Source organism: Podarcis raffonei, chromosome 4, assembly GCF_027172205.1.
Source record: "Podarcis raffonei isolate rPodRaf1 chromosome 4, rPodRaf1.pri, whole genome shotgun sequence".
NCBI lineage: Eukaryota > Metazoa > Chordata > Lepidosauria > Squamata > Lacertidae > Podarcis > Podarcis raffonei.
Genome location: NC_070605.1, coordinates 98,419,741 through 98,563,919, shown reverse-complemented (window position 1 = coordinate 98,563,919; position 144,179 = coordinate 98,419,741). Strand labels below are relative to the sequence as shown.

Here is a 144,179-nt window from a genome sequence, read left to right as displayed (position 1 = left end):
CCAGTACACAGGCATTCCCATTTTCAGTGTGAATTAAACCAATTATAATTAACAAATCTTGCATAGACCAGTCCTAATGGGACCTCTCAAGCAAGTCACTGGGCAATGGGAAAAACCGGATGTTTGAATTTTCACAAGTCGTGTCCGACTCTTCGTGACCCCCTGGACCAGAGCACGCCAGGCACTCTTGTCTTCCACTGCCTCCCGCAGTTTGGTCAGACTCATGTTTGTCACTTCAAGAATACTGTCCAACCATCTCGTCCTCTGTCGTCCCCTTCTCCTTGTGCCCTCCATCTTTCCCAACATCAGGGTCTTTTCCAGGGAGTCTTCTCATGAGGTGGCCAATGTATTGGAGTCTCAGCTTCAGGATCTGTCCTTCCAGTGAGCACTCAGGGCTGATTTCCTTCAGAATGGAGAGGTTTGATCTTCTTGCAGTCCATGGGACTCTCAAGAGTCTCCTCCAGCACCATAATTCAAAAGCATCAATTCTTCAGCGATCAGCCTTCTTTATGGTCCAGCTCTCACTTTTTCACATATAGGCTTGGGCTATAAGGGAATAGTGTGTTGATCCAGAAAATAATATAAAATCAATGTGCACACTTAAGGAAACACAATCATTTGGTGAGAGAATGGGAGACTACAACTTGAAGCGCCATCTATACCCATACAAGCCTACCTGTTAATTCAGATCAGCATCAAAGGCCCTGCTCACAGTCCTGCCTCTAAGGCTCATTTGACTGGCAGGAGCAAAAGACAGGGGTCTTCTCAGTGGCCCCAAAGTTATGGAACTTGTTTCTCAGTGAGCAAAGTTCCAACCTGAAGCACGTTTTCAAAACCTATTTATTTCAAGCTGCCTTTTCTTAAACGAGGTCTCTCAATGCTGCATGTTTTAAATTATGGGTGGAACTGTTTTGAGAATGTCACAGTACTCCTAGTATATTCCGGGGCACTGTTTTATTCATTAAAAAAACACAATAATAGCTGGCTGCCAGGGACTGGCTGGACAAGGAGTGGTGGAAAACTGCAGCCAGAGAACCCCTAGGGAAATCTCAGAGGAGGAAGGATCAGAGCCAGGGGAGTATTGGTGGGATACAGGTCCGAGGATGAAGGGGGAGCAGAATGGATGGATGCCGAACAAGCAACAGGCTTGAGTGAGAAAGAGGAACCAGAGGCAGAAGCACTGCAGATGCAGGACCAGCAGCTGCTGAGGAGGGGACAGGGGATACAGTAACTTCACAGGAGCCTGCTGGCCCTACTATATTCAACTCCCCTCCTCTCTTACCTCCAAGAGCACAGAGAGCCTTTCATGTAGCAGAACAAAGAGCACAGAGACCCTTTACCCAGTGGAGTTTAAGGCTGCTGGGAAAACATCCAGCCAAGGAGGAAACGATGGCGGCAGTGGGAGGCACAGATCCTCAGTTGTGGCAACTGCTTTACTGCGACCTAGACTTGCCCATAGGTTTCTCTCTGTGTATTCTGTTTCCTTGAATAAAGAATTAACTTTACTGCTCGTCTCTAAGTCTCTGTGCTGACCTGCAGCTGAACCAGCCCTGACACTGACCCATGTATTGAAAGATTTTATTCTGGTTTCTTTCCTGTTGTTTTTTCTTACGCAAGCCCCGTTGTGAGGGACATCACCTAAAAGGCGGCCTATAAATAAGGATTTAATGACACTCATCACCACCATCTTGGGAGACTTTAGTAACATAAATCAGCGTCAGTCTACGGGCTCAATGACTGCGACGGCAGCAAGGGGAGTTATTGTCGCAAGGGTCACTGTGAGTCTGATGATTTTCTTCTACAGAGCAAGGATATTTCTCGAGAAATGAAATTTGCCACCTGGATTGACTAGAGATTCTACAGCTTTAAATTCCATAGCAACACATAACAATTAAAGCTATGGGGACAGAAAGGTAAATCCAGAGTTGTTTACCTTCTGTGGGTGTAGACATGTTGCTATTTTATGAACAGAGAGCGGCCTCTTAGAGGCTAGCACATTTATTACAGCATAAGCATTTGTGGCCTGCGGTTCACTTCATCAGATATACGGTGTTATCTTGCGTTTCAAGTATGTACACACAGCGGTTGTGGCAGCTGCATTGTAGATGGTGAAGTCATAGATTGCTGAAATGAAGAAAAGGACAGACCATGATCATTACATAATTAAGAGCAGGAATTCACAAAATAGCTGTTTCATTTCTTGTGGTGCTCTGCTACCATTCAGATTTTATTTTTATTTTTATTTTTATTTTGGCTTCTGACATCACAAAACGCAAAGGAGGTTAAGCCAATTTAGAAATAGAGTAAGTCACATGGGAGGGGTGACCATCCCAGTCGAAAGTAAAGGGATACATTTACAGCACTTGGAAAATTGTTAAAGAGGAAGCTTTTCTAGTTCTGATGAAGATTTTCAGAATATGTCCTTCAGCCCATTCCGGGCTCGGCCCAGGTTTAAATTATATTTCAAACACTGAACATAATCCAGAGAGGAATTCAATTTTTTGCCTGGTTTTTCTTCATTGCAATTTAGGGTATATTTGGATGTTGACATGTTCTTTGCAATGTCTCACATATCAATTACATATATTTCCAAAGGCCAGATATATCATTTTACATATAGAGTCATTTTAAAGTGCGAATATCCCTGTGGTTGTAGCTTTGATTGGTGTTTCAGTAATAGGCTTACTAGATGGTCCTGGAGGGCAAATGCTGTCTTCAGACTCAGTTTTCCTATCTGTAGTAATGGCCTCGTTCATGAGAATGTTGCTGCACAGATCAAAGAAATTAACATCCATATTCCTCAACCAAGTGCTGCAGAGATAATAACAATGGCCGCTGAAGGAAACTGGGTCAGTAAAACATAGTAACCATATTACATCTTTCAGCATGGAAGAAATTGGGGTAAATCATTATGATTCACATGTGTATCTTAAGCAAACTCATTGGAATGATTGTCTTCTGCAGGGTCTGAATTTAGTCACATGGACAATATACATTTGCGTCTAAGTGCTAATTTGGCCAGATTGTTGCAAATTGAGTTATATCTAAATCAGATCTGAAAATATCCAAATCATTATTTTTAAAAAAAATCCATGAAGCTAACTTCTGTCCATTCAGTCTTCTACCCAATCAGAGTCTGCTGTTTTTCCTCCTGGCATTTGAATTTAGAAGCCGCAGTAAAGCCTACGAAGCAATAGTTTATGCAGAATAATCCTTTTACCACAGAATTTCAAAATCTTTTATTCCTGCAGGTTCCCAGAAGCTCAGTGCTGTAAAATTGGGATATGTTCCTTATTTAAAGGATTAAAGGATTTAAAAGATGTTGAGGGAATGAAAACCACAGTGCTGTATGAAAACGTCATATATTCTCTGATGGACTACGTGTTTATTGTTTAAAGAGGAACAGCGATTCATGAATGAATGAATGAATAATATTGCTACAGATCTGGGGTAACGGAGTTTAGAGGTGCAATGGCATCCATAACTGTTAGTGTTATAAATTAATAAATGGTAGAATTTAGTCAATATTTTGGATACCGAAGGGGAAATACAGCTTCAGCGGTTCTCCAGAAGTGTGCCAAACATGACATTCCTGGTTTAGCCTATGCAAACTAGCCTTTCTGTCCTCAATGAATGCAAGGATCACTGAGTTGAAAATGCAGAGAGAAGAAGGCATGACCAGAGCCAGGGCCTTTTCAACACTGGCTCCAGCATGGTGGAACGCTCTGTCTCATGAGACTAGGGCCCTGCGGGATCTGATTTCTTTCCGCAGGGCCTGTAAGACAGAGTTGTTCCGCCTGGCCTTTGACTTGGAGCCAATTTGATTCTCTCCCCCTCGTTCCTTTTCCTTCTGTTATGGAACCCCTATTTGGGGACTTCCCTGGCTTTTCTGGGCCACGTAAGACCAGTCTGGATAGTTGGCCTTGGTAAAGATTTGACATTCCCCCCCCCCCAAACAGATTTTTTATCTGGGCTTCCACCGAAATGAAGCTGCATTTTAAGTAGTATTTTAATCTTGTTTTTAAGTTGTATTTTAATCAATTGTTTTTATACCTGATGTTAGCCGCCCTGAGCCCGGTCTTGACCGGGGAGGGCGGGGTATAAATAAAATTAAATAAATAACAGCACAAAGTCAGGCTCACTGAATTTAGTTAATATTTCGGCCTTTCCAGTAGCTCCATGCTTCCCTGCATGCATGTTGCCTCCCCATCCTTTAAATATAGACTAAGGCAAGTAAGGTTGAAGCCCCCACCCAATCACAAAATGAAAAACTTGCTTAGGGGCCTTGAGGCAGTCATGTTTTCTCAGCCTAAACTACCTCACTGGGTTGTTGTAAGGATAAAAGAGGAGGTGGAAGAAATCACTTCCCCCTGGCTCCTTGGAGGAACAGCAGGATAAAACAGAGACGCAAATAAATTTTATTGAGAACATGAAAAAGGCACCTGTCCTCTAAAATTTGTTACAATCTAGAATGCTTTTTCCAGTGCCCAATTCTGTTTGCTATCACTCCACCCAAAGTCTTGAAACACAGCCATGGTTAAACATCTCTTAATATCATCACATTCTTGTCACAAGGTTCAGGCAGCAATCCTATACCTTCCTACTTGAGAGTAAGCCCCAAGGAATTCACTTATTCATGTAGACAAGTGGAGGATTGTGCCGTCAGCGTTCTGAAAACTTCCCTCACTGCTGTTGATAAATTCAGAGAGACTATTTTATATCTTTTCTCCCCTCCAAGAAACTATTCATTACAGAAGTTAACGAGCACTCGCTTAGTAAACTGCCTTTAAGACAAAGCTGAGGACATGTTAATGGTGTAATGAATCAGTTGTTACATTCAATGATCAGTTTTCACAGTAAAGTACTATTGCTTTATTGACCCCCACATCTAAAGATTTATCACAGTGGCGTTTTATAGTGGTTACAGGACACACAGTTATAAGGCAACAGGGTGCCGTTTATTTTATAGGGTACTTTTTATGTTTCACTGTATTGTGAACCTGTTGCGTTCTGAAATGTTTGGCGGGAAATCATTAAGTATGTCAGGTTTCTCAACGACGATCTAGAGCTTCTGTTGCAACCAGGAAGAATCTTCTCCTCTCCCTCAACCTGTTTCAGTTCCCCAAGAAAAATGTCTTGAAGTCCATTTAAATATATGGCAGATATATAACTTGAAAAAAGAAATGAAGAACAGCACTATATATATATGGCTCTTGCCAAACAGCATCTCCAAAGCGGAGCCATATATTTGGTCCCAAACCCACCATAAGGCCAACTTCCTGCAAGAATTGCATATTGGAGAATTTCAATGTGGGATGTCCCAGTTGTGTAGAACCCCTGAAGGTGAGTTAGGTTGGGTTTTACTTTCTCTGCAGGCACAATGCACATTGCAGGGTTGTCAAGGCTTCAGGGAATCCTATCCTTCCCATGGTGGCATGCCAAGAAGCAGAAAATACAAGAAGAGTTCTTACCAAGTAGTTTATTCAATATTCACAAAGAGAGACGAAGAAATGCAGTCTCTCTTCGATAATGGCATTGTTCCAAGTTAGGTCTCACCCCCTCAGTCCCTCCTATTCTACGTCACCCCTGCGCCGGCTGATCTGTGCTTTCTGCCTTTGAGTTTTCTATAGGCATGCCTTAATCTGGAGGGGGGGTCAGGAATGCTTTCTAGAGACACTGAGTCTGTTAGCTGTCTCTCTCCTGGTGCTTCTTCTTCCTGCTGCTCTCCCAATATTTCCCAGCTCCTCCTCTCTGCGGCCTCTGAACTATGCCCTTCTGCAAACCACTGTTCTAAATCTATACTGTCCTCTTCTTGGGAAGGTGCAGGAAGGAGTGCGGTTCCCACCATTCCTCCTCAGTCCAGCCCCTGACAGTTGTTCCAAGAAGACCCAGGTATATTCCCACTCTGTCATCAATGTATACCCTACCAACAATGTGTCAGGTTGGCATCAGGTCAGTGAAGGATCTCATATCCAATATCTGCCTTTTCTAAGGAGGTAGGTGACCTGGGGAACGCGAGTGGCTCTGTGGGTTAAACCACAGAGCCTAGGACTTGCCGATCAGAAGGTCGGCAGTTTGAATCCCCGGTTTGGGGTGAGCTCTCATTGCCCAGTCCCTGCTCCTGCCAACCTAGCAGTTCGAAAGCACATCAAAGTGCAAGTAGATAAATAGGTACCGCTCCAGCGGGAAGGTAAACGGCATTTCCGTGTGCTGCTCTGGTTCGCTAGAAGCGGCTTTGTCATGACCCGGAAGCTGTACACCGCCTCCCTTGGCCAATAAAGCGAGGTGAGCGCCGCAACCCCAGAGTCAGTCACGACTGGACCTAATGGCCAGGGGTCACCTTTTAGGCGATCTGGAGACAAAATATGGTAGCATGGGAATGTTTCTCCACCTACTACTTTTCAACTGCAATTTCTCCCTCTCTCTTGTTGCTTTCTTCTAGGCTGTGTGGTATTCCAGACAGACATCTGGGCTGTCATGCTATGTGGTGTCAGAAGATGCTAGCATTTGAAAATCATTGTTATTTCTTTAAACAAACCATTGTTGTTTTCTCAGCAAGCATTCTGAGTTTCACTTATACGTATGCCGTTGCAGAGCAGTTGCAAATAGAATATTTCCATAACAACCAGGAAAAGATATCTTTCCTTAAAATGAAGAGGCAAAGGGAATCACCATGAGCATCGATTCATTGCCAAATAAAATATTTGGTGTTTTTTTCTACTAAAGTTTGAAAAGCATGCACATAGGACTGATTAGAACACAACTAGAAAAGAACAAATATTTTGTGACATTTCATTTGTAGGAATGTTCCACATACATTCATGCTAAGAGCATCTTACCATGCCAAGATACCTTCAGTCGTATTTAAAAACATTATTAAAGTACTTTAAAAAGCCAAATATGGTCTCATGGAAAATGTTGGATATGAACCAGGATTAAATTCCTGAGAATAGACTAGAATAAGGGTGGGTGAGAATGTCAACTCAGTTCTCATTTAAAAGTGAATTTACATAACTCACTTTCCCAAACAAAATGCAAACAAAAACATATCCATCCTTCGAAATTCACACTTCTCTGAGTTTTGCAATGCAGTTCTCCAGTCAAATAATATATACAAAATGCATATATTGGGGTAATGAATGCATATAAGTGTATATTTTGTTGAAAATAGCATACAAGCATGCATTAAATTAGGGGAAATTGCTTTGCAATAGTGCATTTTATTAGGGGAAATTGTGCACATCAGAAGAAATTCATGCTAAAATGCTAGTGAATTTTCATGAGGGAGTGGTGGAAGCAGAAGCAGATAAAAAAACCAAAACCGACATATTAATCCATTCCTAGTTACAAGTTTATGAAACTTTAAACCTATGAATGGCTCCTCAGGATTAAGACCTACTGAATTCTACTACAATCATACCTCATGTTGCGTCCGCTTCAGGTTATGTTTTTTCAAGTTGCGTCCTGCAGCAACCCGGAAGTACCAAAACATTTACTTCCAGATTTCGCCGCTCGCGCATGTGCAGAAGCACTAAATCGTGCCACGCACGGGCGCAGACACAACACTTCTGGATGTGAATGCTTTGAGTTGCGGACGTGCCTCCAGGACGGATTATGTCCGCAACTCGAGGTTCCACTGTATTAGAGTGAGAAACTAAAGATGAGGAAGTCAAAAGTGTGGTGATAAAGTGGGCACAAGACCTGGGACACAACAAACAAATGGAAGATTGGGAAAAATTAAGGAAATTTAATTTAAAGTTTACGGATTGTATATTGTTAAAAGAGAATTATATGAAAATGATGTATAGATGGTATATTACACCTTGAAAATGGCAAAAATGTATACAACAGGCTCTAAAAAAATGTTGGAAGTATAAAGAAAAAGAGGTTACGTTCTTACATATGTGGTGGGATTGTAAAGCAATTAAGAAATATTGGGAAATGATATATAATGAAATGAAAATGATGTTTAAGATAACTTTTGTCAAAAGTCCAGAAGCCTTTTTACTAGGCATTACAGGCCAAGATCTGCCAAAAGAGAAGAAGAAAATCTTCATGTATGCTACAACGGCAGCTAGGATACTCCTAGCCCAAAAATGGAAAAGTGACGAGATACCAACTAAGGAAGAATGGCAAGGTTAACTTATGGACTACGCCAAAATGGCCAAACTAACTGAGAGATTAAGAGATAAAGACAATAAAGACTTGTAAAAGGAGTGGGAACCATTTACGATGTACTTACAGAAATATTGTAAAGAAATGAACTCACTATAAAAGGATTTGACTTCGGAGGAGAAGCTGAGTTTACAGGTGTACAGTCTCAAAAATCTAAGACATAATGATGGAAGATCTTAACAGCTATGGGAAAATGCATGACATGGGCAGCCAGCATCAAATTGCTGGTATGAGTACACAATATTTTAATGCTAGTCTGGGGGAAAGTTGAAATGTCTATGCACCTAGGTAGCCAGGGACCTGGGATCTTTTTTGAATCTCTGCTCATTCATATTCCCAGCTCATTCATTTTCCCAGCCTTCCCAGACACAGCTATATATTAGACCTGATCAGAGCTTCAGCTGCGACTGAGGGGCTAAGGTTCCTGATAATAATAGTCTTTTGCCATCACAAATCAAGCAAATCGAGGCTTTCCGTAAAAATTATTAGTGAAATCCATTACGGTCAAAGGGGGTCGCAAAAATATCTGCAATAAATGTCGAAAACATATAGGGCATCATTTGATAAACTGTAGTATAATTTCGTTTGATGTTTACTTTGAAAATTGGTGGCTCTGCACAGGGTATTTTGACTACAGCATATAGTCATTTGGGTAATGGTGATTCTCCATTTCATGCCTGATGGCTTTCTGGACATAAAGGTAACATGTTTTTGCCTTCACCTATCCGTTTTTATTATTCAAAACTACCCAGAGATCGCTGAAGGGGGATAGCCTTAGTCGCAAGATTAATTTGCTTTCAGTGACGGCCTGGTTTATTTAGGATGGAGGACATAATAGAAAAAAGGAGGACAGCGTGTGGCTCTGAGCTACAGGTTGAATCTGCTTTGCAACTTAAATTTGTTTGTTTGTTTTGTATACCACATTTCATCCAAAGATCACAGAGCAGCTCACGAGATAAAAGTACAATGTGAGAACACAAAATGCATAATAGAAGAAGAACAAAAGCAAACCAATAAACGTCAGATCTACATATTAGCGAAAGAAATGCTGACTCAGGCATCTGCATGAGGGCTGCTTGTCTTTTTTATTGTTAAAGGTGAAACACGAATGTTCATGCATTTTTCTGTTTATCTGTTGTTATAGTATTGGGGGGGGGGATGAAGTTAAAAAGAGAGAGGACAGAACTTGCTTTTAAAGGGCAAATGGCACTTTAAGAGGGAAGGTGTTTCTTACTGACATCATCTGGTGTGCACTGCATTGCTACCTCACAGAATCTGTTTGATCTCCAGGCCACAACTGTGGGAAGGAACAGTCTGAAAAGGTGGAAAACTGCTGTCCTAGTAGGTTAAAATTTGTGGCTGGTGGAGCTAAGTTCACCTTGGGATGCCACAAATTTTGCAGGCATGCCACACGACCATTTATAAATAGGATCATCAGCACGCACACAGTTTTTACATATATCTCTTTGACAATTACAAGAGAGAAGGAGAGGCCTCTTTCTTCTCTGTTTTTTTTTTTAATTTATGTTTGATGCCATTGATTTGTGCAATTAGGCAGATTACAGAGAATCATGGGTTCGTACATAAACAAGTGGAATTTAAAATAGCCACATATGCAGAGGATTTGTTATTATTTGTAGGCCCAAATCGTTTCTATCAAAATTAATAAAATTGATGAAATTTTTTGTTGAATGTTGGCTATAATTTTGGTGCAATTTCTAGTTAGGTAAAGGGACCCCTGACCGTTAAGTCCAGTCGCGGACGACTCTGGGGTTGCGGCGCTCATCTCGCTTTACTAGCCAAGGGAGCCGGCGTACAGCTTCCGGGTCATGTGGCCAGCATGACTAAGCCGCTTCTGGCGAACCAGAGCAGCACATGGAAACGCCATTTACCTTCCCGCCGGAGCGGTACCTATTTATCTACTTGCACTTTGATGTGCTTTCAAACTGCTAGGTTGGCAGGAGCAGGGACCAAGCAACGGGAGCTCACCCCATCGCAGGGATTCGAACCATCGACCTTCTGATCGGCAAGTCCTAGGCTCTGTGGTTTAACCCACAGCGCCACCCGTGTCCAATTTCAAGTTAAACCCTGAATTAATGCCAATGAGCAGTGTAAAGTCGTCTAATTGGCAGTTTGGTTGGAGTCCAGAGGCTATAACATATTTAGGTGTTTTGGTTTCTAGACACATTTCTCAAATGATTAAATTGAACTTAAATAGACTGGTGACAGAGGTATCTATTGATTCAGAAAGATGGGCATTCCTAACAGAAAGGGCTCTGCCGCATTTCAACTTGTTCTGTGCCTTGAAAGTACAGGTCTGAGTGGTTCTCTGTTTGCCTTGCCACTTTCCCCAGGAAAACCCGCTCTTTAGCACTGAATCTGAGCAAACGTCAATCTGCAGAAAACCCAGCTGACGTTTCCTCCAATTCAGTGGTTAAGATAGGGTTTTCCCAGGGGAAAGCAGTGGGGCAAGCAGAACCCTTAGCAGTGGGGGCAAAGTTAAGACACATGGGGTGTTAGGGGAAGGGTAGTACCTGTCAAGGGCCAGGAGTCAGCTTCACCTGCTGAACAGCAGCCTGAAGGGGGAGAAGGCAGAGTGACTCCACCTGCAGCTGATCAGCCTTCAGTTACACAGAGGAGAAGGCACCGATGAGAACCAGTTGGCTTCAGCCTTCCTAAGCAGAACTTCCAGCAGCTGTCAGATGCAGGCAACAACACTTGTAGTTCCTGGCCTGACCTTCCTGCTTGTCTGTGCCCTTGACCCTAAGATTATCAGATTCCTTGACCATCTGACCACGTGAACAGCTATATGCCCAACCTTAGGACTGGACCTGGCTTTGCTTATGGACTCTGCTTCCAGGCAAGTACCCCTCTGAAACTCTACTGGTTGCCTGGCCTCTTACTCCACTGGGCTGTGCTTGTGGGTGTGCAGCACAGGATTATGGCAGTACCTCTTGTGGGAGACATGTTGTGCTTTTTCTGGGGTAGTTTGTCCACCTTTGGTCCCCATCCTTCACTCAAGGCTCACCTGTGACTCCTGGAAACTGTCTGCATGCGACAGTGGCCACACACCAGGAGACGGCTTCAACTGGCCGGCTAAACCGGGTGAGGGTAGCTGACGGGTCTCAAACGCTCTGTGAGTTAGGGACTTCCCCTGCATGAGAAGACAGGCTGTGGCAGATTGAGGGGACAAGACCAATCGTGGGTTCAGCAGTTAAGAAGGTTTCTGCATGTGCTGTAGAGGGAAGTGAGGGGCAAATGTGATTCATCAACCTGAATGGTACATAGGCCATCTGGGAGAAGAAAAAGTCTGATTCTTAACCTCCACTGCCTTGCAGAACATCTTTGAGAAAAGAAAAGGCTACGGCAGGCATAGGCAAACTCTGCTCTCTAGATGTTTTGGGACTACAATTCCCATCATCCCTGACCACTGGTCCTGTTAGCTAGGGATGATGGGAGTTGTAGTCCCAAAACATCTGGAGGGCTGAGTTTGCCTATGCCTGGGCTAAGGAATAAACCCTGCACAAATTCATAGTGGAGTCCCTAAGATGGTTGGATGGCCTGTTGTATGCCTCCTTCCAGCAACTCCTGCAGCCAAGCTGATGCCAAACATACTGCTCTGCTTTCCTTTAGACCAAATCATTGAAGCTGAGGGGGGCGTCTTTCCATCTGAGCAGCCCAGGGCCTCCATACACACTGGCCAGGCTTGCGCCTCAGGGTGGTTACTTTGGTGCTGCTAATGCAGCGGTTTGACTTCGCTCCTGGAGGCGCACTCCATGTTTTTTCGAGACAGCTGGATGCCAACAATACACATAAGAGAAATATTTTGCCACATATAATTTATGTGCTTGTGGTATTCCTTTATATATACCCTGTGTATTTTCAAAGATTTAATGCAGCATTTTGGAAGTATATTTGGGGAACCTCTAAACCAGGCATAGGCAAACTCGGCCCTCCAGATGTTTTGGGACTACAACTCCCATCACCCCTAGCTAACAGGACCAGTGGTCAGGGATGATGGGAATTGCAGTCCCAAAACATCTGGAGAGCCGAGTTTGCCTATGCCTGCTCTAAACTTTGGTGTGTTTTTTTACTTTAAAAGATGCAGTTGTCAGTATTGGAAAGAGGGTTTAATTTTACAGATCTCTGACTATATCATAGGCCATGCCTTTTAGCACACAGAATTGATTGTGTTTTTTTGCAAATAATCCTGCCTGCATAGTCTTGGAGATGACGTATTCGGCACCTCTCTACAAATGGATGGCGTTGGGGAAATTTCTACTTGTGATTTCAGTCATGAGGGACCTGTGGCTTATAGTGCCTTGTCAGGTACACTTTGACCCATATGCTCATACTAAGATAACTTTATGAGGTAATCCAGATTTGAAAATAGAGATGCAGTCCTTTTTTTATGGAAGAAGCAGGTTGATAGTGGGATTTATACATTAGATCAGTTAATAGGATGGGATGGAGAACTCTCATCATTTTCAGTCTCATGGCTTCAATACCACTTACCTGCTAGTGTTGAATGGCAGTATCTTCAACTGCAGAACCTTTTTAAGGTCTGTTTGCTATTTAGTGTCAGCTTTGAGGGCCTCAGTATCTCTGCTGGAGGACATAATTAGTTATTTGCAGAAAGCTAACCCTGTATTAGTTGCTTATAAGCATTTTTTGGAATGTAGTAGGACAGAGAGTTCCATTCAGCTCAGTCTGTTTGTAGTGTTTCTTTAGATTTAAAATTGAGATTGATTGAACAAAAAATGGATGTTCCTGGTATCTTGGGACTCTGCAACACCTTTATACGAACCGGTTGGCTAGTTCAAATAGACGCTAGTGACTTAATGCTGAAAGTGCCTCTTTGTGTCATGGACTGGCTGGTGGGAGGCACCAATGGAACCCCCAAAAAAGATGTTCGGAGTCAGGGAATTGGTGGTGGGACGGTGATGAGTGGTCTGAGGGATAAGACAGAGCAGACTAGGAGGAGGAGGTGTCAGAAGCTGAAGAGGCAACAGGGTTTAGTGAGCAGGAAGAGGCTGTGCCAGAGAGCATTCCAGAACTAGAGGCAGAAGAGGAGGCTGGAGAGGAGGATGGGCAAGAGGCAGAAGGGCAAGAAGAAGAGGCAGATGGGCAAGAAGGAGGGGTCTCCCCCTCCTTCTGCGACCAGCTCCCCTCTCCCCTGGTCTCCCAGGACCAGAAGTGGGTGGAGCAAGGACAGCACAATGGAGCCTCAGATTCCTTGGGAAGGAACCGGGGAGGAGGAGCCTTAGGAACTGTGGGAGCTTCAGTCCCCACAATTGCCTCATAGGGGAATTTCTACCAGGAAGAGTTGCTGTGCTCACTAGCCCTGGCCTCCTGAGTCAACCTTTTTTCCTTGAATAAAGAGTTAACTTCATTGAAGCAATGTGATTTATTGCTGACCTACTCCTGGCACCCGCCCCAGTGGTGTCCTCCTCCTGGTTGGAAATTATTGCTTGCATTAACTGTGTTTTGGATAAATCCTTGCTATTTGTGGATGTTCATGGACTCTTAGATTGCAGTCCTGTGGTGTAGGGACCAAGAAATGAACAGCAAAAGTGGATTCTGTTAGCCCTTTTGGTGGCAAGAGAGACCTATATTGCATTTCTTTGTTGTTGTTGGTATTTGTCCTTCTTGAGAGACCATGGAGTGGGCCTCTGTGAGGTAAAACTGCAGCATTAGCAGCACTGATACGACCTCCTGGGGCTCAAGCCTGGGCATTGTGTATGAGGTCTAGGCTGCCCAGATGACAAGGCCTCACTCTTGGCCTTGCTGGACCACCACCCACCACCCACGACTCAGTGGTCTGAACATCTCACTGCCTTTTCTATATTTTAGCACATAATCGTCAGTCTTGGTTTAGATAACTGTCTGGACATATGAAGTGCTTATATTGCTTCATACACTTAAATTAGGATTGATGGAATATTCTTATTGTTAATGTCATCTGCAGATTAAAAAAATTTAAAAACAAACACGCATACACAGCGAGAGAAGGAGCTTTTACAAATAGCTCTTTACAATTCCGGGTTAGTTGCTATCCCTAAGCATGTGTCTACCTCTTGGTTATCAGCGGGAACACAGAGTCCGGCTGATAAGAGAAATCCTTGGAGTGGTGTAATAGATAACTGAAACCTTGCCATTGAAATATTGCAGGACTTTAAGGGAAAGAAAAAGTCAATTGCATTTCATCGAAAAGTTATTATTGTAATAGATTTTCTGCTGAGGTAAACTAATCCCAGGCATTAGAATTGTAATATCTCTATTTTCTCCGAGCTTTGCTACTTTGGAATCTTAAAATGAAAGGCTGCCGTGTCGTTTTCTTCCTGCCACCTCACATAACGGTTAAAACTATAAAAAGATGTTCACAGGGGACTCAAGCATAATATGGTAGTGGCAAATGTGTCATCCCACGTTGGCCGCCTTCTGAGAGACGCATACCTGGGGGATACTGTTGGTCTCTTCTTGCTTGAACTGCGCCCAAATCTAGATTTCGTCAGAAAATGAAATAATTTGGTGTGGTGTCAACTGCGTTTCTGGCAGGCAAAGTCTATTCCATTATCGCTTGGGGCCTCCTGGCAGCACAGTAAGCTCCCATAATCCTTGCCTACACCGAAGTTGATCGGGAAATAAAGAGGCGGCTTTTCAATGTTTACTGCAGCGTTTATAGACCTATCATTTTTAATACAACGGTGCAATAGACAGGTTCATCCATACGAGCTTGAGTGGTGGCAACAGGTGAAATGATGAGGCGAGCCTGATTCTACTACACAGCATATACGTTTAGATGATTAATAAAAACTAACTGCCCGGTGCTCTAGGAAGAGGGCTGCCGCAAACCGGCTGTTTGCCAAATGTGGCATTATGCCAGACTGAATGGATATCACATTAACAGGACACAAGGAAGAATCCTTTAGAATGGGGTGTGAATTAAAGTGGTAAGATGGTACCCCCCCCCAAAATGTGAAAATAAGGCCCGAGGTTAAACACACAGAGACACTGCAACTTGTTTCTTGAAGACTGAGAATTTTGTCCAAGAAACTCTGTTCTACTTTCATCCATAATACATTGCCTTTTGCACAGTCTTATCAGAAGGAAGTGAAAGACAGAGGGAAATCCTATGTAAGATTTCATACTATTAAATGTCTTGTTTATATTTTTTCTGTTGAAAAACAGGCCAACCTTTTCCCGTCTAATACAAAAATAATAACAATTCTCTCACAAGAAAGAGGGTAAAGGACTGAGAAAGTGAAGTTTAAAAAGAAAGTACTGGTCAAACGGAACCATACGGCTGCACTTTTACTTAAGACTTGCCTACTCATAGAAACTGTCCCAATTTAATGAAATTAATTCCTTCAAGTGAGATACAATCAACTGCTAAATCAGATTAAGTATAGCTTGTGTCAGTTTAACAAAATTATTCTAAACCCTGTGTGCCTGCATTGGTGGCTTACACCAAATTAAGAGAGGAATCAATTACAGAACTGATTTAGTTAGATCAGAGCAATTTCTGTGTGGAGAGACCTGGTTACCCAGCCACTTACAGCCCAGCCCTATGCATTTTGCTCAGAAGTAGCCACCACTTGAAATTTAATGGGACTTATTCCCAAGTAAGCACACTTAGGATTGCAGACTTTATTACACGTGCTGGTAGATATACTACCTTGCTAATATAGTGACAATTTAGGGGCATTCTTCTCCATTCACTGTTTTAATATGGAGGAAGTAAGATTTAATTGTATCTTTGCACCAAGCTAAATCAATTGCTATTTATTTGCCATGTGAATTTAGACAACCAGCTTACCATATACTATAGAAAATGTGGAGAGGTTTGCCCATTTCATTCAGGTGTGGTGTGCTAAAGTGCAGCGACGCATGAGGCTACATACATAGATACTGACTTTGCTGTGGAGTGGAAAACCCTCTTCTCCCTTGTGATGAGGGAGGAAATTTGATTCAGTTCACATGTAAAGGTGATTCTCTCCAATCCACCTTTTCCAAAACAATGCATGTTGGGGAACAAGTGAATTGATTTTATGTATGTGCAGTTGTTGATATAAACGGTTTATATATCTTTGTAATTGTTTATATAGATGCAATTGTTTTTAACTATTCTGAGATATCTAACCATTTTAGATATCTCATCTTAAAAAGCAGAGACATCACATTCCCAACAAAGGTCCGTATAGCTATGGTTTTCCCAGTACTGATGTATGGAAGTGAGAGCTGGACCATAAAGAAGGCTGATCGCCGAAGAATGCTTTTGAATTATGGTGCTGGAGGAGACTCTTGAGAGTCCCATGGACTGCAAGAAGATCAAACCTATCCATTCTTAAGGAAATCAGCCCTGAGTGCTCACTGGAAGGACAGATCGTGAAGCTGAGGCTCCAATACTTTGGCCACCTCATGAGAAGAGAAGACTCCCTGGGAAAGACCCTGATGTTGGGAAAGATGGAGGGCACAAGGAGAAGGGGACGACAGAGGATGAGATGGTTGGACAGTGTTCTCGAAGCTACAAACATGAGTTTGACCAAACTGCGGGAGGCAGTGGAAGACAGGAGTGCCTGGCGTGCTCTGGTCCATGGAGTCACGAAGAGTCGGACACGACTAAACGACTAAACGACAACTGTTCTAGATAGGCTTTTATTGTATTGTAAATTGGGTCCTCCCTTAAAGAGGGCACGTGTTGGGGTGAGACCTCTGCGGGGCATACCAGGAGAGGCGATCCCGTAGGTACGAGGATCCTAGGCCTAGGTCCTAAGATAGCTCCTAAGAAAGCTGAGCAGGCTGGCAACGGAAGTTTTCCTTCAATGCTGGAAACATGGTAGGGTCCTTTGCTTTACCTGAGAGCAGCAGGCTGGCTTGACAAATGACACGCATCGAACCTTGCTTCCTGCTTCTCCCCATCCTTTTGTCACTGCTGCCTGATGCAGCTGCCTCACTTTCTCTAATGATAGGGCCGGACCTGGACATTTTTCTGTGTTAACTGGTGGTTGTTGGCTCAGCTGCTACCATTGTGAATAGGCCAGGCAGGCAGAGGATTATTGTTTGAGCTAAGCTGCCAGGCTGAGAGAAGAAACACACAGAATTGCTCTCTGGGAGAATCTTACAGTGCAGTTCAAGAAACCTGATGGGGGATCAGAGCGCTAAAGCTGTGAACCATCCGTCTTACGCTCAACCCTGAATGTGTGTGTACAGCATAAATAAAGCCTTACATAAGAGAAGCTCCATCAGGCTCCAGTGATCTTAAGTTCATGAAAACCAAGGAATGAGTGGAAACGGCTGCAACCTCCATTATGAAGCCACACGGCGTGTAATTTCCAAGTATCCACAATGGTGTTGGAATGAGCATGCTGATTACATAGACTAGAGTTGTTGAAAAGTTGTCACTTGATGGTCACGCAGAAGTGTAAAATGTTGCTGTGTCCTGAGGAAGATTCTCTTGTCCCCCTTCTTCCCCCTCCTCCAGTTGGATTGTCTCTCGCTCAGGGAACTCAAGACCCAGAGACAGGAATCTCTCATTTAGTTTTATTAGAGTCATTGGAAAGCTTTGCTTCTCTTCACCCCTCCCACTTCAGTGTCTCTTTTTTATAATATTTTTAATCGATTTTCAAAAATAAAAACAGACAAGATAAAGCAATTCAGGATACTGAGATTACTCTGAAACTCCTGACTTACCCCCATCCATTCCAGGGGTCCTCTTGATTCTATTTTCAACTGCATATCAATACTTTTCCATTTTTTTCATCTTCCTAAATTACCTATAAGTTCTGTTACATTACAAGTGTATTTATTATCCTGCTAATGTTTTGACCTGTTTACAATGATTTTGTATATACATTATAAACATTTCCCATTCTTCTTTAAATTTATTGTTGTCTTGATTCCTGAGCTTCCCAGATAGTTTTGCCGTTTGGGCATAGTCCATCAACTTGGTTTGCCAGTCTTCTCTGGTCAGGGCTGTCTCTTCCTTCCATCTCTGGGTTAGTAACATCCAGGCAGCTGTTGTATATAACACCGGTCTTGAAAGACCTACATTGGCTCCCAGTACGTTTCCGAGCACAATTCAAAGTGTTGGTGCTGACCTTTAAAGCCCTAAACGGCCTCGGTCCAGTATATCTGAAGGAGCGTCTCCTCCCCCATCGTTCTGCCCGTTCTGCCCGGACACTGAGGTCCAGCTCCGAGGGCCTTCTGGCGGTTCCCTCACTGCGAGAGGCCAAGTTACAGGGAACCAGGCAGAGGGCCTTCTCGGTGGTGGCGCCCGCCCTGTGGAACGCCCTCCCATCAGATGTCAAAGCGATAAACATCTACCTGACATTCAGAAGACATCTGAAGGCAGCCCTGTTCAGGGAAGTTTTTAATATGTGACATTTTAGTGTATCTTTCATCTTTGTTGGAAGCCGCTCAGAGTGGCTGGGGAAACCCAGCCAGATGGGCGGGGTACAAATAATAAATTATTATTATTATTATTGTTATTATTATGTAGCATACATAAACAGTTTTCTCTGGTCCTTTGGTATCTCAGTCCCTATAATCAGTGCTTTTTTCTGGGGGGGGCAGGGGTACACATACCCATAAACATTTTGTGAATGTTTGGCCTCATTGAGGGGCAGTATTTCAATATGAGTAGGAAAATGAGAGTACCCCTAAACATTTCTCTTTTTTGGGGGGGGGAAACATTGCCTATAATGCCTAATAAAAAAGCTTCTGGTTTTTTAACAAAAGTTATTTTGAACATTTTTTTCAATTCAGTATAAATCATTTCCCATAATTTTTTGGTTATGTTACAGATTCACCACATAGGATAAAAAGTACCTTCTTTTTCTTTACATTTCCAGCATATATTGGTACTTGTTCCATACATTTTTGCTAGTTTTACCAGAGTCAAATACCAACTGGTACATCATTTTCATATAACTTTCTTTCAATAAAGAACATGCTGTAAATTTCAGATCTATTTTGCATAGCCTCTCCCAATCTGTCATTTGTATAATATGTACCACATCTTTTGCCCCCAATTCAGTGTCTCTTTTAAAACTTTCCTCCCCCCCCCATGCATTTGCAAGCTAGCACCTTTGGGTCTCGGCTGCATCTAGACTGCAGTGCAAGCACTGCAGTACACAGGGCAAAAGGACCTTTGCATCATAGGGGTTTTGAGCAACACACTGCATCATGCCTGAAATAAGCCCTAGGTCAAGTTAGCCAACGACAAGGTAGCTGTGAAAAGCTTCTGGCATGCATAAGATCCAGCCAATTAATAGTGACTCGTAGCCTGCCACCTAAGCGACTGACGTTTCTCCCCACAACTTCTGTGGACTGAGATGGTTGTAGCAATGGGCCTTTGCTGTTGTGTCTTGTGAACATTTTCCCTCGAGCCCAGAGGGAACGAATGAGCGTGGAAAAGCAATTTGCCTGTTTTAGGATGGGGGAATTCAGTTCAGACCTCCACCATTTCCCTAACCTCTTACATAACGGGTGGTTTTTCGTTGCTCCCTCCCTTGCCCTTACGACCAGTCATAAGTCACCCCAGCGTTCCGGTTGCATCCTGCAATATAGGCCCTTGCCAGAGAGACATTTACCACACAGAATGACAGCCTCACCGAAGTCCTGAAGTGGCCAATCCCTCAGCAGGGTTTGTGGGAGTAATTTCTTCTGTTCTTTCCCTAGTGCAACTGGCCATCATTGCACGATGAAAGCCAGTATGTTGCCTAGTAACAGAAGTCCCTTTCCCATCTTTCCCAGAGCCAATGACACGGGTGGCTGACACAGAGATAAATGGCTGCCAAAGATCTCTTAGCTGCAGGACCCAGCCCAGAACAGATGCCCCACCCAGGCTGCAAGGCAATAAGGAGAGGACACACAATCCATTTCCAAGGGTTTAAACAATGCTCCAATTTATTAGCTTTGCCTCAGTTTTCAGTTTCTGCGACATACATATTTAAACAGGCCATTTTTGCTGCAGAATTGAGCAGCCTCTGCCTTTTGTTTTCAAGCTCTGGAATTACTAAAAGCCTAATTTGTATGCAATTTCTTCCAGGACAGTGTTATAATACTCAAAGAATAGTGTCAGGTCTGCCTTCCTTCTGTCATCTAGTGAGCTATGATTTTGCTCATTCGATATTCCCTTTTTTTATAACTATGCTGAGTCTTGTTCAACAAATTAGTAAGCTATGTCATATTGTACTGCTGCTTAATTATGCATGTGAGCATTCATTTTATCAGAGCTCTACCTTTCTTGCGCAGGTGGCAGAAAACCAAGTTATGGTTAAAATTAAACATGAACTGATGTCTTGTTTGGAAGCAATGCCTTTGCTTATTCATGCGAGTTGATAGCCTGCAGGTTTCTGGAGAACCATCATTTGGTCATTTTTAAGAGCCACGGGAGACGAGATTCTGCTGGAATGCCCATGTGGGCTTCTCCTCATGTGAAAAATTGCAAGGGGATTTCATGAGAAGTCAAGCCCAGGGTAACTGAGCTTGTTTTGAACTTGGTGAAAGCAAATATGGAGGGTCTTCCCCAGATGCAATATTTGAGCGTGGTAGTCCACTTAGATGGTCATTTCAAGAGGGTGATGCTTGGAGAGTGCTCTGTGACCTTGTGAAGCCTTCAGTGTGGGGTTCCTCAGGGTTCAGTGTTATCCCCCATGCTATTTAACATTACATTAAACCACTGAGTGGGATCACCTGCAGTTTTGGAGTATGTTGTCAGCAATATGCTGATGAGAGACTGCTCTGCTTCTTTACATCTGCAGGTGAGGCAGTGGATGTGTAGGACCATTGTCTTGCCTCGGTTATGGACCAGATGAGAGCCAATAAACTGAAGCTCAATTCAGATAAGACTGAGGCACTGTTAGTGGGTGGTTCCCTAGACCGGATGGTTGGGAGGTTGCTAGCTCTTGATGGGGTTATACTTCCTCTGAAGGAGCAGGTTCATAGCATGGGGATACTCCTGGATCCTTTACTGTCGCTTGAAGCTCAGGTGGCCTCAGTGGTGTGGAGTGCCTTCCATCAGTTGCACCTCTATGTGGACAGGGATAGCCTAACTTCTGTCATCTATGCTCTGGTAATCTCTAGGTTATTGCAATGTGTTCTACATGGTGCTGCCTCTGAAGATGGTTTGGATACTTCAGCTGGTGCAGAACGCAGCAGCCAGGTTACTCACTGGGTCAAGATGATTTGAGCATATAACACCAATCCTGGACAACCATGGGGCCATCATGGAGAAGGCCCTGCCATTGTTGAATGCTGGAATAAGTTCCCTCCTTCATGGGCATGGAAGTAGAGCCTTTTAAATCTTAAAGAAAGCTCTTTGTAACCCAGAGGCGGAGCCAGCTGCTCCGGCACCTGGGGGCGGGGCGAACGGCGAGCGTCCCAGGGGGGTGTCAGCCCTCCCTCAGGGATGACACACACCACACCCCCTTCCTCTGCCAGCACTGTAACCTTGGCTATTCTGGATGCATAATAACACAGCCTGTGATCATTGCAAAGGTCGGTTTTTCCATCGAACTAGCATTTAAACATTGTTGGTATTCTTGCCGGTTTTGCCATATGAACTTTGCTATCAGTTTCTACCATGTCTGTATTATGTTCCGGAGGGATACTGGTAGATAAAATAATAATAAACTCTTTACAGAGTGCACCTTGCTATCTTTCAAAGCCAAGATAGTTGCAAGTTTGATCAAAAGAACCCTACTTATTTCTGAAGGTAATGTATTAGGAGGATTACATAGATATATCCTTGTGGGATTGGATCCCCAGGTATTGAACTGGAGTCCATTTAAATCACTAATTTCAACTACCTGCATATGTGAACGTTACTTTGAATGACAGACAAGAGACGGTTAACACTGTTTTTATAGTTTATGGGCAATGCCTGCAAGTTGCAGTTTTCTACACCCATTGTAATGTGGGCTTCAACCACTCTTAAGTGCTCTGAGGTGTACGTAGCCCGCAAAGTACAATCTTGAGAAAAGTTCCTACTAAAATATCATTAGTAGACTGATGTGTTTAGGGACCACCTAACTTTCCCAAACTGGAATTCCAGAAGTTTGTAGTGCACAATTAGCTGCATCCATATAGCATTAGCTAGGAGGGAGAAGGCATCTCATCTTAATATCTGTGCCATAAACAATCACTTTTGTAATGATCACAGTTATTTGATCTTTCATTTTAACTGCATCATAAAAGCCTATTTATTATCCAAGCAGCCTGGTTTATGAGATCAGCCCTATGACAGACTTGGCGTATTCAGAGGGACCTGGCAGCACCTTTTCACTAATTTGTTCAGTGCGCTCTGGGAATACGGAGCAAAAAAACCCCCAACCTGCCTCACCCCCCCCCCAAAAAACACCCCACCTTAAAGCCAAGAGAGCTCTGTAAGCAAGTTGCCTCGAAGAAAGGCCTCGCCCACTGGCAGCGAGAGAAAGAGGGAGCGCTGCAGAGGCTGGAAAGAAAGGAACAAAGAAAGATAGAAATGTACATCGTAATCTAATGGAGCCGAGGCAACAACTAGACTGTCAATTTACTGAGCTGGAGAGGCAAGAGCGGGCTGGGGCTTTTCAATTCCGCTGTCTCCTCCCTGGGGTTAGAATCGAGACTGGTTGCCATGGATATCCTGGATTCCTGCAGCTAATGGGAGGCAGTTCTGAAGCCCTGGTATCCTGGGGACTGTCTAGGGCGGAAGATGAAATGGAGGCCTGTGGGTGTGGTGGTGCGGCACCGGGAGAAAGGAGGTCAAAGGGTCGGCTTCCAACCGCGTTAAAGCTGAAATTTCATTTCAAGTCACATTCATCCGGCAATCTCCGTGTCAGACCTCGTTTGTCCTCTTCTCCTCTCTGTCCTTTTCCAAGGCTGCCAACATTGTTGTCTTAAAACGGCTATTATCAAAGCACTTAATATTGCACATAATTGGATGCACGCCGACAGTTCGGGGGGATTTCCGCCCCCTCCCCTCCCTCACACACCACATACCTCCAGTATTTGTATAATTTGAGCAGGACTGGGATTTAAAACCTGAATTTCCAATTTCTAAACATGAGGCAGTAGCAGTGCTATCTGGATTTACATCTGCTACGAACACAGAGGATTATTTTTTTAAACAAAAAACCCACACCACACCATCTGGAGTTTCTGGGTGTTTTCACTTTATAATGATGTATCGGTCGACTTTTGCAGAGTTTCGTCTGCGAGAGTATTTGTTCATGGCTATCCGTAAAGAGGAAGGTCATCTGTGTGACATTATATTTAGCCAGTATATTTCTCCTCTCCTTTGATCTGTGACAACATTACTGCGTCAACATTTCCCCCCTCTAGATTTCTCTTCAGGAAAAGGGCACTCTTCCACTGGGTAGAATTAAAGGAATCTCTTCCAGTCCCATAAAGCATCAGATATACCTGAGGAAACAGACTTTGATACGCACATCCCTAGTTATGCTGGATGGGGAGTTGTGTGAGGCAGTTCTCCACCTGATTCAGCAGCATAACTTGTGCACAGAACGATTTTTTAAAAAGTTTTTGTTCCTTCCCTTTCAGTAAATCAGCTGGTTCAGGAGAGGAAGCAAGGGCTGGATTCATTCCTCCTTTTACACTATTTCCACTTTTCGCAGCTGGCTGGCAGGACCACAGCTGTCCAAAATGGCTACATGCACTCAGCCCTACCTGTGCCACAGGTGCTCTGTTGGGTCAGAATCGCAATGATGACTTTTTAAAAAATTAAAAAATACTGATTTTCCTTCTTAAGACACTACCATGGGATTAAAATCAATCACAAGGAAAGTTTTCCATGAAGAATTTGCTCATAAATAGACATCCCACAATGTAGTTTTCCTAATAGGTAAAGGTTAAGGACCCCTGGACGGTAAAGTCCAGTCAAAGGCGACTATGGGGTTGCGGCGCTCATCTCGCTTTCAGGCCGAGGGAACCAGCGTTTGTCCACAGACAGCTTTCCGGGTCATGTGTCCAGCAGGACTAAACCGCTTCTGGTGCAATGGAATACCGTGACGGAAAGCAGAGGCACGGAAATGCTGTTTACCTTCCCACCGCAGTGGTACCTATTTATCTACTTTCACTGGCGTGCTTTCAAATTGCTAGGTTGGCAGGAGCTGGGAGCAACGGGAGCTCACCCTGTCGCACGGATTCAAACCCCCAACCTTTCGATCTGCAAGCCCAAGAGGCTCAATGGTTTAGACCACAGCGCCACCCGCACCCACACAGTTTTCCGAATAGATTATCACCTGAAGCAAATGTCCCTGAATTTTAACCCCATACCAGATAGGGTTTTCTTCCTGAATATAAAAGAGCCTAGGCAATATGAGGTGATCAGTGCCCCTCTTTTGATTCTACAAGCATGGCTTTGCTGGGGGACATAGGACCACCCTGGGATACATTGGAAATTGCCTTTTAAAATGTTTTTAAAAATTGCTTATGTCAGCTTCTGACATAAGGCTATGATGACACTTTTATTTACCTCCATGCCCTCTTAGCTTCAGCAGTTCTACAAGGTGTATGAAGTGCTCCTAGCTAATTCAATAAGCCCATGTTCATTAGACGTTACCTGTGGATGTTACCCTAAATGACTGTAGGGTGGTAGTTTGGGATGCTTCGTATTAGGCAAACCTGAAAGCATGTTCAGAGTTGTTTATTCCAATATCTGCCTCAGGACTTGCATAGACAATGTCTGCTCGTGGCATCCTTCTGGAAATCGCTGGTACTATAAAAAATACTGTACATTGCACATTCATATTGTTACTAATTATTACTAATAATAATAAATGAGGAAGCTCTACAGAGACTCATCAAACCTTTTCCCCAAGCCTGCATGGAGTTTCGCCTCGCCATCAGTCCTACCAACATATTGGGTCAGGATGTTGCCAGCACTTCATGTATTGTCATGGTGACCACACGCTTGAGGGTAGTAGACACTTTTGCCTTCCTAGGTTCCACCATAACTAGCAACCTTTCCATCACCACAGAGTTTGAGAAGCGTATTGGTGAGACAGCTACGGCAATGGTTCACCTCCCCAAAAGGGTATGAATGCCAACAACCAGTACCAAGATGAAGATCTACCAGAGTTGCGTATTAAGTACACTGCTTTATGATAGTGAGACTTAAGCATCTTACACCAGCCAGGAGCGACACCTTAATGCCTTCCATGTGAGCTGCATGGGGAAGATTTTGGGCATCAGATGGCAGGATAGTCTCAAAGATGTGCTCCTTCAAGCCAACTTTCCCAGCATGTTTGCACTTCTGTCTCAGCAACATCTAAGCTGGCTTCGTTATGTCCACAGAAGATGGCAAGATCTCCAAAGATGTGTGCTTTATGGGGAACTGGCTTCAGGTACCAGGCCTGTTGGCAGACCAACTCTACGATATAAAGATGTCTGGAAACATGACATGAAGGCTGGCAACGTTAACCCCACTGTGTAGAAATCCCTTGCAGACGACCACAGTGTCTAGAGACAGGTTGTGTCTCTAGTGACCAGAGGAGAAATGACCACTGGGAAGAGGAAGAGGAAGAAGAGGAGGAGGAGGAGTTTGGATTTGGATTTGATACCCCGCTTTATCACTACCCTAAGGAGTCTCAAAGCGGCTAACAATCTCCTTTCCCTTCCTCCCCCACAACAAACACTCTGTGAGGTGAGTGGGGCTGAGAGACTTCAGAGAAGTGTGACTAGCCCAAGGTCACCCAGCAGCTGCATGTGGAGGAGCGGAGACGCGAACCCGGTTCACCAGATTACGAGTCCACCGCTCTTAACCACTACACCACACTGGCTTGCATCTGTAACAGTGAAATTGCATGCCTTCATCTGCCCCAACTGGAATAAAACATGTCTCTCCCGTATCAGACCACAGCAGGCTCTGAAACTCTCCAACAGTTTGACTTTACTCCTGATACCACTGTCTCTCAAGACTGATGGGTGCCAACAATAAAAAATACTGTGCATTGCACATTCATATTATTATTATTATTATTATTATTATTATTATTATTATTATTATTATTTTATTACACAGTCTAGTTTAAGCAGAGACCTGCTTAAACAAGGCAAAATTTCCCATGCTGCTTGCAGCGGAGCAGGAAAGCTAAGTTGATGTGTAGCCCCTTTAGGAATGACAAGCCATAGAAATATGGTTGCAGGCTGTTTCTCTGGAGAAAGCCACTCCCAGAGGGTCAGTGAGCACTAAGCAGGCAGGCACACAGAAATAAATGTTCCCTTCTCTTTCCTTAACAGGAAAGTGGAGAGTTGTGATGCACCTATTCACAAAAGAGAAGCGGCAAGATTTCATGAATTCGGCCTTCCAGTTGAAACACTGCTCACATACATAGATACCTCACACAAACAATTATTGACAGGGGCACGACAGCTGCTGCTACATCTGGAGAGAGTTTTCTGAAGGAGAATTTGCTTTGGCCCCGTGGGATCTGGACGCTTCCTTACAGAAGTCGCCGGCCAAAGCAGCTGGAGGACAGTGGGCCACCCACACCCATTTACCACCCCAGGCCTGTGACACTCTGGGACCAGGCTCTCCAGCTGTACATCCCTCTGCAAGGACACCCAGATACACTCCATGGCTGTGATCCGCCGAAGACATTTTGGCACCTGAGGCGAAGCGCAAAATGGCATCCCTCCCCACCAGAGGAGAAGGGGTGAGTGAAGATCTACATCAGGAATGAGTAGTGAATGAAGACCTACATCAAGAACAAGGCAGGACTGGAGACCTACATGGGGAAATCAATCAACTGTACCCATAATAGGGAGGAAAGGGGCATGCGCTGAATCATGTAGGATGGGTGCAGAACCCAGGGGCTCCCAGAAGGCAGCCCCCCACCATTTCCTTCCTCGGCCAGCAGCACCTCCTATTCACTGAAAGGATACTGTGGAAGAAGAAGAGAAGAGTTTGGATTTGACATCCCGCTTTATCACTACCCGAAGGAGTCTCAAAGCGGCTAACAATCTCCTTTCCCTTCCTCCCCCACAACAAACACTCTGTGAGGTGAGTGGGGCTGAGAGACCTCAAAGAAGTGGGACTAGCCCAAGGTCACCCAGCAGCTGCATGTGGAGGAGCAGAGACGCGAACCCGGTTCACCAGATTATGAGTCCACTGCTCTTAACCACTACACCACACTGGAAGTGGTTTGAGGCAGGGGCTGTGGGAAAGGAGGCACATCTTGGCCTCCAAGGACCACACGGCAGTCACTGCTGCTGCAAGGGCAGCAAACAATGTGTTTCCTCAAGGCTAGATCTGCTGCCCCTGTAGATTCTGCCACCAGAGGCAGTAAAATTCCTGGGGACGTTGTCCTAGGGTTTCACAAATGCTACAATAATTACTGCGAACAAAATTTGCCAAGCGATTTAGGAAGGCTTCTATACATAAGTTAATTAACCAATCAATTAATTGAGTAAAATGCTCAATATCGCTGAGTCTCAATAGACCCCCCAGGAGCTTCCTGCTGTAAAGACACAAAACCCCAGAGAATTTGCTCCTCTTTGCTCCTCCAGTCCTAAACAAATTCCCACCTTTCCATGCAGACAGACACAAAACCAGTCCGCAGTCTGGTTTACAATATCCCTCCAGCAGCTACGCATGAAATGCAAAGTGCCGGATGCCCCTGACCTTAGTGATTGTTTTTTTGCTTTTACATTTTATTATAATGTTTTTAAAGTGTGCATGCGTATAAGAAAATAATTACAACGGCATATGACATATATGACCCCGCGCACAGTCAGTGTCAGACCACTTCCTCGAGAATTTTGGACTTAAGTCTTCGATTCTGCAATCAGGGATGGTGGACTAATTATCCGCCCTAGGAAGCAAATGGAATCCAATGGATTTCTGAATGCTCTTGGTTTCTTTCCCAGTGGATAGAACAGGTGATCCTATTGAAGCCCACACTGCGGAATACAGTGGTACCTTGGTTCTCAAACTTAATCTGTTCCAGAAGTCAATTCCAAAACCAAAGCGTTCCAAAACCAAGACATGCTTTCCCATAGAAAGTAATGCAAAATGGATTACCCGTTCCAGACATTTAATAACAACCCCTAAAACAGCAATTTAACATGAATTTTACTATCTGACCATTGATTCATAAAATGAAAGCAATAAACGACGAACTGCAGTCACACAATCAATCAATCAGTAGTTGAACTGGGTTCCACACAGTCACAAAAACAAAACAAAAAAGAGCCAGATAAACACAAAATCAAAATAAATAGCAAAAACAGACTGACCTCAGCGTAACACTCAAAACAAAGGTGTGGCACTCAAATCAGAAGTGTAAGACTCAAAACGGAGCACGTTTGGCTTCTGAAAAAGGTTTGCAAACCGAAACACTTACTTCCAGGTTTGCAGTGTTTTGGGTTCCAAGTTGTTTGAGTACCAAGGTGTTTGAGAAGCAAGGTACCACTGTACTGAGATGCTTCGAGCTCTTAACAGGGCCGCCCTCAAGCACCCTCTCCAGCACAGTGGAACACATTCTGCATTTGGGTGCACCATAGAACTAAGGGCGATGAAACATGCCAGAGAATGGCTAGAACACATGTGGTAAAATGGGGCATGGAAAAGTCTGCTGAGCAGGAGGGAGAGCTCATCATCATGCCCTCTGCATGACCTTGAGGGTGGCAAAGAAGACAGCCTGCTCTCCCTGCCTCATATCCTTGAGTAGCCATCCTCTTGTATTGTCCAAAGTCTGTTAATAATGGTGTTTTAGACCCTTTGGAAGCCCATGGAGATGTATTTGCAAGGCATTTTGAGGGTAAGGTCGCTTGCTTCCATCGCCGTCTTGACCCTAAATCCACGTTCGCTGCTGTCTCTTGTGAGGTGCCCAGTGCGTCTGCTGCAATATTGTGGGATCAGTTTCAATGGATGTGTCTTGATAATGGGGCGAAAGTGCTTGTGACAATGTGGCCAATAAGGTGTTCCCCTTGGTTCAATAAAGCTGACAGATGGGGTACGGTCAGGTGCATTTAGGGTGTGACATACACATCCCGTTCCCAAACATGACAGCAATTCATCGTCGGAAATAGGGGAAAAACTTTAGTCAGGCTAATTGCAGGACAGCCTCAGCAGCAAGGACCATAAGTTCAGGTTCCAAGGTAAGGAGCAAGGCAAGAGATTCAGAACTCAATGGAAGCTACATAGGAAGATGTCCCAACACTTGGACATACCCTTCCTGCCAAGCTTCTAAAGAGGAGGTGCGGCAAGCTCATTCACGGGACTCTCCTGCCCTACAAGTCTCCTGCAATTAATCAAAGGCATCTCCAAGCAAGATACCTTTGACACGATCTCCTCTCCCTTTTTCTCTTTTATTGAAGAACAGGATATTTCAATGCCATCATCATCACCACAGAGGTGTCTATGGAGGGGATCTATTGGTTGAAAATGTCAAGTTAACTAGATCGCTAGTTGGGTTCTTATTGAGGATATTCAGCCAGCCAAGATGACAGTGATGTGGGGTTGAGGATTATGGAAGTGGACAAAGCTGTATTGTAACTTTTGAAAACACACACACACACACACACATGTCCCCTGTGTTCACACATGCGTACTCCAGCTGGCCCAGGTGCTTTAGATCCCATGTATGTAGGCGGTGCCAGTTTCTAGGCAACATCATCTCTTGATTCAGCAAATCAAGGTGCAGTTAAATCCATACCTGGTTGGTCTTTATTCTGGCCTACAGCCTGTTGCCATGCTAATAACTGAAATGTCATAAATTCACCATGGAAATTTTCCTCAAAAACAGAGGAGGAGAAAACGACAAGTTTACTGGAGCAAAGCAAATAAGTTGTGAAGTATGGAGAGATAAGCAGACAAACACCCATCCCAAAGGGAGCAAAATAGTTGTGGAGATTTACCAATGACGCACAATCTCTCCGCTGAGAGAAGCGGTACATTGGCACTCATGTGGAAAACCAACCCAAGGCTTCTTTCACACATGCGGGTGACATGGCTGCTCCCATTTGTGGTTGGGAATGTATTGGAAACTTCCGCCCACATGGCCGAGCTTCCACACCGATACATAACACAGAAGCTATGTTACAGGGACGCAGGTGGCGCTGTGGGTTAAACCACAGAGCCTAGGACTTGCCGATCAGAAGGTCGGCAGTTTGAATCCCTGTGATGGGGTGAGCTCCCGTCGCTCGGTCCCTGCTCCTGCCAACCTAGCAGTTCGAAAGCACGTCAAAGTGCAAGTAGATAAATAGGGACCCCTCCAGCAGGAAGGTAAACGGCGTTTCCGTGTGCTGCTCTGGTTCGCCAGAAGTGGCTTAGTCATGCTGGCTCCCTCGGCCAGTAAAGCGAGATGAGCGCCGCAACCCCAGAGTCGGTCACAATTGGACCTAATGGTCAGGGGTCCCTTTACCTATGTTACAGTGGTGTAAATGCACGAGGAAGCCCAGCCATCTGGGTAGGCATTTTATATGACGCCATGTTGGAGCAAATGCATTAACATCCGTGTTGCCCCAGAGCTTGCAAGAGGCTGTGGCGAGATTATCTGAGGTCCAACCAAACGCTCACATCCACAAGGATGACTTGGGCTGTGTACACACAGTACAATCAAAGCACATTTAAAGTACCTGGCTTCCCCCAAGGAATCATGGGAACTGCCCCTCAATGAGCTACCATCCCTGGACTTCTAGCAAATTACAGTTCCCAAGGTAGTTTGGGGAAATCTTTAAATGGGACGGAAGGAAAGGTCTTTATTCTCTTCGGTTTCAATGCAACTACGAGAAGCTTCTGAGCTGAAGGGGATCTCTTGTATAATGTCTTCTTTGATCTTCAGACACAAAATTTAAAAAAAAAATACAAGGAAATTTAAATGTGACTGTCGTCTGTGCAAAGCACTTAAATGGTGTTTTATTCTATGATAATCACCTGCAAACCAAACCTGCCTCAGAAACTGGCCGATAGTCTCAATGAAACTATTTGTACAGTAATAATAACTCAATAGCATTTCTCAAGGGACGTGTCCTGCATTTACAGAGAGATCGCCACAGTCTTAGAGAGCTTTTCCTGAAATCATTTCTCTTTCTGTCTCAAGAACTCTCTAATATGTTAACCTTTCCCCCTCTATTTTTTAGAACACCCGCCTTAAAAAAAAAAAAAATCAGCTTGAAAAGGTGCATTTTTCTATAATCGGGGGTGGGGTGGGTGTCTGCTCAGAAGAATTGAGTCAGAACCAGAAGACAAGAGCAGAGGATGCAATAAAATAGATGAGGAATTTCACTTGATTTGATTGCCTGCTACTGCTTGGGAATCTAGCGAAGGAATGCCTGAGCTGAGAAGGTGACCAAGGTGATAATAAGAGCAATGTGCTACCCCTCTATACCCCTCTATAATCTATAAATTAATATTTTGTGCAAGAGAATTAAAAGGTCCAGGGGATATGGTCCATGGAAGACCTCATACTGTAATATCTGGAACAAAGCCAGCAATCAACCACACCCCTGCAGGGCGCACATGGTTTTCAAAAGAATTGTTTCTCCTGCGCTCGTGCAATGTTTACATCTTTACAGAGCGATAATCTGAAAAATCAGCTTGGGAAACAAGTTGCCTTGGGAATCCTCTGCATCAGGCTAGCAGCATTATTCGCCTGGAAATTCTTCTTCGGAGATGGGGCGCCATCTAGTGGCATCTCTGCAAAGCACAAGATTAAGGTGGCTTTTTTTAGAAGGGTGGGCTTGCTGAAATATGGATTATCTAGCCCAGGTTTCTGTTCACACAGTGGCCAACCAGGTGCCAATGGGGAGAGCGCCTTCCCCACTTGTTTCCCCCAACAACTGGCATTCAGACGCATGCTGCCTCCAAAAGTGAAGGCAGAACATATCTAGCAATATCAATGTCTATGGAGTGCTTTTGTCCATCTTGAATTTTCTGACATTCAGCTTCACTGAATAGCCATGAGGCCGAATGACCCCGTGCATTGTCTTGAGGAAAGGGGCATAATATCTTTCTTTCCAGATATGGAAAGAAGAATCTGTACCAATCAAGGAGGAGTGGCAGACTAAACTAATGGACTATGTCGAAATTGCAAAACTTACGGAAGCAATCAGAAGCCAAGAAGGGAAAAGACTTTGCCAAAGACTGGGGGAAATTTGTGGATTACCTGAAATGTTATTGCACACATATAAGTGCATTAGCAGGATCAACTTAAACCAAGCAGCTAAAAGTAATGCTAAAAGAATTAATAATTGGAGTAATGAAGGAAATTAAGTGTTACAAATTGAAAAGCATGAAGCTCTGCCACTGGTCAAAAAAGCTGAAAAATAAAATTTATAAATAAAAAGAGAAAAGGTGCGTAACCAGCACTTTCACATAGACCTTTTCCATCTATTGAGGCACTTGCAATGTATCAGGAGGACATCTGCATTTTTAAAACCCAGCTTGATAAAACAAGACAATGACTGCTTTCCGTTTTGTAGACAAATTTGTCTATTTTCTCATCCAGCAACACTTACGTGTGCTCAAGTAAATCACAGCTAATGCCTATGGAGAGCAAAATTAAGGGGAGATTTTCCAGCACTGGGTAGTTATCGTACAGTTGTATAGAACTGAACACTCAAGTAGAAAATCTCTACAGGTAGCCGAAAAAAGGAAGAGCAAGAAAAAGGAACCGCAGCCAGATTCTGTGTGCAGGAAAGGCTTGTATGTCACATCAGTGTCTTTAGAGGTGGGATTTTGAAACAGGGTTTGTAGTGAATTTACTTTTCTCCATAGGAGTGAATTTTTACCTCTTACTTATTTGGGATAATGTAAAGGGGTTCACTTGGAAGTACTATATAGCATGAAGGCGAAATCCAATTTTTGCCCTTGGTGAGCCAAGCAGCTGAGCTTTGCTTCTTCGCTGCACAAAGTGTGATGAAATATTGGTGATGAAATCCAACCGGCCAGCTATAGAACATGCTGGAATGCCTGCAGATTTTCTTCATTTGGCATCAAAAAGACATCAAAAGTGGGCAAAAGATTTACATTCCATGCACAGGGTACCCCAACCTTCTACCTGGGTACCATACACCTATATTTAATGGCAGGCGGGCCTAAAGAAAAGCTTCAGATGACTTGGAGTTTGTGGGTGTAAAGTTGTTTTTATTAAGTTGTCCAAAATTCACACATGCATTTCAATACATAATAAAATCATCTTCTTTTTTAAGACTTCCCATCCCCTTTTCCATGATGTTTCTGTTTCTCTCTGTGTCACCATCTTCTCTCTCTTAAACCTTAACAAAACTATTCTAATCTTTAGTCCCTTCTGTTGCTCATACTTCAAATCCTGCTAGGGTGTTCGTCATACAATAATATTTCTTTAAATAATCCGGAAAGGGTTCTTCCAAAAAAACCTTTGTCATTAGGTTCTCTTCTTCTTTTTCGTTGTTGTTTAGTCGTTTAGTTGTGTCCGACTCTTTGTGACCCCATGGACCAGAGCACACCAGGCACTCCCGTCTTCCACTGCCTCCCGCAGTTTGGTCAAACTCATGTTTGTAGCTTCGAGAACACTGTCCGACCATCTCGTCCTCTGTCGTCCCCTTCTCCTTGTGCCCTCCATCTTTCCCAACATCAGGGTCTTTTCCAGGGAGTCTTCTCTTCTCATGAGGTGGCCAAAGTATTGGAGCCTCAGCTTCAGGATCTGTCCTTCCAGTGAGCACTCAGGGCTGATTTCCTTAAGAATGGATAGGTTTGATCTCCTTGCAGTCCATGGGACTCTCAAGAGTCTCCTCCAACACCATAATCAAAAGCATCCATTCTTCGGCGATCAGTCTTCTTTATGGTCCAGCTCTCACTTCCATACATCACTACTGGGAAAACCATAGCTTTAACTATACAGACCTTTGTCGGCAAGGTGATGTCTCTGCTTTTTAAGATGCTGTCTAGGTTTGTCATTGCTTTTCTCCCAAGAAGCAGGTGTCTTTTAATTTCGTGACTGCTGTCACCACCTGCAGTGATCATGAAGCCCAAGAAAGTAAAATCTCTTAACTTTGTCAGTTCTGCGTGATCCATCGCTTTGCTTATCGATTCTTCTTCAGTGGCTATTTCTGCTTCTTTCCATTTTGTGTGTGTAGAGAATCCTAGCTGCAGTTGTAACGTACATAAATAACTCAATCATCTTTGGGGGGACTTCTGTCTCTATAATTCCTAAAAGAAAAGCTTCAGGGTTGTTGTTGTTGTTGGTATAGATTCCTGAAAGCAATTTGTGCAATCTTCCAACCCAACCCAATCCCTTTTCAGGGCCCGGTTTTCCAGCAAAGTCCAGCTCGAAAGTCTAAGCCCCCCCACCATTTAAATCTCACACCATGTACCCAGACCGCACCTGGGCCAGGTGCACTGTTGAAGGGGGAAGGGATCCAGAGTCAGTCACTGCGAACCATCCCGTCCTTTTACGAAATCGCTAACCTCCATTAGGGCAAGACCATAGAGATGGGCCAGTCCCAAGCCATAGAGGCTGCTGTAACTCATATACACGAGAGGATGGCTACATAAAAGACCTCCCACTTGGAACGACTCAAAAACATTGTCTTGGTTTTCTACAGGGCTTAGGAATTGCTCCCTTTTGTGGAGTGAAGCTTCTGTGGGGAATGGAGGAGACAGCAGCGAGCTCTTGGGGCCGCCCCTGCGGGGGGTGGGGGTGGAGAAGAGCCTATTTTAAGCTTGCTTGAAAACCTCTCCCAGCATTATGCGCTCCAACTTCACGGAAGAACGGTTTAATCTCCGTTGCCATCATTAATTTTTGACGGAGGGCACCGCTCAACATCCTGTTTACAGCCCACTAAATCTCCATTATGAAGCTCCGGCTTACAGAAAGAGGAACCCTATGAAGGGCTGCATTAACTTTTACGGTTGCATTCCAACTCTGAAACACACAAAGGAAGGGGATTAAAAATGCCGCGATTTCTTTCTGGGGGTGGGGAAAACAGCAGCCATACAGCAAGAGAGATTATGAGCACGCTGTTCATCATTATTGTCACAGTTGCCATGGTTACCGTATGCTCTGCCAGGAAGGAGCTGGTGGCGCTGTGGTCTAAACCACTGAGCCTCTTGGGCTTGCGGATCAGGAGGTCGGCCGTTCGAATCCCCACTAGTGAGCTCCCGTTGCTCGGTCCCAGCTCCTGCCAACCTAGCAGTTTGAAAGCACACCAGTGTAGTAGATAAATAGGTACCGCTGCAGTGGGAAGGTGTTTTCATGCGCTCTGGTTTCCGTCACGGTATTCTGTTGCACCAGAAGAGGTTTATTCCTGCTGGCCACATGACCCAGAAAGCTGTCTGTGGACAAACGCTGGCTCCCTTGGCCTGAAAGCGAGATGAGCACCGCAACCCCATAGTCACCTTTGACTGGACTTAAGTGTCCAGGGGTCCTTTACCTTTTCTATGCTCCACTACTGCCAGGCTCTCGCAGAGCAGCAGCAGCAGTCTCCCAGCCCCATCTGCCCTAATGAACCTGCTGGGTCTGGTGTAACTTTACTCTGGCTTAACTTACTTGCTTTATGCCTGTTTCTTGTGCATAGATAGCTCCCTTAATAAGTATGAAATGAAACTGATTTGTAGAAATGTTACTTGGGGGGGGGGGAATATACAAGAGAGAGACATTGCACGATTTTTTGTAAATCAAGAAAATCTTTAATAATAAAAAGTAAAAAAAAAATTATCAGAGAAAGGTGTTTGAATGGCACATATGGCAACACATCTATGCTAAGTAAGTTGCACTGCTGTGGTGTTATGTTGGTCACAAAAAAACACTGCATGTAAAACATATTAGTTAATATAGCACCACATTTTCTTAATCCTAAGAACCTCAAAGAATAGGTTAAAACATATGTTTTTTGTTTGGGGGGGCACTAAGTGTTTCTGTGACTAACGTAACAAGCTTAAGCAATGAAGTTTTAGTGCTGCCAATCAGAAGGTCAGGGGTTCGAATCCCCGCAACAGGGTGAGCTCCCGTTGCTCGGTCCCTGCTCCTGCCAACCTAGCAGTTCGAAAGCACATCAAAGTGCAAGTAGATAAATAGGTACCGCACTGGCGGGAAGGTAAACAGCGTTTCTGTGCACTGCTCTGGTTCGCTAGAAGCGGCTTAGTCATGCTGGCCCACATGACCCGGAAGCTGTACGCCGGCTCCCTTGGCCAATAAAGCGAGATGAGCACCACAACTGCGACTGGGCCCCAGAGTCGGTCACGACTGGACCTAATGGTCAGGGGTCCCTTTACCATTTATTGACTCAGTATTGGTTCAGTAATCACGATGCTGGTGAATATGTATTGACACTTCCAGTGAGAAATGTCTAGGAAATTTCACTAGGGTATATGGAAGGTACAGGGACATCTAGCGGCTAATACAGTGCTACCTCGGGTTAAGAACTTAATTCGTTCCGGAGGTCCATTCTTAACCTGAAACTGTTCTTAACCTGAAGCATCACTTTAGCTAATGGGGCGTCCCGCTGCCACCGCGCCGCCAGAGCACAATTTATGTTCTCATCCTGAAGCAAAGTTCTTAACCTGAGATAATATTTCTTGGTTAGCAGAGCTTGTAACCTGAAGCGTATGTAACCTGAGGTACCACTGTACAGAGTGAAGAAATTGTTTTAACCCTCTGTCTGCCAGGAGCTCCATACCAGAGGCAGATTTTCAGAGAAATATCTGCAGAGACCGGAGTGCTGACATTCATTTTTTGCACTCAAGCCAGTTTTGCAAAACTCTCCATCTCTTGTCCACAGTATGAACAGTTTTTCAGGTACTTACAATCAAGTTATCATCTAAGCTATCATTTCCCACACAAGCAGCCAGTCTTCTTATGTGGTGTACAGCAGTTGAGCCTTTCAGAAATGTGAATCAGAGAAAGCCAAAAGGTCCTGACTGAACAAATGAAGTCAGCGATTCCCAAGAAGAGATTTTTGGCAGAGATTTGAGGCTGAAACCTATAATTGTATGTTGCTTTGAGACATTCCTGTCGTGAGCAATGAATAAATGCAATAAAAATAACAGCAGTAATAATTATAGATAAGGTTAGATTCGGAGAAAATTCTATCCAACAATGGAACCATGTACATAAGTGAGATCAATGAAAGCTTGTTCCAAAGAATATCTGTGTGCTTAATAATGCTGATTTTCCGGACATCCTTTCTTCATGCTTTTGCGTACACAAAGCAATAACCATCATTATCTATCTTATTTTAAAAATATTTTACTGTATTTTATTTTTAAAGTGTAGCTTTCATAACACAGTCTCTAGTCTAATGTTGAGTATTGACTTACTTTCTTTTTAATGGCTGAAGGAGCTGACATGTTTTTATTTCTACAAGATACAGTTAGAAAACTTAAACTTCTTTTTACTCCCAGAGACTCCTAACAGCTCATAATTTATCTTAATGCAGAAGACAATTGTCTAGACGAATATTTAGAAACTTTTACTGGTGCCCAGTGTATCTTCATAGTACATTTCTCCTTCCAGAGACCCTGCTGTCAGCGTTCCCTGCTGTTGAGATTTTGATCTTTTGTATTATTATAGTTTACTAACTAAGGCATAGTTTTTATTTTTCAGTGCAGTAAATTTTGGTTCACATTAAGAACATAAGGGCATCTCCCTTGGATTAAGTCAAGTCCATCTATTTTTTAACATCCCCCCCAAATTTTTCAGAAACAGTTTGACATAAATGCAATCCAATATTTTCCAACTAATATATGTATTTTGAACTTCCCCCTACTCCGTTTGGGGTTTCTTATACTTTTAAATCCCCTTCATGGATCACTGCCTTGCCGTGGCGAAGGGGCTTGAAGAACTCAAAGAAGCTATGAACTATGCCGAGCAGGGCACCCAAGATGAACAGGTCATAGTGGAGAGTTTTGACCAAACGTGATCCACCTGGAGGAGGAACCGGCAAGCCACTCCAGTATCCCTGCCAAGAAAACTCCATGGACAAAGACAACAGGCATATAAAATTTATGACGCTGGAAGATGAGCCCCTCAGGTCAGAAGGCGTCCAACATGCTACTGGGGAAGAGCGGAGGACAAGTACAAGTAGATCCAGAGCTTATGAAGCGGCTGGGCTAAAGCCGAAAGGACGTTCAGATGCGGATATGCCTGGAAGCGAAAGGAAAGTCCAATGCTGTAAAGAAAAATATTGCATAGGAACCTGGAATGTAAGAACCATGAACCTGGGTAAGTTGGATGTGGTCAAAAATGAGATGGCAAGAATAAATATTGACATCCTGGGCATCAGTGAACTAAAATGGACGGGAATGGGCGAATTCAGTTCGGATGACCATCATATCTACTACTGTGGGCAAGAAACCCACAAAAGAAATGGAGTGGCCCTCATAGTCAACAAAAGAGTGGCGAAAGCAGTACTGGGATGCAATCTCAAAAATGATAGAATGATCTCGATACGAATCCAAGGCAGACCTTTTAACATAACAGTAATCCAAGTTTATGCACCAACTACTGGTGCTGAAGAAACTGAAATTGACCAATTCTATGAGGACTTACAACACCTTATAGAAGTGACACCAAAGAAGGATGTTCTTCTCATTATAGGGGATTGGAATGCTAAAGTAGGGAATCAAGAGATAAAAGGAACAACTGGCAAGTTTGGCCTTGGAGATCAAAACGAAGCAGGGCAAAGGCTAATAGAGTTCTGTCAAGAGAACAAGCTGGTCATCACAAACACGCTTTTCCAACAACACAAGAGACGACTCTACACGTGGACATCGCCAGATGGGCAGCATCGAAATCAGATTGATTATATTCTCTGCAGCCAAAGATGGAGAAGCTCAATACAGTCAGCAAAAACAAGACCTGGAGCTGACTGTGGCTCAGATCATCAGCTTCTTATAGCAAAATTCAAGCTTAAACTGAAGAATGTAGGAAAAACCACTGGGCCGGTAAGATACAATCTAAATCAAATCCCTTATGAATACACAGTGGAAGTGAGGAACAGGTTTAAGGATTTAGATTTGCTAGACAGAGTGCCTGAAGAACTATGGATGGAGGCTCGCAACCTTATACAGGAGGCAGCAACGAAAACCATCCCAATGAAAAGGAAATGCAAGAAAGCAAAGTGGCTGTCCAATGAGGCCTTACAAATAGCGGGGGAGAGAAGGCAAGCAAAATGCGAGGGAGATAGAGAAAGATACAGGAAATTGAATGCAGATTTCCAAAAAATAGCAAGGAGAGACAAGAAGGCCTTCTTAAACGAGCAATGCAAAGAAATAGAGGAAAACAACAGAATGTGAAGAACCAGAGATCTGTTCAAGAAAATTGGAGATATGAAAGGAACATTTCGTTCAAAGATTACCATAATAAAGGACAAAAGTGGTAAGGACCTAACAGAAGCAGAAGACATCAAGAAGAGGTGGCAAGAATACACAGAGGAATTATACCAGAAAGATATGGATGTATCGTACACCCCAGGTAGTGGGGTTGCTGAGCTTGAGCCAGACATCCTGGAGAGTGAAGTCAAATGGGCCTTAGAAAGCACTGCAGATAACAAGGCCAGTGGAAGTGATGGTATTCCAGCTGAATTATTTAAAATTTTAAAAGATGATGCTGTTAAGGTGCTACACTCAATATGTCAGCAAGTTTGGAAAACTCAGCAGTGGCCAGAGGATTGGAGAAGATCAGTCTACATCCCAATCCCAAAGAAGGGCAGTGCTAAAGAATGCTCCAACTACCGCACAATTGCACTCATTTCACACGCTAGCAAGGTTATGCTTAAAATTCTACAAGGAAGGCTCAAGCAGTATGTGGACCGAGAACTCCCAGAAGTGCAAGCTGGATTTAGAAGAGGCAGAGGAACCAGAGACCAAATTGCAAACATGCGCTGCATTATGGAGAAAGCTAGAGAGTTCCAGAAAGACATCTACTTCTTCTTCATTGACTATGCAAAAGCCTTTGACTGTGTCGACCACGGCAAACTATGGCAAGTTCTTAAAGAAATGGGAGTGCCTGATTACCTCATCTGTCTCCTGAGAAATCTCTATGTGGGACAAGAAGCTACAGTTAGAACTGGATATGGAACAACTGATTGGTTCAAAATTGGGAAAGGAGTACGACAAGGCTGTATATTGTCTCCCTGGTTATTTAACTTATATGCAGAATTCATCATGCAAAAGGCTGGGCTGGATGAATCCCTAGCCGGAATTAAGATTGCTGGAAGAAATATCAACAACCTCAGATATGCAGATGACACAACCTTGATGGCAGAAAGTGAGGAGGAATTAAAGAACCTTTTATTGAGGGTGAAAGAGGAAAGCGCAAAATATGGTCTGAAGCTCAACATCAAAAAAACGAAGATCATGGCCACTGGTCCCATCACCTCCTGGCAAATAGAAGGAGAAGAAATGGAGGCAGTGAGAGATTTTACTTTCTTGGGCTCCATGATCACTGCAGATGGTGACAGCAGCCACGAAATTAAGAGATGCCTGCTTCTTGGGAGGAAAGCAATGACCAACCTAGACAGCATCTTAAAAAGCAGAGACATCACCTTGCCAACAAAGGTCCGTATAGTAAAAGCTATGGTTTTCCCAGTAGTGATGTATGGAAGTGAGAGCTAGACCATAAAGAAGGCTGATCGCCGAAGAATTGATGCTTTTGAATTATGGTGCTGGAGGAGACTCTTGAGAGTCCCATGGACTGCAAGAAGATCAAACCTCTCCATTCTGAAGGAAATCAGCCCTGAGTGCTCACTGGAAGGACAGATCGTGAAGCTGAGGCTCCAGTACTTTGGCCACCTCATGAGAAGAGAAGACTCCCTGGAAAAGTGTTAGGAGAGGCTCAGAACTTACAGGGTTAAGAGTTCTGAGTGATGACGCCTCACATTCTGAGGGCGGGTTTAGAACACTGAAGGGAGTGGTTTCTCTGTGTTCTTTCAGTGTGCGTGTTTGCTCCGAAGAGAGAGCAGCGATGGGTGAACTGTCGCCAGGCAGGAGATTTATTGCTGTTGTGTTTTGCTAAGGAATAAAGACTTTAAGATAAGGAGACTGCTGCGTATCAGCCTGAATTATTGCTTCCACACGAAGAACGTTCTTGCTTCTGTTCCGCTGTGTTTACAAGCTCTGCTGAGTCAAAGGTCCCAGGGGGGAAAACCAGAGCTGCGCAAGAGAAGTGTGCCGGACCCCCGGACGTCATTGACCTCCAAAGGTTATGGAGATCAGCAATAAAGATAAGCAACGTTCGTGCGTGTGAGAGGCCTGCAGCCAAAGGCCAGCTAAGGAGTAGCTGGAGCCAGCCAGGAGTTTGCTGGGAGGAGCTGAGATCTGCCGGACCGGGAGGTACTCGTAAGTAGGCCAGGCCCCGGGGGAGAGATGGCAGACAGCCATGAATCGTACTCCGTCCCTTTTGAGAGGCTGGACGGGAGCAAGCCCTGGGCCGGGAGAAGGCAGGCACTGAAGAAAGCAGTGGGAGCCAGGCCAGAGGGGGCTGAGAATTGCTCTGAGGAAGCTCCAAGCCCAGGAGGGGCTGAGGGATGCCCAAGAAGCCCAGAGGGGGCTGGAAGTCCAAGAGGGGCTGAAGGACGCCCAGAAGGCCCAGAGGGGGCTGGGACTGTGTTGGAGGGCTGCCGGTATGCCCCTATACATGAGTTGCATGCTGGAGAGCGGCTGAGAGAAGAGAAGAGCTTTGCACCAGAGGTTGGGGGTGCAGGCCATTCCAAGGGTCTTGAGAGTGCCCAGGCTGTTTGGCAGGAGCTGGAGGGGGTTTGCAGAGAAACCACAGCAGAAGCCAAAAGCCATTTTCCCAACAGCAGAAAAGCCTCGAAGAGGAGTGCTGCTGGAAAGGTTGGGGGGGCAGAGAAGACCAAAGGCAAGTTTGCAAAGTTTTCCACTAGGCGATGTTTTGTTTGTGCCTCGGCTGAACACCTGCGTCACAACTGCCCACAGAGAGCAAGGGAGCCAGGGCAGGATGTTTCCAAGGTCGCTTCCCATGGGAACCAGCCGGGTTTCCATGGCAACTGGGCCTGCAGGGAAGGCAGGCGTGGGAAGGCTTATCAGCTGACTGCGTCGATGGCTGTTTTGGACAACACCACCTGCAGCGAGAGCCCCAAGGTCGGGGGCAGCAGGAAGTCAGTTGCTAAGGCAACAAAGAAGGACAACTCCGGAGGGGGGAGAGTCCTACGTTGGGTTGTTGACTCGGCTGCGAATGCCCATTTGGTAACAGCGCCACCTGATGGACAAATGTGGAACTGCAAGGCTGTTTCAACTGAGAAAACAGTTAAATTTGCTACAGGTTCACAGGGACGTATAACCCATGTTGTTAACATGTTTGTCTCTTTTTTACAGGCTGAACTGAAGGTCTATGTTCTCCCTGAGATAAAACATTGCCTGTTGTCTGTACCGTGCCTTTTACAGGAGGGATATTCAGTGAGTTTTGAAAAAAATGTTTGCACAATTTCCAGAGATGGGAAGGAGCTAATAAGTGTTGCAAAAGATCAGAACAACCTCTTTGTTCTGGAAACACCTCTGGAGGGTGAGGGGAATACTGGGAAAGCCACTGATCACACTCATGTGTCGTGTGCTTGCGTGTGGCACAAGAGGATGTCACATGGGTCCTGTGAGGACGTTCAGATGTTATCAGAGTGCACCAAAGGGTGCAGGGTGAAAGAATGTGGTCAACCTTTGAATTGCAAGGCTTGCAGAAAAGCCAGAAACAAGGGATTTAATGATCCCAGGGTGGAGAGAGTAACCACAAAGCCTTTTGAGCTTGTGCATGCAGACCTTTTAGGTATGCCACAGCCAAGTCTGGGCAAGGCCAAATGGCTGATGGTGCTGACAGATGATTATACGCGGAACGCATGGGCTTTCACGCTGAAAACTAAGGAGGAGACAACGCAACTGATCAAAGATTGGGTTGCAGAGGTGGAACTAAGGTTCTCCACCAAGGTGCAGGGGTTCAAGTGTGACCGAGGTTCAGAGGTCACTGGGTCTGCTCTAAAGGGTTTCTTTTGCCAGAGGGGGATACGTCACAAGGTGACTTCTCCTCAGGACAGTGGCGTGGCAGAGCTTAGGAGTAAAGCTCTGGTTCGAGCATCCGAGATTCTACTGGATGACTCTGGTTTGCCTCAAAGTTTTTGGGGGGAGGCGGTAAAGACAGCCAATTTCACGATGAACAGGTGCTACAATGCAGTGGTAGGTGACACCCCGTATTTCCTGCTTCATCGGCAGAAGCCGCTTGTGCATTTCTTTCGCACTTTTGGTAGCAGAGCCATGGTGCCTGTACCAAAGTTTCTGCAGAGGGTGGCCCAAGGTACCAGGAAATGATCTTCTGTGGTTATGAGCCTGCGACAAAAGGGTAGAGATTCGCATATCCAGAAAGTGATCAGACCAAGCTTCTGGTCAGTAAACAGGCTGAGTTCTTTGAGCAGGATGGTTGGGCAAGGCGCAAAGCGCGCTCTGACGTTCACTCAGATTGTCTGTCTGACTCTGAGGAGGAAGGAGAGCCAGAGCCTGAACCTGCTGGTGGAGACCAGGTCCCTGAACAGAGTAGGGCGTCTCCACAGGTTGTTAAGGGAGTGTCCAAGAGTGAGCCCTCATCTCCTGTGCGCATAATGGAGAAAGCTCACAGACGTGTCAAGTCAGAGGGGGAGTCTTCAGATGAGGAAGACGCACATGCTGGTCCCAGTGGGTCAAAAGGAGCACCCCAGTTTGTGCCCACGCGGTCATCACGGGCTACAAAGGGAATTCCACCTGAGAGGTTTCAGGTCACAAATGCGTGGGTTGGTTTCGCACAGTGCGAACCTAAGGTTTGTGAGGTTCAACAGGTGCCTAACAACGACGCCAGGAAGGGGCGGAAGGCAATGGGGAAGGTGTTGAACACTCAGAGGTCCTCTCAGAACATGATTCGAGAGGGGGTGTTAGGAGAGGCTCAGAACTTACAGGGTTAAGAGTTCTGAGTGATGACGCCTCACATTCTGAGGGCGGGTTTAGAACACTGAAGGGAGTGGTTTCTCTGTGTTCTTTCAGTGTGCGTGTTTGCTCCGAAGAGAGAGCAGCGATGGGTGAACTGTCGCCAGGCAGGAGATTTATTGCTGTTGTGTTTTGCTAAGGAATAAAGACTTTAAGATAAGGAGACTGCTGCGTATCAGCCTGAATTATTGCTTCCACACGAAGAACGTTCTTGCTTCTGTTCCGCTGTGTTTACAAGCTCTGCTGAGTCAAAGGTCCCAGGGGGGAAAACCAGAGCTGCGCAAGAGAAGTGTGCCGGACCCCCGGACGTCATTGACCTCCAAAAAAAGACCCTGATGCTGGGAAAGATGGAGGGCACAAGGAGAAGGGGACGACAGAGGACGAGATGGTTGCATAGTGTCTTCGAAGCTACAAACATGAGCCTGAACAAACTGCGGGAGGCAGTGGAAGACAGGAGTGCCTGGCGTGCTCTGGTCCATGGGGTCACGAAGAGTCGGACACGACTAAACGACTAAACAACAACAAAATACTTTTAAATTTGTAACACTGCACCTCCTTCACTACTCCAATTATTAACTGCTTCCTAGTTATCTTTTAACATTAATTACAACTGGTTGGTTGAAGTTAATCCTGCCAATGAACTTATATGTGTACAGTAACATTTCAGATAATCCACAAATTTTCTCTAGTCTTTTATAAAGCTCCCCGTCCCTCAGTCTCTTGGTTCCTTATTGCTTCTGTAAGTTTTGCCATTTTGGCATAGTCTGCGACGACTACTTGGCTAGTACAAAATCTTTCCATTCCTGAACCTAAATCATCCTGGCTGCGGTCGTAGCATACATAAACTGTTTCTTTTTAAAAAATATTTTGGTAACTCTGTACCAATTATCCCTAAAAGAAAAGCTTCTGGGTTGTTGTTTTTAGTAAAAGTTACTTTAAACATTTTCTTCAATTCATTATAAATAATTTCACAGAAAGCTTTTACAGTGGTACCTTGGTTCTCAAACGTCTTGGTACTCAAATGCCTTGGTTCCCAAATGCCGAAAATCCAGAACTAAGTGTTCCGGTTTTCTAACGTTTTTCGGAAGCTGAATATCTGATGCGGCTGTCGGCTATTGTTTCCAGGGCACCTGCACCAATCAGAAGCCGCGTCTTGGTTTCTGAACATTTCGGAAGTCAAACGGACTTCCGGAACAGATTAAGTTTGGCACGTTTGTTTTCGCTATTTATTCTACGTTTTTGTTTTTGAGACTTTTTCGGTTAATTTGTTTTTGTGACTGTGTGGAACCCAGTTCAGCTACTGATTGATTGTGTGACTGCGGAAATGGATAAAAGCCCCCCATCCAAACAATGACTATCATCAGTGAAGGTAAGAATTTTTTTTTTTTAATTTTTATCATCTAGAATGCTGTCTTATTTATTTTATTTTATAGTACAGTACATTGATTATTGCTTTCATTTTATGGATCAATGGCCTTGTTAGAAAGCAAAATTCAAGTTAAATTGCTGTTTTAGGGGTTGTTTTTAAAAGTTTGGAACAGATTAATCTGTTTTGCATAACTTTCTATGGGAAAGTGCGCCTTGGTTTTGGAACGGACTTCCAGAATGGATTAAGTTTGAGAACCAAGGTACCACTGTACACTCTTACAAGACCACCACATATGGTAAAAAGTACGTTCTTTCTCCTTACATTTCCAGCACGTATTTGATTTTGAGGTCAAGGGTCCATCCAGTTCAGCATTCAGAGCAGCCAAGCGGTCAGGTGTCCTGAGGATGCTCCTAAACCAGCCGGGAGGTTGGCTTGTTTCTAGCCACTGCTACAGAGAGGTCTACTGCCTTTTAATATGGAGACTCCATTTAGCCAACAAATTTAGCCGCCAATTTCTTCCATGGATGTGTCAAATCTAAGCCACTCTCTTTTGGCAGCTAATTCCATAATTAATGGAATTATTCCACATTTAATTTTCCGTTAAAAAGCAGTTTGAATAGATGCTCTCTTTTGCCAGTCCTGAGCTGACTGCCAGTTAATTTAATTGGGTGACCCCCCCAAGTATGAGTTTTGCTGATACACAAGAGGGACAGGAATTCTTCTCTTCACATGCAAAAGATCTGTATCGCGAATGAAAACAACCAGAGCAAATGCAGCAATGACATTTATTGGAAATTCTCCAAATGATACATGTGAATAAGTCCAACTTAGGGTGAAACTTTCTCTGCCTCTAAAAAAAAAAAAGTTCTGAAAAAAATTGCAATGTGCGCCTTAACAAGTTGATCAATGCAGTACACAGTTCAGCAGTTCTATGGGACTGGTTCTGTATGCACAATATTGCTTCAAGTGAAATTGCAAAAAAAAAAAAAAGAGAATTACTTTCCCCCTTCCACCTGGGAAAATGCAATTATTAGTATGACTTCACTGGATTCCATGTGAGTTTATTCATTTGGGTAAGAGGCAACAGCTGCAAGAAATGCTAGGCACAATCTATTAGAAATCTGTCTTCCACAGTGGAATTTCCTACAATGTCACCTATTTGTTTCATCCGCTCCTGCTAGACTGTACCCCGTGATGATCACACCATTGTTATCAACTAACAAGAAAAGACTGATACTGCCGTTTTAAATCAGCAAACCAACTTTGTTGTCCCTCGGATTTGCTTGTCGCTTGCATTATGCATCTTATAAAGGAAATATTGGCACTCTCTCCAGCTCACCCCACACCTATGAGTAAGACACTTGGCTGAATTTGGCACTTGGCTTATTATTATTATTTTTTAAAAAAACAATACCTGGAAAAATATAACAAATAAATCCCCACTGGATGTTACGATAATTTGATTCAAGCATGTTCCCACAAATGCAAATTTCCTGCGCATGATTAACTGCTATTTTCATAGCTCTCTCAGATCAAAGATTGACTTCCGGGTCGGGTCTACAAGACAGAAGTGGCTCCAAAAACAACAGATCTTCAGCGCTGTGCAAAAGCAGAGACTGATAAAAGAATGGAAAAAGCCCGGAAAAAGCATTGAACTGTGTCTATTGGTATTGAATCCTGTTTCTAAACAAAACGAGAAAAGGTACGCTACAGAACAGATATCGTAAGCTGAAATGTACTAACCACTAGATTTGGACGACGGCTTCCCTGCAGAGTAAACACGTCTATCTGCTTCTCTGAGGCAAGGGCATTTTTGAGGCATCGTAATAGTCTACATAGAGAATCCTGAAGGTTTGTCAGTGCCCATATCCCAATAAAGGAAAAAAACTGGACGGGTCATTGGCTCTTTGCACAGAGAGAGGTTGGGGACTCTTACAAGGTTTCTTTGGCTCACTGAAACCATGTATTCATCACATATTAAACTGCATGAAGCAGCATTCAAATCGAAGGTTATCTTATGTGCCAGCACAGGCAGAAACTCCATGTAACGTATCTGTTGGTGTGCATAATTTCCCCACATAAAATAATTCCTACACCTACAGAGCTAGCACTTCAGAGGGAAAAGCTACCTTGGAAACACGTGCTAGTTCTGTATATGAAGGGAGTAGTTTATTTCTGAGAGCGTTCACACATTTCACAGCCAACCTGCTGTTCATCATGGTGTATCTCCAGCGAGATACATCATGCGAGATTTCCAAGAGCCTGTTTCGGCTCTTAATTTCACACCACAGTGAACGGGGGAAGAGGGACGGCCTCCAACCTTGGCTTTTCCTGCCTCCGTTGGGGAGACTAAGGCATGGCCACTTCTCTACATGCAGGAGAAACATGGCCCCGTTAAACTCTCCTCAACAGCTGAGCCGCAAAATGACAGCCGGTCAGGGTTATTCTTGGACGTATGTGGAAGTCAGCAGAATGAACTGCAGGCACGTAAGAGCTTACAGGGATGTCCTCCACAAAAATGGCCAAAGACACACACACAGAAAAAAAACCTTACACGAAACACAAAAGAAATCCCCAACTAAAATGGAAAACATGCTGTTCTTTGGAGGGGAACAATTACATTCTTGTTTTCTTTTCAAGTATTGATCAATGTATATAAAGACAACAACATGTTCCTTTCACTAGATCCAGAGAACATATTGAAGTTGACATTTAAGTTACCAGCGGTCCAAAAGGGTGGACTTTCATCTCTTTCCCTTTACACCAATTCTTAAATATACATCTAATTGTCTTCTTTAGATTCAATCTTCTTTTGCTTTCCTTTTTTTTTTGCATTGCTATTTATGTACACCCATTATTAAAAACATTTAACCTGGGATTTGCATATCAAGATTTTAAAAGGCCTCTCCGCTGCTAGAAGAATCCCAGTACCCGTGTGTGATTATGCAGATACCTTCTATATTTGTCCTTTTCCCTTTTCTTTATTGTTCGAAACCGTGTTGCCTGCAACGCTTCACTTATGGCTTATTTCTAAATTTTGCTTGGGTTACAGTTTGCTTCCTTTAGCAGCTGTTCACAGTCAGGCAGCACCTCTTCTGGCAAGTATTGACAGATTTTCTCAATAGTCTTTCTATAGAGCGCCTTCTCTTCTTCCAGAGACTGAATTAAGCTCTTCATCTTGCTCTCCCTTTCCAAGACGTCTTCCAGGTTCGATTCCACACTCTGGATTTTAGCATGGGCTGCCTAATCGGAAAACAGGAAAAAGATTTTTTAAAACGAGTGTCCTTGAGAGCAGAAACACATAGCAACTACCTGCATAAATTGCTTGCAAATACGTTATACAAATTGCTCACTGTTCCCTTCAGGTGCGTTGGGGATAAAGCATTTCCTATTTGCTCGCTGTAGTTCTTGTGATACAGGCATATCTAATTTCCAGTTTACTGAAAAGAACTAGTTGCACAAAGCTATTTTATTGTGGATCTTAACTTCTAGTCATAGTCTACTGCACTTTGGCAATAGCCATTCCAAAACTGTGTGCTGGGGTACCACAGTGTCTAAAGGTAAAGGGACCCTTGACCATTAGGTCCAGTCGTGACTGACTCTGGGTTTGCGGCGCTCATCTCGCTTTATTGGCCGAGGGAGCCGACATACAGCTTCTGGGTCATGTGGCCAGCATGACTAAGCCGCTTCTGGCGAACCAGAGCAGTGCACGGAAACGCCGTTTACCTTCCTGCCGGAGCGGTACCTATTTATCTACTTGCACTTTGTGCTTTTGAACTGCTAGGTTGGCAGGAGCAGGGACCAAGCAATGGGGATTCGAACCACCAACCTTCTGATCGGCAAGTCCTAGGTTCTGTGGTTTAACCCACAGCGCCACCCGCCTCCCTACTACCACAGTGTCTACCCAGCTCCATATTGTCTACACTGACTGGAAGCATTTCTCCAGGGTTTCAGGCAGAAATAAGTTCCTCTCAGCCCTCCCTGGGGATGAACCTGGGACCTTCTGCACACAAAGCAAATGCTCTCCCACTGGGCTATGGCCCTTCTGCTCTAGCATGGATGGATACAACCTGGTGTGTTTTCCTATCCTACCTCAATGAACCTGAAGACCAAACGAAGCTTTCACCATCAGATCTAGATGTTTGACAAATGTGTAAAAAAAACAGGAGAGGATGGAATTTGAAGAGAACTGTTGGCAGGAGTGGCTCACTCTTCCTCCATAATCCTCTTCCGCAGCCACCAAACTGGGAGTTTTCCTCTGAGGAAGAGAGGCTGGAATATAGGAGGGCGTCAAGTACCTGCTCCTGATGTTTCTCCTTTTGTTTAGCCCAGACCCGGGTCTTCTGCTAAACATTTAGAGAATCAGAGAGCCTGAACGGACCTATTAGGTTTCCTAGGCCAACCCCATGTGCCACACTGGTTCTGCAATGCAGGATAAAGTCACAACATGCAGCTTGGCCCCTGGCAGTTTACCTGTAGTTTCTCCAGGAGGTCCATATTCTGCCTCTTCAGCTGATTGTTTGCCCTTTCGAGTTTCTCGGGAGCCTCCCCATCATCGCAGAGATTTGAGTTCTCTTGCAGTTCATCTTGCAGAACGTGGTACTCCACCTCATAGGCGTGCAGCTGTTTGGAAATATCCATCTCAAAGACCTACCGATAGAAGAGAAAATATTTGGAGAATATTTAAGGATTATATGAGATCATATTGTACCAACCACAACCATATTAGCAGAACTTGAGTGATACTTGTAAACACAACAAATGCCGTTTGTGGAGTAGATGGGAACAATATTAAAGAATGTAAAACTGTGCAGGGAAAACAACGACAGTATAAACAGTACAATGAGAATGATTGGAAGACTCGTTTTGTCAGAAGTCTTTTTTATTTAAGTGTTTATTAATTAGGAAGATTAAGTTTTTTTATGCACATAAATCTGCTTTTTCTTCTTTCTTTTTTCTGTATTTTCTTTTCTATTTTCTTAATTGTTTTTTCTTTAATTTTCTTTTTGTAGTATGAGACTATAAATTCTTTGTATATGTGTGTAATTTGTAATGTGTGTAAAAAAGAAAAGAAAACCAGTTTCCTGAGAGGTTCCACCGGGTTTAATTCAGGCAAATAGGACCATCTGAACAACTACGAAGATGCCTCATTCAACTGGTTACATGAGGTGTTTGCACTTCTCCTCCAGAAGGGATGACTCTCAAAGACTAGAATCTGCTTCTGGATAATGAGCCTGAAATATGCAATCTTGAAAAATCAGCAGCATGCATGTTCCAAACTGAAGTGTATGGACCCAGGTGGAACCTATGCAACTTGGGCTGATGTGGCTACATTAACACACTTTCTGGACAGGCCAATAAAGAGATGAATCTTACCAGAGGCAGAGAGTAATGTCAGTAAGATAGCATGTTGGCAAAAGGTCAAGAAAATTCCCCAGCTAACTCAAAGAAGCTTCAAGGATTAGCAGCTAAGTACAGGGACGCGGGTGGCGCTGTGGTCTAAACCACTGAGCTTAGGGCTTGCCGATCAGAAGGTCGGCGGTTCGAATCCCCACGATGGGGTGAGCTCCAGTTGCTCAGTCCCTGCTCCTGCCAACTTAGTAGTTCGAAAGCATGTCAAAGTGCAAGTAGATAAATAGGTACTGCTGCGACAGGAAGGTAAACGGTGTTTCCGTGCGCTGCTCTGGTTCGCCAGAAGCGGCTTAGTCATGCTGGCCACATGACCCGGAAGCTGTCTGCGGACAAACGCCAGCTCCCTCGGCCTATAGAGTGAGATGAGCGCTGCAACCCCGGAGTTGTCCACTAATGGTCAGGGGTACCTTTACCTTTACAGTTAAAAACCCAAACACCCAACCAACCAACCACACACACATTTGTACATTTTTTTAAACGCACACACATTTGTAATATATTCCGATGACATTTGGAGGATGCTGCAAGTGTGCATTTGTTTGTTTAAAATGTATTTAGCTGTTAACCTTTCACAATTGTAAAACATTTATACAAAATACAGCAGGCTAAAAATATAGGTAAAGGTACCCCTGCCCGTGCGGGCCAGTCGTGTCCGACTCTAGGGTTGTGCGCCCATCTCACTCTAGAGGCCGGGGGCCAGCGCTGTCCGGAGACACTTCTGGGTCACGTGGCCAGGCTGGAGAAGCTGCTCTGGCGAGCCAGCACCAGTGCAGCACACGGAAACGCTGTTTACCTTCCCGCCAGAGCGGTACCTATTTATCTACTTGCACTTAGGGGGGTTTCGAACTGCTAGGTGGGCAGGAGCTGGGACCAAAAGACGGGAGCTCACCCTGCTGCGGGGATTCGAACCGCCGACCATGCGATCGGCAAGCCCTAGGCGCTGTTTTACCCACAGCGCCACCCGCGTCCCTGCTAAAAATATACATGTATGTATTTGGATGATAATAATAATGCCTATACATTAGACAGGCATATATGGAATTGTAATTGATCACTTCTATAATGATATAGTATGGGACGCGGGTGGCGCTGTGAGTAAAACCTCAGCTCCTAGGACTTGCCGATCGCATGGTCGGCGGTTCGAATCCCCGCGGCGGGGTGCGCTCCCGTTGCTCGGTCCCAGCGCCTGCCAACCTAGCAGTTCGAAAGCACCCCCGGGTACAAGTAGATAAATAGGGACCGCTTAATAGTGGGAAGGTAAACGGCGTTTCCGTGTGCGGCTCTGCCTCGCCAGGGTAGCTTCGTCACGCTGGCCACGTGACCCGGAAGTGTCTGCGGACAGCGCTGGCTCCCGGCCTATAGAGTGAGATGAGCGCACAACCCTAGAGTCTGTCAAGACTGGCCCGTACGGGCAGGGGTACCTTTACCTTTACCTTATAATGATATAGTATACCTTTTCTTTTATCCTGTTCTGTTAAAATGTTCTTTAAACATTAATTTAAAAAATATTTCGAATATGGCAATATTTTGAAACTGCAAGATAAAGTTATAGCATTGACACACAGAGAGTGTTTTTTTCAGGTAGTCCTTCACAGAACAGAGTTTTCAATCTCCTCCATTCGCCCAGATATAAGCTAACCAGCCAACTCCTTAAAGATGGCTTCACACCAGAGCTTTGCACTCCCAGGATGGTGTCAAAGGCAAAGCTTGTGCATGAAATTGTTCACAGCAAGCACCCAGTCTGCTGGCTTGAGGTGGAAACTGAAAGAACCAGGGTATGAGCAATATGACTCACAGTGTCGGGATTACAACCTAATATTTCTCATTAGAACAACAGAGAACTTTACAGAGTGCTTCCTGTACATCAGCTCAGTAATCCTTACAAAAAAACCCTGTAAGGAAGGCCAGATATTATTCCCTGTATCCTAGACAGCGGCTGGAGAGCGGCTTCCCTCAAGCCACCTGGTGAATTTATGGGAGAAGCGAGGTTCAAGCCAGGGCCTTTTGGTTCACAGCTCAGTTCTTTAGGCACTATCGTATAACTGAATGGCCAAGTGATGCATTATCAATGCATTATACTGTTTGTGTGGGGGCGGAACAGACTATTATTACCTGCGTCATAATCTTTTCCATTTGGAGCCTTGTCATGTCTGGTAGAGTGTTTTTCAGAAACTCGACGATGCTTTCAAAAGCCTCGCACATCATGATGTGCTCCTCTTGGCTGCTTAGCAAACTTAGTGCTACTTTAAATATGACTTCTGTTCCCTGAAGAAATATAATGTCTAGGGCAGAGAACAAAACATAGATTAGATTGTGTTTCCCATTGAAAACGTTGTTTTATATACATATTTATGTTGAAGATTCAAGGGGATTAAAAAAAGTCATTTGTTTTGTGTTGTTACACTTATCTGTTAAAAACATGTTTTATAATTAACATATATATCATACATGTTTTAATATTCCAAGTCAAGAAAACGTGTCATGTCTTCTCAAGTAAAATCCAAGCACAACACATGGCTTGGTTAGCATAGCGAACCGTCACCATGGCCCAAGAGCTAATGAAATGTAGCTTAGGCTGGCCTCAACCAGAGCCAGGGCTTTTTCGGCTGTGGCTCCAATCTGGTGGAACGCTCTGTCACAAGAGACTAGGGACCTGCGGGACTTGACATCTTTCCGCAGGGCCTGCAAGACAGAGCTGTTCCACCAGGCCTTTGGTCAGGGCACAGCCTGACTCCCTCCTTTGGCAATCTTCACAGAATCTCTAGCCCAATGGTTGCCATCAATTTGATTTGAACTAATTTTATAATGAATGATTTTAGAATTTTGTACTATTTTATTGTTGTTAGCTGCCCTGAGCCTGGCTTCGGCTGGGGAGGGTGGGATATAAATAATTTATTTATTTTATTATTACTATTACTACTACTACTACTACTATTATTATTATTATTATTATTATTATTATTATTATTATTATTATCCTGAAATACACTTTTAAAAAATTCCTGCAGAAGGATCAGTTTCAGGAAAAAAAGAAGTCTTAAACAATTGTTCTAGTGCAGAAGGAGTACCCAAACTACTCAAAAGGATGTTTTGTTACATACACACACAATTTAGGGAACCGTTCTTACACATGAAAAGCTGATGTCAAGTAAGCCAATGCATGTTAGCCAGCGTAAAGCAGAATTAAATGTGGCTGGTCTGGTATAAATCTGTCACTAAAGGCACTATGATTACGTCAAAGGCGTGTTGCAGAATAGGACCCCCCCCTCACAAAACCACCAATTTGGAGGGGCCTATTATTGATCTGCCCAGCCAATACACAGAAAAGCTTCTTACCGAACACTCTGGCTACAAATCCCAATGGAAACTGCGAAGCGAATAAAGTCAGAAACCAGGGGGCAGCATAAAGGCTGGGGCTGATCTCGTTCTCTTCAAGGTGGTTGTAGAGGTCTCTGTGGTAATCATGCAGTAGCCTCGACAGCTGGTACATCTGGATCTGTATTAAAATACGGGAGAGTGAAGAAGAAGAAGAGTTTGGATTTGATATCCTGCTTTATCACTACCCGAAGGAGTCTCAAAGCAGCTAGCATTCTCCTTTCCCTTCTTCCCCCACAACAAACACTCTGTGAGGTGAGTGAGGCCGAGAGACATCAGAGAAGTTTGACTGGCCCAAGGTCACCCAGCAGCTGCATGTGGAGAAGCGGAGACGCGAACCCGTTTCACCAGATTACGAGTCCACCGCTCTGAACCACTACACCACACTGGCTCAGATTAAGAATTTCTCTGACTTCTTGTGCAATTCGTACCTGCTATCACAGTTTCCCCAGGGGGAAACCCTGAGGCTGTTTGGGTCCCCTCTCCCTGCGGCTGCTGTTCACATGATGCTTGGTCTGTCCAGAAGGTGTGGCCACATGTGTATATGTGCATAGCTAGAATTCACTACCTTAAGATGTGTCATAGTCACTAATGCAGGCAGCTTTTCAGATTTGCAGCACCCAAGGTTGTATTTCAGGTTGGTTTTTCTAAGCTAGAAAATGATCACGGCTCTCCCAAAGAATGTGTCGTTTGTCCCTTACTCTAACTGATAAACTATGTTGAAAGAGTTAAAGTACTCTCCTGTGAACTAGCACTCTGGAATTCCAACCAGAACAGCACAGAGGAGGGAGAAATCTGCACAGCTCTCCCTCAAAATCGAGAAATGTAAAGCAGAAAGATATTGATCAGCTGCCACGTCTTATTACATTGCCAACAGAGGTTTACACTTAAAGAAAGACGCTATTTCTGAGTGAGGGAATAGTTTGCCACATCACTTTTCCACTGCAACAAGTTGAGCGAGGATGAAACCTGGCCATGAAGCGAGCTAGCTTCTAACACCGTGTTCCTCTCATTCATCACTTCCACTGAAGGTACCTAATAAAGTCTTGGAGCAGCAGAATATTTGGCAGCAGAGTACGCAGTGAATAGTGTAAACTGCTGAAACGGTTGAGAAAAACACAGGGAAGGGAACTGCCCAACAAAGGGACAATACAGGAAACAGTGGTAAGAGAGGTTGATCTGATTACGACAAGAGATCAGAAACCAAAGGGAACCAGGCGGCAGGCCACATTTAGTTCGTGAGCCTTTTGCCGTGCTGCCTCCAACTCCCAGTGTAACATTTTCTCCCAAGTGGAAGCCTATTTCTGCCTTGCCTGTAGCGACATCATGTCCGGCCTGTACTGCTTCCGGAAGCCGAGGTCGTACATGAGGAATTTGAGCATTTCGAAGGCTTGTTCTTCGCTCATGTGGAGCAGCAGCACCCCAGCTACAAAGCTGATACCTTGGCAGTAGCCCACCTCCTTGTCCAGCAAGGAATAAGCTTTCAGAAGATTGAAGAGGGAGAGTTGTCCTGCTCCTAACTGAGCAGAGAAGTAAGGATGTGTTGGGAAGGTCCTCCCTGGTGCAGAAGAGAGAGAGAGAGAGAGCGAGAGAGCGAGAGAGAGAGAGAGAGAGAGATGTCATCTGGAATGAAGAACTCACAGGACACTCAGTCAGAATAATAATCAACAGAAGTTCTATTACCAGTGTATGTAATCATTTGGGAAGCTAGCCATGTGTGTAACTGACTAGCTTCCAAAGTGTTTGCTTACACACACGTACACAGATATAACCCTTGTTATATACACTTCCTAACCATGGGCAATAGTCAATAACAACAACAAACACAACAACAACAACAACAATTTATTATTTATACCCTGCCCATCTGGCTGGGCCTCCCCAGCCACTCTGGGCAGCCCCCAACAAAATATCAAAACACAGTAATGCATCAAACATTAAAAGCTTCCCTAAAGAGGGCTGCCTTCAGATGTCTTCTAAAAGTCTGGTAGTTTTTGTTCTCTTTGACATCTGGTGGGAGGGAGTTCCACAGGGCAGGCGCCACTACCAGGAAGGCCCTCTGCCTGGTTCCCTGTAACTTGGCTTCTTGCAGCAAGGGAACCACCAGAAGGCCCTCGGTGCTGGACCTCAGTGTCTGGGTAGAACTATGTTTTACTCCGAGCAAACCCACTGAAATCAATGGACCTAACTTAGTCATGTTTGTTATTTTCAATGGGTCTACTTTGAGTAAACCTTCATTGACTACCACCCCATTATCCAATAGCAACAGAATGTTAAACTTCTCTTTCATCTCTTGGCAGGACTAGGAAGTCTCCCTCTCTCTCTTGGTTCCTTACACTGTGCTACTCCTGAGCCCATGATTATGAGAAGTGTGAAAATGAACCATCCTAAGCAAATGAAAAATTGGGTGCTTATTACTGGGGGCAGTTTCCAGGCATAACAACTGGCAGCCATAAAACAATAAATGTAAGCATGCTGCAAGATCTGGGTGGCACAGAAGAAGTACAGAACTGAACACTAGGCACAAAATTCAGGTTCCCAAAAAACCTCTTTTCTTTGTTGAACGTCAGATTTCTAAGCCTCGTGGCTAAAATATGCATGTTTACAGATAGTGCCACCTAACGTTCCAGAAACCAGAGCAGGTGGCTGAATAAGACTTCAAGAGAGAAAGAGTAAGTCTTCAGTGCTCACATAGTCCTGTCATAGCTAGCAAAACAAAAATGAATTTATGCAAAATAAAGAGGTGTTACCCTGGTACTTCACTTGTACAATTTATACAATCTGCAGAACCGGATTAACTTGGAACAAGTCCCTCCCCCGCCCCACACATACCTGCACCTCCAACCTGTTCATGACCTAAAGTCCTGACTATGGAAAAAAAGTTACCTAGGTCTACAAGGATCGCATGTTGCTGAGCTGTCAACTGTTTCAGGAGTTCTTTGTAAGAGATATCAGGGGGTTGCTGTTTATTTGGTAGCCGGTGCCTTACGCGATGCTGCACAGCAAGAAATTGCCATATTTCTCCCCGGCGACTTTTGGGAACACCTGAACACACAAAGATATAAAACAAAATTATTCAGGGGATTGTGGGGTGATTTAATAGAGTTCACTACAAATATAAAGATTACCTATTTCTAATTTATAACCATTAGGGTCATTATTTTGAACTTCTACACACTCTGTTCCACATGAACACTTTCAACATCTCATTTATTGCAGCCTCGTAATGGGGCAAAAAAATGGGATCCTTTTGCTGACCCAGGAGCCTCAGAATTTTCAGACCTATTTCCTGAGCTTTAGTTTACTTTTCCACCCGAATTCAAGCGGAGCACTCCCTTTCTCTAGTTACTGTAGAGCCCAGAAATCTTTATTTGTCAGCCACTCCTTTCCCAAAACTCAAAGAGACTATAATTTCCCAGTTTTCAACTGGAAATGCAAGGCAACAAAAGCGAGGGGAAATCACCAGAAAAATGTCATTGCTTTGCATCAGGCTCATTCCCTGTCTATGGTGGTGTTCAAACAGATGAAAAATGCAAGGTCTCAAAAAAAAAAAAAAAAAAAAAGCACTCAAAATTACCATCTTTCAGAGTTGCATGGATATCTTCCATATCGCATCTGATTTTGGCTCTGCAATTCAACAGCTTCTTATCCCAGATACTGATAGCGTCTTTCTGACAAGTACCAACTTCCTCATAGTCCAGCTTAACCTTTCTGGACTGGAGCTCATCTCTGCTTGCTGCAAGAGAGAACACAAGACACAGACCATTTCAGATGATGGACCACAGACCAGCAGTTAATGCCATGTAGGCCACATATCAGGTTATGTCCCGTCAACCATCCTACAGGCCGAAGTTTAGGAAGGCATGTTTGGGGGCAGTTACCCATAGTAGTGTTCTCTTACTGTGCAAAAGCTCTGCACACTTACAGCCTTGTACAACCAGCTCTTAAACTAAAGCTGTAGAAAGTTCGGTAAGACTCAAGAATAAATAGCAGAAGACTTTCTTAAAACCTGTGGGAGGGTGGGAACATGCGCTCAGCTGTCTCCCCTGGGCCAGCCTGGTACACAAGCTCCTTCTGCGGATGATCTGAATTCCACTATATGGTTCACAATGTGATTATCCTGTCCTAAAGCTAATCATTAGATTTGGTGGAGTTACAAAGAACATGACGGTTGAATAGATGGAAGCAGCACATGCAAGACGTAAAGCTACAATTCCATCACTCAAACTGCGAAAGATTTAGTGCTATTCTACTATCTGCAGTGCTTCCAATAGTGAGTTACATATGAGGGGAAGAAAACATTTTCCTTACGTGCATCTTACCTTCTATAAAAGAAAATATAATTCAAGCTTCCTCGACAGCATTAAGAAGAATAGGAAGTATTTTTATTAGTATTTTGTCAACAAATCTCATCTGATGATGAATAAGCAAAGAGGGTGTACGGGCAGAAATGAATTGCACAAAGGCAGGAGTGAACTCTGCTGAAACTTGCTTTATCAACTTAACTCTCTATGCATGGGAAGGTGAGGAAGAAGGGAGGCAGGTTTATACGTTGTCTCAGCCCTCGAACGATGCAATGTTAAATGCTATGTGATATAGCAAAGAATTTGAAGCTGATGCAAATCAGCCAGCTGAAACACACTGATTAGAAACTTCCACTCAAGCAGAATTCCCACTGCCACAATTTGTTTTCTCATTTTCACCGCTTCATAATTCAACATTATTATGGGAGAAAGAGAAAGAGGTGTTTGCTTTATGCTTTTTTAAACCCACAAAACTATGAAAAAGGGATTACAAGGCACTTCTGCTTACAATTTCTTCACAAGTATCTCTGCCAAATGGTGTATGATGCAGATGTCCATATGCACCTCCCAGACAGTTCAAATAAGCTAACAATAAATAAATGAAACAAAGTCCAAATTCTGTGGTCATGTTTGAAAAGTTGAGTGTCCCATTTAAGGGCCTGCTTATCCCTCAGCCACCTCATCAGAGCTGAAGATATGTGAGTGAGTGGGGGGGGGGAGGGAGAAAATACAACACATACAAACCCCCTTCTCCACATAGAAAAAAACCCAGGATGTTAGGGGTGGGTCCAGCACTGATCACCCTCACACTAATTCTGTACATACAAGAAGTTGCAAAAGATTTAATTTTCAGCTTCTGCTGAATTTATAAGCTGGCTGGGATATTTTGTGCACACTAAGACAGTGACATTCCAGAGGCAATGTTCGAATGACATTAGTTTTAAAGCCTCCTACCCTTGAGAAAACCTTTCCACGTTTTTGTGTGTTTTTGTGTGCCACAGAACATTTCATAGAACAGAGGATGTTAGGACCGATGTGGAATGATGGGACATTGCAATGCCCTGTATGAACTGACAGTGTGCCCTAACTGATGCACCAAATTACAGTGGTACCTCGGGTTAAGTACTTAATTTGTTCCGGAGGTCCATTCTTAACCTGAAACTGTTCTTAACCTGAAGCACCACTTTAGCTAATGGGGCCTCCTGCTGCCACTGCGCTGCCGGAGCATGATTTCTGTTCTCATCCTGAAGCAAAGTTCTTAACCCAAGGTACTATTTCTGGGTTAGAAGAGTCTGTACCCTGAAGCGTATGTAACCTGAAGCGTCTGTAACCCGAGGTACCACTGTACTCTCTTTGCGGGTAGTCAAGTTTCCCTAAAGGCAGGCAGGCAATACTAATCTCCTCAGCCAACTCCTGAGGAACACAGCTGAAAACTACTGTGCTGGCAAGAGAACAGAAAGGAGCAGATAGTCTAGCTGGAGGGAGAAATTATAACAACAAAACAATGAACAGGGTGGTGATACAATGACTACTGCAGTCGACACAAAACACTATCCTCAGTTTAACAAACTGAAAAAGATCGTCCTCTTTCTATGCTCCTCCCGATGGAGACATGCAGGTGGGGACAGATATGTCCCTGCTTTAAATCGTTTATATACTGTCTTCTCTTGTATATTATTTACTAAAGAGCTCAATGACTAAGCTCTTTAGCGACGAAACGTCGGATTACCGGAGCAAAGTCATAAAATATATTTTGGAAAGAGAAGAAATAAGCACTGAACCACTGATATATATTACAAGCAAAGTCTTTATTTACTGTGTTTGCTATTGTTTAAGTTAAAAGCAATTTGGGAAAGAAACTACTTTCGCCATTTTTATGGAGGTTTATTGGTTTATTGTTTGTTTGCAGGTAGCTGCCTTGTTGATATTATCTTGTGTCGATTGGAGAGCAAAAGTGGCAAGAAGGAAAGAATGGCAGCAAGGGCTGTGAAGCTGGAGGCAAAATTGGAAGCAGGAACTGCCTATCATCTTACAGATTAAGGAAAATAAACATAGTTTTAAGGTGCTGAACTGCAACAGGGATCGCAGGTCCAGCCAGACCCAAAAGCCATCCAGGATGGGCTTGTCATTTACTTAAAGTTTTTTCTTAATTTTGTGACGCATACCAAAAACCTTTATACTGAAGGACGAAATGTAAGCCCATGAAAAAGGCAGTCGCATAATAATAATAATAATAATAATAATAATAATAATAATAATTTTTTATTTATACCCCGCCCATCTGGCTGGGCCTCCCCAGCCACTCTGGGCGGCTTCCATAAAAACCAAAAATACAGTAAAATATCACACGTTAAAAACTTCCCTGAACAGGGCTGCCTTAAGATGTCTTCTGAATGTCAGGTAGTTGTTTATCGCTTTGACATCTGCTGGAAGGGCGTTCCACAGGGCGGGCGCCACTACCGAGAAGGCCCTCTGCCTGGTTCCCTGTAGCTTTGCTTCTCGCAATGAGGGAACCGCCAGAAGGCCCTCAGCACTGGACCTCAGCGTCCGGGCAGAATGATGGGGGTGGAGACGCTCCTTCAGGTATACTGGACCGAGGCCGTTTAGGGCTTTAAAGGTCAGCACCAACACTTTGAATTGTGCTCGGAAACAATACCATTTCATTAGCTACTTCTGCTTTAAGTCCGCAGGGAATTCATTAACTAATTCCTGGGACGTCCAAGCCCGGAAGGCAGAGCAACCATTCTTTATCTTAACCTTCACTAACCTTCCAATTTCTGGTTTTCCTTTTCCATTCGAAGTAGCAGTATTTGCTGATGGATGGCTTTTCTCCACAGACTCTGCAGCTCTTCTGAGTTCTTTTTCTCCCCAGTCTTATCTTGAAGATCATCGTTTTGCAATAAGGAAACAAGGGGGTCTTCATCAAAAGATCGTGCAAGAGGAGACAGCGGCAGCAATTCATTTACATCACCTCCATCTGCAAAATATCGCTGCATTAGACATGGATTTATTCAATACAATTTGAGAGTTCTAGTATGGTGGCAGAAATATGCATGAACATCCATCATTAGGGTTTTATTTATTATATTACTGTATATGCTCACATTCACCCATCTCCCTTGTCTCTCCTCTTAGGAGAGAGACCTGGGTTACTGGGGTTTTGGTTTTTTTTGCTTATTCTGCAGAACTGCCATGCACATTGATGACACTCTATAAATAATAACAGTAGTATGTAGTATTTTTAGTCTGTGCTCCAGCACTCAATAACATATATACTACCCTAACTGAAGGAACGCGGGTGGTGCTGTGGGTTAAACCACAGAGCCTAGGACTTGCCAGTCAGAAGGTCGGCGGTTCAAATCCCCAAAACGGGGTGAGCTCCCGTTGCTCAGTCCCTGCTCCTGCCAACCTAGCAGTTTGAAAGCACGTCAAAGTGCAAGTAGACAAATAGGTACTGCTCTGGTGGGAAGGTAAACAGCGTTTCTGTGCGCTGCTCTGGTTCGCCAGAAGCGGCTTAATCATGCTGGCCACATGACCCGGAAGCTGTATGCCGGCTCCCTCAGCCAAGCGAGATGAGCGCCTCAGCCCCAGAGTCGGCCACGACTGGACCTAATGGTCAGGGGTCCCTTTCCCTTTACCCTAACTGAAGCCCATGGACCTAAGGACATGTTGCTACAAGCCCAACTATACCCTCATAAGAAAGCAAGATGGAACTTTTATAATGTCACCCTGATACAGCCTAACTCTGGGATTATTATCTCATCCAATACTGCTTCTTCACACACCAGTCAGCAAATTTGTTTTAAGATTCTTTGCATCCACAGTTTGCCCTGCTAGACAGACAGACAAGCCATTCTATAACAGTGTCACCTATTGCGTGTAATTTTGGAAATCAAGTGCTAATGAACATTCATCTTCTGTGGTTCTGCTGAATATAACAATCGAGTCAGAAAATGCAAGCAGAGATACATAATTCTGCAAGTTTTGTTCTCGAGAGTAAAGTGCCAAGGCTATATATTCCCTTATGAGCTGCAGACTAGCTTTAGGGAAAGACAAAACCCTTTCTTTCTGGCCTATGGCCTCCCTTGAATAAATACTTCCCAACTGCTAATTGCCAGATGTAATTAGTGTTCCTTTTGATTTAGCATCCAGAACTGTTACTAGAGCGCTCTCCTAGCAGCAGAGCCTGTCAATATGATAACTGGATGTTATCCAACTTAGGCATTGAAAGCAGTACTGCAGCGAACTTGCAATTAGCAGAAAGTTTCCTCCAGGGGTGAAACTTTGCCAATCTTAACCAAGAGTTGATCTAGCTTTGCCCGGTTGGCCTTCATTACCTGAGACAGATCTGGTGACCTGGCACACACCCAACACCTGCCTTTTCCTATGCTAGGAATTTGTATATTCTTTTAAAACCAAGGAAAGATGGTCCATACCATCTGCATCACATCTGATTCATAGCACCTGAAAGGCGGTATGATACAGGCCCAAATGATGCAAGAGAGAAGTTTCTGTCCCTCCCTTTTGTCCCTTCCTTTCATCCAGTTTAACTGGCTGGCAGGAGATTCAGAAGAGGTAAAAGGAAGGGATATGATCATTTGCCTCGATGGTCTTAATGCAGACTGGCAAATTGATGGAGGACAGAGCTACATGTAACAAGATTAACTCTGATTGTCAGTAGCTGAGAAGCAATTACATAATGCAGGCATGGCCAAACTTGGCCTCCAGATGTTTTGGGACTACAGCTCCCATCATCCCTAGCTAACAGGACCAGTGGTCAGGGATGTTGGGAACTGTAGTCCCAAAACATCTGGAGGGCCAAGTTTGGCCATGCCTGACATAATGAATTTACTTCAGACTCTGCTTGTGGGCTTTCCAGATGCACCTGTGCATAAGGAGGATATTGGGCTAGATCAGGAGTTCCCTCCAGCTATTTTTGGACTACAACTCCCATCATCCCTAGCTAGCAAGACCAGTGGTTGGGGTGATGGGAACTGTAGTCCAACAATAGCTGGAGACCCAAGTTTGGGAAACCCTGGACTAGATGAACATTGGATCAGATCCTGCAGGACTCTTCTTATGTTCATTAGCCTGTTGCCACCAGACATCTTCTCTTGCACCACCCCATACGACTTCCTTAGCTGTAATTTGAGGTCAAGGCAGTGCTGGCGACAAAGATACGTTGCATAATATAGTTGTTAACGAAATGTTACCAGGGAGGTCAGAAGGAAACATGATTCGGAAGCAGATAGGAGGAGATGTGGCCATGTGTTTCTGGAGACAACTGAAGTGGTTACTCTTAGAACGACATGTTGAAAGAGACAGGGATAGTCAATCATACACTTGACTCTGACTTCGATAGCATAATGCCACAAAAAGGCCAACTATCTGGAAAAAAAATCCATTTGGAACCTTAAAACAAAACATGCACCTAGCAAGCATATCAAGTATTCAAACTTGGGTCTTGCAGAACTTGCCCACTTCTTTTAAGAGCAGACTGGAAACTGCCACTCTTAAACAGAGATATGAAATCAAATTGTCGTGACATAAACTGCCGCCTCAAAATGAAAACTGACCTTGAAGTTGCATTGCTGAGGGCGATTTCTTCATGGGCGATGCCACCCTTAGGAAGATTCTCTGCCGCCAGGAAATCCGGCGGGGGGTAAGAGTAATTCCCCCAGCATTTAGAGAGTCATTGCTGCACACAGAGGAGGTCCTTTTTCTTCTTTCCCCATCACTGCAGGATCAGGAGGAAAAGACAACAGCCCAAGTCAGCGTCAAGGAAGACTGACAGAAGCCTAGGCACGGCCATGCAAAGCCAGCGGAACAGCCTTGAACACACAAAGGATTACATCAGTTCAATGTAATCGCCATATAGCGAGGCTTCCCAGATCTTTTCATTAAGGACACTGGCCTCATCTGGGCCCAAGTTCTCACTGTATTTTTGTCCTAGGCACTGTACTGTTTCTACAACCAGAAACCTGGAAGTTTATCCACAAATCTCTAACAAGTTTTTTGCAGTTCCATACAATTTTGGAATCTACGAATATTTAGAGTTGCGGCAAACTATGTTGCACATTGCATATTTATTAGAAGAAGGAAAACTGTATTTAACAGAACCCTCATTATCAAAATTGGGAATAGACTCTGTGTGTGTGTTTTTCCCTCATGTCCATAAATCTGTAATCTAAGATAAAAATGCTATTGATCTCAACTTCTAGGTTACCTGAAGATTAACAATTGCCTTAGGCTTACTGGATAGATAAGGCTAAACAACACAAGGAACTTGACGTGAAGGTCCAAACAAGCGTATTAAGTCTCTCTTTTTCGAATTGCATCCACATTCCACGAGGCTTGTATGTGCATGAAAATATCAAAATTTTACTTCTTCAGAAGAATCAGAGTTTGTTCTGTTTGCAGCTGTGATGTCAAAAGTTTTCAAAGATGAGATAATACGTGGTAAAGATGACATTGTTATCTCTCAGAAGTGGAGAAGCCCCTGCCATAACTTCTTTCTATTTTATTTGCACCCAAATTTGTACCACCACGAAATGGACAAAAAGGGAAACGCACAACAAGGGTGCATGATCAAGAATGGTTTCCTTGTCCAACTCCTTTGAAGAGAAACTTTAAAAATAATTTTTATAGCATCAATGCACATAGAGGCGCAGGTTGCAGCCACAGCAAAGGTGGCATTTTTCCATCTCCACTGTATTAAGCAGTTGGTCCCTTCCCTTTCTTGCCCTGATCTGGCCACAGTGATCCATGCGACGGTCACCTCCGGGCTTGATTATTGTAACTCGCTCTACGTGGGGCTGCCCTTGAAGCTGACCCAGAAACTCCAGCAGGTGCAGAATGCCGCAGTGAGGCTCCTTATGGGGTCCTTGCCGCGGGATCAATTCATCCAGTGCTTTACCAACTGCACTGGCTCCCGGTGGAGTACAGGGTCAGGTTTAAGGTGCTGGTTTTGACCTTTAAAGCCCTATGCGGTCTAGAACCCACGTACCTACGGGACCGCCTCTCCTGATATGCCCCGTGGAGGACCTTAAGTTCCATAAATAACAACACTTTGGAGGTCCCAAGCCTCAAGGAGGTTAGACTGGTTTCAACTAGGGCCAGGGCCTTTTCAGCACTGGCCCTGACGTGGTGGAATGCTCTGTCACAAGAGACTAGGGCCCCGCGGGACTTGACATTTTCCGCAGGGCCTGCAAGATGGAGCTGTTCTGCCTGGCCTTTGGTTTGGACTCGGTCTGACCCTTATGTTTCCCTCCCCTTATGGTCTTGATTTATCAGCTACTTTAAAACGAGGCTGCATTTTAAATTGCATTTTAACCTGTATTTTAAATTGGTTTTTCCCCCTATTACGTTTTTTCTGTAATTTTACTGGTGTTAGCTGCCCTGAGCCCAGCTCTGGCCGGGGAAAGCGGGGTACAAATAATTTATTATTATTATTATTATTATTATTATTATTATTATTATTATTATTATTTTGCCTTTCAGGACATATGCCAAGGATATGCCAGTATCCCAAAGTGCTTACAATCTAAAGCAAAGAAAAGATCCTATTTATTCAAGCAACCTTTGAACAATCATGTTGCCTATTGTCTTGTGGAAATTAAGCCCCACACCCTTCTAGACGTTTGGTTATTATCCTTTGGCTATTCAAGATGACAAATTTAAGGTAGATTTGTTACCCACTGGAAAAAAAAATTCACGTCCAGCACTTTATTGCATCAATATGTGCTATACATATTACTGTTTATGGCTCACAGTTCAGAACTTCTGCTTTGAATAGCCAGATTCTATCTTCAGGTAAAAGGAAGTCAAGATAACTAGGCTGGACACAGTTAAAAACAATAATAAATTTCCTAAGTGCATCACAGGCTTCCAGTTTGTTTCTGAGCCTAATTTAGACTGCTCACTGCCTTTTCTAAAGCCTTATATGCAGTGTGGGGTTTTTTCCAGGGGGTACTCAAAGGCACGCAGTACTGGCACCTCTTTTTGCTGTTGTTAAAAAGTGCAGCACTTAATGTAATAACTTCATGCTGAGTATTGGCACCTATTGTTCTAGCACTGCCTATATGGGCTTTGGTCCAGGATATCTGAAGGACCATCTCCTCCCCTACAAACCTGCCTGCTCATTAAGGTCTTCCTTCTGCATGCTGCCAACATCCAAGTTCCAATTGGTTGGAACATGAGACAGGGCTTTCTCTGGGGCCAAATCCTGGCTTTAGAACTCACTGCAGAAGGAGGCTTTTCTTGAAGACCTTCACATTATTGCACAAAGACCTTCTGTTTCCTACTGGAATTTGACTTGCTGTTCATCTCCCTGGCATTTCATCTGTGGAGTTTTCAAGGTATTTTAACTGCTGATATGAATGGTTTTTATTTTGTTGAATTCTGCTTAGCCACACTGAGGATTTTTTTTAATGAAACGGAATCACCAACACTGGAATATTGGACTCAAAGAGAGAAACAACTACCAGACTTTTAGAAGACATCTGAAGGCAGCCCTGTTTAGGGAAGTTTTAATGTTTAATAGACTATTGTATTTTAATATTCTGTTGGAAGCCCCCCAGAGTGGTGGTATTATTATTATTATTATTGCTATTATTATATTATTATTATTATTATCATTATCAGGACATACAGACCTAGCAACTGAAGCAAAAAAAGAAGGGGTAAATAGATACATTATAAGTCCAGTGAATGGGTTAGAAAGCAGTTTTTCTTCATCGTGAAGTTGACCAGAACAGTCTCCAATTGTTAAATTCTTAATTCCTGGGCCTTTGTGTGTGCTTTAAAGAATCATGACTGAAATATTCTAGAACCTGAAATTCGCAGACAAGAAAGAGCTTCAGGAGATGATTTTATACAGCATACAAAGCAGTGAAACACCATGACAAAGAATGAAACTGAATAAAAGCAAGTCCCATAATATTAAACGAAAGAAAGAAAGATATCTAGAGACCTTTGCTCTCTTATCTAAGCACTAGCCAAGGACCAAGGAGTATTTTCTGCCAGCACCTCAAAAAAGGATCTTTAATGTGCCTCATTTCTAAGCTAAACAGAATATGCAAGTATTTTTTTAACCTCCACTAATGTAACATTACATTAATATTCTACTTAATATTTAAAGCTAACAGTACAAGATCAGCACATAAAAGCAATGCAGATATAATTAAAAGAGTTTGGCTGCTGTGACAGAGTTAAAAATCAGACTGATATATTCTAGACTAATGAAGAGTGAATATAGTCAAACACAGAATTACAAAGACTGAACTACAAAAGAGGAAGAAACTAGAGCCATAAAAAGGAGAAACACATGGATTTTCAGGGAAAACCCTCTAAACTCTCTCAAAATGCATTGCATTATTGTGACAAATCAAAAGTATGTAGAATGCCCTTATTTGACAATCTGAAATATTTTAAATACATAGAAAGTGGGCGTGAGATAGCTTTTATATAAATAATGCACCAAGAAAGAACTATTTCGACCTCTTTTGTTGCCCCCACACTCAACAATAAAATGTTAATTTCTAAACAGGATAGCCATAGATGCACCCTACTTTAGTTGTGGCTCAGATCAATGAATGCTGTGCAATATGTCTTCCTGTGGACCTTAAATTTTTCTGATCCCAAGTAACCTAGTTTTCCAAGCAGGTAGCAAATGCAAGTCTTCGCTAGGTTTTTTAAAAAATGGTTTCAACAAGAAATGGCAAAATCCCCTAGAGCTTAGCAAGAGCAGTTTCTGGGGGGTAAGTAGTACTACCAACTTTTGCTTGTAAAGTGTAACAGCAGCTTTAGAGTGAAGCAAATGCAAGTAAGACTGCCTTCTGAAAGCGAAATGTGTTTATTGTTTCCCTACATTTTAATTAAAAAACGCCCTACATTGAAGCTCCAACCTAGTCCTTTTACTTTAGAGATTGCTCTCACAAACAAATAAAAGGACTTCCATTAACCCATACTAAACCCATCTAGGTTTTAATGCACCTTCTTAGAGACAAGCAGGATAAAAGTCACCAAATCAAAACTGCAAAGAAAACCAAAGTTCAGTTTCTCACTTTGTATTTTTACTCTGAAGCTGCTGGTAAGTTGTGAAACATCAGAAAGAAATTAGCAAAACACTTAAAACTACCTGGTTGGCCATGAACCCAGTCTCCTATTAGCCAGCTGTGAGATCCTGTGAAGTTTGCCTCTACTTTTGCAAACTTTTACAGGAAAAAAAGGTCCTTTTAGAACGATCTGGTACCAAAACCACACTGTAATTACAAAAGCCCTTTTCTATTCCTTCTTCCAGTTTCATCAGCATAAGCCTTGAGCTTCTCCAAATAAATGCAGGGGATTTCCTAAGCGACAAGAGCAACAAGCTCTAGATTTCTTGGTAGCACAGTTCCACAACCGTCTTTCAAAGATAATTTCCCTTATTTTGTTCACAAATGGAGCATTTTTGAGTTTTAATCCGCAAGCCGTAACTCACCCAAAAGTAAATCTTTAGGGCTGCAGCATATGAAAAATCTGCATTGTCTCCCAGCTTTGCTTTCAGTTCAACTTCTCCTTTCCTTTGAAGGAAAGCAGAAAACTAAAAGGGAAATTCACGCCTTCGCCTGTGTATGTACTCACTGATGTTAGCTGAAAATGAAAACACACCCACCCGATGAATAGAAAAGAGCGGCTCAGATGCTTACGCCTTTAACTAATGTGTCCTAAGGCTGAAAGATTCCTATCAGTTTTAATCCTCTGATGGGTTGACTATGATGTTGCTTATCTCTCTCTGTATTACTCTGAATTACACAAGACCACACATCCAATTTTCCTGGTTGCCCTAGAAGTGCAAGAAGAAAAACCTAAGCCCTAGATGATAGATAGATAAGGATAGATAGTTAGATAGATAGATGATAGATATGCTGATGAAATGCCTGAAATATTATGAAACTCAACAGCTTTACAATTACATATATAACTTGTAAATAAGATGGCCAGTCAATGATTTGGAGTGCTCATGACTTAAGTCCATCACTAACAGCGATAACCTGCTATGCATAGTAGGAGCAATAAGAGGCCATAGAATAACAGAAATGTGGAGCTGAAAGGAACCACGAGAGTCTAGAATGAATGAAGGAAGGAATGAAGCAATGAAGGAATCTTTTGGTCAACGTGGCGCTCGAACCCATGAGCCTAGAGTAAGAGTCTCGTGCTCTGCCGACTAAGATAGGAAGATGAGGCCAAGATGCTCCTCCCCACAGAAATATTTAGTAAAAAGAGGCGAAGATCAGGATGAGAACAGTAAAGGGTTCCCTCCGCCAGGTAGGCGGATTTTAGCTGATAGTTATAGGATAACACAGATAAAAAGAGAACCTATTAAAAGTAGGGCTATAGCCAGATTAAAGAAGCCTTAGTCCACTAATTTAGCAGATACAGTTGATCAATTAAATCTGCATATAGTTGCCTACAGTAAATTTTAAAGAAAGACAGGTGCACGATATGTTATCTTATAAGAGGCATTCCTCACACAGAAAAGAATGCTTTTCTTTTGCCTGTGGCACTTAAGCACTTCCATGAGAAAGGTAGTTTTCATAGTTCTGCTGCCTCCTTCACCCATCATCAGTGCTTTAACTGCTTAAAATCAGGAACAACACTCCTGCTCCTATTAAAATCTGTACCAACCAGAATGCTAACACCCACTTATTGTTTTCAAAGCTCATTGCGGTTTTAAACTTGCAAAATAAAGAGATACGAGCAACAGTTTGTTATTGAAGTCGCCACAGCCGAAAAATCTTGAGATGGGAGTTTGAAAGCAAATGACCTTGGCGTGAAAGAGATGCTGGCTAGATGTACTCCAGATTTAATCACATTTTAAGTTATAATATGGTTAAATAATAATTTTTGGTTGCATCAGACAAAACATTGTCACTCTAATAAGATGGTCTGCAGGGTGACATTTGGGTTTAGCAGGAAAGAAAGACACCGCCCTGTGATATTTCTCAACTACGGTTATCGCTGTTCTTCGCTGAAAATCCTGCTAAGCCAATTAATTCCGTGTGAATCAGTGTGCACCACCAGCCTCCTCGACTCGTTGGGTCCAGGTCCAAAGTTTCTTGCATACTCACAAGCCAGTTTGGCAAAGAACGGTACCTGAGACAGAAGGCCACAGGCTGGAGCCAGTAGACACTCTGCTGGGCCTGTAGACCTCCAGTTAAATAGAACATTGCTTTGGTTCAGTGAAAATAAAATCTAAACAGAGACATTACAAGTAGGCTGAAGCACAATATCCTCCACATCAGGGTCTGCATACTGCCTACACTTTCGCGAGCAGCCAAAGTGGTGAAATCACAATTCTGAAACCATTCAAGTGCATCACCAAAGAGATGTACCACTGTTACTTTTTGATGCTTTCCTCATGCACTGGGGCTTCACAAAACCTTCACTGCCATGCTCAGAAAGTGGAGGGAAATTCACACTTGCCGTATAGTATGTGTCATTGTGTACTGAAAGGAGGGCAGTTTGGGGAATCTAAACATAACTGCAGTGGTTGAATCATACCAGTAACTGGGTGCCTTCAAAATGCAAATATCCAGGTTGGCCAAAGGGAGGTCAGTTCACACAGCCTATAACAAGCCTCCCTGATAGCAGGCACTAGCAGCCCAGTGCAAATTATATTCCTCATTTAAAGCATTAAAAACAACAAAAGCATGCCAATGTTAGTCACACATGGGCAGCCTTCACATTGCCCCTGCCATACAGCACACGATTAAGCAGCTAATTAGTATAATACCAACTAATATCATCAACATTGCCATTTTTTCTCTCCTTTTTTAAAAGTCCCTGGGTTATTTTCTTTACATTGATAACTCAGCAATAAAGGTCGTTTATTTTTAAAAATCTGAGACACTTCAAAGTGTGTAGTGTAAAATGCCCAGCTCGTTATCATCTCCTCAAACGAACTTTACAACCATTCTGTGTGGTAGAACAAGATTGTTCCCATTTCTATGGATGGGGTGCTGAGGATGACAGAAAATCTGTTTTATTCGAGGAAAAAAAGTGCTTCCACATCCAAGTCTTGTACTAGACTACACTAGGGAGACAGGCAGAGATTGTCCAGAGGAATAATTTAAAGTCATATACAGATTTATGCAGGGTTTTTAAAAAAATATTCCATTTGGGGAAAAACAACAATCAGTATATTTAGAAACCTCATGATTTTTCACTTACTGGGTTTGGCAATGTTGATCTTTTTTTTTCTTTTTTTTTTACATTATTTTGGCATTAGTTAGAAAACAGTGTAGTAGTTATGCAAGATCTCTGTGCTGTAACCCTCAGCAGGCATTTCCAGAGAACGCTCTGTTCACAGGTTTTCACGAAACAAGTGAAGTATCTCACTTAGAAGCGAGTGGCAAAAATTCCTTATCGCAAGCCGGCTGCATAGGAAGTGCAAAATGGCAGGCCAGGCAGAAACCAGTGTCCTCACCTCTGGGGGAGCTCATTTTCAGACTGAGGAGATGGTTTTCCTGAGCTCTGGTAAAAGCTTTTCAGGAAAGATGGGGCAGAGAAGGAAGAAGGGAGACTCGACGGCGCAGATGATTCACTCTCACTGCGTGCGCGTCGGGCAATTGTCAGCCTGACAGCAGGCGATAAGAAAAAGCGTAGCAAATGAGTTTCAGTACAACATTTTAAAGCGTTCCCACACTCCATACTCACCATGTAAGAGGTTCAGTCAAGACCTGAATTGTAATTGCCATTATTACAGTAACAGTGTGAAAATTTGGTGCACTTTAAATTTAATGCACCAGGAAATTTTGCTGAAGTTGAGTTGGGGGGCATTTAAAGAAACCGAAAAACTGAGTCATGTACTTGGCAGCACATTCCCTCAACCTGCACATCTAGTCAAGGTAAACTACCCCCTCCTCCCCCTTTCAGGGATATACAGTGGTACCTCAGGTTACAGACACTTCAGGTTACAGACGCTTCAGGTTACAGACTCCGCTAACCCAAAAATAGTACCTTGGGTTAAGAACTTTGCTTCAGGATGAGAACAGAAATCGTGCTCCGGTGGTGCGGCAGCAGCAGGAGGCCCCATTAGCTAAAGTGGTGCTTCAGGTTAAGAACAGTTTCAGGTTAAGAACGGACCTCCAGAACAAATTAAGTACTGTACCCAAGGTACCACTGTAGGGATGCGGGTGGCGCTGTGGGTTAAACCACAGAGCCTAGGACTTGCCGATCAGAAGGTCGGTGGTTCGAATCCCCGCGACGGGGTGAGCTCCCGTTGCTCGGTCCCTGCTCCTGCCAACCTAGCAGTTCGGAAGCACGTCAAAGTGCAAGTAGATAAATAGGTACCGCTCCAGCAGGAAGGTAAACAGCGTTTCTTTGCGCTGCTCTGGTTTGCCAGAAGCGGCTTAATCATGCTGGCCACATGACGTGGAAGCTGTACGCCGGCTCCCTCGGCCAAAAAGCGAGATGAGCGCCGCAACCCCAGAGTTGGTCACGACTGGACCTAATGGTCAGGGGTCCCTTTCCCTTTACCTTACCACTGTATTAGACCCTAAAGGTTCAGCTTTCATTAAAACTTAAGAAGTTGCAAGTCTTGTGATATACTGGGAACTAAGAAAAACCACGCAGCAGTAATTCCAACAGGAAGGTTAGGCGGCACTGAAGACAGAATCCTGATAAAGAACACCAGCACCACACCTTAACTCATCCTTCTCCTTCTATAATGTCGCCTAGAATTTACCCATTGCCTGACATTAGAAAATTCGGATAAGAAGGAAGTTCTGCTACGTGTTACAAGGGGGCATATGGGAGCTGCTGGATGCATGTCTGCCATTTGTGGTGGCAACTGCTTATCCAGTACTTCAGCCTACAGCACCTCAATTATTAACACAAAACAGGAAAGGGAAAGTTTCTCAGTTTTAGGTCGCCTGCCTTGCATGCAAAAGGTCGCAGGTCTAACGATCTGCATCTCTAGGCTAAGGCAGCATAAAGGGGCTCCTTATGTCCCTAGGACAATTGCACATTTTTTATTTGCTCTTATTCAAACTTACCGTATTGGCCCGAATATAAGCCACACTCCCCCCCATCCCAACTGTGAAAAGTTAAAGTGCGGCTTAAAATTCACAACCTTACAAAAACCGGCTTTTACCATATTGCTGCTGAAACAGACATATGGGAAAACGGAACAAAAAAAAAAAAGTTTTGTTGCTGATCTGCAAGTTTGAGACTGTTGTGCAATTAATTCTAATGTCACTCGTTGCTTTCCCCATATTTTACAGTGCAGTATTGATTTTTTATTTGCATTTACGGTGCTACAGATTTTCTTCTACATTTGTCATTTACGGGTGTGAGTGTCTGCAGAATTTTAAGGGAGTGGCTTATATTGTCTTTTTTCCTTCCCCTCCCCACCTTGAATTTTAAAGGTGTGGCTTATATTCGGGTGTAGCTTATATTCGGGCCAATACAGTAATAGATTCACAGTTACTAGTTTGCTTATGATCAGGCTTCTATCAACTCATATTGACATACAATTTCCCCTTCTGCAATGTACCTGCAAAGTGCTACACTGCCACCTTGTTTTCAGGTACGGGCTTGCTTTCAACAAGAAAAACCACAACATTTCACCAGAATATTATTTGGATTGGGCAGAAAGATGCTACCGGGGGGCGAAGGAGAGAGAGATACAAATCATGCAGTTATTTTACAGTGATAGATTCCAAAATGATGGAGTCGGTCAAAATAAACGTGTTCTAGAGTTGGTGGAAAAACTTTAAGTATCCTCAGAATTATTTCAGGCTGTTAGAAGGTGAATCATTACAAGCCTCCGCCATCAAATATTTCTGGGGCGATCGTTTTTGAGTCTACACACATGCACAAAAGCAACTTATGATCAAACTGTTGAAGAGTTGCTGTTTTGACTAGAAAACCTGCTGAACAAGCAAAGACAACAGCTCTGCAGCAATGGGCAAAGAAATGTTGTCAGCAAGTCTAACACAATTATTGTTCAAGTTTCCTGTTTCACCGCAGCATCGTAATGATTAGGGTCTGAGGGTGGGGGGGGTGGGGGTGGGGGGAGCAACCTAACACGAAATTTATCGGCAAAAGACAAGGTCACTTTGCTGACAAGCTACAAACTGCCAGAAGAGGGTGTTAGAGGTGTCAACTAACCATGGACACAGAAGGGAGGATTAGCAACAGATACTCCTGCTGGCAAGAAGACTTACTACTAGGGACAATTCATTGGAAAGTTTGGAAAGTGGCTACTACACAGAGCTGCAGCAACCTGCTTAACGGGCCAAGATTGATACCAGTCTTTTAGGGATGAAACAACTTGACTGGCTTCAATCACACTGCAATCCATTGTGGATCCGGTCACAAACACTGGATGAAGGGAAGCTCAACTTGGTGATGGTGTTAATTAGCACTAACTGGGAAAAATGGATTACCTATCTCTAGAAGAAAGGATCTCAACCGCAAGGGCTGCTGTTACAACTGGTCTGGCTGTGGGGCTGACTGTACAATTAGAAATAAATGAATAAATGGTCGTCTCAGTCATTTCAACAGAGAAATACAGTAAAATAAGGCTTGGTACATTAAACACTTGGAAAATGCTTGCTTTCTCTACCCTAGATGTTAGGGGGGAAATCTCAGCTAGAGGTGTCCTGAACCCAGATCATTCTTTGCATGAATCCTCTCATCTCAATTAATTTTAAAAGTGACTTGGTATTAAGGCTACATGGTTTGGGGTGGGTGGGTTATGGGAGTATTTGGAATCCAAGCCTTCATCCTACCCTCCTAAGAGTTAAAATGGCACCACCATCTCCTCAGCAGGCCTGACAGAGTGGGTGTCAGAACATAGTATATTGTGATTCCTTGAAATTGCATGGCTGCAATGGAGGCTCATGAAGACTGCAATTCACCTCTGCACATTGTTCCATGAAGGTAAGGTGTTCTGCAGTTTCAAGGGAAAGTTTTGCTTAGGATTACGAACAAAACCACCTAAATTAACTGAACTTATTATGTTTCTAGGGACGTGGGTGGCGCTGCCTAGGACTTGCCGATCAGAAGGTCGGCGGTTCGAATCCCCACGACGGAGTGAGCTCCTGTTGCAGTTCGAAAGCACGAAGTGCAAGTAGGTAAATAGGTACCGCTCCGGCGGGAAGGTAGATAGCGTTTCCGTGCGCTGCTCTGGTTTGCCAGAAGCAGCTTAGTCATGCTGGCCATATGACCTGGAAGCTGTACGCCGGCTCCCTCGGCCTATAGAGCGAGATGAGTGCCACAACCGCAGAGTCGGCCATGACTGGACCTAATGGTCAGGGGTCCCTTGACCTTTATTATGTTTCTAGTTTTGAAGGCATTTAAGGACACTTAAGGTGCAATCCTTTCCATGTTCAATGAGACTTACTTCCAAGTACTGGACCACATCTTAAACACTGCAGCTGTTGCATAGGAATTATTCAATATCTGGATGGCGACACTGCCTGCTAGTCAAAGTGTACTGAAGCTTTGGCTGTTGTCTTACATGCCTTGGCCACAACCATGTTCAACGGCAGCAATGCACTGTGTGTGGACTGCTTTGGCCAAGTGCTCAAAAGCTGCAGCCGTTGAAGAAGGCAGTGGCCAGAGAGAATGAAAGGGGGCGCCTTTTTTGCAAACGTGTCACTCAGAAATTATTTGATGCTTTCAGCTTGTTTTGAAGCCTGATCCAAAAGTGCTGGTAATAAATTATAACTCCCTAAACAGGTTGGGAATGAAGTTAAAGAACCACCTGCTCCCATATTATCCTCCCTTTGTCCCACCATTTTTAGAAGTGCAGTTGTTGGGAATTCTTCTTCCTCCAGTATCAAAAGACTACACTTAGTCTATGTCCTTCTGAGATTAGGTGAGCTATGTCTCTGCTCCCCTCTCCTGGCTGAGAGGTGCCAGTACAGTTCCGTTGCTGATTTTGCTTTTGCATTGCTTAAAATCCTCATTGTTCAATGTTTGCTTCTTCTTACATAATAATATTTTTCTCCAAGATAATTCAAAGTATATTTTTTCTACGGTGCTTTGAGAGTTATTTTGGGATAGAAAAGCACCCTAAAAATGTTAGTCTGAAATAAACCATTGTATTGTAAATCCCTGAATGGTGGAAAGAGAAAGGGATCTGTACTGCAACAGAGCACGAGACTTGAACCACTCTAGAAAAAAACAAGGCAAACCTTCTTTTAAACAAAACTGTTACCTTATACAAAGCACTAAAGGCCTTAAAGATTTACATAAATAAAGTCCAGGAATCAGTGGGTCCAATCGCTTTTGTGCATCTTCCATTCATTTCAAGAGGTTTGTGCAGAAGAGTGAGCCACGTCCAAAGAGCAGATCTTTATATACCCATATTTGTATTGGCTGGCTATAGCTGCTTTCTGATTTATATAACGTAGACCATCATCATTACAAGCACCTAACTGCTTCAGATACTTTACAGCCGTCGAATGAAAGTGTTTTTATTAACAACAACAGCAACAACAACTCAATCTCTATTTGTAGGATGCAAAGCCCTCCACAGGAAGAAGTCTCACTAAACTCACTGGAACTTACTATTGAGTAAAATATACTGAAGATCATGCTGTAAACTGTTACTCTCCGGTTGCCTGAGATAGAATGAAAAACCCAGGCAACTATTCCAAGATTCTTATCCTTGTTCCATCGAAAAAACAAATAAATGGGGAAATAAAAGATATCCAGACAAGCCTACAAGATTCCTATGCAGTTGCTTGGCTCAAAACTCACCTGCTATGCTCCACAGAGTTCTGTCTCAGGAGAGGAGACTTGACACTTTGAGACCTTCCGTCTTGGAAAGTAATCCTCTTTTTGGCACTGGATGGTGGGTGGCTAAAGGTATGAGCTCGTCTCCTGAACTGGGGAGAATCGGAATCCTCTTCGGGGAACGGCTGCCAAGCCGAGGATATGGGAGAAGCGGGAGGCGTTGTGGAAGGAGATTCCCCAGAAGAGAATTCCTGGAAGAAGTCAGCCACAGTCAGGAATGAGGTTGCCCCTTTTATACCCTATAGCTACTCAGTGAATGTCAGAGTAATCCCTGCAAGTTAACAAGAGAGGAGATGAAACTGGGCCTCCTCCTCCTGGGCGGAAAAAAAACCGAAAGCAAACCCATTGTATGCTAATTAGAAACTATGCCAAACATCCTTTGCCCCTGGAATTGCCATGACCTCTCGCGAACAATACCGCAAAAAGAATCTGAATACTTTACTGGCACTGTTACTACATTTTCAAGCCCGGGTTCCAATCAAAACTGGCTTCTTTTCTCGGCCTATCGTGTACAGATTTCCTGTCCTGTCAGAGCTCTTTCCTGGAAGAGGGATCTGCTAATAAAAAGCTGCATTAAGAGCAACAGGAAAATTAGAAGTCAAAAGAACCGCTCTGTTTCCACATCTCTCGGAGGAGAAATAATAATAATAATAATGTGTGTGTATGTGCAATTGCTATGTAAAACAGGAAATAAATGGTAAGTGTACGACAAGCTGTTTACACATGCTGCACAGGCAGGCTAACGGCAAAGGATGACAGATTTAAAATGTCATTGTTTAAGAGACATGTATCAACTGGGATAAACAAGGGCTTTCGTTTTTTTCTGCTTTACATGCTTACTTCCCCTAAGTAGGTTTCATTCCAATTGGCAAGGAGTTATTCTGTTTACACTCATAAAAGCAAGTAGGATTTTAGAATCGATGGAAAGGATCTGGAGAGTCATCTAGTCCAACGCCCAGCAACGTAGGAATATGCAGCTGGCCCATATGGGGCTTGAACCCACAACCGTGGCGTTATCAGCACCGCGCTCTAACCAACTCAGCTAACTAAAGATCCTCTTACACTAATGGTCTGGAACCTGAGGCCCAGGGGCCAAATGGAGCCCTCTCTCCAGGACACCCCCTCCACTGGCCTTGCATTTCAAGCCCAAATATTTTTGCCCCATGGAAGGTGGGCCAGTTCCCAACCTCTGCGCCCTAGAGAATGACCTGATTCAGACTTCTGTTTTACTTATATTTACTAAACAAAGCTTAAAAACTCAGCCTTTCCTAATATGTATTTGCAGTTGGCACCCATTGTTTTTGACTAATGAATTTATGAAACGGAATGTTTTCCATCAAGAAATAAAATATCTGTCCTGCATCACTGCTCCTTGTTTTTCCCCCAAGCCATCGAATGTCTAACTCTTCCAATTTACACATTCTTCCCTGCTGGGCTGCCAGGCAGTGACTCTAACCAACCATAAGCTTACAAGGTAAGGGGCAGTTTTCAAGCACTATTAGGCTACTTATCGTTTTGTTTTGCCTGTAAAAGTAAATAGTCAGCAAACCATAATCAGCTATTTTATCAAAAAGTGAACTTCTCACAAGTTTTTTTTTAAAAGGAAAACCCAAATAAACTCCTATATCCAGCATAATTTTGCACTTTATTCCCCACCCCCACGCACGCAAAGCCCGTTACTTACTTTGTCAGAAGTGAGGTTGTTGCACCTTTCAAAGCTGTCCATGCTCCCCAACCGGCCGCGCATTCGGTTAGCTCCCTACAGAATAACAACAAAGCATCCCACCTGTTAAGATCCCATTCCCCACTCTCTGCAATTCACAAACAGCAGCTTACTTTCGGCTACAAGGGAGCAAAGCCAGGAAAACAATTCACAAAAGGATTTCGCCTGGAGCGTTAACGGCTCAGTGACAGCCTGATGAGGCCAGAAGCAGCCTGTGGACCCCTCTGAATTTGGGAACTTTCCCATTTTGTAGTTCCTTTGAGGAAGCTGGCAAGGATAGGACAGATTGCTTGAATGTGCTGTGGTGCTTGAATGTGCTTCTAGCACTATCTGGACCAATATAGCTGTCAAGTGCTGAAAGGCAAGCCATTTAATTCCATGCTGAAGAAATCTCCTTGATAAATAAATCCAAGTTGGAACGTGCTGTGAACCAACCCCAAATTGGAACACTTACTTGAAAACTGAAATCCTGTGCAACTTACATGCGCTCTAGCACATTCATGTGTCAAAAAAGGATACAGTCTCGAATCCTCTGATCCCATAAGCAGAAATCGTTCATGGGATTCTCCCGCTGGAGAACAGATAGGAAGGCAATTTTCATTGACTCCCCCTTTCCTGTCACTAAACCCCTGAAATTCTATGTCACAGGGTTAGGGAGCCATCCAGACAGTGTTCGAAATTAGCTAGGCGCCAGGCGCATTTTGCACCTGGCTTTTAACCACTTGCAGGATTGTGCCCAGTATCTCCACCACCTGGGGATCATTGGATATGGACTGTTTTCACACACAAATACTCCATCTTATAGAATTCTATCAGTTATATTTTATCTGTACAATCGGAATGAATCTCAGGAACCAAAATGTTAAGAAAAAGAGGTTGGAGAATATATATATATAGACTGTCCCTGGATCAAGTGACTTTTCTTCCTTAAGTTCTCAGAACTCAAGGTTGCAATCTGCACTTCCCAGATCTTTAAATGAGAATTAATCAGTCAAGCCCATCATTTGAAAGCTAAGACTTCAGAGCCGATTTGCCCCCAAATGGCAAGCAGACATTCCATTTTGGCAACTGGAACCCTGGCTTAAGGAGGTGTGGAGGACTCCCTGGTCCTGAATGGGGTAACTGTGCCCCTGAAGGACCAGGTGTGCAGCCTGGGAGTCATTTTGGACTCACAGCTGTCCATGGAGGCGCAGGTCAATTCTGTGTCCAGGGCAGCTGTTTATCAGTTCCATTTGGTACACAGGCTGAGACCCTACCTGCCTGCGGACTGTCTCGCTAGAGTGGTGCATGCTCTAGTTATCGCTCACTTGGACTACTGCAATGCACTTTATGTGGGGCTACCTTTGAAGGTGACCCGGAAACTACAACTAATCCAGAATGCGGCAGCTAGACTGGTGACTGGGAGCGGCCGCCGGAACCACATAACACCGATCTTGAAAGATTTACATTGGCTCCCAGTATGTTTCTAAGCACAATTCAAAGTGTTGGTGCTGACCTTTAAAGCCTTAAATGGCCTCGGTCCAGTATACCTGAAGGAGCGTCTCCACCCCCATCATTCTGCCCGGACACTGAGATCCAGCTCCGAGGGCCTTCTGGCGGTTCCTTCGCTGTAAGAAGCAAAGTTACAGGGAACCAGGCAGAGGGCCTTCTCGGTAGTGGCACCCACCATGTGGAACGCCCTACCACCAGATGTCAAAGAGAAAAACAACTACCAGACTTTTAGAAGACACCTGAAGGCAGCCCTGTTTAGGGAAGCTTTTAATGTTTAACAGACCACTGAATTTTAATATTTGTTGGAAGCTGCCCAGAGTGGCTGGGGAAACCTAGCCTGATGGGCGGGGTATAAATAAATAACTATTATTATTATTATTATTATTATTATTAGGTGCCTAGTTAATAGATCTGAGTTTCTAACACTACACCCAGAACAGCATAGATGGTGCAGGCAGAGTAATTAATGAAACTGCCTTCTCTCTTTTTGCCGGTGGGATCCTGTTGCCTCAAAAGCCCTTCTGTGAATGGGAGTGAAGCACAGGATCCAAGCCATGGGGCTTAGTACAGAGGGCTGCTTCAACTTCAGTAGGCAATCAGAAACATCTGGGTAGGAATGGTAGGAACATCTGGGACACATGCAAATCCCACCCTCCACAGCCCTGTGTGCGAACTTGGATGCCATTCTGCTTTCATCCCAAAATTGAGTTTGATTGTTAGATATATCAGAAGTGGCCCTTAACGATGACACCTCCATTTGTCATTAACCTTGCAAGGTAACTGAGCATTGGTGCTATACCCACTAAGGCTTGTTGAACAGAACTCTTGTTAAGGGAAGCAAATATTTATCTGGCAGCAAAACAGCAGGAGATATAAATGAAATTCTTAAGGGGCTCAGGATTTTGCTTCAGGAAAGCATCAAGATTTCCTTTCAATGTTCAAAAAAATGTGCTGACTGTTCATAAGCTACCCTAAACAGAGTATGGCATGCTTTGAAGACAAGAGAAATATGCTATACTTACGAAACCTGGAGTTTAATAGGTTGTATTTATTCAGTCAACTGGAAACAATTTTTGCCAGACAACCCCTTCCCTCTCATATCTCAGCACTTGAGATATGAGCTTGCAACTGTGGAAGCCTCAACTTTTGTTTATTTTTGAAACTAAATATTTTGGGTGTATTTACCATCTCGTTGCATGGTAGCTTTGTCTGTTGTTCATCTTCTACCACTTTTAATCTCTTCACAAAATGGCACTTCTGCAAACCTGGTTGCTGCCCAGGGCCATATATTGTCTATTAAACAACAAATCTAGCATCCTGGGCGGACAAAGTTTCCACCACCCGCATCCCTTTGCATAGAATACCCATGTTCAATTGGCTACCAGGCCAAGTTCAAGGCCCAGTTAGTATTTAAAGCCATTAACAACTTTGGACCAGTGTACCTATGAGATTGTCTTACCCCTTATGTGCCCTACTCGATCGCTTCGATGTGCAGAATTAGCACTGCTACAAGTGCCCCATAACACCCATTCCACATTTGTTAGAACCCAATCCTTTAGTGTGGCAGCACCTACACTTTGGAACTCCCTGCCTATTGATATCAAGCAGGTGGATTCACTGAACTCTTTTCTGAATCCACTAAAAACATTCTTGTTTAGTCAAGTTGAATCTCTAGTGACTTCCGGTTAAGATGGCGTCAGCTCAGAAAGTTGGCTCCGGAGCTCTGCAGTTCACATGATTTTAACCAAGTTTTAATTGGTATTAACTTGTGCCAAGCCAATTGTTTTATCAATCTTTTTATAACTTGGAAGTTTAGTCAAGTCTACCCAGATGCTTAGAAAAGCAGGTGTGAATTTAATCTGTTTTAGCGTTTAAACTTCTTGCAAATTTTAATGTACAGTAAAAAAAAAATCTGGTTTATTGGTTTTATCTTTTTGTAAACCACTTTTTTTAAAAAAAAAACCTACCAAGTAATGTATAAATTTTGTGATATAAATAGAGAAGCACATTCCTGTAGAGCACAATACATTCACAACAGGCAAAATACCAGCACTCCCAACAGACCACCATTTGCCATACTGAAATTAATTCTTATTTCTGTAGTAGTTGTTGCAAAGACAACTTAATGAATTATTGGTGATCTGTACAATTCAACACAAATTTCAGTTTGCAAGAGAGGGATGCAAAAAAGGATAGGCCCAAATAGGTAGAATTTGTTACCGAAGAAGCTAATCAAATATCCGAAAAGTTACAATGATCTTATGGACTATTACATCCCAGGAGTCCTCGCTCCTGAGCAACTTACCCTTGAGAAAATGTTTTCTAGAGAGCTGGTCAAAGATTTCTTGGCCTTGTTTTTCAGAATGTCAAGTTTGAATCTGCCACCACTAGCTGCGTTCTCTGGAACTGTTGTGTTGGAGGCATTCTGCTGAAACAAAAGGCAAGTTTTGTCATCAATGTTGCCTACAGAAGACAACGCAAATGTACCCCTGCCAAACTGACCCACAGATATACAAAGTGCAAAACAGAAAAAAGTGCACTTATCTCATGTTGCCTTTTAAAATTTGCAGGGTGTCGTTGCATTAAGTTTTTCTACATGCTACACTTTGGCTTTTAGTGCAACGTAAGGAAACGCGGGTAGGGATGCGGGTGGTGCTGTGGTCTAAACCACAGAGCCTAGGACTTGCTGATCAGAAGGTAGGCAGTTCGAATCCCCGCAACGGGGTGAGCTCCTGTTGCTCGGTCCCAGCTCCTGCCCACCTAGCAGTTCGAAAGCACGTCAAAGTGCAAGTAGATAAATAGGTACCCCTCTGGCGGGAAGGTAAACGGCGTTTCCGTGCGCTGCTCTGGTTTGCCAGAAGCGGCTTAGTTATGCTGGCCACATGACCCGGAAAAACTGTCTGCAGGCAAACGCCACTCCCTTGGCCTATAGAGCGAGATGAGCACACAACCCCAGAGTCGTCCGCGACTGGACCTAACACAGGGTACCTTTACCTTTAAGGAAACCAGGTCAAACTAGATACAACACCAGGGGTGCAAAATTCGTCACTGACTTCTTGATGTTGTTGCTATAAACAATTTGGATTGTGGCTGGGCCACAGGGGAGTAGTGACCCTTTTTTTGTGTACTGCAGCCCCAAAGCAAATCAAAAGGTCCCACTGGCCATTCATTTGCCAAAAGCAAAGCCAGGGTTTCAGATTCCAGGAAGTCTCCATGCATGAATATGAAGGCTCATGCTCCCTTGCTAAAGGAGTTCACATTAAAAACATTTTTTGGGGGGAAGCTGTAGGTGGAACTTCTGTCAACACAGGAGCAAAGAATACTGAATAGGGCTTAAACTCAGGCTTCCTCAACCTCAGCCCTCCAGATGTTTTTGGCCTACAACTCCCATGATCCCTAGCTAGCAGGACCAGTGGTCAGGGATGATGGGAACTGTAGTCTCAAAAACATCTGGAGGACCAAGGTTGAGGAAGCCTGGTTTAACTGCTCTGGCATAGTTAACTTTTGCTGGGTTTTATTATCAAGTTTTGTTTCATAGTAGTGAAGTATTTAACTTAACTGCTGCCTTAACAATATTTCAATCAAGAGGCGGTTTATCATTAAAGGAAGCTATTCTTGTAATGCTCAAGATGGTCGCTCAATAATTTCTACACTGTGGTACTTATCATTCACCGTCTTCCTTATTCTGCAAACGAAATCAACTTGCAATTCCCACGCCAAGGCTAGAGTTTCCCGCCTCTCTCACAAGGCTAGAGCTTAGGGTCACCCAATGAAACTGATTGGCGCAACACATAATTGCCCTTTGGAAACCACCGCCACAAAGTGCCATAGTTGACTAGCCTGACCATACATTAACTCAGAGGGATTTCACTGGGACTAAGCTAAATGTATGCTCAGATGTATGCTGCAGCCCCAGAGAAGGTGTTAAGATGGTGAAGGGAAGCACTTGGGTTCATATTCTAAGATGTCTTCCGTCATCACTAAACGACAAAACAGGATAAAGAGCCTTACCATTGGGGCCTCTCCAATATGCACGTGAGCCTTTTGTTTAGCTTCGCACAGTTGTCGCAAGTGTAAGATCACCAGCTCATTGTCTTCCTGGTCGGTAACGGGCTTCATTTTCTGTTAAGTGGGAAATAAGCAATATATTTTTGGAAATTTGATATCTGCAATTCTGGTTCAACTTGATTTTTATAGAACAATAAACAATTCATTCTTTTAGAAATAAAGTATCAAAATAAATTCATTTCATCACTGAATAATAATAATAATAATAATAATAATAATAATAAAATATTGTTTATACCCCGCCCATCTGACTGGGTTTTCCCAGTCATTCAGGGCAGCTTACAGCAGCAATAGCCTTTGGAGTACGGGATACATTTGTGAATGTACTTTTGATTCTTGGTGTCTCTGAGCTAACAACTTGATCCTGTAGTCCCGGTTCGAGAGAATGAATGCCAACCGTTTCGGTTTATTACCTGCACACGCTCAAAGATGTCAGCTTGCTCATTGTCACTGAGAGAGGACAGATGTTTCTGAATCACAAGTTTAGCTCTTGGTGGATAAAGACCTTAAAAAACAACAGAGAGGCAGGCAGACATTGATGAGGTAAGTTATATTTATTTGACAAACCATCTCACCATACTTGTTGTAGAACATTAACACTGAATAATGTGCAGTATATTAAGTCATGATAATGTCAAGAAAACCCAGATTTTATGCTAAAAACAAAAGTTTCTGGTCCACAACTTTTACAAATTCAGTCTTATTACATTCTTAATTTAAGGGGAGAGGGGGGGCTCAAACAAGCAAGCGGGTAAGGAGAACTACCATCAGTGATGTGATTATGTGGTTTTAGGCACTAGACTTCATGATCTTTTGGGGGCCCTCCTTTTCAGATGCAAGAGAAGATGGCCTCTGCCGTGTGCCAAGTGAAATCCATCTTCTCAGATGCACTGCTTTGCCTCAGAGGATTCGAGAGGGAGTTGATATGACACCAGGGACATATTAGGATGGCAGCCAGAATTGCCTCCTTCATATGAGCACCGTGTGATTTCTGTTTGTGTGACACATTTTAATAGAGATTTTGTTTGAGAAACTTTTTCTCAGCTGCTCCGAGAGCCTCTTGGCACTATGAACTGGTACCCAATATTTAACAAAATTTAACAAGCATACCACCAGGTCATGTACCTACTTTCACCTGGAATGCCTCTATCGACTGAAGCACAGTCTTCCAAGATATAGCAGTTTGCTTGTTTGTTTGTTAATAAATAAATAAATAAATAAATAAATAAATAAATACCCACCCACCCACCACATGTGACAGAAATCTTCTTTAAGCTGTTGGCGTAGCTAAATCAATGCAAAGTTGTTGTTGTTTTGCATGCGTTTTTCTTGCTCAAGGGCAGAATCGTAACTCAGCAGTGGGGCTTTCCCTCCTCTTCTCTCTTAAGGCCAAGGAAGGACGTATCCCTTTCAAAACCCAGTCCTCCCACAGGATTTCAGTTTGAGCGTTCAATCGGCCAGTCATTTGTGAGAGAGGTGATTATAGGTCCTACATACACCCTTCCAGAAGCTGCCAAGCCGCCCCCCGCCCCAGACAAAGCACTTTCTTTTCTTGAAGAAAGCATCAGCTTAAGTCACGGGCGGCACTTGCGCAGACTTGGCACACTTCTCTGCCCACCAGAGGGAGCTGACAACTAAATATGTACTTCTGCGATAAACACATGCCAGCATAGAAGAAAGTAAGCTTTATTTTGGGCTGGGGGGAGGGGGGAGTACCATGTGGGTAGCCTTGTCATGCTGTCAGTATATTGACTATCTTCCAACAGCCTCCATTTTGAATAAGGTTTCCATATCGCCTTCTTAAAATGTGTGAGTCAGCCTTTTGATGGAAAATGTTGCCCAGGATGAGTTAGGGCTCATTTAGACTTCCTTTTGCTCTGCACTTTCCAGGCACAGGGTCCATGTTGTGCTTCCCCTGGGGAAACCCATGTTTCACCGCTGAATCAGAGCAAACGGCAATCAGGTTTCCCACTGACTACCATTTGCCCCGATTCGGTGGTATGTATGCTGGCATCCGTCTGTTCACGAGACCATATATAAGTGCGCCTTTGGGAGTGGGTCAAACCATTGGAGAGTTACAGCACTGAAGAGACTGATACGGGAGAAAAAGGTTTTTTGTTGCAGGTGGGGCTGAGGAAGGTGCCCGGTTTTGCTGCTATGGGTGCACCGGGGCGTTTTTTCTCTCAGTGTTAAAATGAGGATTTTCCTGGGGAAAGCACCAAGACAAAAAACCACAACAATACTGGAGCTGTGCCTAGAAACACAGCACAAAAGGAAATATGGATGAGCCTCTATAGACATCAAATATATAGGAAAATAGCACTGTTCAGGTGGAATGATCAGCCAGGGTAGGAACCAAATGGACCCCTCCATATATTTCAGAATTCCAAATACAGTTGTACCTTGAATCCCGAATGCCTTGAGAGTCTAACGTTTTGGCTCCCAAATGCCGCAAACCTGGGAGTGTTCTGGTTTGCGAACGTTCCAATCGGAAGCCATGCCTTGGTTTCCAAACGTTTTGGAAGTTGAACGGACTTCCGGAACGGATTCCATTTGACTTCTGAGGCACCACTGGGTGGTCTGTAGGGAACAAGCTGTTGCCTTCATGAATTGTTGTGTGGGTTTTGCAAAATAACCTCTCTAGCCGCCACTGGAAACACAATTACTGAACGGACTAGCTAGACCTTGGTCTGATTTTGCAGAGCTCTTCTTTTGGATAGGATTCAGCCCCTCTTCCTTTCCTTTAAAAGGTGACAATCTGGCACATGCCCTATTTATGGCTGTGACAGGAATCCTAAAACCTTTTAACAGGAAGGGGGCCTATAATAGGTGGGTGGGCCTTCTTGATACAGAACCAAATATCCACAAGAAGCAGTTGTTGTTGTTTATTGAATTTATATAACACCCTATAACCACAAAATACATAATAAAAATAAAAACAACCACCCAATAGCCCCCCCCAAAAAAACACATTTTAAAAGGGCATTGGATGTAAATCAGATCATCCAAAGGCCTAGTTAAAAAGGAAGGTTTGTGCCTAGCGCCTAAGGTGTGTAAAGAAGGCGCCAAGTGAACATCCCTGTGGAGAACATTCCACAGATGGGGAGCCACTGCAGAGAAGGCCCCGTTCTCGTGTTGCCACCCTCTGGACCTCTCTAGGAGGAGGCACACGAAGAAGGGCCTCAGATGATAATCTCAGAGTCCGGGTAGTTAAGTTATATTCCCTCACAGGTATGGTATACGCAAGGCAATCTAACGTAAATTACAGCCTTAACCAGGCGTTTACGGACACTGGAAGACTTAGCATGGCAGCCTAAGCAAACAAGCTTGACTGTTACTGCAAAACAAAGCCCCGTGGCACCTTTGTGTGCAAAGCACAATGCTCCAGATTCAGAAAGCAAGCAAGGGCTCACAACTACCTTCAATCCTTTCGCAGAGCTTGTGCAGCGAGTGCATTGGGCAGGCCTCGCAGAGCTTAATCTGAGTCTTGGCACTCTGGAGGGCTGCAGCCGTGCTGAACGCTTGTTTGAGAGTGAGCATTACCTCATCCACCTGCAAAGGGAGGGTTAAAATCCAATGAATCCTATGCGTGCATTTTAATACCAGTTACATAAAAATACATACGTACATGTTTAAAACCAGAAACTAGATTTTCAATCTAGTTAGCAAACCACTGAGTTACCATTAGAAATAAAAAAGCACAGCAAAATGAGGTGATGCTCCTACAGAAATGAATGGGAGTTACACAATGGCTAAGAACCCTTTCATTTCACTACAGCTTCTGCGGAAGAATCTGCCAGTGTCCTGTGTCCTATTTTCATTTAAATGGGTTGTTAAAATTAGACTGATTTTGCAGGCTCTGTTTCACATTTGGATTGCTGTTGGTTTTTTTTAAAACAAGTGTCGTTTTTCTTGTGTTGTTGTTTTTTTTTAACACAGCTGAATTGTTTGATAATAGGGGTCGGAAACTTAACTTTTCCAATAAGCATAATGAAATTATTAAAACCTACTCCTGGATAGAATTTAATTTAGAGAACTGGGCCTTTATGTAGTGGGACTAAAAGGAGCTGAAGACAAGCTACCAACTTATTAGTAACCAACTGAACAGCTTGCCAGCCTGTATTGTTTCCAGACGGCCGTCTGGGCAGTGCTCCCCCCCCCGACACAATCACAAATAGAGGCAGGCAAAATTCCCACACTCTCCCACGTTAGAGGGGGGCAAACTTTACATTCTCTGTCAGGAAAAAGGTCAGAGGTTACAAGGCTTCCCCTCAAGTGGTATAGAGATTCAAATCCATTTTCATGCCCCGCAAAGAAGCCTTTCAGTATCTCCTTTCCCTTCCTATATTTTATGTTGTGCCGTTTAAGAAAGCCAGACCTCGAGTCTGGAAAAATCTGGAACAAGATTCGCTTTTTACAGTAGCTTCTAGTTTGCTTTCAACTTCTTCTTTTTTGCATTTGGACACGGTTCCACAGCTTTCTTGTGAAGAATATTTGCCATGCAAGGAAAGCGAGGCCCTCGTCTATGGATTGTTGCTTAGCAGAGTATTTGGTGGCTGTGCAATTTTCTCTTTCCAAAGATCACATCATCTTTATCATTTAGACCCTAACTGTTCGAAGCCTTAAATGGCACAGGAGCCTAGGCACAGATTTCTGTTTTGACTCTTCTGTCAAAACAGCTTTTAGTTACAATTGGAGCCATTCTCACCACCTGAAATTACAGAATAAAATTCTGTCCTGCCGATATAGAAGCTCCGAAGGCAGTTGTGCATGCATAAACTAGTGTATTAAGTTATTTGTGAGGCATGTAGGATGTAATGTCAATCAGGCACCCTTTTTGCAACTATGGGTGTTGGTTGTGGGGGGAAGGCAGCTATTAAAATCTTTTAAGATTATAGTACGTTGGGTGGGTACTGTTGGGGTTTCTTTGGGGTTCCCCCCCTGGGATTTCCCCTGCTACTGCAGCATCAGACTCTTGAATCCCATGTTCTCTTTCCTCCTGGCCTTCTGATGATGTCGCTGCCCATATCTTGGTGAAGAGAAAAGGGAGATGAGCTGTGCTTCATTACCCTGCTCAAAACGGGTATGAAATATCTGCCGAATGTGCCCTGGCACATGAAATTACTGCCACAAGGATGTGGGAAGGAAAACAAAGACTAGAAGCGTGTGTTGCTTTCCCCCCCATTGTCCAGAACTAAGAGTCACAAGGAGATCACGCTATGGATTTGGCCTTTGTCCAAAAAAAAAAAGGGAACACAAATATCTTACCACATTTTTGAAGTTTAGATACAAATCACTAGATGAACGGAAGAATATAGTAAACAGTAGTGACTTACCAGAGATTCGCTTGCACACTGGAACACATAGCAAACATACTGATTGATCCCAGGTTCCGCAGATTCCCGACAAATAAAACCAAAGTGATCTATGTGTCTTATGCCCTGGAGAGAAATAAAACGAAAAGCTGAACATACAGTAAAAAATTAATTGATGCTCATCAACTACTGATCATTAGGACTCTAGCAATTTTTTAAAAATCAGGAGTAACTAAACCTACTTTTCCTGTATAGTGCTTCCCAATCATATAGATAGAAAAACCATGATCCTTTTGTGGTTTTAAAGAGAGCGTATAAATATATACAAACATTTCTGAATATGTGATGCTCCTTGCTCCAACACACATCTCCAAAAAAGAAACAAAGCAAACAGATCACTATTTTGAATTACTACACAGAGTCAGGATCATTTTTCTGACTTTTGTTTCTGATTCCACTGCCTATTCCTCCTCTCAGTATACATTTATGACACTCCCCCAAAGCCCTGTGAATCAAGAAGGACCCCAAAATGATGTGTGTTCTTTCTTTCTGAGGGGAGCATGAGAAGATCCGAAATGGTTAAGTCTCTACTTGGCATAGCTCCTGACGTCTAGGCCCCAGCATACAAAATGAAAATGGTGGCAGCCTCAGCTGGAGTTGAAATGGGTCACATGCAGTGTTTATTTGTATACAATGGTACGTGTATAAAATGTGTATGCTCATCTGGTACACTGGCCGAGACTGCAACGCGCTCTACCCGGGGCTACCTTTGAAGGTGACTCAGAAGCTACAACTAATCCAGAATGTGGCAGCTAGACTGGTGACTGGGAGCGGCCGTCGAGACCACATAACACTGGTCTTGGTACATTGGCTCCCAGTACGTTTCCGAGCACAATTCAAAGTGTTGGTTGTTGTTTAGTCATGCCCGACTCTTTGTGACCCCATGGACCAGAGAACACCAGGCACTCCTGTTTTCCACTGCCCCCCGCAGTCAGGTCGAATTCATTTTAGTAGCTTTGAGAACACTGTCCAACCATCTCATCCTCTGTCGTCCCCTTCTCCTTGTGCCCTCCATCTTTCCCAACATCAGGGTCTTTTTCAGGGAGTCTTCTCATGAGGTGGCCAAAGTATTGGAGCCTCAGCTTCAGGATCTGTCCTTCCAGTGAGCACTCAGGGCTGATTTCCTTAAGAATGGATAGGTTTGATCTTCTTGCAGTCTCCTCTAGCACCATAATTCAAAAGCATCAATTCTTCGGCGATCAGCCTTCTTTATGGTCAAGTGTTGGTACTGACCTTTAAAGCTCTAAACCAGGCACCCCCAACCTTGCCCTCCAGATGTTTTGGCCTACAACTCCCATGATCCCTAGCTAACAGGACCAGGGGTCAGGGATGATGGGAATTGTAGTCCAAAGGTTGGAGATGCCTGCTCTAAACGGCCTTGGCCCTGTGTACCTGAAGGAGCATTTCCATCCCCATCGTTCAGCCCGGACACTGAGATCTTCCTCTGAGGGTCTTCTGGTGGTTCCCTCACTGCGAGAAGTGAGGTTACAGGAAACCAGGCAGAGGGGCCTTCCTGGTAGCCTGTGCAATGCCCTCCCATCGGATGTCAAGGAGATAAAGAACTACATAACTTTTAGAAGACATCTGAAGGCAGCTCTGTATCACGAAGTTTTTAATGTTCGATGTTTTACTATGTTTTATATATGGTGTAAGCTGCCCAGAGTGGCTGGGGAAACCCAGCCAGATGGGCAGGGTATAAATAATAAAATAATGATGATTATGTTTGAAGCAGTTTTGTAGTAAAATGGAAAACATGAAAAATAAAGTGATTTTAAGAAGCCAAGAACAGCACTGACCACACTAAACAGTTTAAAGGAGGAAGGTACAGTGGTGCCTCGCAAGACGAAAATAATTCGTTCCGCGAGTCTCTTCGTCCAGCGGTTTTTTCGTCTTGCGAAGCAACCCTATTAGCGGCTTAGCGCTATTAGCAGCTTAGCAGCTATTAAAGGCTTAGCGGCTAAAAGGCTATTAGCGGCTTAGCGGCTTAGAAAAAAGGGGGGGAAAGCGGGGAAAAAATCACAAGACTCGCAAGACGTTTTCGTCTTGCAAAGCAAGCCCATAGGGAAAATCGTCTTGCAAAGCAAATGAAAAACAGAAAACCCTTTCGTCTAGCGGGTTTTTCGTCTTGCGAGGCATTCGTCTTGCGGGGCACCACTGTATTCATTCTGCAATCCGATACATGCCTATCTGTGAGTTAAGTCCTACTGAACTCAGTGGGCGTTATGGCTGAGTAAACATGCATAGGTTTTTCCCAGCAGTTTACAACCCTCCACGTGATGCTGGTGTATAGCTCTCCCCATACATTATCACCGGTCATGCTGACCAGAGCAGATGGGAGTTGTAGTCCAACGCCATCTCGTGGATCCCCCTTGGTTATATCATAAAGTCCTTGCAGAAGAGAAGTGCAAGGACTTCAGACATCAACAGAAATGGAGCATAAATTTGTACTGAATCAAAAGCAAGCAGACTATTCTCTTTCCTTCACCAGCACTAAGGGAGTGAAAGTAACCACAGGGTTGCTTCTTACCACAACACAGTAAGTGAGACAACTGTGTGTAAGGGGGAAAACCCTAAAACTTAAAACTGGTGTGACTGTCAGTTAGGTTATTTACTCTTAGTTCTTCCCTGGGAAGGTTTTTCAACATCCGAAGAACAACAGGTGTGTTTGTTTTATTGTTCTCAGTACAGGGAAACTCTCATAGCTGCTTCTGACACGCAACGCCATACTGATATGGTTTGGTATTTGTGATCTACTTGTACAAGTTCAATGCATGCAACCTTCCTGCAAAAGTGTCAGTCACTAGAAAACAGCCGGCTGGAAGTGGCGTTGCTATTTTAGTCTCTAAAAGCGGTGATGAGGAAACTAAGAACGCAGCAACCGCCTCAAAATATGATGACGTGATGAAGGTATTTGCCTGCAAGTCTTGTTAGAAAATAGTGGCTGCAACAGAGCAATAGAGAATTGCAAGCAGAAACTGCTTTCCATGCACAAAGCCCACAGAAGCATGTATCTCGCTATTTCTATCACAAAGCACATTCAATGGTCAGGTCCATCTGTTTTGCACATGTAACAGGATTAGCTGTCACGACGAGACCCCATTTTGGGGGGGCAGGGGAATGATCAAGAAATACCCAGCGCGCTATTTCATCATTTGTCTCTTTGATACTTTTAATTTTAGATGTGAAGGACAGTTAAGATTTTCACCTGCAATTACCTTAATAAAGAGAATGAACTGAAACTTCTCTTTCAATAAGTAGGCAAAGCATGTTAAAAGTACCCACTGATCATTCAATTTTATTTTATTTTTAATTTCTAATTTCAAATTGTTGTTCTAAATGATAACCTAAGAAAAAGTGATTACCACAAGGAGGAGTGGAAATGAGAAATCAGCAGCAAACACCATGAAACTTAACAGATGTCTCTGTTGTTGATACTGCAGGATAATTCTCTGGCATTCCCTTAATTCTACAGTAAAAATTAGGAACAACTAAGCAGATGTTAACAAATAGTTCCTCCCACCTCAGTCCTTCTGCTTACACTTAATTTTCCAAACCTGTTTTTATTCTGAAGATGCCCAGCTTGTTTTATCCAAACACTCTTAACCTAGCTTGGATACCCACCTGAGAACATGAGGAGATATCTTTAAAGTTCTTCTCAAACACAACCGATTTCGTATCTGGACTGATGAGGTTAATTTCAAATCGACCAACCTTGAAAAGAGAGAAAACAACAACATGTTAAGGCAATCAGGACATCATGGACAAATAGCTATCCTTGAGACTTGAGGTGCCAGAAATTTTTACTCGTGCCTGTTTATCAAAGAGAAGCGTATCAAAAACTGGTGTTATGCCAACAGTAATGATTAAGGACAGGGTGACAGTTCTGCTAAGCCACCTGAAAGCAATCGGAATAGAGAAAGAGGAACAGGCATATAATATATTTACTTTTGTTTTATTCAGGATTCCACTTTATCTATGGGATGAGTAGTCAGTCACGCAAGCTCCCACAGGCTTGGAGTCTCAGTAACAACAAGCCTCTCAAATGTTCCAAAAAGTCAAGGCAACTGGAAATATTCAGAATAAAACTAGGTGACGGAAGATGAATAATGGGAATTACAAGATACAGAAAAATAGTCAAGAGGAACCAGGAAGAGCATCAGCATGCAGTTTATGAATAGACATTGATGAATTTGCTCTAAATGCTACAGTAATAAGCTTGCCTGCAAATATTTTCAATTTAAGGGATCTTGAAGATCATCTTAACCAGTCATCCAGAAGCTAATCTCACATGTTTACAGATTTAAAAAACACCAAAAGCAGAAAGTAAGTGTGAACAGGACAAGGAATTTTATCAGCAGTGCTGTACATCAAATTGCTGGCTGTTTTATCAGCTAAACATGCACATGTACAGTATCTTTTTCAGTATATAATTAGCTCTGGTATGCTTTTAAGGTGGTGGTAAACCAAACAAAAACATAATTTAGAGACACTGCTCCATTATTTAGAGCCATTGCTTCCTCAGTGCTCCAAACTACAATTCTGGCCTCACAGGTTAAAACCTACCAACCATTACATATTCCTACCAAAATTTATATTTCTCCTCTCTATTTGCTAAACATATTATTACTTTTTTTACCATTTATAATCTGCATACTGGGCCAGGAGAACCTATACAGCATATGTTACAGACAGCTCTCTGATTTGCAGCAGCCTATGGCCATGCTAGCCCCAGACTGAGGCTAGATCTAAACTGACCTGTAAAAATGCTTTTAAAAAAAGTAATATAACTCTCAATGCAATTTTCCATTGGTGATGGATCACTGCTCTATAGCGCCCTCTGATGTCACAGGTTTATAACACATTTTTAACGTTTTAACTGACCACTGTAGATGAATCCTTAGTAATAAGGTAACAAAAGGGAGAGGCCTGAGAGTAAAATGAAGGACTAAGTTATTTGTAGGGAAAGATGAAAAAGTGCCACTGTATTCTGCTCTGGTCAGACCTCACCTGGAGTACTGTGTCCAGTTCTGGGTGCCACAGTTCAAGAAGGACACTGACAAACTGGAACGTGTCCAGAGGAGGGCAACCAAAATGGTCAAAGGCCTGGAAACGATGCCTTATGAGGAACGGCTAAGGGAGCTGGGCATGTTTAGCCTGGAGAAGAGGAGGTTAAGGGGTGATATGATAGCCATGTTCAAATATATAAAAGGATGTCACATAGAGGAGGGAGAAAGGTTGTTTTCTGCTGCTCCAGAGAAGCGGACACGGAGCAATGGATCCAAACTACAAGAAAGAAGATTCCACCTAAACATTAGGAAGAACTTCCTGACAGTAAGAGCTGTTCGACAGTGGAATTTGCTGCCAAGGAGTGTGGTGGAGTCTCCTTCTTTGGAGGTCTTTAAGCAGAGGCTTGACAACCATATGTCAGGAGTGCTCTGATGGTGTTTCCTGCTTGGCAGGGGGTTGGACTCGATGGCCCTTGTGGTCTCTTCCAACTCTATGATTCTATGAAATATCTAGGGGAGGAACAGAAGCAGTAAAGGAAGGGCTGAAATGGCTTTGAGCAGCATGGATGACTACAGTCTCCGCGCTCTCGTGCTCTCTAATGCATGTGAATGCCCAACCCTGTCCTGGGTCTCCTCGTTAGCTGTAGTAAAATTGAGTTTCAGGTATAAAAACCCAAGTTCCCGACAATCTAACGAGTGAGAATCAATGGGGGTATTCATAGTAAGCATATAAACCAGGGGTCGGCAACCTAAGGCCCATGGGCCACAAGCGGCCCAGGGGGGTCGTTAAACCGATCCATGGACCCCCACCGCCCACTCAGTCGGCTCCCGTGCGCCGTGCTAAACCAGCGCGGAGCAGAGTGGGGACCGCCTTCTGCAACGCTGGCTGGCTTCCCATTGGCTGCAGGAATGCACACCTCCTCTGCACTGGAAGGAGTGCCAGAAATAGCGTTTGTGCATGTGTGTGTGCACGCACACACTCTGGCCCACTGCAGCACCGTGAACTGGCCCAAGCCATAAAAACGTTGCTGGCCCGTGATATAAACTATTGCCTGCAAATTCTGGAATAGCATCCATGTTGGTCATAGTTCTATACACACTTGTGAGGGAAAAGTTCCATTTAACTCAACCAGGCACACTTCTGTAAGGCACTGCACTGTTTCGTAATAAAAACAAGGAGCCTTGCTGCATTCTGAAGATTGTGAACTGATGGCACATGTTTTTGTAGACTACAGTCTGCAACGTTAAGTGTAATTTTTAATTTTAAAATCTCTTAACAGATCTGCCTGCCAAAAATAGTTGCCAGGGCTGTTTAATATCTCTGTGTTTGTACACGTGCAAATGCATGTGTGTGTGTGTGTGTGTGTGTGTGTGTGTGTGTATAAAAAATGTAAAAATATTGTTTCATTAAAAGAACAATTAAAGGCTATAGCCCTAATCATAAACTGGGGAGGAAGTCACATTGGAAATTTGTTTCTGAGTAAATATGAACAGGGCTATACTGTAAACAAAGCTGTGTTTGTTTTATGGGTACCGCCTCAACTTCCATCATGGAACTCAAAGCTGTGTCATTCGAGTTCCCTGACAGTCTCCCATCCGTGCACTAAACAGATCCAGACCTGCTTAACTTCTGCAAAGTTCCTGCACCAGATACTGGCAACAACTGCATCAAAACCTAAAGGGTAATCTACCCGGTCAGCAGAAAATTTAATAGTCCTGTGGAAAAAGAATAGTCTTACCCTGCCTGCTAAACTTAGTAGTGATGGCACAGCCTTTAAGGCCTCTACAGGAAAGGTATACAGAGGTGTGGCATCACCACAGACTGTAAAAGATAATGTTGTATTATTAGGAAATTAAAACTATACATAGCTAACTGTGCGTTCAACAATAAGCGCCTGGCAAGCTATTGGGTGACTGAACTCTCCCCAATGCAGTGTAGCAATGCTTAGAACTGGCATGACAGCCTTATCTTGGCTCCTGCTTTTTTGGGTTATTTTAGGTTATTTTAGGCATAAATTCTAAGGCAGATAGGACATCAAGAAATAATTATTTGCTTGTTCAGGATTTGCTTTGGGAATGCAACATATATATATATATATATATAAATAAAATAGGTATTCGATTGCCATGGTACATTATCTTGCATTACCTTTCAGCTCTGTTCAAATGCACAATTGCAGTAGTTTAACTATGGCTTGGTGCAATGTCCAAGCTATAAACTATGGTTGATTACTGGCCAGCAAATCAGACTGAGAAAAATACGTTCTGAAGTAGGTTAGCAAACTGTAGTTTGGAATGATGTCTGACTTGAGAAACCATTGTTATATTCACTGTTCTGCTGCAGAATGGAGACAAGTGCACAGGGAGACAAATAACATAAAATGAAAGCAGAAGAACTCTTAACATAGCATTGACCACTAATCAGAAGTTGGGAACCTTGTCTTTCAAACTATTGCACAATTTCAGCCTCTTATTCTGTTCGCCTTATGACTGAAAACCATGGTTGTACCACTAAACACTGATGTTAAGATTCATTTTGTTTTACTGAGGAAGCTTTAGGTGCAAACACAATTTTGATAAGAGAGCTTATTGTCTGAGAGCAAGTTCATGCTGCAGCTTGCAAGAAGTTTAGAACAGTTATCACGGGTGCTTTGCGACCAACAGTACCTCTCCAACTCTGATGCGTTGACTGGGAGTCTGTTTGGACTAATAAGGGATCTGTGTAAGGATCTTCCCCTGCTAACTTGTGTTGTTCAGTCCTCTCCCCCATGCTTTTCAACATCTACATGCAGCTGCTGGGAGAGATCATCAGGGGGTTTGGGCTGGGTGTCCATCAATATGCAGATGATACCCAGCTCTACCTCTCTTTCAAATCAGAACCAGTGAAAACGGTGAAGGTCCTGTGTGAGTGTCTGGAGGCAGTTGGAGGATGAATGGCGGCTAACAGATTGAGGTTGAATCCTGACAATACAGAAGTACTGTTTTGGGGGGACAGGATGCGGGCGGGTGTGGAGAACTCCCTGGTCCTGAATGGGGTAACTGTGCCCCTGAAGGACCAGGTGCGCGGCCTGGGAGTCATTCTGGATTCACACCTGTCTATGGAGGCGCAGGTCAATTCTGTGTCCAGGGCAGCTGTTTATCAGCTCCATTTGGTATGCAGTCTGTGACCGACCCTACCTGCCCGCAGACTGTCTCGCCAGAGTGGTACATGCTTTAGTTATCTCTCGCTTGGACTACTGCAATGAGCACTATGTGGGGCTACCTTTGAAGGTGACCCGGAAACTGCAACTAATCCAGAATGCGGCAGATAGACTGGTGACTGGGAGCGGCCACCGAGACCATATAACACCAGTCTTGAAAGACCTACACTGGGTCCCAGTACGTTTCCGAGCACAATTCAAAGTGTTGGTGCTGACCTTTAAAGCCCTAAATGGCCTCGGTCCGGTATATCTGAAGGAGCATCTCCACCCTCATCGTTCTGCCCAGACACTGAGGTCCAGTGCCGAGGGCCTTCTGGCGGTTCCCTCGCTGCGAGAAGCCAAGTTACAGGGAACCAGGCAGAGGGCCTTCTCGGTAGTGGCACCCGCCCTGTGGAACGCCCTCCCACCAGATGCCAAAGAGAAAAATAACTACCAGACTTTTAGAGGACATCTGAAGGCAGCCCTGTTTAGGGAAGCTTTTAATGTTTAATAGGTTATTGTATTTTAGTGTTTTGTTGGAAGCCGCCCAGAGTGGCTGGGGAAACCCCGCCAGATGGGCAGGGTATGAATAATAAATTATTATTATTGTTGTTGTTTGTTAGTGATCAGATTCCAAGCATGTTTGTACAAAAGGACTCCAGCTTAAAGATATTAAGTAAAGATACAGTAGTATGTGAATTTGTCTACCTCAATCCATTCCCATTCACTCCACCCTCCTGGCTGCGAATATTCTGGATTGCACACAGATCATACCTGAAAAAGCATTGTCCTGTTCTTTTCGGAGTCAGAAGGCTGGACGTGGCTTGGGGCACTTGCGTGACGTCTCCGGGATTGTGTTTTCAAACTATTGTCATGAACCTTCCTTTGCATGACACCTGTAACACTGCTGCACCGGGATCGGAACTCCTGCTGCTCATCAAACCCTGAATCCTCCAAAATGCGCTCGGGGAAAGAGACGCGAGAGCTGGCCAAGCTGGCCAGGTTGGGCTGGCTTCCAACTATGAACATCCCGGGGCTACCACCGTTTAGGCCGTCCACCTCCTCAAACGGACTATCCAAGGGAGAAGAGGGAAGTTCCCCATCGCACTCCATAAGATCCGTGATCGATTCCGCATTCCTCTGCTCGCTCAAGAGTTTCAGGCGCTGACGCTCATGCAGGTTGAACTTCTCGATGCAGTCGTCAATGAGGCTGGAAGGCGCCTTTTTGTGTGCCACCATCACTTTGCCACAGTACAGAACCTCAAATTTTTGAGAGTTGTAGAAGGCATCTTCGCTGTCTTTGTTAGGCTTGGCGTCCTCTTTCAGGGCTGCTTTGCAAACCTGTCTTATGCTGCTGATGACATCTGGAACCTTTAGAAAAGGAGAAAGAGAAACATCATTAACAAAATGAAAACAGAAAACTTTTTAACAAAAAGAGAGGCGCTTCCTTTAAGAGAAGGGTGCTGTCTCTGGAGTGGAGGTTTGCCTTATGCTTGCCTTGAATGGGCGTCCAAAAAAAGGGGTAACCCAGTCCGTACACAGAAAGAAGATTTTTTTTTTTAATAAATATTTATTGAAATTTTCAAAAAATAAAGAAAAAACAAAAAAACAATTAAAAACACATAAAATTTACATTCCTTACTATCAATAACCAATTTCCTTGACTTCCCCACACCTCCCCTTCTTGTATTCCAGTTCCAATTTTTAGCTCAGCAAGTTCTTGTCCCCAAACTTTACCTTATTTTCTTTAATTCATTTTAGTTAACCAATTTTAACTTATAAACCTCAGTCTTTATACATCAGTACTTATTCTTAAAAATCTTTTTCTAAGGTCGACCCCAATTCCCTTCCACGAATTCCCCATTTTTATATTAGTAGCAAAACAAAATTAAAAGAAACAGAATATAATTGTACACCCTTTGAATTCCCAAAGCCTACAGAAGGAAGATCTTATGGAAGATTCAAACAATTACCTACAAAATGACCTGATTACCGGGACTGGAGAGCATGAGGATTAGGGACTGTAGACTCTCTTTGTTTCTACATTGATTCTAAATAGAATTCAGATATGCCTCTGTAGTTATCAATTGCTTCATGAATTCATGAACAGGACACACTGAAAAATCAAAGCATAACCAAGACAGGGAGTGCATCTCTCCCCCCACAAAGACACACACTTCAGTTTGGGCAGGGGACAATGACATCTACTAGAGAAGTATTTGCCAGTACTGCAAGCTTGGAGAAGAGGGTTAAGAGCACAAATTTTCTAACTGTGGTCCATGGACCACTAGAACTCCACAAACTTCATTCTGGTAGTCTGCAGCATGTTTACATTGATTACAATTGTATTTGACTGCTTCTTTTATTTCTTATATTACATTTTATTGATTTGCAATTTGAATTCGATGGAATGCAAACTGAAATACAATAAACTACCATAAAGGAAATGAAAGAAGTAATAAAATATAATTAAAAACCATACAGCACCTAGCAGACCACATTACAATTGCTACAATAGGCAGAAAAATGGCGAACTGGTTTGCCAAGAACAGTTAAAGCAATTCTACCAACACTTCTCATCACACGTGTTCAAGCCCTAGAATCCTCAGAAACCACATTCTCCATCATGACTATTAAGCATAAAAAGCATCCTTTCTTACGACAGTAGAATTTGTGCAACAACTTCAAATTTCAAAGACTTGAGTATGGATTAGAAATTTGTTCATTATAAATGTGACTTTCTACTTGAACTTCAACATCAGCTTGATCTCACAGGTTTAGAAAAAATACAACCCAATAGTTCCTTTATTTAGTTTGAGCGTTGACCTATCAAAGGAAAATATGACATGCTCCCATAGTATAAAAGTTATCCATTTGGAGTTTGAATACATACAATTTTTGGAGAATTCAAGCGACCATGGTAGGTGGCTGTGGGAATGGACAAGGTAGGGCAGCCAATTTTCATTTGATGGGATACGCTTTAAGGTAAAGGTCCCCCTGCCCGTACGGGCCAGTTGTGTCTGACTCTAGGGTTGTGCGCCCATCTCACTCAAGAGGCCAGGAGCCAGCGCTGTCCGCAGACACTTCCAGGTCACGTGGCCAGCGTGACGAAGCTGCTCTGGCGAGCCAGAGCCGCACACGGAAACGCCGTTTACCTTCCCGCTAGAAAGCGGTACCTATTTATCTACTTGCACTTAGGGGTGCTTTCGAACTGCTAGGTGGGCAGGAGCTGGGACCGAAAGACGGGAGCTCACCCCGTCGCGGGGATTCGAACCGCCGACCATGCGATCGGCAAGCCCTAGGCGCTGAGGTTTTACCCACAAAACCACCACTGGATGCAAGCTTATGTTGACCACCATATCCATTTGGGATACAGAAAATGGGGAATACATAGTAATACAATACTTCAAGTGAAGAAGCCTGTGAATAGTATTAGTTCTGCCACACATCTCACATATAAAAAGCTGAAGCTATTCTGCTAGTAAATTTCCCCCGAAAGATGAAATGCTATACACATAACACACTAGCTGCATGAATATTTTCTTTATGAATTTTTTAGGTAAGCGCTTAAGATTTAGTAAGCTAGAAGCTTCTCCTATTCCATATGTAACAAAGTAGTACCTTGTTATTAGCATTTCAGCAGAACAGTGAAGGCATTCTCAAAGTTCTACAGAACCCCAGAAACAGAAAGAGGACTTTATTTAGAAAGACTTTCTTCCTCTGCAAGGAAAAAAAGTCTCTCTTGCTACAGAATTGGCAGCTATTTCACGGCATTTCCTTAGACACTCTGTTCACAGCAACAGTTGCATGGTTTTTCAAGGAACAGTCATTACAGATTCAAAAGCGGAGTGTTTCCTGATATTTAAAACACAGGAAGCACATATGCTGTCAAGCACTTAACTATCTACAGGCCCTTTTAGTTGCATTCTTAAAACTATATAATTAAAACTAAACTAAAGGAGTCTGACTCACATAAGCAGACTAAAGTTTAAGTATTTTGCAGGTATAAACATGGATGGATTGTAAACTATGGGTAATATATTGTATCATGCACAGAGATGTTTAAAATTCTCCTTAAATTGTTCACATGTGAGTATCTCTGAAATACATAAACCCATGTGCTATTACTTTATTTTTGTTTACACTCAAGTAAACACTGGAGAATGGTGCTAACTGATGCAAAGAGCCCTCACTTCAGATTACATGATTTTATAAACATTAACTCAAACTTCAGCTTAAAAGCATTAGCCAACAGTGACTCTGCTTCCAAGATCAAAGTGGAAAGTCTGCCATCTACTCATTAAGTGTTATTATATTGATCATAAAGATGAACATAAAGTAGGTAAAGCATATTCTTATTTCTGTGAGCAAGCATAAACAAGCTTTGTATCTAAAGGAGCAGGTTTATTGATTGCTCAAGACTGCAGTTGCCAAGGGATGTATTACTTTGCTCTACAAAGAGACAGGTGCAATTTAGAAGATTTTGAATTCAAAGCTATTGGGGCACCGAGCTTCTTTAGCAGCCTCTATTTATTGAGAGCCATGGTTTTTCCAGTAGTGATGTATGGAAGTGAGAGCTGGACCATAAAGAAGGCTGATCGCCGAAGAATTGATGCTTTTGAATTATGGTGCTGGAGAAGACTCTTGAGAGTCCCATGGACTGCAAGAAGATCAAACGCATCCATTCTTAAGGAAATCAGCCCTGAGTGCTCACTGGAAGGACAGATCGTGAAGCTGAGGCTCCAGTACTTTGGCCACCTCATGAGAAGAGAAGACTCCCTGGAGAAGACACTGATGCTGGGAAAGATGGAGGGCACAAGGAGAAGGGGGCGACAGAGGACGAGATGGTTGGACAGTGTTCTCGAAGCTACAAACATGAGTCTGTCCAAACTGCGGGAGGCAGTGAAAGACAGAGGTGCCTGGCGTGCTCTGGTCCATGGGGTCACGAAGAGTCGGACACGACTAAACGACTAAACAACAACAACAACAACATTTATTGAGAGCACAACCTGTAGGAGATAGAAGGCTGGAGAGAGAGAGAAGCAAAAATCCAATGGTATTGATGCATCAGGTTTGGACCAAATGGATTTTTGGTACAACATCAGCTTTGCTTAGGAGACTGGGGAAGAAAGAGCAAGAAAGATCCATAGATAAAGGCTCTTCCTTTTGCTAGGGCAAACTTGACTCATGATATAGACATGAGGGGAATCTTTCCACTGGCTTCCCAGCAGTCTCCTTGGCCAAGCTGATCTCCAAAAAGAGGGGCAGTTGCTGGAGGGAGGCGAACCAAGATGCAGGAATTACAACAGACACATGCAGACCAAATGCAAACTGTGAACACAGAAGCAACGCTCAAACATGGCAGAAGCATTCTGAACATACATTCATGACCCAGAGCACATACATTCTTGACGTTGTATGTTCAGTGCAGAGAGTGCAAGTTCCATCAATTTATGCCAAATTTCCAGTCACATCCATTCCTATTTATAGGGGTTGGGGTGGCGGCAAACAATTATTCTCCATTGGCTGTTCTTAACCTCTCATCAGCTTTAGCTAGAGTAAATCACAATTGTCTTGCTTACAGCATCTTGTGTTGAACCCTCCTCTCCCATTACATGAGCACTGAGGTTTGTCCTGATCTGTGTACAAAACACTCAACAACTTTATTCTGTCAATCCCTTTTCACGCCAAAGTGTTTCGAAGCAATTTACGTAACAGAACCAGAAACAACAACAACAAAATACCCCTTAAAACCAAATTAAAAAGAGCAGTGAAAGATGACCTAAAGTGCTCATCCAAAATATATACAGTGGTACCTCGCAAGACGAATGCCTCGCAAGACGGAAAACTCGCAAGACGAAAGGGTTTTTGGTTTTTTGAGTTGCTTCGCAAGACGATTTTCCCTGTGGGCTTGCTTCGCAAGACGGAAACGTCTTGCAAGTTTGTTTCCTTTTTCTTAAAACCGTTAATACAGTTGCGACTTGACTTCGAGGAGCAACTCATAGCATGCGGTGTGGTAGCCTTTTTTGAGGTTTTTGAAGACTTTGGTGATTTTTGAAGCTTTTCCAAAACTTTTCCGAAACCATGTTTCGCAAGACGAAAAAATCGCAAGACGACAAAACTCGCGGAACGAATTAATTTCGTCTTGCAAGGCACCACTGTATATGAAAGGAATGATACACATAAACATGGAAGAAAAAAAGGAGAGAAATATAATCAAACATTAAAATGAAGGAGAAGGTGGAAAGGGGGCAATATTACAAAACTCTCCTGCAGTTTTATTCTAACTTGTCTGCCAACATTACAAGTGAAGCAGATAATATAACTCTTATAGCCAGTCTGGGACTTGTTGCAGCTTTGATGGATTTCCACCCTTCATTCTTCCCATCAAAGGATGGAATCCAGATGGAAATGACTATCAATATGGCATCTTTGTAACTCCAACTGCAATGTTGATGCACAATACTATGCCTGCCTGAAGGAATGAGATCATTGCAACCAACTAAATCTTGCTGTCGGATACTGCCATATTAACCACCCTCGCATGTATTTCTTGCACCAAATCAAATCCTAGCTTTTTTATTTATTTACTGCACCTGTGACAAGTATTTTCAAGTTTACTTCGGCAACATAAAGCCCCAACTCTCGATGAAGTACTAAACCACTCTAGGATGGACCACATATGACAGCGGCTGAGTACTTATAAAAAATAAAAAATTCCCTGTGCATACTATTTCAGTGTCAGGGAAAAGGGATTTAGCCTAGCCTTCCTCCTGACATGCTTAATAACCACGTGCAGGGAATTGCTCCAGAGGTAGTTTTATGGGGTGCAGTGTAGTTTTAGTGGGGTGGATATACTGTGGATAATAAGAATAATATTAACTTGCATGCAACTCTCCCAGACGCATCAGACTGCACCTCCAGGCAAGCAGGCTGTTTTCAAGATATGTCAGAACAGGTGAGCAACATATACTGGGAAGTGAAATATCTCCAGAGCAGGAATCTAGGTCAGAGATAGGAATTGCCTTGCCTGTATTTACTCAGTTAAGCTTCAATAAATATCTGGAATCATGTGAAACACAGAAACACCCACAAACTCATAACAGTACAAGTATATACAATTACATAAGGATATCACCCCCAACCTCAAGATATTTCTTGAAGTGTGAATGTTTGTGGCACAATGTGCAAATGTCCCGTCCCCATGTAGCCTGATAAATAGCAAGTTTATCCTTCATAATTAACAAATGAACTACACATCTCTAGCACAGATTCTCTATCAGCCGTTATTCTCCACAAAACCACAATCCAGAATGTCTATGCTGAAAACATTTCTGCTTCTGTTTAGGAGGAAAATAGGCCAGCCCTAGCTTTTGCAATCAATATTACTTCTCATTTTCTGAGCTCTGCATCTATATTTGAAAACTTAATGTTCCACTACCACATCAACACAGACTTCCTCCCTCGTAATGATCTTTTGAAGAGGCTGCTATATTACAACACACAACCCTGAACACCTGCTAGAAATCCATTAAAATTATACTTGCGTTGGCAGCAATGATTGAAGACAAGATGTAAGAAGTAAAGGCAGAAGAACTTCATGCCCAAAACATAACTGAGTGACAAAGCATAACCCTCATGAAACCAAGATATCCAACACATTTGCTTCCTTTATGGGCATATAACGTCTTTTGCTTCCACACCAACCCCTGATATTGTCATCCTGTTCACTCATTTTTAAAGAGGACTCCACAAAACACAAGTGGTGCATTTTAATTCTGAGCATTTTAATTCTGAGGTAGATTTCTTCATCTTAAGTTCAATAAACAAGCAGGCCAGAGTTAAGACACACACAAGCCCTCCAGGCGAGCGCAGTCCCTGGTACAGTTTCCTGTTTATTTCAGCTTTATTTCCGAACCCAGTCCTAGCAATATGAAAACTACTCTTAAACCGTTGGGCAAAGCATTTCTGTTTACCTAGCAATTTGTGTCTGACGTACTTTAAAACGCTGCCCTCTGCATAACCCAAAGTAGGAATGTGGGCATAGCAGTCTACAGAGTTAGGTCTGCAAGAACTTGTCTTGCACACATTTTAATAAAGGTGATTTTATCTGTGGCCTTGAAAGACTGGCTGTTCTGGCTCGTCTCCAGATTCTAAAATAAAAATAAAAATACAGGTATGTGCAGTGGAGCTTCAATTAATGGATACTAAAGGAATGCAGGTTGTTTCCAGTTCCAAGAGGTTCCTGCCTCCAAAAGGTTTTTCCTGCATAAACCCCCTGGCAGGTCGTGGTGTCCTTCAGTGAACCCCAAATTTTTCCACCAACTGCCGCCCCAAGCAATTCAATTGCGGGATACGGCCACTGACTAACTGAAGGTTTACGTACTAACAGTATGGAACAATCACTTCCCAGCTGAAGAATGATCAAGGATCTCATACATTTAAGAGCATAACTTAACGGTAAAGGGACCCCTGACCATTAGGTCTAGTCGTGGCCGACTCTGGGGTTGCGGCGCTCATCTCGTTTTACTGGCCGAGGGAGCCGGCGTACAGCTTCCGGGTCATGTGGCCAGCATGACTAAGCCACTTCTGGCGAACCAGAGCAGCGCACGGAAACGCCGTTTACCTTCCCGCCAGAGCGATACCTATTTATCTACTTGCACTTTGACGTGCTTTCGAACTGCTATGTTGGCAGGAGCAGAGACCGAGCAACGGGAGCTCACCCTGTCGCGGGGATTCGAACCGCCGACCTTCTGATCGGCAAGTCCTAGGCTCTGTGGTTTAACCCACAGTGCAACCCACGTCCCAAGAGCATAACTCAGGCCATTCAATTCCAGAGAGATGAGTTCTCATGAGAAGTAGAAAATGCTTTGCAGAGAAACTAGCACATAGGGATTGGGGACAGTAAACTCACATTTAAAGACAAACCTAGCAGATCTGCACTTTCCAAAACAATCTCTGAACCAAAGCACAGTCACATCTTTATAAATATGCACTTCTCTGAATTTTGCAATGCAGTTCTCCAGTCACGTAATATGTACAAAAAGGCATATACTTGGGCAGTGGTATCCAGCATGGTGCCTTCCAGATGTTTCGGACTACAAATCCCATCATCCTCAATCAGTGGCTGAGCTGGCTGGGGCTGATAGGAGTTGTATTCCATGACAGCCACCATGTTGGGTACCCCTGTACGAGTGTACATAAGATTGCATACATTGGTGAAATGTTAGTGAAAAATCTCAAGAAAATGCATTGTATTAGGAAAACGGCATTCTAAAAATGACTCTATTAAGAAAAACAGAACAAAAAATGTGTTTGCATGAGTATGCATGAGGATTTTTATTTTTTAAGGCAGATTTCCTGTAGTAACGCTAAGAACTGATTTTAAGATTGAGAAATTGGGAGTGGCTGGAGCAACCCAGTCAGATGGGCGAGGTACGAATAAAAAAATGTTATTATTATTAAATTATTAAAGGGACTCCAAGCAGGGCTTGCAGTCAGAAGTGGTACACACTGGGCGTGGGTTTATTATCACGGGGGAAAGTAGGCCAAGTACTTGCTCTCTGCAATACCTGGATCAGAGATGGGTACTCTCTTCCATTTGCAGGATTGGGCCTGATCCAAAACCTCACTAAGAGCTTTAGTGAACTGAGTGCTCCCAAAGGAACAGGAGGGTCCTTAAGAAAATAAAAATGATATTTCTGCAAGTGAAAAAATGCATTTCACAAACAGCCCGTGTAGCACTTACAGGAGGTATTATGAAGAATTCATTATCACAGCTGCATGCTGCAATTTAAGTCAGAACCAAACACCACGGCAAAACAGCATATCCCCCCCCTCTCTCTGTGTGTGTGTGTGTGTGAGAGAGAGAGACACATCTCCATGCTGCAAGGTGTCACTGCTCATCACTTATAAGAACAGGAAACTAGTCAAGACATATTATTAGAGTAAGACAAAACAGACATAAAGCTGCTGTTTTCTGCTGCAGCTATACAGTGGTACCTTGGTTCTCAAACTTAATCTGTTCCGGAAGTCCATTCCAAAACCAAAGCATTCCAAAACCAAGGTGCACTCTCCCATAGAAAGTAATGCAAAATGGATTAATCCATTCCAGACTTTTAAAAACAACCCCTAAAACAGCAATTTAATATGAATTTTACTATCTGATGAGACAATTGATCCATAATATGAAAGCAATAAACAATGGACTGCAGTCACACAATCAATCAATCAATCAATCAATCGCTGAACTGGGTTCCACACAGTCACACAAAAAAACAACAAAAAGAGCCGCAAAAACAAAAACGCAAAATAAATAGCAAAAACAGACAGATCTCAGTGTAACACTCAAAACGGAAGTGTGGTACTCGAAACAGAAGTGTAAGACTCAAAACGGAGCATGTTCGGCTTCTGAAAAAAGTTCGCAAACCGGAACACTTACTTCCAGGTTTGCAGTGTTTGGGTTCCAAGTCGTTTGAGTACCAAGGTACCACTGTACATCCGAAAAGGTCTAATTCAAGCAGTAGTAAGCAGTGAATCAGAGCTGTGTGTTTTTCTGCTGCTCATTTTCTCGTGGCAATTATCCTTTGCACATTTATGGAACAGTGAAACCTCCTCCTTCTTTTTGCATCCATGTAACACATGTTGTACATTTAAGAAGTTAATGTTTTCAAGCTTTGTGAGGCTTGAAGAGGAAAGAACCTAAATCGGAACATGGAACTGACTAAAACGACCAGCTCCGACTATTGCTCCGCTGCCTAATACTGTCTGAAACCAAGAGAACTATTCTGAGTGCCTAATAGGACTCAAGGCATGAATTTGGCCAAATTTTTTGGTCCTCTTTGCCACTGAACAAACTGCTTTAGGAACCAAAGCAAGTTTTGAAGGCATTTGCAAAATGGGATTGCAAGTTACTGTGAAAAACTAATGCAAAATCCTACTGTGCATGTCAAAGCTCTTGGGCACGCCTAATGCAACTGTTTGGATCCCAGCCATTACATTTAATCCATCTTGCAAATATACAAAGCACCCTGCTTCATAACTTATGAAGCCAACTTTCAACCAAGTTACTCATACAATTCCCACATCAAGATGATTTGGTTCTTGGCCTCAAATGCCTGCATCCAGCAGGATAATTAATCTGATTTATTGCTCTTCAGAGTCTTAACATTTTCTCCTACTAACAAGAACTGAACTATATAAGGTTAATTAGTTTTCCCATCAACAGCCTTTTAACTTTCATCCATCAATCCCCCCCTTTTTTTTAAAGCAACATCACTTCTGGGAAAAGAACTGTAAAAGACAACAACTTCTAGGGCAAAAGGCAACGGAATCCTGACATTTTTGAATGACTAAGCGGAAAACTGACCGTTAAACTCTGAAGGCCAAATATTCCCCAAGTATTTCCTTTGTCAGAACAGAAACCAGGATATAAGTTTCGTTGCTTGTGCACAACATTTAATAATAACATCTCCCACTTCAACACTAGCTGCTTTGCTTAAACAATCACCCAGATTTTGCTTTTGAAACATCCTGCTCTCAACCAGGGCTGTACAAAAACCCCAAAAACCAATGACATCTAGTTTCAATTTTACTCAATAGCATAGCAATCTGGTAGGGTAGAACCAGGGCTTTTTTTCTGACCGGGACTCAGTTTTGGCACCTCTCAGGTGAGTGCCATTACCATTATAAGAGAACAAGGGAGGTGTTCCTGGTTTGTTCCGGCCGGCCCCTTTTTTTTCTAGAAAAATAGCACTTGATAGAACTATTTCCTTAAGCACAGCTTTTTTCAGTCTTGTTTGGTGCCATTGCTTCTACTGGTGGTAGATATGATATCATGAGTTTTCAACACAAAGTGCTGAATTAATCACAGAGTGATTTCAGTCAAACGGGGATCACACAAATGTATAATTAAATTTACATGGATTACATCACTGAGGCTAATGAAGTCAATTGAGCGAAAGGGAAAGGGAAGATCAAAATGTTCCTTTCCTTAGCAAGGAATATAAAAACACACACCAGTTATTTCTTTCTTTCACACATTGTTACAGCAGTAACAAGGAATATATTAAACATAAGCAAAATAAGCTGTTAACGCCACCAAAAAAACTTACCAAAAGGATAAATCTAGTAAGTCAGAAAAACATCAAGCTATAAAAAGACACATCTATTGTCATATACAGTACTTTGTCATCATGAAGTCCTTAAAACGACAATGTCTTCTCCGTAATTCCTGCATTAACAATCTAATACTAAACTTGGCCTTCATTCTGAAGTGTGTTTCAAAGCAGTTTCAAGAGAAACTACTTGAAAACACACTTCAAAGCAGTGTTAGAAACTCAGATATAGAAGCCAATCACCAAATGGCACCTTAAACTTTGGTTACGGTTGCCACAAAGGAATGTCTAGGTGGCATTGTTGTAATCATGAAATTTATTCTTATTACAGTGGTACCTTGGTTTTCGAACATCTTGGAAGCTGGATGTTTTGGTTTTCAAACACCAAAAACCCAGAAGTAAATGCTTCCATTTTCCAATGTGCCTTGGAAGTCGAATGGCTTTTGCTGCATGTACCTGTTATTTTTTCCAGTTTTCTGCAGGCCGCCCTTTGCACCTCGGTTTTCAAACGTTTCGGAATTCAAACGGTCTTCTGGAACGGATTACGTTCAAAAACCAAGGCACCACTGTATTATTATTATTTTCATTCCTATACCACTTTATATTTTAAGGGGGGGGATCTCTCCGTGTTTTACAACACATTAAAACATCAAGTAAAACAATCCAGAATAAAACAAATTCAAGCTTCAAGGAAAATATTGCAGATGGAGTCAGTCACAGCCTCTTAACCTTCCTGACAGGGTCATTGTAGGGAGAAACTGAGGAGGGGATGAACCATGTAGTTCTTGGAGGAAAAGTTGGGATTTAAATGCAAAAAAATGAGCTCTTCTGCTTAAGAAAGCTGGAGGGGCCAGCCAGGTAGAGAGCTCATTGCAATCTTGGCATCCAGAGATCTCCATGTGGTTGAAACTGGACCAGCACCAGTTGTAAAACAGGCCTAATGCCTGAGGAATTTCTAGCACTGGCTGAGAGACATCACCTTTGAAACCACTAGGAAACACTCTTCAAAGTGAAGGCTGCACCTATACCTGCCTCCCACCCAATGTCTTATGTGATGTCAAGGATGTGGTACGGATCCATGGTTGGGAAGAAACAGACTCACAGGTCAAATGGGGACGTCTGCTGGGCCAACTTACGCCTGCGGCTTGTGGCTTCCTCACCCTTGTACAAAAGAGATATTTTGATAATTATATCCCACCATTTTCAGTAAAGCCTAAGAGCTTATTAGTACTTTTCCTTAAGGTCACTCCAATGTCAGTGCTGAGGAGCCGCTATTTTGCCACTCGTCAAAATGAGTTATTCTTGGAAATTAACATACTGCAAGAAACTACACTGTAAACACTGAAGTCCGTTCTTTCCCTGAAGAGAAGGGTTCCTTCCCAAGTAAAGTTACGAGGCTTAATAAACCAACAGCGTTTTGCAATTATGCGGTCTACTTTCCTTCCTCATCTGGACCACAAGCAATAAAACACTCAGGTTTACATAATAACTGAACGTATATTTTCATATATGGCAGTAAAATGGAAGAGGAGAAGACGAGGATAAAACCGATCTGACCAGCTTTGGACCGCGGCTACAGCAAAGTGTCAACGTTTATTTCAGAACATTCTCATCTGCATCAAAGTAGTATTATTTAGTTTAGACGGGGTGAACTATTTATTTTCAAGAAAATTGGTCCTTGCAGAGAATGGACACTCTATCAAGTACACAGGGCTTGTGTTAAATCTGTGAAAATCATTGGTCTTTAACAGCAGCCTGGTGTACAGAATTAAGCAAGCAAAACTTTTTGTTAGTACTTTGGTCTTGATCGAAGAGCTACTTGAGACACCCCTCAGCTTTACCTAACGTCCGCCATTTTGAATAGATGGTTCCCCAGTTTACAGAGGGAAGTGATTCTATTAATTCTCTCGAGTCCCGTAAGTGGTCCATGCTGCATAGGATTGGGAGTGGGGTAGGGGTGGAGAACAGGAGGTTGCTTGAGAAGAAGTCATCCAAAACCTCCTGAGGCAGGCAGAGTTCCTTGGCACACTCCTTGGATCCTGGCATTTGCCCATGCCAGGAATAACAAAGTGTTGCAGCAGCTCAAGACTAAGCAAGTGTATTATGGGCTGCGATCCACTGCCTTAGGTGCGTGCCAAGAAGAACATCAGCTTCTTTATTTCTAGAACAGTTTTGATGGATCTTCAAGACTGTAGGGGCGTTGGCTTAGATGGGTCAGTCCTCTCACATTGATGGGACAGAGAGTATCCATATTGATTGCAGATTTTTTTTATTTTAAAGAAATCACATTTGTGAAATAAAGAAACCAGCAAGGCCAAGCAATTCAACAGATCGTATCGTAATGTGACATGCCTACTACTAAACACAAACAAAAACAGGTTCAAACCAAGATGTATCCAAGATTCGGTCAGCGTGGGTGACCCATTCCAGATCCACTAGTGGGAAATAAGTATAGCAAAGTGAATAGTTTAATATGCTTTAAGAGTCACGATTACTTTCAGTAGAGGCCATTTCTAGTCTCTTCAAACCAAGAACCACAGGGCCTATCCGCTGAAGAAGTCCGACTTAGTAACTTTAGAAACTTTTGGCAATTTTAAAGTCTGCTACAGAAGTGGCCTGGGATACTGAAATGTTCCCCTACTGCTTTCAAATATTTTCAGTGCCTGATTTATGCCATGGTATATTTGTTAAGCTTTGACCTCAAATCTGTTTTTGTTAGGGGAAAAAATATCCAGTCTGCTCTGTCTGAAGCCACCCGACTGATTATACTAAAATTTCTTAAGGCGAGCCTCCTCAAGATTGGGGGGGGGGACTCTGCCCCTTCCTCACATACTTTGGGGGGTGTGTGTGTATAAGCTGCCCTCAGTCCCACAGAGTTGGTGCGTATGGTGCCAATCTGCTTCTACCCAAGTCTTCCCATCTGCTTCAAGTCTTCCAAATCTGCTTCTTCTCCTCTTCCAACTGTGGCTGCTAAATCATGTCTGGTCATAGATCCTGATGGAACCAAGGGTGCCATGACAGTAATTACACAATACACAATCTCACCACTCGTTTACCTACTTGCAGCTACACACTAGGTTTATTTCCTCCATCTACACACCCCTTATCAATTTCAGCTTGGTCCTTGGCTGAAGCATCAACATAAAACTTATTATACGCACAGAATTCCATTGAACTCAAGAGGTCTGCAGGCTTTAGCTACTTACAAAACTTAGACCTTTTGCATGAAGGGGTTATTGCCAGGGTACAGAACACGTAATTCAAGGAGTGCCCATCAGGGTGGCGTACAGATTCCAATTAGTGCTACAGCTATAGAACAAACACTGGGCTACACAGCAGACTTGAACATGCTGCCTGCAACGATTAGGCATAAAATCCATTAACACTTGCACGTTACCCTAGAGTAATGCTACTGACATGAAAGTGTCAGCAGAAGCCCATTAAGCTGCCTGTATTCACATTTCTTCCCTTCCCCAGTAACTAAACAGGGAGAAGAATGATGAACAGATACTGCATGCTTTGATAAATCCTAGATCTCTGGTGTTTGGAGACTTGGTGGCTCGCAAAATCTTGTTTACCATATTAGTAAATGTTTGAAGATTGAAGTTTAGAACAGCTCAAGGCATATTCAGAGGAAGATTTTCATTGAGAAGCCTCGGATAGGACCAAGAGCACCAGATAAAGTTCTGCAAGGCACAGCTTTGTTACAGATCTTCCCCCTACAACGCGTCCCTCCCACAGGTCATGCAATGTGATAGACAGCCCCAACAAGCCAGGGCAATGCACTGAATAAACTGAGTGTGCACTTCAAACTATGGTTAGCAGACGTCCCCAGATTTACAAATCTGTCCCCAGACAAAACCAATCCCTGGAATGTCCCTGGATTTATATTTTAAGTGTTATAGATGTAGATTTATTAGTAGGGAATGAATGTTGTGTGATTGGTTCAACAGCACAAGACACATCGTATGGGGACTTCCGCAAAATAGCGGGCGCCACAGCAGCGAGCCGCTCCTGAAGCTAGCTAGAGACAACTGCGCTACCAGGCTGATTCCGGGCTGCTGAGACTGCTGGCACTGCCGCCACCACTGCTGAGGGGAAACCGGGGGTGCCTGGTGCGTCAACTGGGGGAACCGCTGACACACACACCCCGTGACCCAAATCGAGCCGGGAGTGAGAGCGCCCGGCCAACTGCCCAGCGGTGCTCCAGTGCCAGGAAAACCCTGGAGCCAACGCAGGGAGAAGGAGGGGTGGAGAAGGAGAAGGAAGAGAGAGAAAGAGGAAGGAGAAAAAAGAGGGGAGACCCGAACTTGTCGTGTCACCGCCACTGAGGAGGAGAGGCAGGAGAGCACCGGGAGGGCATGGACACGTGGCCGAGCCCAGGCCTGACCCAACCCTACTGCACGGCAGCTAGTGCTCCAAGAGAGCAGGCCAGGGCCCAGAGGAAGGCCACGCAACAGAGGAGACCAGAGAAGAGAAGATATTACTACTTCTTTTTTTAATAACTTTTTTCCTCTTTTTTTTAAAAAAAAAATGTGTTCCCAGATTCTTTGAAAAAAAATCTGGTAACCTGACTTCAAACACTTCCTAGAATCCAAAGCAAAATGTGCAAGCTTGGTCACTGGGGCCAGGTTCCTCGTGAGACAAGTTTATATACGAAGGGTTCCCCAAAAGTTTCCGAAGCCAGCACCGCTCCAAAACAAGAGCACCATATAAAAGGGATGGCTAAATTTAAATGTTTTTCCTTTACCTGCCATTGACAGGGGCTATAACAGCATTAAACATGGCACTTGCAATGACACCAACTACAATCGTAAGAAAGATGCAGTTATGTACTCTCAGAGTGAGAAAGAGTTGTCATTGAAGCAGCTATATTTCTATCACTAAAAAGGAAGAAACTAATCATTGCAAAACTTGCTTTGATTTCACCCATTTACTCAAGGAAAACAGAAAAGCTTAGGTTTATTTTATTCCCTTTCAGGTTTGTTCATACTAATGTTACTTCCTGAAAAGCCAGTACTAGTTAAATATTGCCAGAATTGAGACCCAAACCTTGACATTACTCCCAATCACATAAAAGAAAACGTACAAGGCCCCTTTTCTATATTTATTACAAACAAGGATATCTAACTACAAGTTTCCAGAAATGTGAAAAGTTGCATTTGCCTCTTTAAATGTGTCCTCGGTTAGACTTATTTAGATTTATTTATGATAAATCATTCCAAGGCTGCAGAAAAAGAACCAGAGCTATGAATACTTACTTTAGCTAAACGTTTTATTCTGTATCTGGTTACAAACTCAAATACAGCACAAGCTTCCATGGTAAAAAAAGCCAGAAAGCAAAGGATGCTGTATCCGAAGGAGAGTAAGGCAGAACACATTCTCAGAGTTGCTATTTTAAGGATACTACTATAGGATGTAGACTACAGACAGAAAAAAGTATTTAAACCATATGGGAAGTTTTCTAGTTCAGCTCTTAAGCAGCAATATGACTGAAGCAATTAAGCTACCCTACATACAGGGGTGGCCAAGTGATTCAGTAAACAAGGCCAGCTGCTCAAGTGCTTCTGCAAGCAATGAGATGTCCAGAAATCAGCAGGTCAACGTTTTCTCTGTACGGAATGAAACATCATCACCAAATAATTTCTGCACATCAAGCTGTTGTTGAAGACACAGCCGCAAATAATGGAAAGAATCAGCTAATTCTATTAACCCGCTCCCACTCTGGCAGCTCAGCCTTAAGCATGTTGAATCAAAAGAAACCCCTAATGTGTTCAGCAGGACTTACTCGCAAGTATGTATGCAGAGGACTGCATTTTCTTTTTCAGCAAATTAAGTTGACTACATCCTAAACAGAACCAAACACTAACATAAACCACTGATTCTTAACTTGACTTGCAGACGTTCCACAATTAATCACCATTTTATTTTTTGGCTTCAAATATATGGCAGAGCAGCTTTGCTGTAAAGTTGGACAGTGTATTTGCACCTTTTAAAAACAGATCCCACATTGATTTCCCCCTCCTAAAATACACAGTCTATCCAGGGCTACAACACTGCACATCGTATCCAGCCTGGATCCTTGAAATACAGAAGCCCTCTGTTCTTCACACTATTGTTTCTACATGCCAATCATTGACTTAATTAGTACTGCCAAGAGAAAGTTAATTCTTAATCCCAATGGGCCCATTAAATCCCATTACATCACCATGACTTTCAGTTGTCCCTCAAAGCAAGGTTGATCCTACACAGTCTGCAAGCTATCACAGCTTTCCTCCCTGTTTTTGCACCACTGCGTAGCCACTTGCTTTATCAGTTCAAGCCCTACGAGATGTGCCACTACAAATTGCGGGGTATCATTCACCACTAGAAGTACCTTTTACATAACACCGGTCTTGAAAGATCTACATTGACTCCCAGTACGTTTCCAAGCACAATTCAAAGTGTTGGTGCTGACCTTTAAAGCCCTAAATGGCCTCGGCCCAGTATACCTGAAGGAGCGTCTCCACCCCCATCATTCTGCCCGGACGCTGAGGTCCAGCTCTGAAGGAATTCTGGTGGTTCCCTCATTGCAAAAAGTGAGATTGCAGGGAACCAGGCAGAGGGCCTTCTTGGTAGTGGCACCCGCCCTGTGGAACGCCCTCCCACCAGATGTCAAAGAGAACAACAACTACCAGACTTTTAGAAGACATCTGAAGGCAGCCCTGTTTAGGAAAGCTTTTAATGTTTCATAGACTATTGTATTTTAATATTTTGTTGGAAGCTGCCCAGAGTGGCTAGGGAAACCCAGACAGATGGGCGGGGTATAAATAATAAATAAATAATACATTATTATTATCATTATTATTATTATTATTATTATTATTAAATCTAAAAACAACCACCACCACCAAACTAGCTCAGAACAAAAGACTAAATTATAGAGACGTAAGTTCAAATCCTTACTCACTCAAGTTAAGGTTGGAAGAAATCCAGTTTCTGAAACAGGAGGGCACCTGCATGCAGAACGAAGGGCGTGCCTCTTAGAAAACACTTTTTTATTGCGAACATTTTTGTTAACAAAACAAATAACAATACACTAGATATACATGAACAGCTACATCAGGCTATGTCATCAAAAGACGTGCATACTTTGTCCAAGAGCATTTCAGATTGTTCCATGTGTGGACATGCCTTCCACGTAGTCTCATGATATGGACATTTTTATTGGCATCCTGCTTTATTTTGCAACGGCATGGCTCTTTTCAAAAAGCTCAGAAGTAGCAGGCGTACGTAATTCGTACTCTAGTATGTAAGTCACTTGAGAAAGACCAGGTGGAAGAGTGTAATGGAAGCTGATTTATGTATAGGGATGTCATCAGAGGCACATAATTCAATCGCGGAAGGGGAGTACCATTTCAAACATTTCGCAAGGACTACCAAGAAGGAATCCCAATAGCAAAGATCTGGGTCAAGCCATCAGGGAAGCAGATAGGCCAACCAATGGATTTTAGACCAGGGTTTCCCAAACTTGGGTCTCCAGCTGTTGTTGGACTACAACTCCCATCATCCCTAGCTGGCAGGACCAGTGGTCAGGGGATCTTTGACCCTCCAGATGCTGAACTACAACTCCCAACAGCCCCAACAAGCATGGCCAATGGCTAGGAATGATAGAGTTTGTATTTCAGCAACATCAAGAGAGCCAAGGGTTGGTTCCCCACATCTGATCTACAGGGAGAGGGGGAATCTAGGCTGGCCACACGGAAAAGAGGGCAAGATGCAATTGTCATGAGATGTACCCTTGCTGAAATTCCCTCTTTTCCACACTGCCAAAGGTATGAGGGGCCTGTTTTCCTTCTTTTAACCAGACACTATATATTAGGCTCCCTACAGACATGGAGAAAACTGTACCTTTAAGTGGTGTGGAAAGGGATACAGACACTTAATACAGTGGTACCTCAGGTTAAGTACTTAATTCGTTCCAGAGGTCCGTTCTTAACCTCAAACTGTTCTTAACCTGAAGCACCACTTTAGCTAATGGGGCCTCCAGCTGCTGCCGTGCCGCTGGAGCCCGATTTCTGTTCTCATCCTGAAGCAAAGTTCTTAACCTGAAGCACTATTTCTGGGTTAGTGGAGTCTGTAACCTGAAGTGTATGTAACCCGAGGTACCACTGTAAAAGGGACACACAAATGGAATAACTTCTAGTGCTGAGCTGCGGAATCTGTTTTCAGCAAGCTAACTCATGCATGCCCATTTCTAATTAAAGCAAATAGGCTACTTGGAAGTACGCATTTCTGGCCTACTTTTTTTTTAGAGAACAAGTATTAGGGTGATGGAGCTGGGGTGTCGAGTGTCAACTCATCTTGTGGCTCTAAATAGGACTTTAAGCAGCAGCAGCAACTATAGATAGCCACAGTTGCAGTATAAATATCATCAATGGAATTATTTTACCAGAGTCATCTTGCAGGCTGGGGCGAACTTGTTGATGTAAGAGTTGTTTTGGAAAAGAAAATCCAGGTCACGCCGACATTTACGCTTAGGAGCGTAGCATTCACTTGATTCGCTGGTTAATCAATTAAGGCTTCGATCCAATGCACATTTACCTAGGAGTAAGCCCCCTTGGATTTTGGAATAAATATATTTGTAAGGCTGCTACTTGACAAAAATCCAATTGTCCTGATTATTTGAGTTGCTGATTTCTATATAAATAAATCATTCTGCTTATATAAACTGAAGGTGGCAAGTACCATCTTAAAAACTGTTTCCTCTCTCCTTCCACACAAAAGGTTAGTCAGATGCAAAGGGAGAAAGCATATATGCACTTTTCGTAGCTGCTTGACAACCTCACCTGCTCAAATTCTTGCTTCTACGCCATAATTAAAGCTGCAGGAGCTTTTTCCTCCATTGCAACTGGTTATCCTCCACAAAGAAGGAATGCTTTTTCTGATAATGCCTGTTATAGCAACGTGCAAATAAAAATAAAGATTATTTTTCTTGCTGCAAAAATTCTGTTTTTACTTATATGTATTCAAACTGACCGATTAACGCACTAAAATTTGCACAATATAATCCTCTGCACTCGGACCTGGGAATGAGCCCAATTAAACTCAATGGAGTTTACTTCCAAGTAGACACCCATAGGATTGCGCTGCACCTCTTCTGTAACAAGCTAGCAACCCTACTGACTTCCTAATATAAAAAGCCGTGTAGTGGAAAATATTTAACATGAGGGTTTGAGAGATCATTCAGAAATTTGGAATAATTAAAAAGCTATTTTGATTATCAACGGTGTTTGTTTTTTGCCTCTGGCTCTCGTACCGTGTGCCAATGAAATCTGGGATTCCTCCTCCGTGAGATCAATAGTGGCAGAGGAGCAATGCTGAAAGGCATCTTGGCCACAGTTCCTGATCTCACTTTGCAACATAAAAGCCCCAGGCGAGTGCTGAGAAACAGGCTTGGGCAATGCTCTCCATGAGCAAAGAGCACACCCTGAAAACATGGACCAGAATATTCTGAAATGTGCAGAGTCCTGGAGGCAGCACACAGAGGTTTTTCATAAGACGAGACACTGTGGGAATGGCTCCCTGAAGGCGGAGAGCTAGAAAATGATGGACTACAGTGGTACCTCGGGTTAAGTACTTAATTCATTCCAGAGGTCCGTTCTTAACCTGAAACTGTTCTTAACCTGAAGCACCACTTTAGCTAATGGGGCCGCCTGCTGCTGCCACGCCGCCGGAGCACGATTTCTGTTCTCATCCTGAAGCAAAGTTCTTAACGTGAAGCACTATTTCTGGGTTGGCGGAGTCTGTAACCTGAAGCATATGTAATCTGAAGCGTATGTAACCTGAAGTACCACTGTACTCCAATGTTAAACACTAATTAAACAACTTCTTCTTCTTCTTCTTCTTCTTCTTCTTCTTCTTCTTCTTCTTCTTCTTCTTCTTACAGTGGTACCTCAGTTTCTGAACATCTTGGAAGCTGAATGTTTCAGTTTTTGAACGCCGAAAACCCGGAAGTAAATGCTTCCGTTTTCAAATGCACCTCAGAAGTCAAACGGCTCATGCCTCATGTTACGTTTGCTTCATGTTACGTTCTTTCAGGTTACGTCCCGCGGCGACCCGGAAGTACCGGAAATGGTTACTTCCGGGTTTTGCCGGTCACGCAGACGCGCAAAATGACATCACGCGCATGTGCAGAAGCGGCAAATCGTTACCCGCATGTGCGCAGATGCACCGCTGCGGGTTGCGCTCTTTTCATGTTGCGAACGGGCCTCTGGAACGGATCCCGTTCGCAACCAGAGGTACCACTGTACATGTTGTTTTTTTTCAGTTTTCTGCAGACTGCCCTTTGCACCTTGGTTTTCGAACGTTTCGGAAGTCGAACGGTCTTCCAGAACGGATTACGTTCAAAAACCGGGGTACCACTCTATTGTTATTTATACTCCATCCATCTGGCTGGGTTTCCCCAGCCATTCCGGGTGGCTTCCAGCAAAATATAAAAACATGATAAAGCGTCAAACATTAAAAACTTCCCAATACCTTGCAGGCTGTATGACAGAAAAGGGAGAATTAGACTGCAATCCTATGCACATTTACCTAGGAACAAGCTGACAGGGCTTACTTTGAGGACACAAGAATACACGATAATTTGCAAGATGAATCTGTACATTTTTACTGAAAAGCGAGTCGTCACTTAAATCTTTGTTGTTAATGATATTTGATTAATAACTAATTCATGCAACAGAAGTTGCAGGTATTTGGAATAAGTCTAGAAGGCATCTTATTTAAGGCAGAACCAGGTGCAGTGTCCCTAAATTTGGTTCCTCCTTTCTCCCCACAGCTGCCGCCCAGCTTTAAAGTTATGCATTGGCATTTAGATTCAAGCTTGAAACGCACTAATATCAGTTTTATTGGCGCCACCATCGCTTCTAGGCTTGGACTAACTCCTTTTGGAATTGTTTCTTCTGCGTCCAGAGCTGGTTTTGGAAGAAGAGTACATACGGCAATGACCGCAGTCCATGTGTATTTTGTATTTTGAAGCTGTTTTCCCCAAACCAGCTTTGAGCCGAATTCAGGGGGGAAACGAGCCAGCTATGATTTAAGCCAGTAATGTGTACATGGCTTAAGTGTCTGCACATGTGCAATATTTGAATCTTGCCGTTTAAAGTAAACTTGCAAACAAGTCTGCAAAGCAATGTTTACAAGAATCTCATTAAATAAAGGCTGTGCAATTCTGGTTTTTCTCTTGAGCACACAGTTTGGCATTTTTTTTAAAATTGGTTTTAATTCATTTTGTAACATCGTACATTGAAACAAACAAAAGAGACATACATAACACATTCACACAAAAAAGAATACATAAAAAAATAAAAGAAAAAAATAATAATAAAAAGACAAAAGAAAAAAAAACTCCTAACATAAGTCAACAACAAATTGACTACATTAACTACATAACACACAACACTGACTGACTTCCCTTCATCTCGGTTTCGGAATGTGTTATAAGATTTTTCTATCTGCACTTTCTTTTCTCAAAAAACTCTTTACATCACAAGTGTTATATCTTGCCTACTGTAATTTTTTAATTTTTTACCTCTGTTTCCATGTATGCCATAAATTTATTCCATTCTTTATTAAACTTTATGTCTTTTTGATTTCTTATTTTCTGTGTCATTTTTTGCCAATTCTAAATAATCAAATAATTTGGATTGCCACTCATTTATGGTTGGGATTTTTGGTGTCTTCCAATTCTGCGCTATTAGAGTTCTGGCAGCCACTGTCGCATACTGAAAAAATGTTTGATCTTCCTTTTGGCATTTTTGAATATTTTTTCTCTTCAGCATTACAGTCATAAGAGCCAACTCCTAGGCTTGAAAAACAGCACAAGTAATAATAATAATAAAAAAATAAAAAATAAAATAAAATGGGCGGCTTCCAACAAAACACTAAAATACAATAATCTATTAAACATTAAAAGCTTCCCTAAACAGGGCTGCCTTCAGATGTCTTCTAAAAGTCAGATAGTTGTCTATTTCCTTGACATCTGATGGGAGGGTGTTCCACAGGGCGGGTGCCACTACCGAGAAGGCCCTCTGCCTGGTTCTCTGTAACCTCACCTCTCACAGTGAGGGAACCGCCAGAAGGCCCTCAGAGCTGGACCTCAGTGTCTGGGCTGGATGATAGGGGTGGAGATGCTCCTTCAGGTATACTGGGCTGAGGCCGTTTAGGGCTTTAAAGGTCAGCACCAACACTTTGAAGTGTGCTCGGAAACGTACTGCGAGCCACTGTAGGTCTTTCAAGACCGGTGTTATATGGTCTTGGTGGCCGCTCCCAAAGGTAGCCCCACACAGAGCGAATTGCAGTAGTCCAAGCGAGAGATAACTAGAGCATGTACCACTCTAGCGAGACAGTCTGCGGGCAGGTAGGGTCGCAGCCTGCGTACTTTGATAATCAATAAAGGGATCATTCAAAGTTGTTTTTTTTTAATGCAAGTCAGGGAAAAGGGACATGAGGATATCTGGAAAACAATGTCCTGCTTTTACCCAGCTGGGTTATCCCTGTGATACTTACAGCAGAAGCGACAACTTGCTACTGGCCAGAGGTTTTCTACGCTAGGGTTATTTATACAAGAATTTTAATCCTGCCCTTCTATCATTCAAATATTACTCAGGGAAGCTTACAATAGTTAAGATCACAATTTCAAAGCAAAACAGCAACAGTAAGTAGAGAGAAACATAAGATAAAAACAGTGGGTAAAAGGTAGATTATAAAACTACCCCCAAAAAAGCTTTCTCTAACTTGTGCTAGAGCCACAAGTAGGACCACCTGCACCCTAATAATAATAATAATAATAATAATAATAATAATAATAATAACCCCATCCTAATAATACCCATACTAATAATGGGAAGACAACAGAAGTTTTCATGTGTTTTAGTGTCTCTTAGGCAGATCTATGATTAAGATTTCCTGGACGTAGCCGGGATTCGGCGATCGCAAACAGTGTCTGGGGAGAATTTGCTGAAGTGTCCAGGAAAATCCGTATGTAGGGCAACCCATGTTAGAAGTGCAGGTTTTGGGCGAATTTCCTTAAAAATAGCTCAAAAACTTACATTTTTAAAAGAGATTTTGCAATGAAATCCCAACAGCTTTGCCCAAAAAAGCTCAGCAACCTTTTTTTGTCCAGATTTTCACTTTTTGAAATGTGGCAATCCTACTACCGTGGCTTCTCTTACTTTCCATGCTGTGCTGTCGGCAGTAAAGAACTCTCTCTTCCCATGGTAAAGTGTGGACCAGGCAAGCAAAATAGTAGAGGATCCCTTGGTGATGCTAACTGCTGGATTAATGGTCCAGTTGGGCAATAAGGTGGCCTCTGTTTTCCACAAATATAGGCTCCCTAACCAGTGCCTGTGGGGAAGCAATATCCACTACATAAAGTATTATTAATATTATTATTACTTATTAAATTTTTATACAGCCCGATAACCACAGGTCTCGGGGCCGTTTGCAACATAAAAATCACAATATAAAAATCACAAAATACATAATAAAAACAAGAGTAACCCATTATTCCCCCCCCAAAAAAAACCACGTTTTAAAAGGGCATTGGATTGGCCACGATGCTTTTTCAAGTCTCAAAAACAGCAAGGTTACACTTTGCCACGTGGGATGCATTCATCCCTGCCATTTCTGAGAGGAAAGAGTCTTTTACTGACCTTGCGGGAACTCCCGTGACAAACAGCAACACACAGAGAACAGCTGCTGTTTCAAGGCTGCAATTGCGCCCATGCTTTAATTCAATCAAATGATATTTTTGGCATAGCAAAGTTGCAAAGGGGAAGGGAAAAAAACCACACCTCACCCTGCTTATTTTTACCTAGCATTTGGTACTACCACAAGTGACATAATTGTCCTCTAGTCCAAAATTATCCTTTTGAAAAGCCCTTCCTGTCTGGTAATGCCAACTGTATTAAAAGAAATTACTCGTGTGTGTGTGTGGAGTTTGGAGGGTGGAGTCCCAACTGCATGGGCTCCCAGATTACTGTCTGAAAAACAGAGCGCTACATACCTACAAAATATAGAAAGTGGCGATTTCTGCTCCAAAGGCCTTCTGGTGGTTCCTTCACTGCAGGAAGTTAAGTTACAGGGAACCAGGGAGAGGGCCTTCTTGGTGGTGGCACCCTCCCTGTGGAACGCCCTCCCATCAGATGTCAAGGAGATAAGTACAGTGGTACCTTGGTTCTCAAACTTAATCTGTGCTGGAAGTCCATTCCAAAACCAAAGCATTCCAAAACTAAGGTGCGCTTTCCCATAGAAAGTAATGCAAAACGGATCAATCCGTTCCAGACTTATAAAAACAACCCCCAAAACAGCGATTTAACATGATTTTTTCTATCTAACTAGACCATTGATCCATAAAATGAAAGCGATAAACAATGGACTGCAGTCACACAATCAATTAATCAGTAGCTGAACTGGGTTCCACATAGTCAGTGACAAAAACAAAAAAGAGTTGCAAAAACAAAAATGCAAAATACGTAAATAGCAAAGACAGACAGACCTCAACGTAACACTCTAATCAGCAGCGTAACACTCAAATTGGAGCAGATTCGACTTCGAAAAATTTCGCAAACCAGAACACTTACTTCCAGGTTTGCGGTGTTTGGATTCCAAGTTGTTGGGGTACCAAGGCGTTTGAGTACCAAGGTTTACAACCTTTAGACAACATCTGAAGGCAGCCCTGTATGTTTGATGTTTTATTACGTGTTCATATTTGTTGAAAGCTGCCCAGAGTGGCTGAGGCAACCCAGACAGATGGTTGCGGTTCTAATAATAATAATAATAATAATAATAATTCATAATGAGTGGACTAACTGCAGTGGGCAGGACCTTTGAGAGGGGTTGAGGCTTGGTGGAAAGACTTAAAGGGCTAGTTCAGGGTCAGCAAACTTTTTCAGCAGGGGGCCGGTCCACCGTCCCTCAGACCTTGTGGGGGGCCGGACAATATTTTGAAGGGGAAAAACTGAACGAATTCCTATGCCCCACAAATAACCCAGAGATGCATTTTAAATAAAAGGACACATTCTACTCATGTAAAAACACGCTGATTCCCGGACTGTCCGTGGGCCGGATTGAGAAGGCAATTGGGCAGGATCTGACCCCCGGGCCTTAGTTTGCCTACCCATGCGCTAGTTCTATCCTATGAGCCACCCGTTTCCTTTCCCATGCTAAACTATACAGCCATGCAGTGTAACCGGACACAGAATCATAAGAGTTGGGAGGGACCCAGAGGTTAAATCCCCTGCAATACAGGAATACAGTGGTACCTCGCAAGACGAATGCCTCGGAAGACGAAAAACTCGCAAAACGAAAGAGTTTTTCGTTTTTTGAGTTGCTTTGCAAGACAAATCTCCCTATGGGCTTGCTTCGCAAGACGAAAACGTCTTGCGAGTTTGTTTCCTTTTTCTTAAAACCGCTTGAAGAGGTGCAGTTGCGACTTGACCGTGCTTCGCAAGACGAAAAAATCGCAAGACGAAAAGACTCGCGGAACGAATTAATTTCGTCTTGCGAGGTACCACTGTATGCAACTTCCCCTTGCGGGGATTGAACCTGCAACCTTGGTGTTATCTGCACCGTGCTCTAACCAACTGAGCTATCCGCACACAGCGAAAACCTTCTTAGGATGGAGCCTTCCAACACTGCCCTGACAAGTGCAGTAACACAAATGAACATATTAAAATAACACGGATGGATTTGGTTTGCGTTGTGAGCGTCACCCCATCGCATTTCTCAGAAAGTAGAGCTACACCGTGGATTTCGGAAACCATGAAGAATAAAGCTCTCTTACAATCAGCTTGAAACATATATTCCATATGACCAGAGAATTTGCGCCTGTCCATTGTGGGATATAAGAAGCCCTGAACACATATTTTTTAGATGTCCCTTTTACGAAGAGGCACATAGAGAAACCATTGACCCCCTGCTGGTGAGGCTTACTGACCTTCCGGTAAAGCAAAAATTCGATCTTCTCCTGTTAGGCAAAGACCACAAGACGACTCGGATTGTCGCCAGATTCTGCGCACAGATCTGTAGGCGCAGACCATCCCCCAATTCAATCTAGTTTGTTAAGAAAATTCCCAAACCCGGATCCACGGGCGACTTTGGGTCATTTCTCTAAGGTAGTCTATTTTAAAGTTTTTATGTGTTTATATGCCTATTGCACTTTTAAACTTAAAATATATTGTTGTATATGTTTGTTTTGCTATTGGGATTTTGGTTCCATTTGTGTTTCTCAAGCTGGTCTCTGACCGTAATAAATTTCATGTTTCATACAGTGCTGTGCAATCTATCCTTGGCTGTGCTAGAAATAATATTGTGAAGGATAAAGATAAGATCTCAACACTGCTGTAGACTGATTGCTATTTAATGACACCAAGGAGAATTTCTGAGCGATTTAGGACATTTTTCAAGGGCACATTTCAAGTGCACCGGACAAGAATTATTATTGGTGGTATTTTATCTCAAACACTGAAATTAGGGATAGCAGAAACTGGCTCTCGTTGGCAGTCAAATTTGGGCAGCTGAATCATGTTGCCTTCAGCCCATGTAGCTAAATCAATTATAGCTAAATCAATTAAACTTTCCAAAGAAGTCCAATTTGTCTGCAACACTACAGAACTAGAAGAAAACTAGAGGAGGGTGTTTAAAAAGAGCCCCTTTAACAAACCCAAAGCACACAGAGTTCACTATTAACAGAACATCCATATTTACCACCTGCAAAAAACAATCCTGTTGTTGCATTATTCTATTCCGCTGAATGGGAGTAATTTTAAATCTTACAAGTACAGTACGTTCTCAACTATGTCAACAAAAAGAAAGCCATCATCGCTGAGCTTTTGCTTCGTTACACCAGAGTCCATTTTGGAGGAATAAAAGGCTTTTCTTATCTAACTGGGATAATATTGACTTTACAACAATCAAGTTTAACTTAACACTTCAGAAAAACGGGACACAGCATGTGATTCAATATGCCAGCTTAGAAGGTCCATATGGCTGGTGTTCTCGTGGAAATTCACTGTTATCATGTTAAATTAGCTTGAAAAACACTTAGCACAAGTACTTTGATAATCAATCAAGGGATGTTCAAAGTATTTTTTTCAATTCAAGTCAGGGAAAAGGGACATGAGGATATCTGGAAAGCAATGTCCCGCTTTTACCCAGGTGGGTTATCCCTGTGATACTTACAGCAGAAGCGACAACTTGCTACTGGCCAGAGGGTTATTTATACAAGAACTTTAATCCTGCCCTTCTATCATGCAAATATTACTCAGGGAACCTTACAATAGTTAAGATCACAATTTCAAAGCAAAACAGCAACAATAAGTAGAGAGAAACATAACATAAAAACAGTGGTAAAAGGTAGTTTATAAAACTATCCCCCCAAAAGCTTTCTCTAACAGGTGCTAGAGCCACAAGTAGGACCACCCCCACTCTAATAATAATAATAATAATAATAATAATAATAATAAAGGTAAAGGGACCCCTGACCATTAGGCCCAGTTGTGACCGACTCTGGGGTTGCGGCGCTCATCTCGCTTTATTGGCCAAGGGAGCCGGTGTACAGCTTCCGGGTCATGTGGCCAGCATGGCTAAGCCGCTTCTGGCAAACCAGAGCAGTGCACGGAAACACCGTTCATCTTCCCACCAGAGCGGTACCTATTTATCTACTTGCACTTTGACGTGCTTTCGAACTGCTAGGTTGGCAGAAGCAGGGACCGAGCAATGGGAGCTCACCCCGTCGCGGGGATTCGAACCGCTGACCTTCTGATCAGCAAGTTCTAGGCTCTGTGGTTTAACCCACAGCGCCACCCGCGTCACATAATAAAATAATAATAATAATAATAATAATAATAACCTCATCCTAATAATACTACTGATAATAATAACGGGAAGACAACACAAGTTTTCATCTGTTTTAGTGCCTCTTAGGTAAATCTATGATTAAAATGTGTGGGTTGCTGGTTGCTTTTTTTGAAGAAAGTTACTGTTTTATAGCACCTGATTCTTCCTTTCTTTTCACCAACCCCCCCTGTCATTATTTTGCTGCGGCCTCCCTCTTCTCTCGCACCTTGAGCAGTCAAAAGGGACAGTGACTGTGCCAAAGAAGGATAGAACTTTCTTTATGTATGCTACAACAGCAGCAAGAATACTCATCGCAAAGTATTGGAAGACGCAAGATTTACCCACTCTGGAAGAATGGCAGATGAAACTGATTGACTGTATGGGATTGGCAGAAATGACTGGCAGAATCCGTGACCAGGGAGAAGAGTCGGCAGAAGAAGATTGGAAAAAATTTAAGGACTACTTACAGAAATATTGTAAAATTAAGGAATGTTGAATGATGCTGGATTGAAATTGAGTGGTTTCTAGCTGTAATGGTATAAAGGAACATGAAAAAATGGTTGGATAGAAAATAAGGTGTTTTTATAAGCTGTAATGCTTTGAGTTAAGGATTTGCTGAACAAATAATTTGAAATAGAATACAAGAAGGTGAGGTATGAGGAGGTCAGAGAAATATGTTATTGAAAACTACGTATTATGAACTATATGTCTTTTTAATTTTTTTGTTTGTTTTTTGTTTGCATAAAAAATTTGAAAACTTTAATAAATATCTTTTTTAAAAAAAAGGGACAGTGACTGGTCTGTAGAGCAGGGGCCCCAATGTGACCTTCCAGACCTGCTTGGACCAGAACTCCCATCAGAGCCAGCCATCATGGCTAATGACCAGAGGGGATGAGAACTGTAGCCCACCAACATCCACGCAGCCTCCACTCGGCTCACACAAGGCAGTCATCAGCTTTGGCAGGTTGCACTTGTGCGGAAAATGCAGTTGTCTGCATCCAGCAAAACACCCAACACCCTGCTGGGAGCTGAGCATAGTGGGGGAGAAGGATAGTAATGGCGGACAAGTCCTTGTTCAAGGAAGTCGGTCTGTCCTCACTGGTCTTCTCCTCAAGGTCGCCTTGGACAGAGCTTAGCTTGCAAATACAGTGGTACCTTGGGTCTCAAACACCTTTGTTCTCAAACACCGAAAACCCGGAAGTAAGTGTTCCGGTTTCCAAACGTTTTTCAGAAGCCGAACGTCCTATGCGGCTGTTGTTTATTGTTTCAGAGGCACCTGCACCAATCAGAATCTGCGCCTTGGTTTTCGAATATTTCGGAAGTCAGACGGACTTCCGGAACAGATTTAAGTTTGCCGCTTATGTTTTTGCTATTTATTTTGCGTATTTGTTTTTGAGGCTTTTTTTGGTTCATTTGTTTTTGTGACTGTGTGGAACCCAGTTCAGCTACTGATTGATTGATGGTGTGACTGCGGAAATGGATAAAAGCCCCCCCCCCCATCCAAACAATGACTATCATCAGTGCAGGTAAGAAAAAAATAATAATTTTAATTTCTATCATCTACAAAACTGTCTTATTTATTTTACAGTACAGCACATTGATTATTGCTTTCATTTTATGGATCAATGTCTCGTTAGATAGTAAAATTCATGTTAAATTGCTGTTTTAGGAGTTCTTTTTAAAAGTCTGGAATGGATTAATCCATTTCACATTACTTTCTATGGGAAAGTGCTCCTTGGTTTTGGAATGGACTTCTGGAACGGATTAAGTTTGAGAACCAAGGTACCACTGTAATGGCTTATGGCAAAGGCCCACTGCCCTACGACTCAAGTTATCCTTGTAGTGCAGCTTTGCTCATGCAAGTGAAGTCATTGCCCAAGACTGACTTCCCAGGATGCACCTCTTCTCTCTGATTCCAACCACCTTCCTCTCCAACTATGAGTCATGCCAAGGCCCCTTACGGGATGCATCTATCAAAGACTTGGATCTCCAACAATATCATTTGAACTAGGAACTTGCCTGGAAACAGACAGACTCTGAGCTGGTAAGTGGTCATCCAAGTTTTTAGTACAAATATTCAAGCATAGAAAACAACTCAACCCTTTCAACCCAGCTGACTGTTGATATGTCTGGCAGGATGTGGGTGGCGCTGTGGGTTAAACCACAGAGCCTAGGGCTTGCCGTTCAGGAGGTCAGCGGTTTGAATCCCCTTGACGGGGTGAGCTCCCATTGCTCGGTCCCTGCTCCTGCCAACCTAGCAGTTCGAAAGCACACCAGTGCAAGTAGATAAATAGGTACGGTAAACAGCGTTTCCATGTGCTGTTCTGGTTTCGCCAGAAGCGGCTTAGTCATGCTGGCCACATGACCTGGAAGCTGTCTGCGGACAAACGCCAACTCCCTCGGCATATAGAGCAAGAAGGTGAGTGCATAACTCCAGAGTAGTCCGCGACTGGACTTAACTGTCAGGGGTACCTTTAAGCTTGCTGATACCACTTTCATGGGCTTAGATGGTACTGTTTTTGGCTACAAAAAGATCCACACTCAGAGTTTGCTATTTTTATATAGAATTCCAGGATTACTATTTTTTTTTAATGCATGCATATCAGGCAAATACGGTGTTCTTTAAAATCGTATGACGTTAGCAGCCAGCTATCTTTCTTTGTAGTATTAAGTAGGTTATGCTGACTCACCGACGCAAGGTGCCTAAAATATATGCAAAGGTGCAGTCGTCCAGGAGGAAGATGAAAAACTAGATAGAAGAAGCTACTGCACAGTTTCACAACTAAGATTCCTTGGGTTGTTTCTTTTCATATACTCCTGGGGAAACAGAGGCCTAGTGCTGAGGGCACTTTTGAACTCAGAACTTTCTAGACAGGCTACTTGCAAGACTGGCTGGTTATGTCCAGAATCTGTAACATGTGATTGGTACTAAAAAAAGTTAGTTCGCAAAAATGAACTGCTTCCTTTCTGAGCGAGTCCCCAATTTTTCAGAGCCAATCTGTTGTTTTTTCCCCCCCTCAATTTATTTGTTTCATTTGGACAAACTATCCTATGTTTGATACACATTCTGTACATTCAGATCCACAAAGACTGAAAATTAAAATCATCATCTTTGATAAACAATGCCCTACACACATATTGACAAACATCAGCAAACCTAAGGAAGGCGCTTCTGCAATTCACATTCAATTAAGATATATTGCTAAATCTGCTTACCATATACTTTCAGCTTTAGACTCTTACAGAAAATATAAGCCGGGAACCAGAAAAATATGGATTAGCTACTGCAGGCCCCATGGCCAAATCTGATTACCTGCTGGCTCCTCTGTTGCAATTTCAGAAACAAGAGGGGCGTGTGGAAGTAATGGTATCCCTGATAAATGGAGCTTGCTAGCAGTCTACTTTGGATGGCCAGAGCCCAAACACATTTCTCTCCCTCAGTGCAGATCAGGAACGAAAGAAAAATAATCTTTAGAAAATTGTTCTTTAATATTTAAGTTTTAGATTATAGCTTGCCATTTGAATTTTTCTTATGCTTTTTATGGTAGCATCCTACAATGGCTTGTATTAGAACTTGTCCCAATTTTTATTCCAGCTTCCTCCTACAGTATTCCAAGAATCATCTTATAGGAAAATTGTACAAAATGGCTACCCAGTAGCCATTTCCCTCCCATGATGTCCAAAATAAGTAAAATTTTCATTACAAGGAATAATAAAAACATAAATTTCATTCTTTGTTGAGAAAGAGCATGTCTTTGCAATAATTTTCAACATAAAAACTTTTGGTTACATCATGCCCACACGCTGTAAATTCAGGTTTTCTAAACCTAGTTTTTCCACCAAAAAAACTAGGCTACAACTGCTTTTATAAAAAAAAAATTAGGCATCTATAAGATCTTTTGAGTGCTGGTGTATTTTTTTCTGAAATCATCATCATTTTATTGAGCTCTGTGTAAAATTTCAAAGAGTTCTGATCATTGGTTATGGAGGAAAAAATAAAATGTACACAAGTGAATCTTGTACCGAGGGTCTCAAGAGGGACAGACAACGCAGATTTAACGAAACTTTGAAGTGCTATAAAATTAAAACCGTTTGAGATAGAGGGGGGACATTTAAGGGGGGTTCTTTCAACCATAAGGGAAGAGTGTACACCAAATTTCATCAACATCCAAGATGGAGGGTGACCAGACCTCGTTGAAATGACGTGGAATGACCCACTAAATACTTAATGCACAACTCTTCTGAGAATTAACTGCCCCTGTTTCCACCCTGAGCCACAGTGCCATACACAGGCGATCCGTCAGCCTCTTCATAGCCCACTGCAGAAAATGAGGACGCTGCAACCCTAAATGAGGAAAATGCAACTCTACCCAAATATTTTTGTTTGAAAAGACAAGGAGATACCCTGGGTCAGAACTATCTATTTTGTCCCCTTAATGCTGATTTTTCAGAAGGAAGAGGATTACTAGTACAACTACCAAAACAAAATCATATTTAATGTTCACCCTTAAAGAAAGAAAAAGTGAACTACACTGGTAGCTCTGGATGCGAATGGGATCCGTTCCAGAGTCCCATTCGCATCCAGAAGCGAACACAACCTGCGTCCGCGTGTCACGATTCGCCGCTTCTGCGCATGACGTCATTTTGACCGTCTGCGCATGCGCAAGCGGCAAAACCCGGAAGTAACATGCTCCGTTACTTCCGGGTCGCCGCAGCGCACAACCAGAAAATACTTATCCCGAAGCTACTTCAACCCAAGTTATGACTGTACAAGATCGCACGTCTCTTTATTGTGAAGTCTTACAGAAAAAAATTAACTTGCTCTCTTTACAATCCTCTTCAGTCAGAAAAATAAAAAATAGAAATTACAGTTTTGTGAGTGCTTTTTAATGTGTGGTTAAAAGGAGTAACTCTTTACACTTACAAATTATAACCTCTATAAGGAAAGCTGTTCTGAAGCCATAAATTAAACCAAGCATTGCCAAGCTAAAATTACGCTCACTTTGAAGTTTCCCACTTGCTAATATAAAGACTTTTCAGGCCCCACGAATAGACTCGTGGAAACTGCAGCGCTGAAATTTATTAGGGAACGACCCTCAGCTTTGCTATCACATATAATCCAAAACAGTCCAGTTGCTTGAGAAATCTCAAAAACAGGGCAATTATTCTTCTCTACTGTGCAAAATGTAACCCAAAATTGTTAAGGCACCCTCCATAACATCCAGAACGCCTCAATCTGAGTGTATGTACAATTTAGGAACACACAGAGGAGGGGAATCTGGCCCTCCAGATGTTCTTGGACTACAATTCCCATCATCCTTCATGCTGCCTGGGACTGATGGGAATTGGAGTCCAATGACTACTGGCTACATCTTCCCCATCCCTGAACTACTGCGGGGATCCACATTTTTGGGATGCCCTTTGCGCTGAGACAAAATCTATGGTTACCATCAGCCAGCCCTGTCTCAGCTCTCAGGCCTGGCATCATGCAGAGCTTTCAAATCACTCAGAAGCAGCAACATTTCTTGCTGTTTTCCAAATAATCTCAGACTCTGGTGAGCGGAGAGATAACTACCTTCACCGGCGTCTTTCAAGGCTCAAGACGTGCATTTGAGGACCCTTTGGTGCCAAAATGAGACATGGGCCGAGAGCAGAGTGGATAAAAATCAATGATTTATTTTTTAAAAATGGATTTCTTTGATTTAAATTGGATTTTTAAAATAAGATGATTTTGGAGGGGAAATCCTTCTAAAGGTAGTTTTCTATTTAAGTCACATTATAAGTCATCAGGAAAGAAGGATTTGTTTTAAGTTTTTCATGTGTGCTAAAACTCTAAGTTTTTTTTTTTAAAAAATTGTTTAACCACATCAGTTAACAAACATGGATACATATGCTATGTTATTGTTTTAGTTAAAAAAATTGTTTAAATGATTATTTTTCTCCTTCCAGTAAACTACAGCAGAAAAGTGGTCCAAATATAAACAGATAACTTAGTAAACCTCACAATAATTTCATAATTATCGATCTATGCATTTCTAGTAGTATAACCAAATCAGTAATTTTTGATAGAACCGTAAAAGCTACTCTGAAAATTTATTATTCCAAAAACGAAACTTTCATCTGGTTGTAAATATTAAGATTATAGCAGCAAGAATGAGTCTTTTGGTAAAAAAAAGATTTAAACCAAGTCATACCGGCTAGTGATTTAAACCAAGTCTTACTGACTAGTGATTTAAATCATGATTTTAAACGATTTGATTTAAATCAAATCCACCCTGGCCGGGAACGAGGCATTTCTGCACCTACCCATCAAAATGTGGGCTGCAAAAAATCACTTCACAATAAAGTAGCGTTCCAGCACAGAGCGACACTCGTGGACTCAAATATTGAGAACCAGGAAGTCCATTGCTACTTTGGGCTTTGATTTGGAAGTGACGCTTCCAGTAGCTACCCGGAACTATATCCAGAAAAGCAAAGTTCATCTGCTTTTACACACACACACACACACACACACACACACACACACACACACACAATGTCTGTATTGCTAGTTAATTCTGAACAACTACCGAAAGTTGTTGCTCCCATTCCTCCAATGACATGCCTGAAACAAGAGGTCAAAACTCGTACCCAGTACATCCTAATAAAGAAGCATTCAGAACACAGTTCCCTCCCAGGCTCCTGGCAGAGTTCCAGGAAACTGATGTGATGCGCAGTCTGGCAGATCTCAGTCCTACACAAAGCCTTTCTGCCATCAAGCTGATTTATTCCAGCAGAACCTTGCAGAAGTCTCTTAGCCTCCATCACAAGTGCTCAGGCTGAAGTTTTCTAAATGTGCTTTTGACTCTCAGGTCATGCAGCAGGGAAACACAAGTTGTTCATAATGTTTTGTTCTTTCGGAACATGCTGCATTTTTTGTCATTTAGGGGTAGCTACGTGGGGAAATGAGCTGGAACACAGCAAAGCCTAGGGCACATCTATATAGCACTTTGTTCCTTTAACATATCAGGCAATTTCTATGCATATATTTCTGAAAACGTTTTCAGAAATCTCCTAACGTCCTGGAATATTTAGCTGCCTTTTCTGAAAATTTGTTTCACAATGGCACTTTGGGTCAATGTTTTTACAAGTTGCTACGTTAAATGTTGGAAACCTCCCTTAATTTTAAGGCAGCCAGGGCAGTGTTAGAAACTGCAATAGAAAAGCTATTTGCCACAAGGCTCCTGGGTTGTGAGTGCCAAAACAAAGTGTATAGTTGCACACATATATTCAGCAACACTTTATACTTTTTGAAAAGCATGAACTAAAATGCGCTACTCTGCAGATCAGCTGATTTGTGCAGCAGAGCAGCACCAAAAGACATGCAAATCAGCTGATTCATGAGGCAGCGCAGCAGAAAAAAAATACACATGGCAACCACTGGCAACCATAATGTATATTTTGGCCACAGGAAGACACTATATAATGCCTGAAAATAGAAGGGGCAGTTTTAAAGTAATAGCTTCTGCAGCCAAACATTTATCATCACTTTTATGAACGTGCACACACACACATACACATCTTCTCTTACTACACCAGTACACCATTCTACTAAGAACTGTTTTGGTGACTGATCACAAACTATGCACTAAGATCTCCCAGGTTAACTTACTATTTAAAAAGCCAACTTTTGACAGACCTGCCCGTAGCTACAATGAGTTACCTATTTATAGTCCAGTCCTGCATCTTAATGGGTCAGGCAGGTGGCATGAATGTTTGCTTGACACAAAACGTCCTTCACAGGAGAAATGTGCAGATGTGATGCTGCATGCTGGGCGAGTTAATATTCTGCACAAGGACATTTAATTCAGACTTCCTGGAAGTCACAATGAAGAAAGAGGAGCTTCGGCTTAAGTAGTTCTGTGATGGAATAAATCCAAATGAATGAGCTAACTCACAGCAAATCCTCAGTCACAGTGATCTCTTTAAACCATTTCTGGTGAAGCTGAACCTGTAGAATGCACTTGCTTTAGCACAAGCTTGAGACTCACTTCCCAGATCCGTGAAACAGAGACCCCATGAATGAAAAGTGCAGACTTCTAGATAAACCTATCCATTGTGCATCTATATGGCTAAAGCGAGAAGCTCTGTAAGAGGCGTATATCACTTCAAAACTAACGTGGGGCTTGGTCCTCAGCTTTCCATCCCATAGTTTAGCACAGTGATGAAGACTGTGTTACCTGTGCTCTCTTGAGCGTTCCACGCAGGAGTGGTCAACTAGCTGTGCAGCAAGACTTTTCAAACAAGTTGGCTCTCAACCCTTGTGAAGCAAAACAAAGCACCCAGCCATTCTTAGAAAACCATTTTTTTAAAAAAATAATAATATCCTGCTTCCTTTGCATTATTTCCCTTTGAGCTTTGTCTGAAGTGGGTTGTTTTGGCATTTCAACTATTTAGCTGAGTAAGGGTAATTGTGGGTCACAGTGAATCAGAACCAGAAAAAAGTTTGAAATTCATCCCATTTTGATTACATTGTGCCTCAGACAACTCAGCTTATTATAACAGCAGATATCTTAGAATCTGAGCCCTTTAACTTGCTTAAAGGTGTTAAACTTGGGATAGATTTGTGCTCCAAGATATTCTGCAGAAAACTTAACTGAAATAGAGCATCTATACCAAGAGAACTTACCATTTCATTCCATGTTTCTGTCCCTGCCTGCCCTAAATAGAACAGATTGCAGGCAGCTGCGATTGCAAAACTGCTGCAGGCCACATGAACTGAGAGGCATTAATAAAAGCTTGTAAAGATCTCCAGAACTTTATAGAGCCAACCAAGTTTTCTAGGCAACAGATGTGACCTCAAAAGCAACCCCGGTAAAAGTCACCAGAGCCAAGCTTTTAGTGGCTACTGAGTATCTGATACCCCAGACCCACACTTTTTTCAAGAAGCTCAGAGTATCTTACACCTGGTTCCCAGATAATCTCGTATATACGGTGAGGCCAGAGCAAGCCAAGACCAGGTGCTCAGCTTCAGCCTTCAGGGTATTCCAGATAAGGTGCAACTGGTGTTTTATTACGGCACAGAAGCAATCTGGACAGATTGCACATTGCTGGGATAGCACATATTGGCAAGCAGCAGCACTATGAGCCATCAACACAAATGTTGCTGTTCTTTGTCGTTGTCCTGTAACTGCAAGTGCCAAGCCAAGAAACTGCCCATCTGGTTGCACCTTGAAGCAACCGCCATAGCTGAAGATTTGGGCATGATGGGGTTTTTTCCATTAAAAATGAGGAAAATGCATGTCCAAGATACAAGGTCATAGAGAGAGCCCCGGAAGATCGAACCATCTACAGTAGACCCACATCCTGTTGTCACAATGGATGCCTGTGATAAACAGGGGAGACCTCATGGTCTCCAAACCATGGACCTATCTCCTCCATTGCATCTGAATGCATTTGTCTTAAGAATTAGCATACTCCTGCATAGCAAACACAACTTGGTATCTCACATCTCCTGTGTGTGTTTCCTTCCTCCTCTCCAGTCACCTGAAGCAGCGGTTACGGAGGTTTCATTACTCAAAAGGAACATCTGAGCTAGATTTGGGTCCTGATTTCAAAGATACTAATTCTCCCTATCTATGCATAGTTGTTTTTTTAAAAAATCCCCTAGCTGGAGTTGTCTAAAGCTAATGTAATGAGAGAGTGGTGGGATGTAACATGGGGAGATCTCTAGGGAAAGGTAACTGAAAATACCCAACACTATTTGGGTAGCAGAAGGAATGAACCAAGATTAAGCACAGCAAGGCCAAAATGTGTCCTATTGGAATAGAACGATTTGGAAGGGAAGATTTAGTGGCAAAGATGGATACTCCTGCTATTAGCATTTAAGTGACAGTTTCCCAGCATAAGTACTGAGGCTCTTACATATACATTTATTCCCAGGGCTGGGGATTTTCTTCTAAGTAAACATGCATTGTGCAATACTCAGAAAATCAAATCATATTATTTCCCCCTTACAGCTGCTGCTGCTACTGCTGCACCAGAATTTGTTTTTTATTTAGGTGCAATGAAAGCACAGGTGTGTTTTGAATTCAGATGGCATATTTTTAGGGTTTAATTAGAAACACATCAGGACCTGCATATAGTTTACTGCTCCACCCGCTACTGCCCTATTTTGACTCTTGGCTCAGAGAACAGCCTGGTTAGAGTCTCCTTCATGAATGCAGTCACTTGTGGGACTCAGTCTGTATAGGAGACAGAACTCAAGGGAAGTACAGGCTGCCGTTCTCACACTACTTTTTCCACAGTTCCACTGCCATCCCCAGCACCACACTCATGTAAGTGAAATATGTCACCTGGCTATACATTAACAGGAATATACACCTCTGCAAATCTGGAAACCTATCACGATTCACTAGAAAGTTACTTTCCCTTCTGCATATACGGTACTTCACATGGCAGAGCAGGCTCTGCAAAGAACCACATTGAAAACAACACAACTGTCCTGGAATATTAGCTAGGTGCCCACAGCTTCAGAAAGGTGTGCAGACCCAGCTGTCTATCACAGCCTTTGAGCATTACATTTGCAGCCCAATTCTAAGCAAGTTTCCTCTTAAGCTCAAGTGAGTTCAGTGATGCTTTCTCTCAAGCTACCGGGCACCTTGATGTAGCCTTCATATCATTTTCACCAGAAGGAGACTAGACGAATGCACACTCTCTCATTCTGTGAATTCATTCCACTTTGGGGTAACCCGGGTGTTTTCCCCCCATGTCTGGTGCAAGAACCCTTGGAGCTGGGTTACAGACCTTTGAGTTACAGACCTTTGCGGCGGCCCTAGCCTGGCCGGGGGCCACGCAGGACCATTGCAAGGATACAAATGCGGTTTGTTTGCACACTCGGACTGGCAACACCCCGCGCGTGGCCTTCCTTCGGGGGAGGGCGGAGGAGGAGGAGGAAGAGGCGCGCGCGACATTGCAGAGGCGGGCCGAGGGAGCCGCTGCGCCGCATGGCGCGGGCCGCTTCTTCATCCCTTGCGCGCCCGCGGCCAAAGCGCGGAAGCGGCGCTGCCCGTGGCTCGACCCCAGCCCTCCCTCCCCCCGCCCCTGGACTTGCCTGGCTGGGGTCGGTGGCCTTGAAGACGTGGCAAGCCATCGGGGACTCGGGGTCGTCGGGCTGCGCTTTGATCAGGTAGGCGAAGTAGGTGAGGTCGTGGCTGTTGTGGATGAAGCGCGCGATGTGCTGCGCCTTGTGCTCGAAGATGAAGACGGCCGGGTTGGCGGCGCTGCTGGCCGACGGGATGCAGCGCAGGTTGGGCGAGCCCAGCAGCAGCAGCACCTCGCGGGCGGGCACCGCGCTGGGCTCCTGCTTCTGGCTGCGCCGACGGATCTCGGCCACCAGCCAAGGCAGCATGGGCAGCGTGGTGCGCCGGTCCAGGCACGACCAGCCCACGTACCACAGCCTGAAGCGCTTCTCCCCCGACGGCGCCTTGCCGACGCCTTGCAGCGGGTCGGCGGGGGGCTCCAGGGGGTGAGAGAACGCCCCGTCCGAGCTCGCCTTCTCCATGAGGCCAGCAGGAGCGCCCGCCAAAGGCGTCCTCGGTTTCCTTTGCGGCGGCGTCCGAAGAAAGAGCGCAGCCTTGTGCGGCCCTCGGAAAGCAGGTCACCTGCAGCTCAGCGCGGCTCCCGGGCGAGGAAACGTGCCGCAAGGGGACATCTCATGCCCTGCCGCAAGCAGCGAGGCAGCACGTCGGGGCGGCGGACTCTTCGCGCATGGATCCCGGTGCCGCGATCCCTCGGAGGTGCTGCAGGGCTCCGGGGCGCGACCCTCTCCCAGCACCCGCCGCGCTCCTGCGGGTCTCGCCTGGAGCTGCGCGACGGCCGTCCGCGCCCGCCTCCTGCGCCCGCCCACCCCGCCGGGCAGCGCCAGTGAGGCGGCCGCGAGGGATGCCTCCTCCCGCCTCCTCGGAGCGAGGGGTGGCGCACGGAAAGGCGACGCGCCTGGGAGGCGGGCTGGACGGCTTGGCCCGCCCTCCCCTGCAGTTGGCCCGCAAAGGAGACTCCCCGCGTCGTTTCCCGACGGCCGAAGCAAAACGAGACGCGCCTCCCTCCCTCCCGGAGGCTCCCCGTCCCCGCCTCGACGCGGCTGCAGAAGCCGATCCGCGCTCCAGCCAGCCTAGGCGAAGCGACAGTCCTCTCGCCGTCTGCGCATCCTCCGCGCCCGGCGCGCATGTGTGCGCGTGGGGCCGCACATGCCCAGCAGCAGAAGGGGAGGAAGGAGCGGCGTCGGCGGCTTCATGCACGCACCCTGCGCGGTCCGCTGGCTGCCGCAGGGCGGATCTAGCGGCAAGATCCAGCAGCGGAAAGGGTCGCAAGCGCGATCCTGAGCGGGTTAACTTGGAAGTTGAAGCGCGGGCTTCAGTGGCGTCTTTTGCCCGGATTGCGCGCCTGCCTTCTTGCTTGGTAGTCGCCGCCGTCGAACCAGCGCAACTTACGCGTCAAGGCTCTAACTTACTCTTACTTAGGCGGGCGGGGGGGCCGAGAGGGAGAAGAAGCAAGGGGGGAGGGGCTGGTGGACTGAGGGATTTATTGTGACATAAGCCACAATAACGCCACAAGGGGCATAATTCCCAGCCCTGTCGTAATGCAATGAGCATTGCTGGATATTACTCCCTGAGGGGCTTTGAGGTGAAAGAAAAACACCCAAGATTCAATATTAAAAATAAATGAAGCTATGATCTGTAGGTGAGGGTAGCCGATGGGTCTCAAACCCTTGAGTTAGGAACTTTCCCTGCATGTGAAGACAGGCTCTAGTGGATTGAGCAGATGAGACCATTAGCGGGTCCAAAGGTGGAAAAGGTGGTTTCTACACGTGCTGTAGAGGGAAGTGGGGCAGATGGGGCTTGTCAACCTGGGAGAAGGAAAGCCCTGACCCTAAACCTCTGCTGCCTTGCCAAATTTTTCCACAGAGATTAAAGAGTAAACCTTACACCCATCCCTGAGATGGTTGTGTGGGGGTCTTGTATGCTGCCTTCTGGCAACTCCTGCTCTGCTTTCCTCTGGATGGGTGTCCAGGACCTCCAGAAACACTGCCCAGGCTTGGGCCCTGTGGAGGTGCTGCTAAGAAAGAAGGATGACCTGGTATTCTGAAGTCAGGGGGACTTACGTATGAAACAAGCCCACTTAGGAGGATCTTGCAGCAAGTCAAGTTCAGGGCGTAAGAAGCCCCATCGAGCTCTGCCTGGTGTGTCATGCTTGCACCGTGAATCATCTGAGGGTGCAGTGGTGGCTGGTGCCCATTGGAACCAGTGGGGCACAAGGCAGGGAGACCACCCATAAACAGAGCCACTGCCAATTATTTCTCGTTTTGGCCTCCGTGCTGAGTTGTCTGAGGACAACACTGAGGCTTGAGGAAAACTGAAAGCAGGCAGGTGGGGACTGGCTGGCCGGCCGCTGATTGAGGCTGGTGCCCAATTTGCCCTAAAGGACCATCCTGCTCTGTAGGGGTGTTGTTTTAATCATTCATACCTAGGAGGAGATCGGTCTCTGTCCATCTCAAACCCCCACCTCCAAAGTTCACATTTTAAGGTTTTATAGCCTATATGGTACTCTTCCTCCAAAATACTATAGATTTCCAAGAGGTAGTGTTGTATTTGATTTGTAGGTTGGGGGCTGGCGCCTTAAAGACTATGGTTGCACATCTTATACACTAGACCAGTGGTTCCCAAACCCTCGCCTTCCCCTTTTAAAACAATTAAAGGCTGCTACTGAAGCCTGTTTACTTGAAAGCAAGAACTACTGAAACCAGCAGCCTTTTTTTGAGGGTAAATACAAAACGGCACTCCCTCTCTCCTGTCTCACGATCCGGGGATCCATTCACATCAACCCATCCAATAATCCCCCCTCATCTCCTGACAGGCTTATCCACTTATTTCATCATTTGGCTTCTTATCCCTTAATCCGCCTACCATTTGTTATCCTCAAAGCCCTGCAGTACTTGGGAGAAAGTGTTTCAATGGCATTTTGCTCATGGAAGTCAGTGTTTAGGGTTCATATTTGGGTATGCTAGGTTGCGATCATGACTGTTAAAACAAGCGCGCGCGCGCACGCGCACACACACACACACACACACACACACACACACAGGTCAGCTGTGCATCTCTGCAGCTAGTTTAGTAATCCTCAAACTATCCTCAGATCCAGTTCCCTAGGGAGGCTGCTGGCGCAGCATCTAGAATCTGCCCTCAAATGCAGAAAGGGCCAGTTGCAGCACTAGAATAGCACCCATCGTCCTAGGAGACTGCAGGTAGGAACTTCTGCATCAGAGCTTGTGCTGGCTCTTTGCTGAGTGTGAGGATTACTTATTTTTACTAATTACTAAGGATTACTTATTAGTCATTATTGTCACAACAGCTTGAGATACAGATCATCCTCCTACTCCATGGGTAGGCAAACGAAGGTCTGGGGGCTGGATCTGACCCAATCGCCTTCTAAATCTGGCCTGCGGACAATCCGGGAATCAGCGTGTTTTTACATGAGTAGAATGTGCTCATTTATTTAAAATGCATCTCTGGATTATTTGTGGAGCATAGGAATTCGTTCATTTTTTTTTTTTCAAAATATAGCCCGGCCCCTCACAAGGTATATGGGACAGTGGACTGGCCCCCTGCTGAAAAAGTTTGCTGACTCCTGTGACCTATGGAGAGGCTGGCTTAGATAAACGGAAGATGGGACTTAAGCACTTTAAATTCTATTTCATTATGCAGTTTGCAACTACTACAGTATCTTATTCTTTTTGCTGGTGCTACAGCGTTTTACACTGTGCTCCATTTTTCCCCACCTTTTCTACCTGGTTGCTGTATGTTCATCTATAAAAGCAGCAAGAGATGAGAGAGAGAATATAGCCAAAGGTGACTTCAACTTAAGCCTCTTCTCCAGTGAGCCACTGGCCTTATTATTTCAATTCTACAAAATTCCAGAGGATTCTATACTGCCCTAAAATATTCACTGCCCCTGTTGATACAATAAGCTGTTTGGAGGTCATTTAGTAGCAGTTAAAAGGCCTCTTAGTAATTTCTACAGGTTTGCGACAAGGCAAGAAACTTGTCGAAATAAAGAGTGGATGAACTGTTGACTCTTACCCAGACCCTCCATTGAAGAGACCATAACTGTGGAAGGACAGTAGCAGACAGGGACCGAGGGCTTATGCATCAAATTATAACTTCCTAAACTTAACTGCTGGGTCAGCATTCACTGCTTGCTTCAGGGCTAGTTTGGGAGGAAAGGACATGGGTTATACATCAGGAAAGAAGAGAGCAATCACTTTAAGCAAGTACTCTGCAATAGAACCAAAGCTGTATTTAATAGCCCATAATGGGCTAGCTGTTGTCCTTGTCCATGGAGTTTTCTTGGCAGGGATACTGGAGTGGCTTGCCGGTTCCTGCTCCAGGTGGATCACGCTTGGTCAAAACTCTCCACTATGACCTGTCCATCTTGGGTGGCCCTGCACGGCATAGCTCATAGCTTCTCTGAGTTATTCAAGCTCCTTCGCCACGGCAAGGCAGTGAGTGATCCATGAAGCTATGGTTTTCCCAATAGTGATGTATGGAAGTGAGAGCTGGACCATAAAGAAGGCTGATTGCCAAAGAATTGATGCTTTTGAATTATGGTGCTGGAGGAGACTCTTGAGAGTCCCATGGACTGCAAGAAGATCAAACTCTCCATTCTGAAGGAAATCAGCCCTGAGTGCTCACTGGAAGGACAGATTGTGAAGCTGAGGCTCCAGTACTTTGGCCACTTCATGAGAAGAGAAGACTCCCTGGAAAAGACTCTGATGTTGGGAAAGATTGAGGGCACAAGGAGAAGGGGACGACAGAGGACGAGATGGCTGGACAGTGTTCTCAAAGCTACCAGCATGAGTTTGACCAAACTGCGGGAGGCAGTGGAAGACAGGAGTGCCTGGCGTGCTCTGGTCCATGGGGCAACGAGAGTTGGACACGACTAAACGACTAAACAACAACAACAATGGGCTAGCTAAGGGACGTGGGTG

The 144,179-nt window shown here is 43.5% G+C and overlaps 1 protein-coding gene across 5 annotated transcripts; it reads right to left on the bottom strand.

Moving 5' to 3' along the window:
- Positions 1-46,205: 46,205 nt before the first annotated feature.
- TBC1D4 (TBC1 domain family member 4) lies at positions 46,206-140,026 on the bottom strand. Of its 5 annotated transcripts, none has more exons than XM_053384663.1 (20): positions 139,248-140,009; positions 98,934-99,530; positions 93,596-93,685; positions 89,936-90,040; positions 88,019-88,151; positions 85,013-85,104; positions 84,543-84,653; positions 82,837-82,959; positions 79,002-79,076; positions 77,282-77,508; positions 71,994-72,143; positions 64,102-64,262; positions 61,293-61,502; positions 57,799-57,957; positions 57,108-57,266; positions 55,535-55,779; positions 54,183-54,342; positions 52,959-53,128; positions 49,908-50,084; positions 46,206-48,677 (listed from the first exon to the last, which is right to left on the bottom strand). In XM_053384663.1, exons 1-20 carry the CDS (start codon positions 139,695-139,697, stop codon positions 48,465-48,467), a joined length of 3,807 nt encoding a protein of 1,268 aa, XP_053240638.1. In that variant the 5' UTR covers positions 139,698-140,009; the 3' UTR covers positions 46,206-48,464. The 5 variants fall into 5 exon arrangements, with proteins under 5 accessions (XP_053240638.1, XP_053240639.1, XP_053240642.1 ...); XM_053384664.1 differs by having other exon boundaries at positions 82,837-82,956; positions 139,248-140,008; XM_053384667.1 differs by lacking the exon at positions 57,799-57,957 and having other exon boundaries at positions 139,248-140,026.
- Positions 140,027-144,179: the final 4,153 nt, after the last annotated feature.

What these genes read in the sequence shown, in the direction of transcription:
- TBC1D4 (XM_053384663.1), bottom strand. Translation starts at nt 139,697, where the DNA reads ATGGAGAAGGCGAGCTCGGACGGGGCGTTCTCTCACCCCCTGGAGCCC. An exon ending in ACAGGACAATGCTTTTTCAG is followed by an intron (nt 93,686 to 98,933) that starts GTATGATCTGTG and finishes TCTCTTTTCAAG; the next exon opens with GTTGGTCGATTTGAAATTAA. An exon ending in AACTCTGTGGAGCATAGCAG is followed by an intron (nt 72,144 to 77,281) that starts GTGAGTTTTGAG and finishes GCCTGCTGTCAG; the next exon opens with GCTGACAATTGCCCGACGCG.